General features: G+C 43.7%; 3 protein-coding genes across 8 annotated transcripts; 1 reads left to right on the plus strand and 2 right to left on the minus strand.

Annotated features, from left to right (window-relative positions):
• Positions 1–11765: 11765 nt before the first annotated feature.
• LOC121442952 (polycystic kidney disease 2-like 2 protein) lies at positions 11766–37701 on the plus strand. Its single transcript, XM_041644598.1, has 14 exons — positions 11766–11838; positions 12273–12374; positions 14943–15076; positions 17479–17735; positions 20509–20730; positions 25836–26064; positions 26753–26923; positions 27525–27706; positions 30644–30764; positions 31092–31193; positions 34096–34160; positions 35532–35586; positions 37021–37133; positions 37617–37701. The coding sequence occupies exons 1-14, from the start codon at positions 11808–11810 to the stop codon at positions 37699–37701; spliced, it is 1869 nt and encodes a 622-aa protein (XP_041500532.1). The 5' UTR covers positions 11766–11807.
• Positions 37702–39148: 1447 nt separating this feature from the next.
• On the minus strand, positions 39149–118712 carry LOC121442974 (protein FAM13B-like). 6 transcript variants are annotated; one of them, XM_041644618.1, is made up of 21 exons: positions 118630–118712; positions 89968–90134; positions 88360–88550; positions 87738–87950; positions 84096–84273; positions 83646–83787; positions 77796–77944; positions 77134–77266; positions 69364–69428; positions 67138–67186; positions 66220–66364; positions 61343–61553; positions 56367–56496; positions 55761–55842; positions 53222–53451; positions 48271–48354; positions 47942–48037; positions 45225–45308; positions 44970–45133; positions 43402–43503; positions 39149–41274 (listed from the first exon to the last, which is right to left on the minus strand). In XM_041644618.1, exons 3-21 carry the CDS (start codon positions 88514–88516, stop codon positions 41151–41153), a joined length of 2538 nt encoding a protein of 845 aa, XP_041500552.1. In that variant the 5' UTR covers positions 88517–88550; positions 89968–90134; positions 118630–118712; the 3' UTR covers positions 39149–41150. The 6 variants fall into 6 exon arrangements, with proteins under 6 accessions (XP_041500552.1, XP_041500551.1, XP_041500553.1 ...); XM_041644617.1 differs by lacking the exon at positions 118630–118712 and adding an exon at positions 97019–97330; XM_041644619.1 differs by lacking the exons at positions 47942–48037; positions 118630–118712 and adding an exon at positions 97019–97330.
• Positions 118713–132107: 13395 nt separating this feature from the next.
• LOC121442953 (CD9 antigen-like) lies at positions 132108–132853 on the minus strand. The gene has a single exon (XM_041644599.1). The coding sequence runs from the start codon at positions 132834–132836 to the stop codon at positions 132108–132110; it is 729 nt and encodes a 242-aa protein (XP_041500533.1). The 5' UTR covers positions 132837–132853.
• Between the last annotated feature and the right edge of the window lie 11326 nt (positions 132854–144179).

The raw sequence follows: 144179 nt of genomic DNA on the forward strand, positions 1-144179 counted from the left end.
TTGACAGCTGGACTACTGAGGGCTCGCCTCCTCTGGCAGTCTGCACAGCACCTTCTGGTATTAGGAAAGCTGGTCCTCAGGGAGGAGACTTTTGGGTCAGACCCCTCTGAGTCCTGTGTCCAAAGTGCATGGTTGTTTTCTGAATTGGGAACTTACTTCCAGCTTCTGGGAGGCAGCCCAGGGCAACAGCAATAGTCTGTATTGCTTGGGGAGTCTCTTCAACTCTCCTGACCAGCAACTCAGAAGGAGGTTTCTAATGCCTGGGACTGAAGTTTTTGTTAGATAGTCTATGACTCTTGTGAAGGTTTTAAGAATGAGGAGGATTTATTCTGAGCAGAAGTGGAATTTAAAAGTAAGACCATCGTCAGGCTGAGTTCTTGTTCTAGATCTGAAGAAGATCTCTTACATTACCCACGATCACTGGATTTGAAAACACTTTGACTTGCTTGCTTCGGAGAGAGGGGACCTTAAATGAGACAATGCCTCCATCAGATTGGCCTATGGGCAAATCTGTGGGATATTTTCTTGATTAATGGTTGATTAATCCAGGGCCCAGTATTGTAGAATATTTGATCACACTGTGTGAAAATCTGTTACTGTTTTACCTTGCCTGAAAGGCACCTTCTGATTGGTTTAATAAAGAGTTGAACAGCCAATAGCTAGGCAGGAAAGAATAGGCGGGACTTCCAGGCAGAGATAGGAACTCTGGGGAAAAAAAGAGGTGGATTTGCCAGCTAGATGCAGAGGGAGGCAGATATACATTGTGGCAGAATGTAGATTAATATGAATGGGTTAATTTAAGTCATAAAAGCAAGTTGTGGACAACCCTAAGCCAAGGCCAAGATTTATAATTAATAAAGTCTCCATGTCATTATTTGGGAGCTGGCAGTCCCAAAAAGAAAGTCCAGCAAAAGCCCAGCCACGGAGCAGTGCCATCCCTCTGCAGGTCCTGGGTGATATAGGAAAGTAGGCTAATCAAGCCATGGAGGACAAACCAGTAAGCCTCATTCCTCCATGGTCTGTGTTTCAGAATCTGCCTCCAGGTTCCTGCTTTGGTTTTCCTTCATGGTAGACTGTAAACTAGAAGAAGCCAGATACATTCTTATGAGCTTAGTGTGAAAGGTGCCAACAGGTGGCTCGCCAGGGCCAGCCTGGCATGCTTGGGGAGCTCCAGGCAAGTGGACCGATCCAGAGGACTGGCATCTAAGGTTGTCCTCCTGCCTCTACATGTGTATGGACATCTATGTGCAGACACCTGCACATACAAACATACACACCCTACACTACACTGGCATACCTCCATATCCCAACCCTTCCTTGCCCCAGTTTTACAATCGGGGCTGAAATGTAGTAAAGATCATGCTGTCCTTCTTCCTGTCCCTCCTGAGTCACATGTTTCATAAGGGGCAAATCCCCAAACCCACTCGAATGTGCAATAGTGAAAACGAGCCTGCTGACTGCATCCTGGGGCGTGGTGGTGGGTGCACAGGGCTCCAGGGGCCTGTGAACTGGAACGCTGGTCTTGACACCTGTTCCTTCTGCCTCTCTTGTGTCTGTTTTTCCTTTGTTTTCCTGTCTTTTTCCATTTCTGTCTGTGTTGGCTACCTCTGTTTACTCACCTTGCACATAGTCCATCGGCATTAGCCATGACCAAGAAAAATTTTAGATTACACATTTAAAAGTTTTTCTTTGACATTTACTTGTTTGTGTGTGCATCCATGTGCAAGGGTGCCCATGCAATGCCGTGCATTCGTGTGCACATCAGAGGGCGGCTTGTGGAAGTCAATTCTTTCCTTCTGTCTTCTGGGTTCTGTCTATTGAGCTCAGGTTGTCATTCCTCTGCCGTGCCTGGCCTCCAGAGTTCAATGCCTGTCACCTACACATTGATGGAGGAGAAAGAACCGCTTCCGAGGAATCCCTTGATTCGGATTCGGATGCAGTGGCTGCCGGTGTCACCAGCAAGGCAGTCTCTAAATTGCTGAGGATCCGCACAGGTCTTTCCTTTGCCCTAACAGGCGGACAATATCTCAACTGGGAAAAGATCCATTGTTTTAAGTTAGAAAAACAAAACATTTGTGGGGCAAGAATGTATGTGAAACACTGCATTGGGGAGGGCAGAGGAGAGCTTGTAGGATCCATTTTTCTCCTTCCACCACGTGGCTTCCAAGGATCAGACTTGGCTACAGTATTCTTATTTACTGTTGTGTAGTAATAAATCTGTCTCTACCTAGCCCCCAGGCTAGTCTGGGCTACACAATAAGACCCTGCTCCTCCTAGTCTTCCCGACTCAGAACTTCTTGTGTGCATATTCAAGGTGAAATTATAAAAGAAAATTATAAAAATAAATTGGCAATGATGAAGAGCCCAGCAATCACTTTTGTCAAATTCAACAGTTGAAAAGAATATTAACCCCTGTAGCTGGCGGTAATGGGTGACTGCAGAAGGGAACATGCTCACCTATGACATTTGAAGTTATGAATCCAATATAGAGCATGAGGAATGCCCCCTCTCTCAGTGCCTCTTGTAGTTCAAAATACATAAACCTTTGCCTCAGTCACCTGTTAGTCCTCAGAAATAAGCACACTGGCACCTAATAATGGGCATACAAGAATTGTTACTGCAACCTTTTTTGTGGGGACAAAACGTAAAACTGGGATCAATTTGCATGTCCATCAATAATTTGAGGCACATTTATCTACCCAATAGAGTATTAAGCAGCACAGACTATCAGTACTTTAATCACTGTTCTATTGCTGTGAAGAGACACCATGACCAAGACAACTCTTATAAAAGAAAGCATTCAATTGGGGTTGGCTTACAACTTCTGGGGCTTAGTCTATTATCATCATGCACAGCAGGGAGCACGGCAGGGAGCACGGCAGGGAGCACAGCAGGGAGCACAGAGGCAGGTGTGCTGTGGGACAAGTAGCTGAGAGCTACATCTGGATCCCTAGGCTGAGAGAGAAAGACTGGGCCTGGTACGGGCTTTTGAAACCTCAGTAATACTTCCTCCCACAAGGCCATACCTTAATCCCTAAATAGTGCCACTTCCTGATGACTAAACATTCAAATACGTGAGCCTACAAGGGCTGTTCTTATTCAAACCACCACAGTCATCTACCCAAAGAATAAGTGAACTCATTTGAGCTGGGTTTCCCCTGTAAGTTTTTATAAGGCAAATGCAAGACAGAGACATTATAACCTTTTATTTATATATTTCTAAAGGATGATATCTCCTTGTATATATGTCTGTCTATTGTATATAATTTTAAAGGATATCTCCATGTATATATGTCTGTTTATTGTATATCATTTAAAGGATGATATCTCCATGTATATATGTCTGTTAGTTAATAGAGGTGAAAGTGGAGCTGAAGAGATGTCTCAGTGGTTAAAAGCACTGGTTGCTCTTCTAAGGGACCACGTTCAATTCACAGCACCCACATGGCACCTCACAATCATCTGTAACTCCAGTTCCAGAGGACCCTACATCCTCTTTTTGGCCTCTGTAGGCACCAGGCACACATGTGGTGCACCGACATACACGTAGGCAAAACACACCGCCGCATGAGAACCAGCTTTCACAGCACTGGAATATGCCATGCAAGCTTCTATGGGAGAAAAGCAACCAGGAATTCTACCCACCTAAGGTGCCTATGAACTACAATGGCTAGCATGTCACAATGACCCTAAGGACGCGGTAATGACACTCATACTTTGGCATACCAACCACTCTACAATGGACTTAAGGCCTACTCCCCGAGAGGAAAATCATGCCTGGTACTGGAAACCTAGCCAACCACTTAGGGCTAGTGACTTAGTGGATCTTAGAGGAGAGTCTACAGTCGCCACTTTGCTAAGCCAGCATAATTTCTAGCTACATTCTAAATATTTATCCTTATATCTACAGATAAGTGTAGTTCTCACTACTCATCAAGGAAACGCCCCTTTACAACAGACAGAAACCATCACAGAAAACCACAACCTGTCAAAATACAGAGAGCAAGTGATTGCTTGGTGTCCAGCCACAATTTGTGGATCTACAGTGCACCTCCCACGTCTAAGGCTCAGAGAACACCACGGAAGAGGGGGTGCAAAGATGATAATAATCAAAGGAATAGTAAGTCAGCGATGAGAGTTTTAGCACCAGGCATGCATTTCCCCCTGGTAGAGAGCAGCTGGCTAACCCCGTAACCCTCTTGCCATGACTGCACCCATGGGTATATCTTACCAAGTCAATCTTTATTGTTCCTTGCAGGATTCACAGCTGGATCAAGACTGTTGCTAGCTGCTCCCCTAGCAGCCTGTATAGAACCTTCCAGCACTGTGAAAACCAACCGTCTGGGAGGAAGCCTCCCTGTCAGTGCTAGCTTGATTTTCTTTCAAGTCCTGTGACCATGAAAGTATGTTGTGTCTCCGCAGTAGGGTCTTCTCATCAAGTTCTTGGGCAACCAAGTGCAATGGCCACAGCCCATGCTGGTTTGGGAATCCTTGCTGGGGGAGACGTTGCACATCTGGTGCTGAGGTTTCTCTTTGGCAGCCTTTGGCTTGTGGGAAGAGCCTTGTCCCTGTGTAGGGGAACTCCACTTACACATGTATAACACATAATAAATAGATATGAAGTTTATAAAATAGTAGATTTCCACATGACTTTTCCAAACATACTTAATTCTGGCTATCTCTCCCAGTTAACATTTCTGGGAGTGAGGGGATGGGGCTAAAAGGGAAAAGGAAGAGCACAGGTCACAGGCAAGTCAGGAGACAGACGCAGGAGAGGGGAAGTAAGCAATAACCCAGAAAATCATTACAAGCGCAGCACCTATCGAGGGTGGGCTGAAGCTTTTCACACGAAACTTTGAATCTGAGAAAGCCTGAGTGTATTTTTGCACAGCTTCGGGTGTTGTTTTCTAATTATAGGGTCTGGCTGAGTGGGTATTTTCTCTAAAGAAGAGGTGCATGCCGTGTTCTCCAAGCTCAAGCACTGCAAATCGTCTTCCGCGGAAAATGTTGTGAACACATTCTAATGCAGGTACTGAAACAAAGCCAAGCCAACAGCTCTTTTCAGACCTGGCAGCCTGCCTGTTGGTCATCATTGGTTCCTCTTTCCCAAGAAAATATATATGAAGAAATTATATTCTAAGCTAAACAAACACTTTAAGATTCATAGAATGTGGGAAGCTACAGCCTCATGGCTTATGTAACCGTAATGCCACGGCTATGCTGGATTTGCGAGCAAATGTTTGAAATGATAGCCATCTATTTTTGCACGGTAATAATTGTGGCTTGGCTATGCATATGTTTTGCCTACATTATTTATTCTGAGTAAGTCTTACATTTATTTGTATTAATTTTTCATATACAAAGTTAGGAAAATTTACTTCTAGAAAGTCGTTCACCTCTGAACAATGAGGCTCTTTTAAGTAGTAAACTAGAGGGTGTTTGATTCTGCATCTGAAAGGGCTGCTTAGGCTGCTGGATGGGAGATAAAGTTTAATGCATTCACTTTCTTTGTGGATATTTGCACTTTAAAGTGAGAACAAAAGAGCTTTAGGGCATTGCCAACATTAACGAAGAAAGTCCCTGGACCCTAGTCAACAGGAATTCTACCATGCAAATAACTAGGACCAAGAGAAGTGGATCCTGTTCCTACCCACCTGGCTCTCTGCCGGCCAGCCAGCTCCCTCCCGATTTCCATAGACCTTCCCAGTTTGACTAGTTGCCCAAATCTTTTTCTTCATTCCCAACTTGATCTTTTATTACTGTCTCTGGCTTCGAGACTGTCCCTTCTAGTTCCATAGCTGTTCCCTAAATTCTGAATCTACTCTGCCATCTAGACCTGGTGTTTGTACCTGGCCTGCAGTTTGACATTCTGCCCTTCATGGGAGCTTTGATCTGGACTCTCTTATTGCTTAGCCATACTAACACAAGCTATAAAATTGTGATCTGCAGTTTGTTTGAAGAGTATTGAGTGTAAACGGTGCTATCTTGAGCGATTTGAAGTATAAAGGTCAGTGCATGGAAGTATTGCCAAGAGGATGGATGCTCAGGCTGACTGCTCAGAGTGTCTCCAGCCTGTGGGATGCAGGGCCGCACCACATCCTGCATCTTAGGACACTTTCAGGATGTCACCTCTGTATCTTATTGACTTCTTTTTCTTATTGACTCGTGGTTAGTCAGTTGAGCGCCTTCTGCTTGGATCTATGAAACAAATCTCTGCGGATATCCCATCTCATCTATGATATGCTGACTTTATTACTGTAAACGGAGTGTTTCTGAGCTCTCCAAGTCTTGAATGTCACCCTTGTCTAATGCAGTGCCAAAAAAATGGTCCAAGTTTTGGTTTCCATTTGAGGTTGTCCTCAGCTGTGTATTGATGCTCTGCTCCTGACAGTGATGTCCTAACTTTTTAAAAAAATTACACAACTAGCTTTTGGTTAATATAACAATACACCGATGCAAGCTCTATATAAACAAAAAAGAATCACTTGATTTGTAATCTTGAAGTGCAAGGGTACCACATAAGGCTGGCATCAGCTTAGCTCTGGTGAGGGCCATTTTTCATACATCAGATCATGATGGGTGGCAAAAGTCAGAGAGATGGGTCCAGCAGCAAAGCCCAGTGGGTGCTTGTACCCCAAACTGACAGCCTGGGTTCCATCACCAGAACCCACATAGTGGAGGGAGAAGACCAACTCCCATGGGCTGACCTCTGACCACATGTGTGCCATGGCGTGCATGCACACATAATAAATAATAAAGATGAAGACAGCCGGGCGGTGGTGGCGCAGGCCTTTAATCCCAGCACTTGGGAGGCAGAGGCAGGCGGATCTCTGTGAGTTCAAGACCAGCCTGGTCTACAAGAGCTAGTTCCAGGACAGGCTCCAAAACCACAGAGAAACCCTGTCTCGAAAAACCAAAAATAAATAAATAAATAAATAAAAGTAAAAATGAAGACATGTAAAAAGCAAGTTGGAGTGAGGGAGGGAGCAGGTGCCACATCACCAGACAGGAAGTGGCAGAATTGGGTGGGGCAGGCTCGGGGTTTGTGACAATTGGAAGAATGTGAAGGAGTGCTGAGAAATTCTTTAATCCCTTCTGAGAGTCTGTCCCCAGCTAGTCAAGAACCTCCCACTGGGCCCTACCTCCGAAAAGTCCCACACCATCTACCACCACCACCGGGAGGACCTAGTTTCTAATACGCAGACTCCAGAAAGGCAAACCACAGCAGTGACACACCCTCATTTGAGGGGGGAAGGGTTGAGACAGAGTTTCTCTGTGTATCCCTGACTGTCCTGGAACTCAGAGACCCTCCTGCCTCTGCCTCCAGAGTGCTGGGACCAAAGGTGTGCACCCCCACCCAGCCTCAAATTCTTCTGTAGCACTCTCCCTTGGCGCTCACTGCACAGTAAGATCAGGCTAGCCCCTCAGAGAAGAATGCCAAGGACTGACAGCAAAGGGAAACGTGTTCCTTGAAATAACTAAAAATTCAAGGATTGTATACAGTTTGGACCTCAGTTAAATCCCAGGGACTGAACAATATGACCACAAATTGGTTCCTTATGCTGGGGGAGATAGCTCACTCAGTAGAGCGCTTGCCTTGCAAACATGGGGGCCTCAGTTTAATCCCCAGAGCCCATTTAAGAACAGCAGACATGGGGTGTGTAAGCTTTTAATCCCTGAGCTAGGGGGACTGAGACAGGATGATCCCTGGGGTTGGCTGCCAAGCCAGTCTAGCTTAGTTGGTGACTCCAGACATGAGAGATTCTGTCTCAAAGAAAGTGGATGCCATTCTGGAGGGTGACACACCCAAACCGACAGTCCTCTGACCTCCTCGTGCATGTACACACACACACACACACACACACACACACACACACACACACAACACACACGCACTTTTCAGTAAGAGCATGCAAAAGAAATGAAGTAAGACTGGGTGATAGTGGCGCACGCCTTAAATCTCAGCACTAGAGAGGCAGAGGCAGATGGATCTCTGTGAGTTCGAGGCCAGCCTGATCTAGAGTGAGTTCCAGGACAGCCAGAGCTACACAGAGAAACCTTGTCTCAAGAAAACAAAACAAAGAAACGAAATTTGTTTCTTTTATTTCTTCTTTTACTTTGCTCTGTTTGGCTTCGTGCTTCTGCAGGCTGTTTTGACTGTTAGCAGAAAAGAAAAAACATTCCTTTCACTGTAAATCCAGAAAACAATCCAACATTAAGTCTTTTTCTGTAACATTCCGCAGAACTGTGTACCTTCTAATGCTTAATCTATTTGTACTAGTTTGGGGACTTTTTAAAAATATTTTGTTTTACAAACCAAACAAGTTATCTTAAGCCTTAGCTGAGAATAACCTCTATCTCCACATGAAGAGAAAACAGATTATGCTGGTTAAGACTACTGTCTTCATAAACAAGCAAAAAATATCGTGACTTGGACAAGACAGATGTCTTGCTCTGTGTGTAAGAGAAGTCAAGAAATAGGTACTCAGGGGCTGGTTTGGGGGCTCCAGGGTCATCAGGGATATATATTTTGTGTCTTTTGCCCTATGACCTATGGCTGGCCATAGGATGTGAATTAACGAGGAAGGGCCTGCCACCGTTTGTCACAGACTTTCCAGAGGTCCTAGCCTGACCTATGCATCTATCACCTTGACCAAAGAATGTTTGCTGTGGGAGAGGCCAGGAACTGGAGCTTTTGAAAGGGCTCTGAGGAAGGAGGAAGCCTCTCCAGAGGGTATTTTTAATGTGGTTGAGATTTGAATCAATGAAAGACGCGTCAGGGCTGTCCTTGAACACTTCTGTGCAGCTTCAGCCCCTAGATCTCAGAGTTCCGGGTTACCTCTTCTTTCTTTCTTCTCTTTCCCTCCTCTTCTCCCCCCTCCTCTTCAGCACAGTCTCAAAGTGTAGCTCAAGGTGGCCTCAAACTCAATACCTTCCTGCTTCAGCCTCCCAAGTGCCCAGATATTCAAGCATGTGTTACCTCACCTGCTTGTTCTCGGGAATTGTGGTTTTCTTTGCTTTATATTTAAAAAACCACCTATGAGTGAGTGCATGTGATAATTGTCTTTCTGTGTCTGGGTTACCCAGGTCTGCGCACCATTCTCAATCCCCTTTTTGAGTTGATTTATCTATGGTTTCTAAAACTAGACAATTTTAGGGAGGGATTAGGCAGACTACTCGGGCACAGATTTAGGGATGGCTGCTGACACAGGTCACAAACATCGGGGCTTAGGTAAGCAGCGTTCGTTTGTTGTTTTTGTGTTGTTTTGTGTGTCTGCATTCTTGTGTTCATGTGTGTGCACATGTGTGTATGAGAGAGCATGAAACGTGTGTGCCAGTGCATGTGGAAGCCAGAGAGCAACCTCACTCAGGTTCAGCTCCCCAGGAACCATCTTTCTTGTTGGTCAAGGCATGGTCTCCGGTTGGCCTGGGGCTCACAGTGGGCTAGGCAGACTGACCGGTGAGCCTCAGGACCTACTTTCTCAGAGTTGGGATTCTGAGTGTGTGCCACCTCACCAGAGTTTTTGCCTCGGGGTCTGAGGCACAAACTCAGGTCCTGATACTTGCGCAGTAAGCCCTGGATGTCCTAATTTGGTTTCTGTTGTTGTGATAAGACAGTGATCACAAACAAATTAAAAGGGAAGGGGTTGATTTCATCTTACAAGTCCCAGGTCACAATCCATCACCAAGGGACATCAAGGCAGGAACTTGGCGGTAGACACTGAAGCAGAGACCATGGAGGAATGCTGCTTCCTGGCTCTGTTCAGCTTACTTCCTTATTCCTGCCTAAGGTGGCACTGCCCACAGTGGGGTAGGCTGGGCTCCATCAATTAGCAATCAAGAAAATGCCCCACAGACATGCCCACAGGCCATTGGTGTAGTCAGTTCCTCGAACGAGGATCTTACATCCCAGACTATAAGTTAACAATTGAGATTCAACACCACACTTGAGCTAAACTATCTGCCCAATCGTCTTTCTGCCCTGGCGATGAGGTCTCATGTAGCTCTGACTGCCTTTGGATATGCTATGCAGCCAAGAACAAACTACTGATCTCCCTGCCTCTCCGTTCCAAGTGCTGGATTACAGGAGTGAATCACCTGGTTCATATGTTGTTGTTGTTTTTTAATAACATTATTTGAGATATCTTTAGGGAAACATACATGATCTCTGCAGACAATGTTGGCTTGTTTAACTGTGTTAAATTTCATTGATTCTCGGTCAGCAAGAAGGGGTGCACTAGATTCTGACCTGAAGGGCTCCTTCCCCTCTCATGCCCCTGTCTTAACTTCCACTGTCTTTTTTGAGGGGGAGGGCATGGGGCAGGGAGAAATGCCCTGTCTCACCTGCAATAAGGAAAAGCCTTTAAATTAAAACTACAAGGTAGTATTTGGGGCTGACCGGAGAAAAACAAGTCGTGAAATCGATGATTCCCAGGGCTGAAGAAAAAGTACAAAGAACACATAAAAGCGTCTCCTAACAACACTATCCATCATGCCAAAAGGCTGGAACCGGCTAACAAGCCTTTACAAAGACAGTTAAGTTCTGTGGTACAGTCATGCAACCATAGCATAAAACAAGCGGGACCCCATCTGCTCAATGGTAGATTGTGTGAGGCTTTAGGTGTGAGCTCTCCAGCGTGCCCTTACACAGCATGGGTCACATAGAGTTGCTAGAAAGGGTGCTTCTGACGTGTGATGCTATTCTTGGTTGTCCACTGTGACTACGCCGAGAATTAACTAAAAACTCAAGCTGCTAGGCACACCTGTGAGGGATTTTTAGTTAATTGGATCATTTGGGCTCCAAAGACCCGCCATAAGTCTGGCGCAGCTTCTCGTGGCCGCCTATCCAAAGGAGAAGTTGCCGTTTGCCTGCCTGCCCCTGCTCTCGCTTCACCGGCGGCGTTCGAGCCTACATCCCTGGGATTCTGGCCATACTGAAGAGCAAATGAGACACACAGACTTTTGGGCTGCACCACTGCTGATTCTTGGGCATAGACAGACATTGTTGGACGGGCTGGACCATAGCTTGCAAGTCACTCTACTAAATCCCTTTTTATAGATAGGTTTCATTCTGTCAGCTATGTTCCTCTGGAGACCCCTGTATTATGTCTACTTTAAATTTCTCCATTTTCATAATCAATAATGCAGATACACACAGTACAAACTTCTAAAGTTTCGCCTACTCATGCCTCACCTCCTGCCAGGTCATATCACACACAAACAAAACCACAGCTGCACATCTAGATACGGACCAGCGTTTGTCTCCGTACGTAGAGGTATTTAAGTGACTTGTGAGCACACCGAGGATTCGTGGCTGGAGCTCAGCGGGTTTGTGTTCTGAGGCCAGGTCTCCACATTTAGGCCAATGCTGGCCCCTAAGTCCAGACCCTCTCTATGGTCTTTGCCTCCTAAAGGCTTGTATGACCGAATTTGGGTCACCATGCCCATCAGCGTTTGTTTTTGTGATATGCTAATTTAATTGTTTCTATTAAATCAATAATAAGACCACTTTTTTAGCTACTTAGTTGATGCTGTGGGCAATGAAACTTACTTATTTATTTACTTGCATTCAGAAAACGAAGCTATAAATAAACCTGTGGCCGGGGTTAAGAGCCACAACCCAACCCTTGGAAGGTGAAGCGACAAGCGAGGCTGTGCCTCCTCGCACAAGCGCACTAGCTTCTGCCCTGCGCACGTAGGGCGGGTGCAGTTGTCAGGTTATCGCGCTGCGGTGCTACCGCGCAGGCGCGGGACGGGCACGGGGGTGGAACGGGCGGAGTGGAACGGACCGTGTGGTCCTGTCCGCGATGGCCGACGCCACTTGGTGGTACCGAGGAGGTGAGGGTTGGTGTACCCAGGAAGGAACTCTGACCCACATCCCCAGCGCTGTCACCGGGGGAAGAGTGCAGTCCCTTGCTGGGCTGTCACCTCCGTGGGTGTGGGTCGCTGAGGGAGTCGCGCCCTTGGCTGCTGCTGCTGCAGCCCTTTCTCCGCAGCTGGACCTGGTCTTCCCCAGAAGCTGCGATGAGGGCGGAGAAAGCATTAGGGACCCAAGGAGGTGTTTGATATGTGTCTTAACAGAACCGTGGGAGAACACTTTTGATGTACGTGAAAATCATAGGACGACAGCCTGCTCCATAGCAAAATTTAGTAGTGAGAAGTAAAAAAGGAATCAGAAGGCACTAAAAATCGTTGCTTTCCCCCATCTTGGTTACTTACGTACATTATTACTACCCGGTAATATAAAGAAATGTTTGTTTTACATCTCGCAGGGACTTCCAAACATGACTTGCATTACAGACGGGAAGCAGAAGTTAACACCACGCTTGAGGAGTTATTACTCTACTTTGTGTTTTTAATAAATCTGTGTATACGTAAGTACACAGCCCTAGCTAAAAATGCCACTTGAACTTCAAATGTAGACGTGAAAAGTAAAAACTCGGAGAGCTGAGAAACTTTAGAGATCATTATCCTCTGATGGACAGACTTTCCAGTTTCCAAGGGGCAAAGCTAGGCCACAGGTTAATGGAAAACTTCCATGGTCAACACTGACTGAATAGGATTTTTTTTTTTAATTTGGAGAATCTATTTAAACATAGTCCCCGGGGCTGGCAATTGAATTTAATTTCTTTCAGAGCAATAGAGATGTATTGGTTTGGTTCCATAAATAAAAAGTACAAAAGGGACCCCACGTAAAGTTTGGGGATGACCGTAAGTCTCATCCTTGACACAAACTGCTGCATAATTAATAATAAAATACACTGTGTTGACTCAAGGCAGGCAAGGAGAACATCTCAACCTGCCCCTGCTGCCGTGGGTCCATGGCATCAATTTAGTAGGTGAGAAACTTGGTCATGTTTTGTATTTAAACTGCCCAATGCACATAGCTAGAAGCTAACATACAGGATTTTTCTCATCTCCAAATGTGTAGCCTGTGTACCAATTACACAGTTAACTGGTATTGTAGGGCTGGGTGTTCAAGATTTTTTTTTAAATATTTATTTATGTATTTATTACGTATACAATATTCTGTATGTATGCCTGCAGGCCAGGAGAGGGCACCAGACCTCATTACAGATGGTTGTGAGCCACCATGTGGTTGCTGGGAATTGAACTCAGAACCTTTGGAAGAGCAGGCAATGCTCTTAACCTCTGAGCCATCTCTCCAGCCCTGGGTGTTCAAGATTAAAGACAATTGTGGCCAGCTAGATAAGGTACCTTAGACGGTCAATAAAAGGCTTAGTTATAGCGATAACACAAACACATGGTTATTACCAAGCATTTAGAAAGTAGAAAATATGAGCCAAAAGATTATTTATAATCCACCGATTCAGAGGGTTTTGAACAGTTAAAGAGAACAGCCTAAATCTGCAGTGAAGTGGTTCATTAGCCACTGCAGAATAAACACAACTGTTGAGGAACGGCAGGCGCTCACTTGCTGTGTGCATGTGTGCATGTGACAGCGTGTGTGGTGGCCAGGGGACAGCGTGTGTGTGACGTTGGTTCCCGCCTTCATCATGCCCGGCTCAGCTTGTCAGACTTGATGATGCAATATGTTCCCTTTCGACCATCTTGCTCGCCCCATGTATTGTTTTTGTTTTAACTGGGAAGTTCTGGCAATAAAATAAAATAAGATAGTTTATAGCAGGGGAGAAAGAAAGACTATTGCTTTAAAATGTTAAACGAATTTCGTATGCTCCAAAGCATGGGTGTAAGCACTCTACGTGTTGGGCTAGATAACTTGGTCTGTAAAGTGCTTGCCACACACACATGAGAACCTGAGTTTGGTCCCCAGAATCCATGCAGAAAAGCAGAGTGTGGTGATGATGTAGTCCCAGGGCTGGGGAGGTAGAAACAGGCCCCTGGGGCTTGCTGTTTAGCCAACCTGGCCCACTTTGAAAGGTCCAGGCTAATCAGAGGTCCAGTTTCAAAAATAAAGCCAAGGTGGGTGGCTCGTTAGGAATGCCTCCTGATGTTGAGCTCTGGTCCCCACATGCATGAGCACCCACTTGCACTTCTGTGTGTGCACACACTCCAAACATTCCATAATTATGATGTAACTCTGTAGTAAAAGATAGCATCCTTATGATGAGATTTATAACTCTCACGGGCTGAATTCAAGGTGGTATTGCCTGTTTTAATGTGGAGAAATAAAACCAACAGTAGAATCATGGATCTAATGTGACCTCATTTAAAAAATATTTTTGTGTCTGAATGAGGGGCACGTGTGTGTGTGGTCAGAGAACAACTCTACGTGGTTGTTTCTCTCCTTCCCTCTACTTGTTGGCTTTTCATGGAAAGTACTGTTTAGTGTGGAACCATCTCACCAGCCTGAATTTGACTTTTTTTTTGAGGAGGGGATGTTTTGAGACAGGATTTCTTTGTGTAGCTTTGGAGCCTGTGTTGGAACTCACTCCGTAGAACAGGCTGGCCTTGAACTCACAGAAATCCACCTGCCTCTGCCTCCCAAGCACTGGGATTAAAGGCATGTGCCTCCACTGCCTGGCTTGACTTCATTTTTCAAAGATAAAGTATTAAATATCTATGTATAAAACCTGAAGAACCCTTGTCTCCCTTTAGTACAGGGTTAAAGAAAGCTTCTGCCTGCTTTGCCTATTTCTGGCTTTAGTAAGTAGATATCGCAGAGCTGGTGAAACTGTTCAGGGATAAAGACACTTGGCAACCAAGCAGGGTGACCTGAGTTCAGTCCCTGGAACCCACATAATAAAAGGAGAAAATCGGCTCCCACAAATTGTCCTTTGGCCTCCGCATTTGTACCAGGGCACACGTGTGTGTGTGTGTATGTGTGTGTAATGTAAAATAATTGTAAAAAATATGCTTAGACAATGTTGAATTTTTTAAAGCAGGGGGAATTAATATTTTTGAATGCTGCTGAAGCAGGATGCTAAATTACAAACTGAAACAAGACATTCTCTCCTCAGTGACTTTTGGGATGGTCAATCCGCATATGTACTACTTAAACAAAGTAATGTCGTCTCTGTTTGTGGACACGTCCCTCCCCAACGACGAAAGAAGCAGCTTTAGGTCCATTCGCAGCATAACTGACTTTTGGAAGGTAAGATGCGTGACTTGATGAAGTAGCATTAGATAGCCTATAAGCCAAGGGTTAGAGGCTAGCTCAGTGGTACAGTGCTTGCCTACTAAGTGAAAGGCCCTGGTTTTGGGCCTCAGCTTTAGGGAAAAAAAGACAAATTCACAATCTATAAAGCCTTGCCTCACATAGGAAATGCTCAGGGAATATTTGTTAAAGGAATTGATAAAAATGAGTATTATTTTTTATTAGAAAATCAACCAGTGGAATTTATTGTGGATCTTTTTAAAATTTATTTTTATTTTATGTACTTTGGTGTATTGCCTGCATGTATGTCTGTGTGAGGGAACTGGAGTTCCAAACAGTTGTGAGCTGCCATGTGGGTGCTAGGAATTGAACCTGGGTCCTCTGGAAGAGCAAGCAGTACTCATAACCACTGAACCATCTCTCCAGCCCCTTTATTATGAATCTCTATGTTCACAATGTGATACTGCTCTTTTTAAGCTCAAATTTTTGATACTTTTCTCAAATATTCCCATTTCCCTTGGAAAAAGACTGGTTGTGTGAGCACTAACGTCAGCCTGGGACTGTGTATTTAAAATCTATATGAGTGACGGTCTATATGAGTGACGGTCTCTATGAGTGACAGTCTATATGAGTGACGGTCTATATGAGTGACGGTCTATATGAGTGACGGTCTATATGAGTGACGGTCTATATGAGTGACTTGTTGTGTGAGCACTAACGTCAGCCTGGGACTGTGTATTTAAAATCTATATGAGTGACGGTCTATATGAGTGACGGTCTCTATGAGTGACAGTCTATATGAGTAACGGTCTCTATGAGTGAAAGTCTATATGAGTGACGGTCTATATGAGTGACGGTCTATATGAGTGACGGTCTATATGAGTGACTTGTTGTGTGAGCACTAACGTCAGCCTGGGACTGTGTATTTAAAATCTATATGAGTGACGGTCTATATGAGTGACGGTCTCTATGAGTGAAAGTCTATGAGTGACGGTCTATATGAGTGACGGTCTATATGAGTGACGGTCTATATGAGTGACGGTCTATATGAGTGACTTGTTGTGTGAGCACTAACGTCAGCCTGGGACTGTGTATTTAAAATCTATATGAGTGACGGTCTTACAAATTCTTTTCTGGAAGGGGGGTTGAGGTGGGATTTCACTGTAGCTTTGGAGCCTGTCCTGGAACTAGCTCTGTAGACCGGGCTGGCCTTGAACTGACAGAGATTCCCCTGCCTCTGACCCCCTTCTCCCCAGTGCTGGATTAAAGGCGTGCACTGCCATCACCCGGCTCTTACAAATTCTTAATTGCCCAGAAAGGATAATAGTCATAATTTTATATATGCAACCTTCTGCTGTGTTATAGTAATATGCTGTATATAATTTTTAAAAAAGCAATGTGTGTATGACTTTCTGTGTTTAATCACACGAGAGTGGCTCCTTCCACACTCGCACTGGGATACACACGTTTTCTGTTACACGTAGCACAAGTCATGGGGAAGGAAGAGTAACCAAGGAGGAGAACTTCTGGTCTTGTATCACAAACATTTGGATGTAAAGGGTGAGGAAGGATGAGGGAGGCAGGGAGGGACGGCTCTCCCAAACTGACGGCAGTGTGGACGCATTTTAAAGGGTCGTAAGGAAAAGGTGTCCTAGGAATAGGGAGCATGTGCTGTGTGCGATGCTGTGGAGCTGAATTTGCAGTGCAAGACCCGAGAAGGTGAAGTAGAAACGCGGACAAAGGTCAGATCGTGAATGCCACACGGGGAAGCTGAAACTTACCCAGGAGACCGTCATTTTCTGAGCGTGGGTGGATACGGTGGTTAGCTTGGGTACCTAGAGAAGCAGGGTGATGGAGCAGACCTGAGGTGTGCCTGTGACGGCCTCTTTCTGAGAGGGTTAGCTACCCGGGGAAATTGGCAGCAAGCTCAGGCATTTCACTGCTTCCTGGCCACCGTGGTCTGAGCCTCGCTGTTCTGCCTCACACTTCCTGCTAAGGCAGACTGAAACAAATCTTTCCTCCCCTACACTGGCACTGAGGCCGGTATTCTGTCCTGGTGACAAGGCAGACCTAGTAAGAAAGGACAAAAGTGAGATAAGATCCAAGAGGTCATGAGTAGGAAAGGGGGAATAGAAATCGTCCTTACTCTTTTAATTGTCTGTGCGGCCGGTAGCAAAGACAAGAAATGGGGAAAGCCATCCTTGGGATCACTTAGGATGGAACAGGGACAGTGAGGAATAGCCATCGCTGTGGTGTTCACCCGCAACATTTGGCATTGCCGGAAGTGGTGTCTCGGTCAATACTTACACTCAGAATCCCACGTGTGACTACAGGTTCTGTTGCCATGAAGGCTTTTCTTGTTCTTCTTCTTCCCATGATATTCGCCCTTCTCTGTGAAGTTCATGGAAGGACCCCTTCTGGAGGGCTTGTACTGGGACTCGTGGTACAATAACCAGCAGCTGTACAATTTGAAGAACAGCAGCCGCATCTACTATGAGAACATTCTTCTCGGAGTCCCCAGGGTACGGCAGTTGAGAGTCCGCAACAACACTTGCAAGGTCTACTCAGCCTTTCAGTCGCTGGTGAGCGACTGTTATGGTAAATACACAGCTGAAAACGAAGACCTGTCTGATTTTGGCCTCAAAAGTGATACAGAGTAAGCAATATGAAACCGGTGACCTTTTCTAGCAGGTACCTTTGTATCTTTAAGAAATAAGTCTGTCCTGTGAGTGATGGGAGCTGGGGGCTGCTGGTTGCAGTGGTTTTCTCTGTAAACAGCAGGGGAAGAAGCCTGGGCTATAGCTGCGCTCAGAATAGCTGCGCTCAGAACACCAGAGCAACCCCATCTGATGGGGGTGGAAGGGTTGATGTATATATGAAATGTATAGTCACACTGGACGGCCCGTAAAATATCACTCTGTGTGCATGCATGTGGAGCCAAGATATCAACAAGAGGTGTCTCTGTAGGGCCAGAGAGATGGCTCAGTGGTTAAGAGTGCTGCAGAGGTCCTGAGTTCAATTCCCAGCAAACATGGTGGCTCACAACCCTCTGTAATGAGATCTGGTGCCCTCTTCTGGTGTGCATACATAATAAGTAAATAAATCTCTTTTAAAATGTTTTTTTAAAAAGAGGTGTCTTTCTAAATCACCCTATCTTTCGTTTTTGAGACAGGGTCTCTCACTAGAGGTGGATCTCATCAATTCTGTTAGGCTAATCAGCCAATGAGCTCTAGGGATCCAATGGTGTCCACCCCCTGAGCTCTGGGATTACAGATTCTGCCCCAACAGCTGGCTATAAAAGCTTGTGTTGAGTTATCCTCGGCCACTCTCCTCCCTCCTCACTGTGCCCAACTTAAGTGATGTCTGTGGCTCCAGCACTAAAAGGGGGCAGCGATGCTCTTCGTCATCGTGTCTGATGATGCCCGCCAAAGACGCTGCCTTAGCTATTTTTTCTATTGCTGTGCTAAGGTACCCAAACAGCTCACACAAGTTTGTTGGGGGCTTGCAGCTGGAGGAACTTAGAGTTCGTAGCAATTATAGGGGGAAGGGGTGTAGACCCACCACCTTATACTGAACTGCGAAAGCCTGAAGCCACTGGAACCACCTCCTCTAGACAAAGGTGTTCCCAGTGTCAGTGCTGTTTACACTCTCTGGGTCAGGTGTCCTGTGATAATCATGGCCGGGCACAGGACTGACCCTTCTGTATTGAGTATTTATTAGTTATTCAAATGTTCATAAAGATGGATTTTCCTGCTCATCACACTCTCTAGAGTCCTGTTTCTAAGGCACGTCCTCCAAGGGCTGTCATTTTACCGTCGTGTGCATTTCCACGTGGCAGGTGATCTGTCACCGCAGCTCTCTCCTGCCACCTCCAGTTCCTGCTGCCTCTCTTCCTCTTATCTTAGTTACACTGACTGTCTTTACTCATAGTCTATATTTTCCTTACAAACTCTGATTGCATTTCCTTTCTTACATCCTCCAGTCTCAGGATGTATGCATGGCTTCTTGGTGTTGACTTACTCTCTGTATGAGTTTGGGAATTTTTCTTACTCAGAGACAGGATATTGCCATATATATAGCCCAGACTAGGTGAGTTTGGGCATTCGTGAGGACTTATATAATTTTGTTAATGTAATAAAGTCATACATATAATCACACACCTTTCATATATGTTTGGGGAAAGCTGAATAGGGAGACTGAAAATGGGGAGTCAAGATATTCTTCTTTTGGTTTTCTTGTAATTATAAGTTAAAAGCCAGAAGGTTTAACTATAAACATTTTTTTGAAAAAAAAATAGCCAGACAGTGGTGATGCACATCTTTAATCCCAGCACTCAGGAGGCAGAACCAGGTAGATCTCTGTGAGTTCAAGACCAGCCTGGTCTACAGAGGGAGTAGCCAGGGCTACACAGAGAAACTCTGTCTCAAAAAACCAACCCCCCCCCAAAATTGTGTGTATGTGTGTGTGTATGTGTATGTGTGTGTGTGTGTATGTGTATGTGTGTGTATGTGTGTGTGTATGTGTGTGTATGTGTGTGTATGTGTGTGTATGTGTGTGTATGTGTGTGTATGTGTGTATGTGTATGTGTGTGTATGTGTGTATGTGTGTATGTGTGTGTATGTGTGTGTATGTGTGTGTATGTGTGTGTGTATGTGTGTATGTGTGTATGTGTGTGTGTATGTGTGTGTGTATGTGTGTGTGTATGTGTGTGTGTATGTGTGTATGTGTGTATGTGTGTGTGTATGTGTGTGTATGTGTGTGTGTATGTGTATGTGTGTGTATGTGTGTGTGTGTATGTGTATGTGTGTGTATGTGTGTGTATGTGTATGTGTGTGTATGTGTGTGTGTATGTGTATGTGTGTGTATGTGTGTGTGTATGTGTATGTGTGTGTATGTGTGTGTATGTGTGTGTATGTGTGTGTATGTGTGTGTATGTGTGTGTATGTGTGTGTGTGTGTGTGTATGTGTGTGTATGTGTGTGTGTATGTGTGTGTATGTGTGTATGTGTGTGTGTATGTGTGTGTATGTGTGTGTGTATGTGTGTGTGTGTATGTGTGTGTGTATGTGTGTGTGTATGTGTGTGTGTATGTGTGTGTGTATGTGTGTGTGTATGTGTGTGTGTGTGTATGTGTGTGTGTGTATGTGTGTGTGTGTATGTGTGTGTGTGTGTATGTGTGTGTGTGTGTGTGTGTGTATGTGTGTGTGCATAAATGCAGGCACACCACAAGTGTACAGTAAAACCATTGGATGTGTCTGTTGCCCACGATAAGCACTAAAACACACTGGGCCCTAACTCAATCGTCTCAGCTACTTTGAACTTTCTATTTCAGGTATTTTGAAGCTATTCTTTGAAATCAAATGTTAGCTTAAATTCTTGAATGCTTTCCACCTGGGCTTCTCATTGCTGTTGTTCTTTTGATGTCTAACAGATGGAAGTACTCGCCTTCTCCTGCCAACGCCCCTTGGCACTGGGGATATGTCGGTGTGTACCGAGACGGAGGGTATATATTCACATTATCAAAGTCCAAATCTGAAACCCAAGCCAAATTTGCTGACCTTCGACTCCATAGCTGGATCACCAGAGGGACCAGGGTTGTTTTTATTGACTTTTCCGTATACAATGCTAATGTCAATCTGTTTTGCATCGTCAGGTGAGTGACTCAGAAGTTATTGATCCTGGCAAATGGAATTCTAAAAGGATCCAAAGCCTCCAGTGCAGGTTGCAGTTTCTGCATACCCGTGCTGAGGTTAAAGTCCTAGCTTTAAGATAACGTGGTGTTCTGCCAAGGGTGCAGAGGAGAATAGAGCGACATCATCCGACTCTTCATTATTTCAGGACACACTTAGGAACACGAAGAGTCACATACAATGTGCTAGGTCTTATGATTCATGTGTGTGCACGCACGCTCATGCGCAAGTGTGCACCATGGTGCCAGGTGTGGAGATCAGCGCTGGGGAGTCTGTTCTCTCCTCCCACGGTGGACAGGAAGCAAACTCAGGTGGTCAGACTTGTGTGACTGTGGAGGCATCTTGCCACCAAAACTTTAGTTTTGTATGGTGTGAGGATATAGAGTCTTGCCACTTCTGTCCTGGAATTGTACACATCTGATCTCATAATTTTCTCATAAAATCAGATTGTTAAAATCTCTTGGGTTATGGGCAGGGCAGATAAGTCAGCTGGTAAATGCTTGTCATAAGTATAAGTCTTAGGGTTTCTGTTGCTGTGCTAAAATATTGTGGGCAGAAACAGCTTGGAGAGGAAGGGTTTGCTTGGCTTACACCTCATGATCATGGTCCATCACTGACGTGGGAGCTGAAGCAAAGGGCGTGGAGAGGTGGTGCTGGCTGGCTTGCTCCTCATGCCTTGCTCAGCCTGCTTTCTTCTAGCGCCCAGGACCCCCAGCCCAGGACCAGCACCCCCCACAATGAGCTGGGCATTATCTCGTGGTTCCCTCTCCTCAGTTAACTCTAGCCTGTGTCAAGTTGATGAACCAACAACAAAGAATCCCCCGCCCCCAGAAAACCAGGACACTGTGTAAGCACAAGGTCTCCAACACCCATGTAAAAGCTGAATTCAGTGATGAGCAAAACTGTGTGCTGGCAGGAGGAGGAACCGAGCGAATTCCTGGAGCTCACTGGTCAGCCAAATTAGCGAACTCCGGGTTCAGTGAGAAATCCTGTCTCAAAAAAACAGGGTGGGGATTGACAGAGGAAGATAGCCAGTTCTGATCTCTGACCTTCATTCACACACGAGTGAATGTGTCTAAATTAACTATTCACAATTAGAATTAACTATTTAAATTTCAAATGATGTGTAACAGTGACCACATCCTCGACTTTTTTAGAGTATATTATACACTACAAACGTAGCTTTGGTTCTTCTCAGACTTGTACTACTGTGATGGTCTATTCTGGCCCTTGCAGGTGGGCTCAACCATGTGACTTGCTTTGGCCAATGGGATGCTAGCAGATATGCGGCAACCGAGCAGGTTGTGCGGTTGTGTACCGTTCGCTCTCTGCATGTCTGCAGTTGCGGTGAAGGGAGGATGTGTACGTTGGCTTGTTGGAAGCAGGAGGAAGATGGGCAGGCAGAGCAGAGCCAGCTCCAAGATGCTGAGTCGAGCCGTCAGATGGTGGTTCTATTAGCAAGCCTGGCTGAGATCATTCTGACTGACCCAGCTGGGCTGTCTGTCCACTGACGTCTGTAGACACACAGGAAATACTCATTGTAAGCCAGGCTTTGAGGCCAGGCTTGTTAGATAAGAAATGGATACAAGGCCTAACTTGGAACTCAGCTCTTTGACCTCTGGATCAGTTTGGAGGCTTTTGTTGTAAAAGAAAATCCCAATTTAAATAGCCTCAAATAGCAACAACAAAAATCATTTCCTGCCATGTAGGAGCAATTTCAGAATCAAGGCAAATAATTTTCATGGTAAGTTCAAAAGTCTGCCTCCATGTTCCTCAGGTGATTTCTGTTTTGTGCTCCTTGGGGTCAGCTGTATCTTCAGCTCACCGAATGACTGGTCCAGAAGCAGCTGTGGGCAGATGTCACGGATGCTCTGAAGAGCAGCCAACAGTTCTTTCAGTTAGCATCGCCTCCGAACCCAGGCAGTGGAAGAGGTTCTAGGATCAAACACGGGGAAAGAAACAGCACACGCTGACTAACATGTTCAGCAGAAAAGTGAACCTCCATTCCCCGAGTGATAGGGTGGACGGATAGCTAAACACAGCAGTTTCCTGTTTGGAAGGAGGCACGGGAACTAGCTGCCAGAGAGACAGGCACCATCAAATTCTCTGATACACATATAGACAAATCTTGGCTGAACGTTTGGTGCTGTAGAGACTGTAGACAGAGCATCTTCATGCTTCAGACTTGATTGACATCTGCATTTTATAATTGTCAGTGCCGCGAAGACCACGTCACATAAGTAGTACCAAATGGTAGAAGTAGGTTCAGAGCCGTGACAGAAATTGCTGGAAATTCTGACCTAATCCCAAGCCAAAATTCATTATTATTTTTTTAAATAGCTCAAGTGAGTAACTCAAACAGCATTTTTCTTCTTTCTCCTTTTCTCTTCTCATCCTCTCTTCCCTCCCCTTCTCCCCCTCCTTCTTTTACCCTTCTCTAGTCCTCCCTCCTTTACCCTCCTCTATTCCTCCCTCTCCACCCTTCCTCCTCTCTCTCCCTCCTTTCTCTCTCCTTATCCCAGTTTAAAACAGGGCCTCACTCTGTAGATAAGGCTGGCCCTGAACTCACAGATACACCCCTGCCTCTGTCTTCCAGGTGCTCAGATTAAAAATGTATACCACCACACCTGGCTACAAAGAGCAACCTCTAAAATGAAATGTTCTAACACAATATAATTCAAAGCTGTCTTGCTTAGGTACTTACATACGCAGGAATGGCGGTGGGAGAATTCCAAGTCTGTTTCCTACAATCCCATCATCCCATTTCTCTAGGAGCAGAAGACTCCACATGCAGTAAAAACGCTAATTCACGCAGTGCTCAGGAATCTGACGCAGGTGTTTGAGGCCGTCTGCATTGGTGGCGTGTGGTGTGAAGCAGTGCTCGGTGTTCAGCACGGGCTGCAGTGAAGTCCTGCAGTGCTGGCTGGCCCAGCCAGAAACACATCTGATCCATTGCACATTTGATTTGAATTAAGTTCATTGTGCATTAGGAAATGTTTTACTGTTGCTTTTTTTTTTATGACTCTGGATTCAGTTTAAGAAGTGATGGTCAGGCTGAGCGTGGTGGCGCACACCTTCTACACCCCCACACCCACCCCCCTACCCCCTAACCCCCCCACCTCCCACCCACCCGTCCTCCAGAAGCAGTGGCAGCTCTATCTGAGTTTGAGTCGAGCCTGGTCTACGTAGTGAGTTCCAGGACAACCAGGGATATGAAGAGAGACCATGTCTCAAAAAAACAAACAGTAAACAAAAGAAACGTTTTTTAAAAAAGGAAGCAATGGTCAACACTATGGTTATTTCTATTTACTTCTCCTATATCCTGTCAGAGAAACTGAGTCAATTCTGCTGTCTCCCCGTTTTGTTTGCTGGTCTGCACATTTCTTGTGTTTCGTTCCCTTACCCAATGGCGTTTGTGTACTGTGTGCAGAAGGAAACAGTTCTGATGCCGGGCCGTAGCTGCTAGGCGGCATCTCACTCACATTTTCAGGCAGGAAAACAGTTGCACTTACAGTTGGGGTACCCTTAGGGTTACAGTTGGGGTACCCTTAGGGTTACAGTTGGGGTACCCTTAAGGTTACAGTTGGGGTACCCTTAGGTTGTGGCAGGCACAGTGGCTCCTTAGATTACTGCCAGTTCTTAATCACCAAAAATTGTGGGGAACCCGGAACAGCAGTGAACAGCTTTCTATGTTTTGTTTTGGGAAATAAGTTGTCATACTTCTGTTTGTACAGCTCTCTGTGTCCATCATCCAATGCCTAAGGTAACCAGAAAATACTGGTCTTAGCAGACTGTGTGATCTTGACGTTTCGAGGTCAGCGAGGTCTCTGATAAGCTAGCCAAGGAGAGCAACCTATTTCCTTCCTCTGATGTAAAGAGCTGTGTTTTGAGAGGAGCCCTGACTAGCTGCAGGAACCACAGGGCAGAGGCAAGTTCATCCTCCACAGCCTTGCCTTTGTGTTCTCTGAGCTGTGTGGCTTGTCAGGGCATAGGAAAGGTGACACCAATAAATAAGACTACAAGTATCTTTGGGTTTTGTTTTTGTTTGTTTTCCAAGACAGGGTTTCTCTATATAGCTTTGGAGCCTGTCCTGATACTTGCTCTGTAAACCAGGCTGGCCATGAACTTACAGAGATCCTCCTGCCTCTGTTTCCCAAGTGCTGGGATTAAAGGTGTGTGCCACCACCGCCCGGCCCTGTTCAGATTGTCAGGGTTGCTGGCAGGCCCGAGCCATCTTGCCAAACCATCTCCATGTTTTTTAAAACATGGTTCATGTATGTTCCAGCACATACACTGTCTTAGAGTTTCTATGGCCATGATAAAAAGCTGTGACCAAAAGCAACTCAGGGAGGAAAGGGTTTATTTCAGCTCACGTTGTCCAACCAGGGCTCATCATGAAGGGAGCAGGGTAAGAGCTGATGCAGAGGCCATGGAGGGGAGCTGCTTACTGACTTGCACTTCTTGGCTTGCTCAGCCTGCTTTCTTACAGCACCCAGAACCACCAGCCCATGGGTGGCACCACCCACAATGGGCTGGCCCTCCCCAGGGTATCAATCTCTAATTAAGAAATTCCCCACAAGGGGAGGGAAATGGGAGGCAGGGAGGAGGCAGAAATTTTTTCAAAAATAAATAAATAAATAAATAAATAAATAAATGAAAAAAGAAAAAGAAATTCCCTACAGGCTTACCTACATCCCCATCTTACAGAGGCATGTCTCAGTTGAGGTTCCCTCTTCTCCGATGACTCTAGCTTATGTTGATATTGATATAAAACCAGCCCGCACACAAACATTGAAGTTAACTAGACTAATATTGCTAATATCACCAATCTGTGAGTTCCTGGAATTGCAGCCAGTTGTAAGCCCACGTGTGGAAGCTGGGAACTGAACCCAGGTCCTCTGAAAGAGCAGGAAGTGTTCTTCACCACTGAGCCATCTCCCCCACCCCCACGGAAATGGTTTTTGTACAAAATCAGTGGTCAACGTTAAGGTATACGTCATTAGTGATTTAGAAATTTTACAACTTAAATACCAAAACCTAGGAAAGCTTTCACGGACTCCATTTCCAGGCTGGTGGCAGAGTTCCCTGCGACAGGCGGACTCCTCACCTCGTGGCAATTCTACTCCGTGAAGCTCCTCAGATACGTTACCCACTATGATTACTTCATCACGTCCTGTGAAATCATATTCTGTATTTTCCTTTTCGTCTTCATAACACAAGAACTGAGAAAGCTGAATGAGTTTAAGATCGCCTATTTCAAAAGTATTTGGAACTGGCTGGAGCTGCTGCTTTTGGCGGTGAGTATAGCCGCGGTGTGATCTCAGGGTTCTCGTCCGCTCCTGGCAGCTGGAGATGTATAAAGCACAGGATCCAAATATCAAACATAAAATGAGCTGTCATAGGCCAGTCTAATCCTACGCCCCTAAAAGAGAAGTCTGTTGGTTTTCTCTGATGTAGTCCTTGAGACGGCCAGCAAGAGCCTAGAGGACTCTATAAGAAATGAGTCTCTTCTTGTACGTTCTTGGACTCAGTTTGATCAAGTCCCCTGCTAAGCAATCATAGGCAGGGTTGATTGGCTGGGGTCTCCCTTGTGTCTTTACAAAAACAGATTTGAGAAGCCACTTTTCTTTTTTTTTCTTCTTCTTTCTTTCTTTTTTTTCTTTCTTTCTTTTTTTCCCCCCCAAGACAGGGTTCTCTGTAGCTTTAGAGCCTGTCCTAGAACTAGCTCTTGTAGACCAGGCTGGCCTCAAACTCGCAGAGATCCACCTGCCTCTGCTTCCCAAGTGCTGGGATTAAAGGTGTGCACCACCGCCTGGTGGTAAGCCACTTTTCACAAAGTTACTTTAAAAGCCTAGATCCTATCTTTTCCTCCCTTTTGTTAAGCATTTAATGAATGTTTTTTCAAAGGCTGCGAGAAATTTAGAGAGAGAGAGATGGTCTCCAACTACCTCTTGACTATCGTGGCCTTTGCCATCTCCCCTGTAGCTGTGTTTCCTGGCCGTCTCTTTCTATGCATACTGTAACCTGCAGAGTTTTATCCTACTCGGACGACTGCTTAAAAACACTGAAAACTACCCAGACTTCTATTTCCTTGCGTACTGGCAAATCTACTATAACAACATGATTGCTGTTACTATCTTCTTTGCATGGATAAAGGTATTTACATCTCTTTTATTACATAATCCAAGTAAATATGCATTAGGAAAACTGTTACCTCGTACAGAGGGGGAGCAGTTCCCCCACTAGTATGTACATTTTTGTTTTGTTTGGTTTCGTTGCTTGTTTTTCAAGACAGGGTTTCACTGTGTAGCCCTGGCTGCCCTGGAACTCACTCTGTAGACCAGGCTGGCCTCAGACTCACAGAGCTCCACCTGCCTCTGCCTCCTGAGTGCTGGGATTAAAGGCGTGCGCCACCACCGTCAGACAGTAAGTGAATTCTGAAAGTAATTTGGCACCAAGTGAAGGTGCTTCCCAAGCCTGGTGACCTGCGTTTGATCCTTGGGAAACGGCTAACTCCCACAAGCTGTCCTCTGGCTTCCACCTGTGCTCGGTGGTACACTCTCCCCACAAACCCCCCATACAAATCCAAAAAAGTAAGTAAGGTATTAATTCAATCTTTAAATGCTCACTGACATCTCTAAACACCCTTGATTCCCACTGTCTCCTTTTACTTGAAGGATTCTTCTGAAATTGACTTTCCTGCTTCTAAGCGGCTCTGAGTGTATTGAGTAGATTGACTCTGCTTTATCTCTTTCAGATATTCAAATTCATAAGCTTCAACGAGACCATGTCACAGCTGTCGTCAACCTTGTCCCGCTGCATGAAGGACATAGTGGGGTTCGCCGTCATGTTCTTTATTATATTCTCCGCATATGCCCAGCTGGGGTTCCTTGTTTTCGGGTCACAGGTGGATGACTTTTCCACTTTTCAAAATTCCATGTAAGCTCTTAGCACAAGTGTCTTTATGCTCTCTGCCTGGGAAGCCACAGCGAGCCCCCAGGACAAACAGTTCTTTTAAAGCTTGGTCCTGTAGTTCATTTAAGGCTAAACATCCATCACGCTCAAAATGAATTCTGTCCGTGGACAACCAAAATGGGCAGTGCTGTTTTTTAATCATTGGTAGGTCAAGTTAGAAGAATAATTTTTCACCGGAAGTGAGAATATGTAATGGAAGAGGGTCCCAGTGTTTCCATAGCGCTCACCCTTGAGCAGAGGAAATGGTGCTTCCCCACAGAAGTCGTCTCCAGAGTGGGTTTTCCCTGGTAACTGGATTGCTCCCGCTTACATGCCAGCCTTGTGCCCCACAGCCATGGTCTAAAGCCAGGTGTGGTGGTGCACGCCTACATCCAGCACTCAGCAGGCCGAAGCAGGAGGACCTGAGCTATACAGACAGACTCCCTTTTAAATACAAAAACGTATAACTTTTTAATACATAAAAATAGCTTTATAAAAGGAAGGTATGGGGCATACACCTATATTCACAGGACTCAAGAGGCTGAGGCAAGCCAGACATTGGTGACACATACCTTTAATCCCAGGCACTTGGACGGCAGAGGCAGATGGATCTCTGTGAGTTCTAGGCCAGCCTGGTCTACAAAGTGGGTTCCGGAAAAACCCTGTCTCAAAATATAAAAATAGGTAGGTAGGTAGATGATAGATAGATGATTGATAGATAGATAGACAGACAGACAGATAGATAGATAGATAGATAGATAAAAGGAAAAGAAAGAAGAGAGACTAAGGCAGGAGGATCGCAAGTTCGAGGCCAGCCTAGCTAGTAGACCCAGTACAAAAGAAAAAAAAAACAGATTTATGTTGAAGCTGACTTCAAGCTTACAGCAATGCCCCTGCCTCAGCCTTCTGAGTGTTAGAATTATAAGGATAAGCCACCACGTCCAGTCTGGTTTACAGTTTATCTCCTTCTGAGTAGATAGAACAACTTCCGTCTATATGAGAGAATTCCAGTTTCTATGGACTCCTTCCCTGGACAGCGACAGAAAGTGCTAGCACATCCCCGCTATGCCTTCACAGTAGACGATCCCTCCTCCACTTTTGGGTCGTCCTTTATTCATGTGTTCCCATCCATGAGGCAAAAGCGACACTGTCCTTCTCTCTGTGGCGGACTTTACTATGGTGTCCTCCTCCTCCATCCGCTTGCCTCCAAGTGACAGCATTTGCCTCTCCCTGTGGCCAAGTGATACTCTGTTGTATGTGTGGGCGCACAAAGAGGAACAGAACATTTACCATTTCTTCCACTGCATGATCAGCTACTGAAGTTCCTTGCTTTGCTCCTTGCATGTGTGAACATGTGTACTGTACGTATGATCTGTGTGGGTTCATGCATGTGTGTACATATGATCTGTGTGGGCTCGTGCACGTGTGAACATGTGTGCTGTACATATGATCTGTGTGGGTTCATGCATGTGTGTACATATGATCTGTGTGGGCTCGTGCACGTGTGAACATGTGTGCTGTACATATGATCTGTGTGGGTTCATGCATGTGTGTACATATGATCTGTGTGGGCTTGTGCACGTGTGAACATGTGTGCTGTACATATGATCTGTGTGGGCTCGTGCATGTGCGAACATGTGTGCTGTACATATGATCTGTGTGGACTCGTGCATGTGTGAACATGTGTGTTGTACATATGATCTGTGTGGGCTTGTGCATGTGTGTACATATGATCTGTGTGGGCTCATGCATGTGTGAACATGTGTGCTGTACATATGATCTGTGTGGGCTTGTGCATGTGTGTACATATGATCTGTGTGGGCTCGTGCATGTGTGAACTTGTGTGCTGTACATATGATCTATGTGGGCTCGTGCATGTGTGAACATGTGTGCTGTACATATGATCTGTGTGGGCTCGTGCATGTGTGAACATGTGTGCTGTACATATGATCTGTGTGGGCACGTGCACGTGTGTGCAGGTGGAGGCCAGCAGGCCACATCCGGTGCTTCCCTAATCTCTCTACACTCGGTTTTCCAATTATGTGTGCGTGGGGGGGGTCTACATGTGAAGGTCAGAGAACAGCATGTGGGAGCCTTATTTTCTCGAGTTTGGGGGCAAGCACCCTGACCTGCTAAGTCATCTCCACCCCTCAATTATATTTTTTATAAATATTTATTTATTAATTATGTATACAATGTTCTGTCTGTGTGTATTCCTGCAGGCCAGAAGACCCCATTACAGATGGTTGTGAGCCACCATGTGGTTGCTGGGAATTGAACTCAGGACCTTTGGAAGAGCAGGCAATGCTCTTAACCTCTGAGCCATCTCTCCAGCCCCCCCTCAATTATATTTTTTGAGACAAGGTCTGTCGCTAAACCTGGAGCTCAATTGGTGACAGCCAGAGAATCTACCTATGTCTGCCTCCCACCCCAGCCCTGCCCTGGCACCTGGATTGCAAACATGTACCTCCATGCTCAGCTTGCACATGGGTGCTCGGGGCCCACGCTCAGGTTCTTCCGCTCTCATGGCGGCCCCTTTCCCAGCGGAGCCACCTTTGGGAGAGGCTGCTATGAGTATGTAGTCTGCAAAGGCCTTAAATTTCCTATGTAATGTGACTGACACTGAACTCCTGATCTCCTGCCTCAACCTCCCCCGCTGTGTTCTACCATGCTCGGTCTGATTTTAGGATGCTGTGGCAGAATAGTTAAAGCCAGAGGGGAGGAACTGGGTTGTGGCTTAATGGTAAAGCACTTAACCTAGCTTGGGTGAGGTCTTGCAAGGGTTTAGTCCCCAGCACTGGGGAAAAAAATCAAGAGCATATGTCTTATGCAGCCAGAGACATTATTAGCAACCCCAAGTTGTCATGTATGTAAAGGAAGAGCTGGAACATTTTCTAATGTTGTTCTTTCTTCTCATCAAAGATTTGCACAATTTCGGATTGTCCTTGGAGACTTTAACTTTGCTGGTATCCAGCAGGCCAACTGGATCTTGGGGCCCATTTACTTCATCACGTTCATCTTCTTTGTGTTCTTTGTGCTGCTGGTAAGAACGACGCCCGCCTTTCTCCTTCATCTCAGACTAATCACAAGTTGTGGCCCTGCACACTTGTTCCCAGCTATTCGGATTTAGGGGGTGTGACTTTGATGGAATAAAGCTCATGACTCTTTCTCACCTCCCCAAGTAGCCAAACTATAGGCACTTGCTGCAGTACCCAGCTGCAAAAGTTGTGTGTGTGCACATGCGCGTGTGCATGTGATGGGATGCTGGGCACTAAACTCAGGATATTCTAGACAAGCACTCTAATGCTGAGCTACACGCCCACCCCTAAGTAAGTGTTTATTGAGAACATTATTTGACTGTTTTCCTCAGAACATGTTCTTGGCAATAATCAACGACACATATTCTGAAGTGAAGGCGGACTACTCAATCGGCAGAAGACCTGATTTTGAGCTTGGTAAAATAATTAAGAAGGTTAGTTAACTTACTTTCCTAATTATAATTCTAAAACACTTTGTATCACTTAAACCCTCCATGAGACACATGCCCTCTGGGTTGTTTTGTTGTTTGAGAAAGAGTTTCACGCCTCACAAGCTGGCCTCAAACTCACTATGCAGCCAAGAGTAATCTTATGATCCTCTTGCCTGTACCCCCTTGGGTCCAAGGATTCCAGGCATGTACCACCATGCCCAGTTTATGTGTTGCTTGATATGGAACCTGGGATTCATATATGCAACGTAAGTACTTTTATCAGCTGAGCTACATCTCCAGCCCCTCTGGCTCCAACAGTTTAGCCGAAATTTCCACACCCCGACTACTGAGTACAAAGCACTGTCGGGTGATAGATGGAAACTATTTCATTGCTCCCAAAAGTTTGTCATTAGATACTAGCAAATTTCCACAATCAAACACAGCCTTTGTTTTCGTCTGCCTCGCTCTTTTTTTGTTTGTTTGTTTTGTTTCTGTTTTTGTTTTTTTCAAGACAGGGTTTCTCTGTAGCTTTTTTGGTTCCTGTCCTGGAACTAGCTCTTGTAGACCAGACTGGCCTCAAACTCAAAGAGATTCACCTGCCTCTGCCTCCCGAGTGCTGGGATTAAAGGCGTGCGCCACCGCCGCCCGGCTCTCTCCTTATATTCATGGCAGTATTATTTAGTCTCTCCTGACTCAAACGTTGGACTCTCTGTCCTGGTGGCTGTCTGACCGTCTGTCCCCAAGGCTTGTAATTTTTCTCTGCCAGTGCCGGTCTTGCTCCCACTATCTCAAGGACCCCTTAAACTCTGTCACCAAGAGATCATTCCCATATGATAACATCCTCTTACCTGTTCTAGCCTGACCCCAGCTCATTCAGCTTTGAGTCAGTCTGGCAGGTTACTGGGCCTATCAAATCCAGCCACATTTCTTCACTCGGCTCTCCCAAGCCACCTGCACACAACACAGTCCCAACCTACCCTCAGCTGTCGTACGCTAATTTCTGCGTTTCCATCCTCAGTATATTATACTGCAAGCCCCAGTTTGGTTGGTTTTTGCTTGTTGTTTGCTTTGGGTCTTCCCGAGCCATGGTCTCATGGTGCACTTTTGCCTGGAACTTACTGTGTAGAGCAGGCTGGCCTTGAGTTCACTGCAGTTCTAGCAGAGTATTGCTAACCTAAGTACAGGCTGCGTAACACATATCCCACCCTGCCTTCTGCTCACACCACTTCTACCCTGAAATAAAGATCCTCACAGCTGTACTTGCTAAGGTTCTGTTCTGGACAGCAGAATCTGCCCTGTCCTGTCTTATCTCCTCGTGACTGTGATAAAACACCATGGCTAAAAGCTTGGAGAGGAGCGTGTTTATTTGTGCTTACTGCTTGGGAAGTCAGAGGAGCCGAGGCAGGGGCTGCGGAGGAGTGATGCTTTTACTGGCACACTCGGCCTGCCTTCTTAGGCCACCCAGGATCATTGGCCCAGGGTGGTACTGCCCCAATGGGCTGGGCCCTCCCCATTGGTCACTTGTCAGGAAAATGTCCCACAGACTCCGCTATGGTCGGGACATTTTCTCAATTGAGGTTCAAATGACTCTAGCTCATGCCAAATTGACACAGAACTCGCCAGCACTCCTCCTGACCAGCTTGTACACTCTGCAGTTCCAAGAGCACTTCCCAGACATCAGTAGCTGTGGTCTTGAAGGCACAGCGCTTTGTGTGAGAGAATGCTGTTAAGATGGCCTCCCCACAGGAGCTCAGATGTAGGTTTCTTCTGTGATACCCTGAGGATGGTGTTGTTTGTACGTAGTAGAGTGTTAACATACTTGATATCAACTAAACATGGCCTATCAAGTTGTAACAAGACTAGGTACATTCCCTCACATTAAGACTGGATGAGGCCACCCAGTAGGAAGAAGGGGGTCTCAAAAGCAGGCAAAAGATTCAGAGACAGCCCCCACTGAAGTCAAACAAGAAGGCCAAGCTACACAACTATAAAATATAGGCAGAGGACCTAGGTCAGACCCTTGCAGGCTCCCTGACTGTCAGTCTCTATGATCTCCTATAAGCCCTAGCTAGTTGTTTCTGTGGGTTTTTTTGGCCCCTCCGGCTCCTACCATCCTTCCTTCCCATTTTCTGCAGTATCCCCCAAGTTCCACCTAATGTTTGGTTGTGGTTTCGGCATCTGCTCCCATCAGTTGCTGGCTGAAGGCTCTCTGGTGACGATTGTCTAGGCTCCTGTCTATGAGTATGGCAGAGTACCATTAAGAATCATTTCATTGTTTTTTTCTTTTTTGCTGATCGTGTTTGGTTCTATCCTAGGCTTCTGGGCTAACCAGCCTCCAGTCCCTGGCCCTCCAGGCAGTGTCAGGGTGGGCTTCCTAGGGGCATGGCCTCAAGCTGGACCAGTCGTTGGTCGGCCCATCCGTACCCCAGCACATCTTGCAGGCAGGACAGATTGTAGGTCAAAGGGTTTGTGGCTGGGTTGGTGCCCCAGTCTCTCCACCGGAAGTCTTTCCCGGTTACAGAAGGTGGCCAATTCTGGTTCCATATCCCCCATTACTAGGAGTCTTAGCTCGAGTCACCCTTTAGATTCCTGGGAGTTTCTATTGCCCCAGAAATGCCCCTCAATTTCAGTTGTCTCCCTCCATCCTCCCCCGACCTGGTCCCTCCTGGTCTCGTCCCCAGCCACCCCCACCTTTGCACCACAGTCCAGGGATGCCCCTCAGAGCACCCCCTGCTTCCACAAGGGCAGGATGAAAGATGGTGACGGCATCATGACGCTGTGCTAGACATCTCTTTAGGCAGGAGTTCCTACCACAAACACGTCATAGCTCATGGATCTTGGCTGAATGTGAAGAATACAGGAAATAATTTCTGATGAATTTTTAAACTCTTTTTAATTAACCCAGAGTTACCTTAATGTTCTCGAGAAACTCAGACTGAAGAAAGCTCAAGATAATGAAGACAAGAAAATGTAAGACGTTAAGATTTTATCACTTTCAAGTTTCATGCAAAATGTCTTGGTCACTTTTCTACTGCTGTGAAGGGACACAACTAAGGCAACTTTCAGAGGAAAAGTCCTGAAGCTCTGTCCCAGAGGTGAAGCCATGACCGTCACAGCAGGGAGGTTGGCGGCACCTGGCGCAGTAGCTGAGAGCTGACCTCTGACCCATAAGCACTAGGCAGAGCACTAACTAGGAATGATGTGGGCTTTTAAAACCTCAATGCCTACCCCAAGCGACACACCTCTTCCAAGGCCACACCTCCCAATCCTTCCCAAACAGTTCTACCAACTGGGGACCAAACATTCACATGTGTGAGCCTATGGTGACATTCTCATTCAAGCTTCCACATAGATGTTCAACATAGGATGGGGTTACATACCTGTAAAACTATTATATTAACTTGAAAGTGCATTTAGCACCTTTAACCTACCAAATGGTCCTAGCCTAGCCTGCATATATTAAATATGCTCAAAACACTAACATCAGTGGGACAATGTCAGCCGAGAATCTGTTTGATAGTCATGTATTGTAACATGTAACTTACTGGCTTTGTAGCTCTGAAATCTACCAGCAACACCACGACCTGTAGTGTCGACTGTTCCCCTCGTGACCATGTCCATGGCTGGCAGAGGTCTGCTCCCTGCTACTGCATATCACAGTCAGAGTATCTATCCTACCACACACTGCCACCCTGGGAGAGACCAAAACTCACACTTTAAAGTCATGGTTTCTGCTTCTGCATCATTATAAAGTCAAGAAAGCCTAAGTTAAACTGATGCTAAAATGGGAGCATCTCTCTGCATGACAGAACAAACAGTGAGAGTTAAGGCTCCATGCGGTGTGGGGAGTCTAAATACACTGTCTTTCTGACATCCAGTAAGCCTTTGACTTCTGAGGCCGCTGGGACTCTCTCATTGCCGCCGATAGTCGCCCAGTGGTCGAGGACTTGCCCCACATGTGAGGGTCTGGGCTGGCATTGAAAACAGAGCACAGGACAAACTTTGCCACTCAGGGAAGACTCTGACAGGAAAATAGGAGAGTAAGGTCTCTCATACAAGTCAAAAGCAACAAATGCAGTGCACGGTGTATTCAACTATCAAAATAAAAACGTTTTACAGTGATGCTTACGAACAGGAGTTGTGCCTAACATGATGCTCACATTTGTCTCCTGATGCCAAGAAGTGAATTTGCTTCACAGCTACAGTCCTAGTTAATTCCCTTTCCTCGATGAGCAGCAGGGTGTCTTTTCTCATGACACAGTCCCGCTCCTTGCTGTAGATCTGACTGTAGACGGTTCGCTGCCTTTTCTTACTCTTATGCTTATTCTGCATCTACAGCAGGAAAACCACCGGAGATTTGGCCCAGCAAGCCAGAAAAGAAGGCTTTAATGAAAGCGTAAGATTTTAATTCATTTTTTCTAAACACAAGTGATAGCTTTATTAGTTCTGATTAACAGAAATAATTTATGGCAACAGTTGTAACCTCCAATACATCTCTCAAAATCAGAATTTTTCCCCATTTATGACAGAGCTCAACAAACTGCCTAAAGAATACAGACATCTATTTATAGAACTGAGTTAATCGGTCATTTCTATTAAAAAGACTCATCTCAATTCTGACAAAATCTGGGGGTGTTTCTTGTGCATGTATGTGTGGGTATGTTCATGTATGGATGGGTCTGTGCACAGACCAGAGATGTTATCCCAGGAAGGCCATCTCCCCCCTTTAAAACAGGGTCTCTCATTGGCCTGAAGCTCATCAGCTGCACTAGACTGGCTTGCCAATAAACTCCAAAGGTCCTTCTCTCCCCATCCCCAGCCCTGAGATTACAAGTGTGCACTCTCACAGCCAGAATTTTTTTTTTTTTTTAATTTTCGAGACAGGGTTTCTCCGTAGCTTTTGGTTCCTATCCTGGAACTAGCTTTTCTAGACCAGGCTGGCCTCGAACTCACTGAGATCCGCCTGCCTCTGCCTCCCGAGTGCTAGGATTACAGGCGTGCGCCATCATCGCCCGGCTCAGCTAGAATTTTTAAAAGCTTTACAGGTGTATTTGGACCCACAGTATAATCAGCCTGGGCATCTAGTAGTTCAGGTCCCCCCCCCCACAAGACGATGCCCACGAATAAGCAGGAAGCAGTCTTGAGAATCCATTGCCCCAATTCCTTTAACCTGTGGTGCCTAACCTCTGCCTTTTCATTATAAAAAAAGAGATGGGAATGTAATAATCTGTTCTGTCTCTTTAAGAGACAAGCCACTTCACTCACCCATCAGCTGAGGCAGGCAGCTCTTCTTTCCTGCCTGAATCTCTCCCTTTTTCTGTCTCTCGAAGAGGCAGCCCCCCCCCCCTCTCTCTCTCTCTCTCTCTCTCTCCAGAAAAGGAAGGGGCAATAATAACACACTTTCTGGTGAGAGACTTGTGTTGTGGTACGTGGCGCTGGTGCATACAGGCCATTAACCAAGGCAGGGATTATTCTGTGCAAGTGTGACAGAAAAGCTGCTGGGAGGGCAAAGAATGCCCACAGATGCATCTGAGGTACACGTGCTACAGTTAAGAGGGTAGGGGTGTAGCACAGCACGTATGAGACTCTGGGCTCAATACTCAGCACTGAAGGAGGAGGAGGGACAGAAGCATGTTAGCCCTGACAAGTTAAAGCCAGGAGGTTAGCAAATATGACCCGAACCCTTGCCCATCCGCACTGCGCATCTCACGGCCCAGTCTTCTGGGGTGACTTTGCTGGCGCAGAAACCAAGCACCAGGCTGTTGAAGCCTGTCACCTTGGAGTCTTTGACGCACAGACTGCAGCCTGTATTTGTCCTCTAAACTGACAGGAGATCCAAGGGGCAGAGCAGATGAAAACATGGAAGGAGAGGCTTGAGAAAAAGTATTATTCTACAGACCTTCAAGATGACTACCAGCCTGTCACTCAGCAAGAATTTCGAGAGTAAGCATTTGTCGCATGTAGCAACTGTGGCACATGGCACAGCAGGTCATGCAGTCCGAGGACACAGGTCCTATGTATTATTTTATTGAGCCAGAACCACACTGCTATACTTGCCTCGTTCATTTGCTGCAGTTTCCAAATTAGAGCGCACAACTCCATTTGCTTAGTGAGGCCACCATGTTGGAGTGCTGGCTCACATCTAATTCCAGTCCTGGAGAGCATCTGCACCATGCATGCGTATGGTGCAGACATACATGCAGGTAAAAACACACACATATACTTTACAGAGTGAGACAGATGGAAGGGCACAGCGGGCCTCTTCTCCCAGGCTTCCCGTCAGCACTACGCACGACAGCTGCCCTGGGAAATGTGACTCTGGAGCTCGTCATCCCACCTCCCTCTCAAAGCACATCACGGCAGGCGTTGAGCTGTCTACTGCACACAACTGTCACGCCTATCACTAACTTTTAAACTCTCTTCTAGACTCTTTTTATATGCTGTGGAGCTGGAAAAGGAATTACACTACATCAGTTTAAAACTAAACCAAGTGATGCGAAAGCTACAGTAACAATACTGGAGGTAAGACTGATAGGTGCGATGCTCTAGCAACACTTGTGAGGTACTTACTGCATCTTCTCCTACACACGTCGCCATGTCTGGTTACTTCATTGCTTCCACTGTGCTGGGGACCGAGTGCAGAGTCCTGCAAATGCTAGGCACTGTGCTACATCTCCAGCCAAGAAGCAGCTCTCAGTTCTAACAGGATGACTTCCATGAACTAAGTGCAGCTGAAGGGAGCCCACTGTACCACCCCACACTTACCAAGTGCTTCCTGTAATATGCACGTGGTACACTCACGGGAGTGTAAAAGGGAAGCACGGTCAATGCTTCTTGGTCATGGGGCAGATCTCTAAGGTCACAGGGTAGATCGCCAATAGTTGGAGGTAGAGACAGATGCACATCCCAGGGTCTCACTTCCTTTGGACAGGGGTAAAGTAATAAGATTTTGGGAAAATACTATGTATGAACAACATACATAAAATAATCTCCATTCTAGACTCCAAAATGCCTAGAAAAAATCATATACAACAACTCTGTGGCTAAATACAGAAATTTCACTACCACTTTCAAAAGCAGATTTCATCTGGTTTCTCAACAGCAGTATGTCAAATTTCCTAAAAATAAAAAAGATGGCATATTAAGGCCGTAAGTTGTTTGGAAATTACAGACAAGGGACCTTTGAGAGCCTTCTTGTTGGAAAGTTGTGTGTGACTAGTACTTTAGAAACTGGAGGAAAATGTTACGTTCCTAAACTATATAAGCCCTTCCAGAAGAGCCGTATGATCTGTCCTGTGGGTCAAAACAACACCATATTCAACCACAGCACTCAATCAGCACGTTAATGCTCAATGTACATGTTTAAAACATGAATAAATTGTGCAGTGGTAGCACACACCTTTAATCTTAGCACTTGGGGGGCAGAGGCAGGGCAGCATGGTCTACAAAATGAGTTTCAGGATAGCCAGGGCTACACAGACAAACCCTGTGTTGAACACCTACCCCCAACACATACCGGCCCAAAAAAGTCACCCAGGCTGGCCTTGAACTCCTGGGTTCAAGGGATCCTTCTGCTGTGGTCTCTGGAGCAGCTGGGACTATAGGTACACACCACACCATGCCCAGTAAATGTTACTACCCACCTCCCTCAAAGCAAGGAGGGCCGACTTTTCTTAATGTGGTAATTCACTGCAACGAGACATGACTAATTCTGGCACTAGAGCGCAGAAAGGAGGAGCAGGAGTTACATACCGATTTCAAGACCAGATACATGAAACCCTGGGGGGGGGGGGGAGTGAAGGTAGTTTGCCTATTCTCCTAAATAGCTCTGAGAAGCAGTATGGACTTTTCCCTGCTGAGCAACTTTAGTATGTCCCCTACATCATCACTGGGTAGGGCGATTTAAATAAGCCTAAGAACCTTCTAGAAAAACATCATACATTTACAATGACTTGGAACATTAAAGTCCTTTTATTACAAAAGTCTGTACAATGAAGTGCCAAACAAACACAGCAATGTTAATATACTGGTGAACATATATATATCTATATAATATTTCTATATAGATATAATTTTTATTTGTACCAAAGTAAAACTCTCACAGGTGCCTAGCTCTACCACCACTGCTAAGCCGTGAGTCACGACAGCACGGCTAGAGTGCCGTCTCCTCACCACTCAGCCCAACTCCCACTAATGACCAAACCATGATGCAGCGGAACTCAGTGAAACCAGTCAGGCTACAGACTTATAAAAATATTGTACTCAAATAGATTTAGCATTATAGAGAAGGAATATATTATTTAACATTTAAATAGTGCACATGGACATTTTTGCATGTGGTATACAAAATAAAACATTCATAAAAATATACAGTGCACATAAAATTACATGTAGCAATCCTATCTGGAGACCTAAAGAAACTAAAAAGTACACCACATGATGGGCTCAAATCAAATGACACATTTTTTGGCATTCTTAATTACTTTCCTAAAATTACATTATCAATGACCTAGCAATATCAAAAGGAACCACACAAACAAGGCTGGATTTAGTGCTTTTTAAAAATCTTCCAACTACACACTCACTACCGCTGGACGTTTCCCTCTCCTCCGAAAAAGGCATTGCGCACACGAGTGAGATGGGAAGAACTAGAGACACTATTTATAAGCGAGCTACCTCATGTTCTTACTGGGTAATAGTGCCAGAAGTTCGAGGTTCATGCTTTCCTCACCTTATTAAAGATGTTGTGAAATTCCATTTGTATGAAACAAACTATTAATATTAAGAAAATCATGCATGAGTCATTACATGCAAAGCATGGGCAAAGTGAAACATTTATCAATTCAAAAGAGCACCAGGGGCGGGGGATGGGAGGTATGAGCCACTCAGATAAAGCCTGACCCACGTCTGTTTTATTAACACAAGTTACTATTCCATAAAAATGATTAGCAGAGTACCTGAAGAAAAGCCATGCAAAGCCAAAGGAAAAGAGATGCTGAGAGTCTGTGACAAGGGGCATACCACCACACATCCTGTGAGCGGCCGGGTGGGAGGGGTCACTTTAGAATGGACATGTACAGCTGCAGTGGTATAGCCCTTGTAAAGAACACATTTACTTAGGTGGAATCACTCTTGTGCCAACTGAGGCCCACGTGATCAAATACACAAACCTGAGCACCATCCAAGTCCCTCCATACTGGCACGGCTATTTTCTCACATTATCTGGAGATGGGTGGGGGACAGCGCAGGATCTGATCCAGACAAGTCACATCATTGCTGGTAGATAGTAACTGAAGTCCTGTAGGCAGCATGTGATGTGGTTCAGCTCTGAGGGATGTGTGCAATGTTTCAAATGACTAGGCAAGGCTGCTCTGTGGTCCACCCACGTTCTCTTCGCTCGGGTGAGACCACGGATTTGCAAACTCTGGCTAAGTACCTATCTGAGCAGGTGTCACTCTGGAATTACACAGGAAGGTGTTCCACACTAGGATTTCAAAATTCAGTTTGGTTTTCTAGGAAAAACAGAATACAGTTGCATATGTCTCATTTATAGGCTTTTCTTTTAAATTTTCAGTCACTCTGTAAGAAAAAGGCAACCGAAGAATTCAGTGTGAAGATTTTCCTCCCAATTTTCTTCAGTAATGAAAAAGAAAAAACAAAATAGTAAGCAAGAAAAGCTTTGTATTTCCAAAGTTCTTGAAGTGAAAAGAATAAAATCTTGTCTTTTGCTAACAGCTGTATCTATAGTAAACAGTGAGGAATCTGCATATCTGCTAAGTGTGGAGAGTCTGCGGAAATGTGGAGAGCAGCCTTCCTTTCCCTACTGAACCACAGACAAGTACACAGGGGATGGGTTCTCTGAGTGCCTGACAGAGTGAACTCAAGTGCGAGCCAAGTACACATGATGAACCTTCAAAGAACACAACTGACTTTATGATGCCAATTTTCAGGGAACATATTTTATATGGATTTTGAAGAGTCTTGTTTGCTGATAAGAACTTCCAGAAGTCTAAGTTTGGCTTTAATTTTCTTGTACTCTTTATATTCCTCAAGCACTGGTACGCGATCCTCTTTCTGGGCATTCCTAGGGAAGATAAAATCTGACTTAAAAGTTGTCCTAGTATGGAGCGTAATATTACAAATTAAGGGTAAAATAAAAGCTGGTACTGGGACTATAGGCATGTGCCACCGCTACCCAGCTACCGTGAATCATTCTACATATTTAGTTAACCACTCCACTAATGGGTGCTTCAGCATCCATCACCTCAAGTATAATTTGTTTTCTTTCAATATAAAGGAACTGCATGGAAAATGCCTTTATAGCTCTTAGATTTTCTTACACATGTTTTTGTGTATACATATGTTGTACACATGTGTGTACATGAGCCAGAGCTGTCTTACCCACCTTGTTTTTTTCCTATTGCCTAAAGCTAACTTGCTGGTGGTTGTTTTTAATCTTTACTCTTGGGGGGGAGGGGAATCTGTCACCCAGCTTCCAAATAAATTGCACACAAGGTCTTATTACTTATAAATGCTTGGCCTTAGCTTGTCTTAAATTATCCCATCTATCTTTTGCCTCTAAGCTTTTACCTTTCTCTATTTCTGCCTATCTTTCTTCTGAGGCTTGTTGCCCTCCTCCTTTTCTCATTCCTTCTTCCTCTTCCAGATTTCTCCTCTTATTTATTCTCTCTGCCTGCCAACCCTGCCTACCCTTTCTCCTGCCTTGCTATTGGCCATTCAACTCTGTATTAGACCAATCAGGTGTTTTAGACAGGCAAAGTAGCACAGCTTCACAGAGTTAAACAAATGCCACATAAAAGAATGCAGCACACCTTCGCATTATTAAACAAAGGTCCACAGCACGAGCTGGCTATCAAGCCCCAGTGATACAGCACTCAGATACCCACCTCAGGTCCACAGAGCAGGCTTCATGGCAGTGAAGTTCACTCCACTGACAGCCATTTCCCCAGTCCTCACATTTATAAATCAGACTTGATAACCCACACAGATGTGAAACTCTACAGTTGTCTCCTGGCTCGATCACTCTTCACTGTGCTTCCACAGCACAAGGTTATCTCACAGAGCCTAAAGCTTTCTAGTTGTTCAGTGAGCCCAGGGATCTTCCTGTCTACATGCCTCCCCAGTCCCCAACTCTGGGGATATAGGTCAGCTATGCAAAGCAGTTAAAGGCATATGGCATACTCTTCAGACCCACATACCTATGTATCTCCAGTGAGTAGCCGGGATAACCCAACAAGCAGTATACTGACAACTTGAGCTTGTTTCAGGATAAAAATTAAGAATCCAGACAGACAATGGTGTTTAATCCCAGCACTCAGGAAGCAGAGGCAGGCAGAGATCTCTGAGTTCCAGGCCAGCCTGGTCTATGTATCAAGTTCCAGACTAGTAATTGCTACATAATGAGATCATCTCAGAGACACAGGTGACTAATATATATCATATCATATCATATCGCTGGGAGCTGGAAATATTGCTCAGTGGTAGAATGCTTGCCTTATGGGTTTGAGCTCCAGCACTGCAAACCAACAAGAATGGCTTTAGACAAACCTTAAAATATTTGATATGCTTACTCCAATTATGACTTTTCCTTGACTTTAATAACAGCAGATTGAGAGCATAAAGGATTGTTATAAAATTGGCTGGGATGATGCACACCTTTTAATCCCAGGAGGCAGAAGCAGTGGAACTCTGAGTTTGAGACCAGTCTGGTCTACATAGTTTTGTGTGTGTGTGTGTGTGTGTGTGTGTGTGTGTGCGCGCGCGCGCGCACATACATATATATTTAATTATACAATATAAAAATAATATATATAATTTTCTTTTTGTGTCTTTGCAGTGCTGGGATTAAACCCCAGAGCTTTGCACATGCTAGGCAAATGCTCTTGCACCAAGCTATAGTCTAAGGGCTAAAACTTATATTTCAGGGCTAACATCCTATAAGCAATGTGTAATTCTTTTTCTTAGTGTGTGGGAACATGAGAGTGCATGTGTCATGTGGAGATAAAAAAAAGACCCTTTAGGAGATGATTCTTTGCTTCCCCTATGTAGGTCCTGGGGATCAAACTGGTAGCCAGCACTGGCTGCAGCAAGCATCAGTACTTGTGTTTTTAATCCCATGTATTCTACTATCTTAACATACATTTTGTGAGGAAAAGGAGAAAGATGTCAGCTTCTACAATGTTTAACAAACCTTCCATTTTGTTGATAAAATGCTTCTTCAAATTCCCGTAATGTTTTACGTAGTTTCTTTTTCTCAGCTCTGGCTTTCCAAAGCTGTTCCAGTAATTCAGGCCTAAAGTTAAAATAGAAGCAAAGCATTACTAAAGGATACAGTTTCTTTATTCTATTAACACTGGTTCTAGTCCTCCCTGCAGGCTTTCCGAAACATACCAATGTCTATACTCCACTACAAATTAAATCACAAAACTGTTCTAGGGCTGTGGAAAAAAACCCAGAGACCCGAAGCCCTCTCCTGGCCTTCGGGGGGCATCAGACACACACATGGTACAGAAACATACACACAGGCAAAGCACCTATACACATAAGTAAGCACCCATACACATAAGCACCGGTAAGTAAAAGTGAATGTGTGTTGAAGAAATGGCTCAGTAATTACTGCTCTTGCAGAGGACCTGAGTTTGGTTTTCAGCACCCATGTGTAGGCAGCTCAAAATAGCTTGTAACTCCACATCAAGGGGATCACAATGTATCCTTCTGACCTCCAGAGGCACTCAACATATATGTACAAATCCACACAAATATACACATTATTAAATGAAATTTTTTTAAAAAGTACAAAAAAAACCTAACAAGAGTCTTATTTAAAAAGGGGGATGGCTCTTAAAGAACAATATCCAAGTTTGTCTTCTGACTTACAAGTGCACATGAATACACATACACACACACACCTTCCTAATTTTAAGGTGAATTAAGGGTTGAGAACCACTGTCATAAATCCACCTAAAGATAAGCAGGCCAATAAAAAATTCTCATTGGTTCCTATAACTGTTATAAGTTGAGTACATTTTTAAATTGAAATATTTCATAAAGAAATAGGAACAATAGGCTAGGGAGATGGACTCAACAAAGCAGGCTTGATGTATAAGCCTGATGCGTGAGCTTACATCTTTGAACCCCATGTAAAAAGCCAAACAAGGTGCCACATATCTCTAATTCCAGCACTCTTATGGCAATGCAATGTGGACACACAGCACAAAACAGCAAGAGAAATCACGACACAAAGCAGGGGTGAGAACCAACACTTAAGGCTGTCTTTTGACCTCCAGACCCACGTAGTGGGCAAAGGGTACTCTCTCACACAATTTAGAACAGAAGGTAAAATGAGGTCTGGGGATACAGTGTGTCTTCCATACACAAGGCCCTGGGTTCCATCCATGGCAGCACCAGCAGCAGCCCCCACACACATAAAATGGAAGGCAATAGGAACTACAATCTGTATTGTAAATCACACTTATAAAAGTTTCTCACAAGCCGGGCGATGGTGGCGCACGCCTTTAATCCCAGCACTCGGGAGGCAGAGGCAGGCGGATCTCTGTGAGTTCGAGACCAGCCTGATCTACAGAGCTAGTTCCAGGACAGGCTCCAAAGCCACAGAGAAATCCTGTCTCGAAAAACCAAAAAACAAACAAACAAACAAACAAAAAAAGCCAAAAAGTTTCTCACAAAGCAATTTCTAATGATCTCTTAATATTACTATCTTCTAAGCATTATTCTTGATATGGAAGTTTTATTACTTACATAGAAGCTGCCCGAGTACTCGATAGGCGGAGATCCCGAGCCAGTTTTTCTTGATTTTCTTCAGCATCAGACTCTGAATTTTCCAACGATGACTGTGTGTGTATGGTTGTTGTCAAGATGTCACTCAACTCAGAGGACAGACTGACACCATCTTCCTCTTCTTCCTAAAACAATGACCACGCAGAGCCACCTAGGTCATGACTTCCACTTTCCTGTTAGCAATGTAATTAAAAAATGACTTTTCTACACAATTACCTTGATTTCTTCAAAAAAATGTGCTGTTTCTCCTTCTATGATTGGCTGTAACATCTGACCACGGCGCTTTGTGGAGGGAGATCCCTGTAAAATCAGCAACACCAGTTCCACAGTTCAGACTGAAAGGTGAATGCTGCTTCACACATGGTACATTAACAGACTCACTCAGACCCAAGCAGCCCCCCAGAAAACAAGCAAACAAAACTCAAAACAGGAAAACAAAAACAAAAAAAAAAATTAGTAAGATTAAAATACTAAAGTAAAACAAAAGTACTCAAAAACATGAAGTGTGTTTTCTGCTGGCCAACTACTTTTTGTTTTTTTGTTGCTTTTTATTTTCTTTTTCTTTTTTTTGAAAAAGCAAGAACATGAAGTTGGGGGTTAGGAGGATGGAGAGGATCTGGGAGGTTAGGGGAATGAACAATCAAAATATAGTCTGAAAATTTTTTCAATAAAATTGAAAAATAAAAGCTGGGCAGTAGTGGTGCACGCCTTTAATTCCAGCACCAGGGAAGCAGAGGCAGGCAGATCTCTGTGAGTTCGAAGCCAGCCTGGTCTACAAGAGTAAGTTCCAGGACAGGTTCCAAAGCAACATAGAGAAACCCTGTCTCAAAAAAAAAAAGAAAAGAAAAAGAAAAAAAGAAAGAAAAAAATATATAAACTATTTTCAAAATCTTAGAGCAATCTTTAAAATGTTAAAAAATTCTTTACTAGACTCGCTTTTCTTACACTTTACTTTCATGATATAGTAAGGGTATTAACTGATAGTTCAGAAAAGCCCGGCAGAGCCGGGTGATGGTGGCGCACGCATTTAATCCCAGCACTCGGGAGGCAGAGGCAGGCGGATCTTTGTGAGTTCGAGACCAGCCTGGTCTACAGAGCGAGTTCCAGGACAGGCTCCAAAGCCACAGAGAAACCCTGTCTCGAAAAACCAAAAAAAAAAAAAAAAAAAAGAAAAGAAAAGAAAAGAAAAGCCCGGCAGATTCCCAAGCACACAGTGTAATGTACAACCCTTTGTCTGAGACAGAGTTTCACTAGGTAGCACAGACCGAATATGTGGATTATGAGATCTCCTGCCTCAGCCCTTTCATATGCTATCATTATAGGCATGTGCCACCACACCCAGCTCAAGCATCTTTATTTTGGAGTCTTGGGACCTCATCGGATTCTTCTTTAGAAGCAAAACTAAACTAAATCAAATCCTAAGATATTATTCATCCTAGCATGCAAGATAATCATTAGCCCACTAACAACATGCCAGCATTCCACTTTTAAGATTGCTCTTCAAACTGATGAGGGAGGGGGACTTGTTAAGGGGGAGGGGGAGGGAAATGGGAGGTGGTGGCGGGGAGGAGGCAGAAATCTTTAATAAATAAATAAATTTTTAAAAAAAAGAACATTTTAAGACTGGGTCATGCCAAGTTGCTCTAGCTAGCATCAAATTTGCAATTCTCCAAGAATAGTCCTGACTTGTATCTAAGTATTATAAATTTCATTTTTAGTGTTGGCAGGTTCAATGTCCCAACTACTTAGATGGCTGAGGCCAAAAGATCACATACATACGATCACAACTCAAAATAACCTTAGACAGTACAGCAAGACCCCATTTTAAATGAGCTATTTTCTGTTTGTTTGAGTGCATACCAATACAGATAAAGTATAAGTACAGATGTAAAATATCTTATTCCACTAATTTTGTGTGTGGTTATGTGGTTGTGTGTGAGAGGTGTGGATGTGCCGCAGCATGTGTGTGCAGAGCAGGTCAGATGGCAAGCACCTTTACCTGCTCAACTATCTCTCTGGCCCTGTGAAATTAGCATTGTTTAATTTGATTAATTTAGTTTTGTTTTTTGAGACAGGGTCTGTCTCTGTGTAGCCTTCGCTGTCCTGGAACTCCCTATGTAGACCAGGCTGGCCTTGAACTCAGAGACTACCTGCCTCTAGTGCTAGGATTAAAAGCGGGTGCCAGATACCTGGTAGTTGGCATTATCTTGATAGGTTCTTTCTTTAAAACCCATTTATAGGATCAGCAAGATGGTTCAGTCTCACTGCCAAGCTTAAAAACCTTGAATATGAACCCTGGAAACCTGAATAGCAGGAGAGAACTGATCCCCTAAATCTGTACTCTTAGCATGGTACACATTTACATAAATCAACGTGTAAAACCCGTTTCTATTGTAATGCAGCTAGAGGTACACCTTCATGGTGGTCAGTACAAAAGTATCCATAGACAAGAACTGAAGCAGAGGCTAGGTGAGGTGCACAACATACAAGCACTACTTCTGCCATTTATGTAGGTAAATTTGCATACAAGCACCACCTGGATCTCAGTGTCATCATACTCTAACCCGTGTGTTGTCTGTCAGGATTTAATACCACACGCCTGTAAGTGCTGACTAAGGTGCCGAGAAAATAGTCATAGGCATTTCCTATTCTTTTAAAATTCATTATCTCAACAACTTTTCAGCCTTGGCTATGTATGTCTCAAAAATATTAAGAAAATTTGTTTCATCTCCTTCTTTTCTTAAATATATTTTGTCAAAATGAAGAAATACTCGTGCTAGGCATGGCAATGCATACCTATGACATAATGCAACTTAAAGAGTCCCGCTTGACTGGACTAGTTTGACTGGACTAGTGAGTTCCAAGCCAGTTTTGGCTACAAAGTGAGATTCTGTCTTTAAAAACAAAACCAAACATGTGTTTAATTTACTTACAAGGACAGGAGTAATGCTAGCTCTTGTCAGCATCTGTTTTACAAGCCTGTATCTATCATAGAGAGGCTTAACAATGTGCCTTTCTTCCCTGGTAACCTGAAGCCAAAAAAAAAAAAAAAGTGAAGCAAAGTAACCTTACTATTAGAAATCTAGACACCAAAAACAAATAATATGATCCCCTCACCCCAAATTTAATTTTTAAGTTAGTAGGTGATCTCCCAACTCTAGGGAATAGTGCTGGATAAAAGCACTGAAGAGTGCAGACACCAACATGGTCTATACTGCTTAAAGAGAGAGAAAGCAAATGGTCTTAGCGGGGGAGGAATTACCGGCCTTCCGTGTTGACTTTCATAGTAAAGCAGGCTTTTCTGCAGAGACGTTTTCTCTTCTATCAAATGATCTTTTGTCATTTTCTAGAATGGGAAAGTACTGGTGTCATTATCTCCTCATTCCCACAGTGCGGACGGCGAAACAGACCTGGCTAAGGCCGTCTTTGATTATGGACGTGCAGCTCTACGTTTCAGTTTCCCATACAATTCAAACTTCGTACTAAGTCAATCAATACATTTTTGTGGCTTAATTTATATGTTGTATAAATTAATAATGCCAGTTTGGGTACCTTAGCCACCTTGTGTTTAATACCCCAATCTATAAATCAGTGATACTCCATTCTTCCTCCAAGGTCCAAATTCATTCATGTAAAAGCACTTGTAACGGTGCCTTTCTAGCACATAGGAAACTTTCATACTGCTTGACACTTTATAATGTTTCAAAGGTTTTTGTCAAAACAACCATAAATATGGACAGAGAGCTGGCTCAGCATGTTTAAAAGCACTTGACCCACAAGCCTGAGGACCTCAGGTCAATCCAAAGTCAACTGCAGAGCACATGGCAGAAGGAGACAACTCATGACGCTGTCCTTAAGACTTCCCTGTGAGCCGGGTGATGGTGGCGCACGCCTTTAATCCCAGCACTCGGGAGGCAGAGGCAGGCGGATCTCTGTGAGTTCGAGACCAGCCTGGTCTACAGAGCTAGTTCCAGGACAGGCTCCAAAGCCACAGAGAAACCCTGTCTCGAAAAACCAAAAAAAAAAAAAAAAAAAAAAAGACTTCCCTGTGAATGCTGTGGCATGCACACCTGCGCCTGCTCACACACTCACTCGCTCACACACACACTTTAAAAAAAAGACTAGTGACTACAGGCAAGGCATCGTGGTCAGAGGCCTATAATCCCAGCATTCTAGAGGCAGAAGCAGGAGAATCAGGAATTTAAGGTCAATGTGGCCTACACAATGAGAGAGAGCCTTTCCCAAAAAACAAGGACTGCTGATGGAACTCAGTGGCACATGTGCCCAGCTTGTGCAAGGGTCCCTGGATTCAATAGGCACAAAAAACAGATGGATGGATGGATGGATGGATGGATGAGACACCAAAGAAAAAGACTAGTGAAGGCAGACACCTCGGGTCTCTACTAAGGAAACCCCTTAGGAATATAGTGTAAAGATCCTATTTGTTGCGGGAGGCCCTTCCGCTCCTCCAGCCTATAGCCGCTGAGATACCAGCCCACTGGGGCGTGGTCTCGCTCCCTTTAAAAAAGCGGCCACTTCCCTCTCCTCTCTCTCTTCACTTCCTGCTCCACCGGCGACTAGACTCCTTTCCTGGTTGTGCAGAGGGCTGTTGTCTGGGACGGTGATCTGTAAGTTTTTTCCCCTTTAAATAAATACCACCCTATTAATCATAATTCCAAACTGGTGTGGCATTGTTTATGACTTACACCTTCACCTGGCGCCCAACGTTAGGACCTCTCCTTCCCCTGTTCGGCTGCTGGCCGGGAGTTCGGCTTGGCGCGAGCCCTCCCTTCCTCAGCCGCCGCCTGTGCCTTGCAGCGGCCTTGTGGCCTGTGTCTTGTGCGTGCAGCCAGCAGTTTAATATAAATCATCACGCACTGGCTTTTCTTGCTGCAGTTCTTTATATTTTTCTTTTAGACACATCAGATTGACTTCCAGTCCCCACGCACCCTATCGTCTGCCTCCCCACGTGGATTTAAACTCCACAGGCCCACGTAGTCTCTGCCCGCGTGGTTTGCTCTTTTCTGAGTCGTTTTTAAATCTCCCTTGCAAGCACAGCTCTTAAGTGGCGTGAACCAGAGCACGCGGTTGCCGGTTGCCGAAAGCTGCAACCACTCAGGGTGACTCTGTCACGTGGAGGCATACACGGCTTCTGGGTTACTCTTCTCTACCCCTGGATTCTGGGTTTATGGTTCAGTGTACGGAATTGATTTAATTACATTTACTTTGTTGAGCAACTTGCATTTCCCAGTTTTTAACAAATACTAGGTGGACTCTGAAACGACCCTGTTTTTGTCGCGACTTGGCAACAGCGCCACCTGCTGGATAATAGGTAATATGGCAGTTTTCATTTCCAACACAAATTTTACTGTTCTGGTTACCAATACAATGGGTTATATCATGCAAGGTTTATATGACTATGGGGATAACTTAATTTACTGGTTACTAGGTTTCGGTATTCTTTTGCATATTCTATCATTTAGGAAGATCATGGCACTCCTAAGAACCATACAATCTTTACTAGAAACTCATGCAGGTTAGGAGATTCAGGATTCAAAAGAGACAATAATAAAAAGACTTGAAATAACACCGGATCTAATAGTTCATTTAAACAAAACCTTAGATGGTGATAAAGATTTGAATAGTCCAAGAAAACTGACAGCTGAAGCAGAAAAGGAACTGACAATGATTGAGGAAAAATTACAGGAGGCACATGTGGATAGGGTGAATCCAAATCTTAGCTGCATCCTAGTCATATTGCCTTCCAGAATTTCTCCTACAGGGATTCTAATGCAGAGGGAAGATATTATTTTAGAGTGGATATGTATACCTAATAAACCAAGTAAAAAATTAAAAACTTATGTGGAAAAAGTCTCTGAATTAATTATAAAAGGTAAGCTGAGACTTCGTCAACTAGCAGGTATAGACCCAGCAGAAGTTATGGGAAGACAATGAACCGTGGCAAAGAGCTTGTGCTAATTTTTTGGGAGAAATTAATAGCAACTATCCCAAAAGTTGTAGACTTAACCTTCGAAAATGGGGGAGAGTCTTCTGTTTTGTGTTAATTTCATTGGTTAAATAAAGAGACTGCCCTGGCCCTTTAATAGGACAGAAAATTAGGTAGGCGGAGTAAACAGAACAGAATGCTGGGAGAAAGAAGCTGAATCAGAGAGTCGCCATGATTCTCCCACTCCAGACAGACGCAGGGTAAGATCTTCCCTGGTAAGCCACCTCGTGGGCTACACAGATTATTAGAAATGGGTTAGATCAATATGTAAGAGCTAGCCAATAAGAGGCTGGAACTAATGGGCCAATCAGTGTTTAAATGAATACAGTTTCCGTGTAATTATTTCGGGTAAAGCTAGCCGTGTGGGCGGCCGGGTGCCGGGGGTGCAGCCCCGCCGCCCTCCTTATTACAACACCTATTGAAAGCTCAAAAATGTCCAATTGAAACCTTTGACCTCTATCCTATGACTTCATGTTTCCCTCTATATTGGCTGACATGTTCTTTGCAGTGTAATCCCACCGTCTTTTTTTTTTTTTTAATTTATTTATTTATTATGTATACAATATTCTGTGTGCATGTCTGCAGGCCAGAAGAGGGCACCAGACCTCTTTACAGATGGTTGTGAGCCACCATGTGGATGCCGGGAATTGAACTCAGGACCTTTGAAAGAGCAGGCAATGCTCTTAACCACTGAGCCATCTCTCCAGCCCTCCCACCGTCTTTTAATATTCTGAAGGGCACAGCAGGCAGAACTCCCCACGTGTTTGTATACAAATTTTCCTTTTATTCCACAGACTCATCCATTATCTCAATGAACCAATGTTCCACAAGATACCCTTCAACTAGACCAAATAAATTCTACAGCAAACAGTTCTCAGCCTCTTACCAGAGGAAGTTACAAATCACAATCACTAGACAGTCACCCCACAACAAATCACACTGTGGACTCTCCTCATGCAGTAGGCACAGCTGAGTATAGACCCTATAAAAACTGTCACTCCATTTCTAAGTTTGAACTTTTAAATCTAGGATAGTAAATCTGAACCAAGCTAATGTGACCAAACCACTTGCAGCAGGAGGAGACTGCTGTTCTAACAAAAAAAAAAAAAAAAAAAGAAAGAAAGAAAGAAAGAAAAAGCTGAAGGAGGGGGTAAAAATGACTAATTTAGCCCTGGAACAGGGAAACAAAGACTCATATATTTCCATCATCGGAGAGGTGTATTCTGTTGTCGGTGTGTCTGGGTCCCCTGAGACTATCTCCCCAGCAATCTCACCTCACATATGACTTGGACTGTCTCACAGAGGACTCTGTGGTAATGGGGCCTGCTCACCGGTGCAATGAAATCTTGTCTTAGGGAGTGGGGCAGACAGAGTCCTAACCGGATGGCTGCCTTTGGCTTCCATGCACATGGAGAAGCATGGATCCACACATACCTATACCATACATAACAGTAATCATTCCTAAAAAATGTTAATTCATGTAATCCTGCTAACAATGAGATCATCTAGGTTTTTGTTGCCAGTTGTTTGTTTTGTTTTTTGTTTTTTAAACAGAGTGTCACGTGGTCCTGGCTGGGCTCAAGCTCACTATGTAGCTTGAACTCCTGATCCCCCTGCCTCCAATTCTCTAGTACTTGGATTACAGATATGTACCACCATGCCAGGCTTTTGAGTGGTATCTTTTCTTTTTATCTTTTTTGTTTTTGGTTTCTCTGTATAGACCTGTAGCTGTCCTGGAACTCACTCTGCAGACCAGGCTGGTCTTAAATTTAGAGATTCATCTGCCTCTGCCTTCCAAGGGCTAGAATTAAAGATGTGTCCCACCACCACCTGGCAAGATATCTTTTTAAATGGCTAATATCACATTTATATTTTTCATAGGAATGTTGAAGAAAAAAAAAACAACAAGTGGCAGAACCCACATAGTGTATGCCAGCGACCAACAGGCTAATAGCAAAAACTCAGTATATACAGCTACCACTCAGACTCAGCCATTTTATACTCTACACATCAGTATCTTGCCAACAATCTGCAACATGCATTAATACATAGTACTCCAGGTTTTAAAAGCATATTTTGAAGTGGCAGGTCTGAAGAACAGAAAAGTCAGGCTGCACATTCTCTACCCGGCTATGCTAGTTATTTTGTTTCAGGAACTCTTAAAGGTTACCCCCGCCCCGGCAGAGACCACACAGTTCAGCATTACCTTGATATCCTCAGGAAGGTGACGCTCAGCACGGTTTTCCTTCAATCGTTTTGTGATAAGTTCAAGAGTAGCTTCCTTAGACGGCTTCTTCTCTTTCTGAATGACTCTGGGCTCACCTTCATTCTCCTCATCTTCATGGTCTAGAGAAGAGCCAAAACTTTTTGGAAGAGTGTTACTCCGAGGACGTGTCTGAGGTACAAATTCTCCATCAGAGTTTTTGTGTTTTGCATCTAAATTTCAGAAATAAGATGATTAATAATCAGTAACATACATTTCAAAGCCACACATTTAGCATGCAGTATACACATGGCAAGAGAACTATCCTACTTGTCCCTTTAAATAATATTTACAAGCAGCCTACTGCAAAGCATAATACCTTTATAAGCACCAAAGAGAACTAAACAAAACACATTTTTATGGTGTACATACTATTTTTCAAGGAAGGAAAGACAATTCTATTAATAGTTTTAGTTATTTCAACTGCTAAGTGTTACGAAGAAGATAAAAGAGAGGACTGGAGAGATGGTTCAGTTGGGAACGTGTTTGCTGTGCAAGCCTGAAGACTTCAGTTCAGATCCCCAGCAGCAGAGGTGGGAGGCTCTCTGATGCTTGTGCCTAGCCAGGCTAACCATTCAGTGAACTCCAGCTTCAATGAGAGACCCTGTCTTAAATCTGAGCGTGGGCTGGGTTTAATTCCAGCACTAGGGAGGCAAAGGCAGGTGGATCTTTGTTCAAGGCCACCCTGGTCTACACAGTGAGTTCCAGGTCAGTCAGGGCTACACAGAGACACCCTGTCTCAAAGGAAAAAAAAAAGATGATTTTTTTTTTTTAAATTATTGAGAAAGGTGTTTGACATTGAACTCCAGACTGCACACAAGGAAAATAAAAGTGGGAGTCACAGTGCTAGAGAGACCGTCCTTTGTGGAGGAAGAACAACACGGGATTAACAAAGAAAAGAATGTCTCTAACTGGGCAGTGGTGGCACATGCCTTTAATCCCAGCATTCGGGAGGCTAGCCCGGTCTACAGAGCTCTGGACAGTAAGGGCTACACAGAGAAAATTTGTCTGGAAAAACAAAACAAACAAAAACAAAGAAGGCCTCTCTGAATGGTGTCATTCTGGTTGAACATTCCACATTCAACTATACCCAGCACAGAAGACTTAGGGAAAAAGCATTTGTGCCCAATTGAGGCAATAGCCTGGTCAAAAGCCCTAAATTCTTCTAAGATTGAGAACAGAAAATGAGACATTAACAAGATAAAAATCTACAAAGGGCAGTGTGTGCAAGTTCTTAAGAGCTATGGTATAGAGTTTGGACTTAGAAAGGGAAACCCGGTGGGAGAATATAACAAAAAAGTAATGATATTTTTTAAAAGATACTTCTGGTGGTGTGCAAAGGAGGAACTACAGGACAGTAAGAGTGGAAGAGAATTGGAACATTAGGCTGTTTAGTCAATTTAATGTAATAATTAATGGCTGGAAAGTGGTTTAAATAATAAGGAAATGTTTACTAGAACTATAGAGGAAGATAATCCTTTTTAAAAAGGGTTCAAAAAATGATCTTAACCACAAGACTAAAGTCTACAACGGTAGGAACAGTGTCTTAAATCTTAGATATTAAAAATTTCACTAAGTTCAAATGAATCAAACCAATGATCCACATTGTAAGCCCCTTTTCACACAAGTAACGTTTAAAGTAGTGGCAATTATTAAAGCATACTCAGTAAACACAGAATAAATAAAATTTAACTATATTAACACTATACTAAAATATCTGGCATAACTTATGACTTAGGAAAAATTTACAACTTAGCAGTTAATTTTTATAGTTTCAAAAATTGACTAAGCCTAGGAACTAGAGACAGACCGCAGGACCATACACAGTAGGCAAGGAGACCAGCACTGAGCAATGCTCCCAGCTCCTAGTTACCTTAGCTTAGATAAAACTTTACTTCCCACACACACACACAGTACACAAGGACTCCAGCACTGAGCAATGCTCCCAGCTCCTAGTTACATTAGCTTAGATAAAACTTTACTTCCCACCCACACACAAAGATCTTAATGAAGTACCTACCAAAACCCAAAGCAACTTGACATTTACAACATATTTCAGATAAACTGTATAGGATCAATGCACCTATGAATGGAATGTAGGGATCTTTCAAAAGAGTAATAATACTCGCACAAGACAAGAGATTAGGAAGAACACAGCACAAAGATTCCCATTTCTTACTACTGACCTTAAAAATAAAAGGAAATCTATTTTTTTCCCCAAAAAGCTCCAAAATAGATTATTTTTTATTTTGTTTTGTTTTTCAAGATAGGGTTTCTCTGTGTAGCTCAGGCTGTCATGGAGCTTGCTCTATAGACCAGGCTGGCCTTGAACTCAAAGATCTGCCTGCCTCTGCCTCCTAAGTGCTGGTATTAAAGGCGTACACCAGTTCCAAGATTTAAAATTATCAAAAATTATAACGACTTCTTGTATAGAATTATGCTTTTAAAAGATGCAGATTTTCCACAAGACGCACACTTATACCTTTAATCTGCTTCCGTAGCTTTGTAAGCTCTGTCATCCATTTCAGTACCTTCGGATTGGCTGCGATGTCACTGTAGGAGGGCTACAAAGTTATGGAGAAGGATCACTGACATTTGTAATACACAACAGTTACATTAATTCACTCCCCATAGTATTTTATGGTTTCTATATCATAAATTTCATTCAATTCTCACTTTAATCTGTTATTGAGCTTTTCATGGTCAGACAACTGGAAGAAGCCTGGTTTGAAGGTAGTATTTCATTTCTAGGCATTAGACTTCTGACATACAGGTTCTAACCATTAGAAGTACACAATTTCTTCATTTCCTCCCTCCCCTTTTGTTACTTGTGGTTTATCTCAGAGCAGAACTTTGATCTGTTAATGTAAAGAATTGAGTTTAAAAATTCTAAAACGTTGAAAACAAGAACACTGTCCCAGCAATCCAGACCTGAGGACCGGATGGCTCACAGGGGTCTAGGACCACTATTACTTCTCTAGGATCTCGGGTGTGTTCTGAGCACAGAGCTGGAGCACCTGCTCCAAGACCCTCCTCTCTTGGCTATAGTATAAATTTAAACTTGTTACAGGCCACATGACAAACTTACCTTGCTATTTCTTTCCCTTTCAAATTGCTCCTCAAATTGTCTGATTTTTTTCTGAAGTTTCTTGACCAACTGATATGGTGTTCTGTCTTCTCTCTTTTCATCTTTTGAACTAAAGGATGACCTTCGAATTCTGAATTAAAACAACAGGTCAACATGGTGTGTTAAATTTTCAAGTGTAATTTTGTTATAATTTTTATGTAATTTTCAATAATTAATAGCATTACTTATTGTCCTGATGTGTTGCTATTACTAGTAAGGACATCTTAAAAGTGAAGGAAGGACCAGCGCCAAGACTCAGCAGTTTTCCCTCCGATCTTCATATAAACACTGTGGCATGAGCATGTAATACAATAATAATGAAAATAGTAATTTTAAGTGAAATTAAACTTCTAATACTAAAGGAGGTCAATAAACAAATTAGCTACCACATTTGGTAACAAAACGCATCTCAAGAGATGAATTAGCAGGTAAGAGCACTGGCTACTCTTCCAAGAGATCCCAGGTTCAGTTCCTAGCACCTTCTCAGTAGCTTATCATCGTCTGTAATTCCAATCTTGGGGGACCTGACACTTCTGGCCTCTGTAGGCACTGCACTCACACACACAAACCCACACGCAGAAAAACATATATACACATAATTAAAATTGGGGTGGGGAATGTATTTAAATGACCAAGATTTCTTATTGATTCCCTGATGGTCAGTTTAGGCAACTTGACCCAGCCTGTCAGAAGGCTGCCTAAACTGACCATCAGGGAATTATAATAGTAATGACATCAACAATAATAATAAACAATACTGGGAACCCTGTCAAAAAATTTGTATTGTTTATTATTATTGCTGATGTTGTCATTACTATTATTTTATATGTATGGTCTTTGCCTGTATTTTGTTATGCCTATATATCACTGTGTGTTCAGTGTTCTTGGAAGCCAGAAGAGAGCATCAAATCTCCAGGAACTGGAGTTACAGATGGTTGTGAACCACCATGTGGGTGTAGAGAACTGAGCCTGGGTCCTCTGCAAGAGCAGCCAGTACTCAACCACTGAACCATGTCCCAACCCCAAAGAGTTGTAGTTAAGAATGCTGGTTGGAAGGAAGGAAGTGGTGTTGCATACACTTTCCTCACAGAGTTTAAAACCTGTGTTAACATTCAATGCTGAGAATAAAAACTCTCCAAAAAAGGACTCATGGGGATAGGAAGCCACACAATCCATGCAGCTCCTAGTAAAGCCTCCAAATCCTATCTTGCATTTTTTTTTCTATCTTGCATTTCTGAACTTCAGCAGTGCTAACAGTTCACTCTCTCATTCCAGACAGCTCTCTCTTCTCCCCCCCCCACTCTCTTTCAAGCACCCAGGAGGCAGAGGCAGGCAGATTTCTGAGTTCAAGGCCAGCCTAGTCTACAAAGCAAGTTCTAGGACAGCCAAGGCTGTTACACAGAGAAACCCTGTCTCAAAAAAATTATTTTTAATTATGTGTTTATGTCTGTCTGTATGTGAGCACACCGGTGCATGTCAGACAAAGGCGACAGATCCTCCTGAAGCTTGAGTAACAGGTAAGTTGCCTGGCATGGGTGCTGGAATCCAGCTTTGGTCCTTTAGCAGAGCAGTACATGCGCTCTAGCCCCTACACAAAGGCTCTTTAAAAGCAAACGAAAAAAAGGGCCCTGTTGTGCTTCAATGCGATCATTTCCTATTTAGCATCACTTATAATGATGTTTGCTTGTTGCATTTTTTTCTTACAGAAAATATTCGAAGCTGTATCCTACTATTAGAGCATCTGGAAGTATATGCTATGTTAGCTGCTTAAATTTTTATTTTAGTTTTGTGTATGGTGGGGAGGGGGTATGTACAAGAATTCAGGTGCCTTCAGCAGTCAGAGGGATGAGATCTTCCTGGACATGGGAGTTATGTGTGGTTGTGAGCCACCTGAGTATTAAAAATGAAACTTGGGTCCTCTGCAAGGGCAGTACGCTTCTAAGTTACTAAGTCATCTTTTCAGCCCAATATGGACAAGTGAGTGCAGTGCCCAGAGGCCACAAGAAGTCATCAGACCCTCTGAAGCTGGAGTTACCCATAGCTGTAAGCTGCATAGTGTGAGTGCTCTTAACACCTGATCCATCTCTCTAATCACCCCCACCTCAATGTTGGCTTTTAAAATGATGAAACAAAATACATGTAAATCAGAATATTAAGTCTTGGGATGTAGTTCAGTCAGTACAGTGCACATATATAGGAGTCTTGTGTTTGGTCCTTAACAATAGAAACCAGGCACAGTATGCATCTCGGTAGTCTGGAGCTACTTGGGCTAAACAAAACCCTGTTTATAAATAAACAAATAATAATCACAAACACAGTGATATGAAGGCATAACAAAAATAGGTTATAACTTCATAATTTATGAATTGTTTTTATTGACCAGAGTACTTGTCTGCAGTCATTCTAACTGAAAATATTTTCAAGCACTTATAAAACTTGAATTTTATTCTTAGAAAGTTAACCTAAAAGTATCTTGCCATACTGCTGGGCTATTGGGGCTGCTGCCTCAGCAGTTTTTCAATACGGCAGAAAAGGTTTACTTGCAGGCATCGCGTGTTTTTAGTGTCTGCCCCAGTTCTTTATATGACTAGACTGTAAAATGCTAATCAACCCAATTATAAAATGGGGCACTGAACTGAACAGAGAATTCTCAACAGAAGAAGTTCAAATGGCCAAAAGACACTTAAGGTCATGCTCAACTTCCTTAGCGATCAGGGAAATGCAAATCAAGACAACTTTAATTTACCATCTTACACCTGTCAGAATGGCTAAAATAAAAAACACCAATGATAGCCTTTGCTGGAGAGGTTGTGGAGAAAGGGGTACACTCATCCATTGCTGGTGGGAATGCAAACTTGTGCAACCACTTTGGAAAGCAGTGTGGCGGTTTCTCAGGAAATTCGGGATCAACCTACCCCTGGACCCAGCAATACCACTCTTGGGAATATACCCAAGAGATGCCCTATCATACAACAAAAGTATATGCTCAACTATGTTCATAGCAGCATTGTTTGTAATAGCCAGAACCTGGAAACAACCTAGATGCCCTTCAATGGAAGAATGGATGAAGAAAGTATGGGATATATACATATTAGAGTACTACTCAGCAGTAAAAAACAATGACTTCTTGAATTTTGCATGCAAATGTACGGAAATAGAAAACACTATCCTGAGTGAGGTAAGGCAGACCCAAAAAGAGGAACATGGGATGTACTCACTCATAATTGGTTTCTAGCCATAAATAAAGGACATTGAGCCTATAATTTGTGATCCTAGAGAAGCTAAATAAGAAGGTGAACCCAAAGAAAAACATATAGGCATCCTCCTGGATGTTAACCTTCATCAGGCGATGAAAGGAGACAGAGACAGAGACAGAGACCCACATTGGAGCACCGGACTGAAATCCCAAGGTCCAAATCAGGAGCAGAAAGAGAGAGAGCACGAGCAAGGAACTCAGGACCGCCATGAGGGGTGCACCCTCACACTGAGACAATAGGGATGTTCTATCGGGAACTCACTAAGGCCAGCTGGCCTGGGTCTGAAAAAGCCTGGGATAAAACCGGACTCGCTGAACATAGCAGACAATAAGGACTACTGAGAACTCAAGAACAATGGCACTGGGTTTTGATCCTACTGCACCTACTGGCTTTGTGGGAGCCTAGGCAGTTTGGACGCTCACCTAACTAGACCTGGAAGGAGGTGGGTGGTCCTTGGACTTCCCACAGGGCAGAGAACCCTGATTGCTCTTTGGGCTGATGAGGGAGGGGGACTTTATTGGAGGAGGGGAAGGGAAATGGGAGGCGGTGGCGGGGAGGAGGCAGAAATCTTTAATAAATAAATAAATTTAAAAAAAAAGTTGCCTAGAACGGCAAGATGATCAAAAGATAAAGGAGCTTGCTGTGCAGGACTAATGACCTGTGTTCGGTACCTGGAACCCACGTAAGGAGGAGGAGAGCAGACTGCCTACAAAGCTGTCCCCTTACTTCACATGCACGCTATGGCACGAGAGAGCCCCATCCCCAGCACATCACACACAGCCATGGGAACAATAATATATTTTAAACTTATCTGAATAAAAGTAATCAAAGTTTCAATTTTCAATAGCAAACTTAATTTGTCAAACATGAACGACAAGCAGCAACTCAAGGACACCTGCTAAGAAAGCCTGTTGTTCTTTCCTCTATTATTTCATGAAGTGCTGTGTTTGTGTTCTTAGCAAAATCTGGCTCTTGACCCTGTTCCAACTCCATAAACTGAAAAAGCATTATAGCTTCAATCTGGAAGACAGACATTGCTGTCTTGGAACTGATGAACCAATATTCCCTCTTATGTGAATTTTCCTTATGCTTCTGCCACAGCTTGAACATTTCTCAGATTATGCTGTTGTTTTGTTTTTGAACGAACTCTCTCTCTCCTCTCTCTCTCTCTCTCTCTCTCTCTCAAACACACACACACACACACACACACACACACACACACACACACACAGAAAGAGTACAGAGGAGGTCAGAGACTGACTAGGCAGCAGGTACCCTGGCCCACTCAGTGGCATTTCAGCTCCCTCTGGGAATAAGGTGCATTCTATGATGCTACAAGAGGATGCCAACACCACTATCTCCCTCCTACTTCCAGGACAGTTGAGGAACCCAATTAAAATTAAGTTTCAATTAGAATAATGGGAACTAGTCAGCTTCTCCCCTTCAGAGTCTTGCATTCCAATTATGAATAAATAAATGAATGAGGACTGAACCATGAAGAAGTGCCTACAGTCTAACAGTAAACCCCAAGTACCACATAAACCTCAATAAATTCAAAATGCAACAACTAGGGAATTACAAAACATGCTCCGGGAATAGGAACAGCAGCTTTAAACTACAGGCCTAGCAGTACCTGTGTACAGAATAAGAACTGCCTCGCAAATACGTGACATCACGTACCTAGTGAAGGAAAGGGCCTTGGACGAGAAATCCAGTGTTTCTGGATCATGGAGGAAACGCTGGCTTTGTCCAAAATCTAAACTACGATGTGATAACACTGGAGGGCAGTCCTCTCCCAGGGGATGGTGAGTCATCCTTGCAGCCTGTGGAGACAGCTGAGCTTCTCCAGACTCTGAGTCCTCCTGCCAAGACTTAAATGCAGGAAACGGCTCTGTGAAACAAAATACAAGGGCAGAATTAGGAGTGTCTTGAGTCTACAACATTATCTAGTGGGTTCATTTTATATATGTTTTGTTTATTAATATACACACATATATATCTATATACTGGAAAACATCAACGCAAGTGACACTACAGCATATTCATAATGCTTGCTGGGGTTTAGAAATATCCAAGCTTCATTCTTGATAGCCTCTCATTAAGAGATTCACCTTAAATGCCTGAACCCAGTAACAAACCAAGAAAACACACTATTAAGTTTCTTAAATTTAATTCTAAAGATGTTATTCAATATAATCCTAACTCAATAGTCTAAAGCTGTTACACAGAAAAACACTTTTTCAATACAAGTCTTAGAAACAGTGAACACTCAACATTCACTGGGTGTCTGAACTCTCTCATTATCAGATGGTATGTCTGGCTATGTTAAAATATGAAAGTTTTCCCCACACTACACAGAATTAAGAAATGGAAGTTAACACTGTAAAAATTCTAATATTTGGAGTGAGGAACCAACTTACCCTATTCACAATATGTAAAATAATATGAAAAAATGTTAGCAGTAGACATCAAAACAGTGATAATTACTTTCTGTTATGAGGTTCCTATAAACAGGATACACACACACACTTTAATCCCACAACAGTATTTAAGTGAGAATCAAACAGCAGTGGTCCTCCTTAAGCACATTTATTTCATCATCGCCATCCTGTATACTCTCCACTCAAGCCATGGTAATACAGCTTATGCCTCTGCTCACATACACCATCTACAAATAGATGCCCAATACAACACTAACTTTAAACATCCTGGAGTGTGGGAGAGGAAGGGCTTCTTAGCTATATATTAGACTTAGAACTAAAATTTTAAATCTTGATGATACTGCTATTGTAAAATGCAAAACCTAATGGAACAATGAATTAGCATATCAAAATTTTAAGTTGTCCTTTTGACAATAATTAAGACAACCACTTCAGCAATGTCGTTTAATGCTATGTAGCAGCCATTTAAAGCATTATCTTTTAACAGTTTTTAGAAAATGACTTAGCTTGCTTTTGAAACCTAGATCAGTTTGGTGACTAACCCTCAACAAACTCGCAATACAGTGATTTCAACCCTTGTACCTGTGTTCCAGCAAATGCACTAATAATGAACATTGAGAAATTACCACTAACAAAACTAACAAAAACATTTTTTTTTCTGAGCTTTTAACACAAGTTTTCCTAAGATTTGGGGACAGCAGGAGAAGGGCTAATGAAAAGACAGACAAAGTGACCCACAAAAAGGAAAAAAAACTAAACTATGGTGAACCATACTTACCCTCCCCATCTCTAAACTAAACTATGGTGAACCATACTTACCCTCCCCATCTCTAAACCAAACTATGGTGAACCATACTTACCCTCCCCATCTCTAAACTAAACTATGGTGAACCATACTTACCCTCCCCATCTCTCTGCAGATGCATTGTTTTGAAATCAATGAGGGGGAAAGTGATAAGGCATGATGCTAATAAAATGGAAAAAATGGCAAAAAACACTACAGTGAACACACAGCACAGGCAGAACAAACCATACACATAACACAAAGCCAAGGATACCAAAAACATTTCCCTAAGACCAGTTAGGCATTCTGCTCAAAAACATTGTGCAAAGAAATTACTAACCAAACTTTAGCAAATATACATTTATATTTCATCAAGTAAGGCAAACCCAAAAATGGCTGTTATTAAATCTCAGAATCAGGATGAAGAACCGAGCCATCTTAGTCAGGTACACTTTGAAACCTTTCACTAAGACTGACAGAAAGAAAACAACTCTCTTAAAAGGCTTAGGATGCCGGGCAGTGGCACTCGGGAGGCTGGAGGCAGGTGAATCTGTGGGAGTGTGAGGCCAGCCTGGTCTACAGAGCAAGTGCCAGAAAAGGCACCAAAGGTACAGGGAAATCCTGTCTTGAAGCCCACCCCAACACCCCCAAAAAATAAGTAAATAAAAGGCTGTGGGTATCATTAAGTGATGGAGTGCTTCTTCGTTCTGTCCCCAGGACCAAAAGGGGCAAGTAACAAAAATCTCCCTTTGTTATGCATTATGCTCCTTAAGAGACTTACTACTGAGGGAGAGACGATGTCCACCATTAAGACATTTTGAGCAGCTACCACAAATTCACATTGGTTGTGATAGACATGTGCAACCTGCTTGCTGACTATGCTCTGTTAACTATCCTGTGAGAAAAACAAAACCCCACTTACTAGGGAATAGAGAGAAGGGCCAGTTTGTGGAGTCATCCCCATTTTTCTACCAGACTCACAGCAAACAAACAAAATTGTTTATAGATTTCAAAGTACACAAAGCTAAAAAAAATTTAAGTTTTTTTTTAATATTCCAACACCTAATGGCAGAAAATCAATATTCACAGTTGTGGCAAAGTTAGAACAACATGACTAATAACAACCATTCTCTCCCAAGGTAGGAAGTCATTCATCTATCCACTGGCACTGAGTTTCTGGAAATGAGAAAGGGAACTGCATGGATTTATCATGACGATGAGTCGGATGGATAATGAAGCAGCCCATGCAAACAACAGCAGGGCTTTTTCCTTTCTTCTAACAAGTTATATCTGAATTCTGACAGAGGGAAATACCCAGTATCAGGTTCTCTTTGAGAACCTCCAGAGAGCTAGAGCTAGAGAACCAGTCTCTCCAATGGAAAATGCTCATTCTTCCATGTTTAAGGTAGGCCAGAGCCTCCAGGCGGAGATCATGAGTGGTTATTTATTTGCATCTCCTACTAGAAGAGACAAAAGGGTTTCACCAATACCCTACCCTCATGTTCAGAGACTCCTTTCCTACCATGGTTCCTAAAGGTGCTCTTTTAGCCACCAATCCTTTGAAGTAATGGACATGTGATCTTCACCACCACCAGTATGCTAACTTTTCCTAACTCAGGGAGCTTCTTTAAAGGTTCTGAATAAGTCAAACGGAAACCAACTAACTTCCTGATATAGTTTAAGTTAAGGTTCACAATCAGAGACCTAGAACTGGTGGGTAGGGGAGGAGAACACTAAAAATTGGCACAAAGTTTTTTAAAATGACTGGACTTGGGATTAAAAACTAAGAACAGCCGGGCGGTGGTGGCGCACGCCTTTAATCCCAGCACTCGGGAGGCAGAGGCAGGCGGATCTCTGTGAGTTCGAGGCCAGCCTGGTCTACAAGAGCTAGTTCCAGGACAGGAACCAAAAGCTACGGAGAAACCCTGTCTTGAAAAAATCAAAAAAAAAAAAAAACCTAAGAACAAAAACCTACATTGAAACTATGGTCAGGCGGCAAGAGGAACCCAGGACATTGGCACCGCAGTTCCTTTGGTTATTGCTACTGTATGTCATCGAGTAACTTGCCAAAAGACAGTCTCAGGAGTCTATCCACATGATCAAAGACTGTGCTTAGGAATCCTGAGTTGTCTCACTTTCTCTTTACTAGGATGATTTATGACTCATAAAGATTCATGGATCTAAACTGGTTGCTTATTTTCCCCCTTCTCCAGTATTTTAAAGTGGATGAAATACAGCCAGGGTAAAGGCACGCCCAACAGATCTGCCTGACACCTGCCACACTCCTGTGCATTATCCATGCCTGTCATTAGCCAGCTTCTTTTTACCAACTTCAAAGTAAACTGTAGAGTCTGGTATTTTTCCCAAGAAAAAACTTTAGTGTGTAAATAATTCACTTAAATTAAGCCCAATATTTGCTTACAACTTATGATTTTTCTTAATGTAAAAACCTTTAGCAAAAATTCAGTGGACATTTTCTAAATTTAAAATATGATTATGTCCGCCGGGCAGTTGTGGCGCACGCCTTTAATCCCAGCACTTGGGAGACAGAGGCAGGTGGATCTCTGTGAGTTCAAGGCCAGCCTGGTCTACGAGAGCTAGTTCCAGGACAGGCTCCAAAGAAAAGCTACAGAGAAACCCTGTCTCAAAAAACAAAAACAAAAAGCAAACAAACATATGCCCAAAAACAATATGCCCATGTTGCTTGTTAAATTTAAACTTCATTCCTTTGTGCAAACTATTTATGGTCTCCCCCAAATACTTTTGTAATCTACAATCTTTGCTTAGAAGTACCCTTGAAGAATTAAAAAAACAAAAACATATTACTGATGATTATAAGGTAGCAAAACACCCTGTTTAAACTGGTAGAATCATCAAAACTCTAATACACTGAACCTTCACAGACCAAGAAATGGTATCTGATTTAATAATTAACCAAATCTATTCTAGGTTGATTTTTATTTTTAGTCAATTTTGATTTTTCTTTAAAGGAGGTACCTCAGGAAGTGGCTCAGAGATGGTCTCATGATACAGCCCAGGCTGATCCCCCAGATGCTGGGATTATAGGCATGCACCATTCCAGCAGTAGCACTCATTCTCAAAGCAAATCATATAGTTACATTCTACTCATGAAAGAACTGTCCTTCTATTATGCTTGAGGAAACAAAACAAAACCCCAAGAAGCAAAAACAACAAACTTCATTTGTTTTCAAGAGAAAACAGAGCAGGATGACAAACACTGTCCAGAACTGGGCAGGTATCTCATCACTGCTTCGGGTTACTTCAATTACAAATAAAGGTATGAGGAAATTAAAATGTTTAGGTAGAATTACCTTCCCACTTATCACCATCAGAAACATTCTTCAGATCTAAATGAGCGACCTGCACACATGCTGCTTCTCCTTGAACACCACCACTCTGACCGGCTGTTACTGACTCCGTGTTGGCATTCAAATCATGGATCTTGCAACTAGAATCCTGCATTTTAAAATAAAGAATGCATTTCATAACCATGACGCTTTTCATAACTGGCTCAGACACAATCAGCACAAAAATATCCCTATGTATTTTTCATTTCTTTATTGTGCCAACAAAGCTGTCTGTTTCTGTGCGCGTGTGTGCGTGCGTGCGTGCGTGCGTGTGTGTGTGTGTGTGTGTATGTAGATGCTTGCTTGCACTTATGTTATGCACACCATGTGTGTGCCTAGTGCCAAAGGAGGCCAGAAGATGGCATCAGATCCCTCAAGACTGGACTAACAGATGAGTCACCAAGTGTGGGAGCTGAGAATCAAAGCCAGGTCCTCTGGAAGAGGAGTCAGTGTTTTGTTTCTTTTTTTAAGGTTTGTATAAATTTTATGTCTATGAGTGCTTTGTTGGCTTATATGCCTGCACACCAGAAGACAGCATCAGATTCCATTATAGATGGCTGCAAGCAACCATGTGGTTTCCGGGAATTGAATTCAGGACCTCTAGAAGAGCACAGCAGCCAGAGCAGCCATCTCTCCAGGTACAAGCAAACTACATTCAAACATAAATTTGCATTTTATAATGTCTTACTAGGAAACCAAGTTTCAATTTCAAATTTAGTAAAGTACTTTCATAACCCACAATCTTGTAAGCATATTAATTGCTGCTTAACTAAAACACACATAACTCTTAAGTTATCCAATGCAAGAATTAGGGGCTAGACACAACTGATAGATGAATCTAAGCAACATTTTTAAGAACTATAATATAAAGATAGTTCTTACCAGAATCAAGTGTGGCAATTTATCACTGTCACATAACAAATATTCCTTCCTAAAAACACAAGTATAGTTATTAGCATCTGAAGACTAAAAAAGGTAACTGCTATTATTACCTCTTACCTAAACTCTTCTCTTCCCCAATATAGTTAGCATTTAAAATTGAGGAGGAAAGTGACAACGGGGCATATGCCCATTCTTTGGAGCCCTATATCTGAAAATCACACAATACTGAAAAGATCCACAGACTCACTTCAGGTTTGGAAAAATTAAATGATAATCTTCACCACTCCCTCCCCACAAAAGACCACCCCCAAAAGAAAAATCTCTATGAAAGGAAAATTAAAAACCGCAATACAGAAGCCAGTGAGAAGTGATACATATTGGAAAAAGAATCCATAAAATATTTAAAAAATATTAAAAATTCTGACCAACAGGTTTATTCTCTCCATGGATCTGTCCTTGAAGGCTATCACAGGAAGTTATTGCTTCTTAAACCCTCACCACAAAACCTAACACATATTAAAAAAAAAAAGAAAAGAAAAGAAAGAAAAACTTCATTCACCTTTTACTTCTCCAGAAAAATGAAACCCTGTGTAAGAGCCATATTGTAAGCTGTCACAAATGATTCCTATCCTCTTAGGTCAGTCAACAAAGCATCTGTTATTAATAGGGTAAGCTATCAATACGTCCACAGTGGGAAATGTTCCTCAAAGAGATCTGTGCCAATTTGTTATAAATATACCTAAGTGCTACTTTTAAGTGGTCATAATAGGTGGTGAGCACTTGAAAGACAAGCCTTGATTTAAACACAAGAAGCTAATTCCTTATGTAAGTATCTTATCTTTGGTGGCCTGAGAAATAAACTTAATTCTCTGACAAGCTTTTTTTTGGGGGGGGGGGGGGGATCAAGACAGGGTTTCACTGTGTAGCCCTGGCTGACCTGGAACTCACTCTGTTGACCAGGCTGGCTCAAACTCAAAGATCCGCCTGCCTGTTTTCAAGTGCTGGGATTAAAGGTGTGCACCATCATCGCTTCAAGGCTTTCTTTTATTTAGGGTTGGAGCAAATTGTAGGATAAGATAGATTCACTCTCAAAGACTCACTCTGAAAGACCTAATTATCTACATCTGAAAAGCATAAGTATTAACCATGTAAAATGTAATCCACCTAACCAAAGTACTCTAGATCTACAAGTTCGCTAACCTAGACATGAGTTGAAGAGCTTTCCAAAAAGACTGGGTCCTCACTAAATGAGGACTTATTGTTCTACCATATCCCGATGTCATCACTCTGGGGATGCCTGTTAATCTTATATCTTCAGCCCATAGCTCCAAAATTCCCTGGGCTGGAAGAGGATCAGTCCTGCCTCCTGAAAGGAAGCACAAGGAGCTCCGTAAGCAGGAAATCTGTGGACCTTCAGAGTATGAGGACACTCCAGAGACATGGCTCCAAAGAATTTACTTACCCACCAACAGCAGGTTCCTACTCACAATTAAGATACAACATCATTAACAAAACTTTACCTGACCAATAGGCTATCAGTAAATCAGTAATGTTCTATCAGAACACTCATTCCTGTCGTTTTCAGAACATCAAATCAGCTCTGCTAAGAATGGAAGGATCTACTTCTTGGCAGCTTGGGACAGAAGGCTGCAAAGGGCAGCAAGAGCCAAGTGACTGGAAAAGCTTCTGTCCACTGACTGAGACTCTGTTCTTCCTCAAGGGGACTCTGCATCTGATGCTTCTCATTATCTCAGACATCTTATAGGGATGGGGGTGAACAAGCACCAAATAGGCAAGGTTATTCTTGGACACAGTAACAGGGACAAAGAAACTATCCCACACTTATTCACTGAAGCAAGTACTCTATAGATTTTTGGTTGGCTGGCCACAGTTCCCAAACTATCAGTTAACTCACGGACATGTCCATTTACAATATCGATAAATTCTAATTTTTTTATAAATCACAGTTTTTGTCGTCTCTAAGAAGGTTGTGTTCTCTCTGAATAATGCATGTTCATAATTGATGGTGGTCTGCAGCTGGGAAAGTCTACTTGTGCCTCTTAATATACTCTAATCTACCACTAAAGTAAAAAGCCTGATTTTCTTTCTAAGATTACCCAAACTGTGTGCTATCATGGATATATTCACCCAAAGTTCTCAACCAAAAACCTGTGAAAAGGTTTTTCCAATTCTCAAAATGATTTATCAGCAACAATAAAGGCTTACCTCTCGTGACGGCCATCTTCACTGTCTCCGTGGTCACTACAAGGCTCTAACAGTACACCTGCAGACTAACAGAAGAACACGGCTGTCTACCAGCTCCCACAGTCACAGTAGAGAGACGTCAGATGACAAATTAGCAACCATCCCTTCTCCACTACCCTAACGGTCTTAGGAACTGGCAGTTTCTGTACACAAAACTTAACCTCCCTCAAACCTGAACTTTTTTCTCCCCTTTTTCTTTGTTTGTTTATTTTTTATTTTTCAAGACAGGGTTTCTCTATAGCTTTGGTGCCTGTCCTGGAACTCACTCTGTATACCAGGCTGGCCTCAAACTCAGAGATCCCCCTGCCTCCCGAGCACTGGGATTAAAGGTGTGCCCCACCATCTCTCGACCCAAAATCTGAAATATATTAAGTACTTGCAGGGACCTTGTTTTTCTGTCTCCTTGTAAGCAATAATCACTAGGATCTTCTTTCCTTAGAATTCTCTCCTCCAAAAATTATGGTGCTGGTTCAGTGGTAGAGCATTTGCCTAGCAGAGCAAGGGCTCTGGCTTGGGTACATTTGAAATAGCAACTTCTTTCCATACTGGAGGCAGGGGGTAGGGGGCACTTGAGCCTCAGAAGCACAGAAGAATCTACTTTTCAATGAATTTACAAATTAAAAATGATCCAAGAGAACTAGGTGTGGGGGCACATGCCTATAATCTCAACACTCAAGAATTAGAGGCAGAAAGACTCAAAATCTGAGCTCCTCCTGCTCTACAGACCAGCCTAAGCTACATGAAGGACCAAGTCTCCAAAGTATAATACAACTCCTTTCAACATTACAACGTGCATAAACATTTTCATATTCTTGATAATCTGCAAAATCAACAAAAACTTCAATTCTTAGACTCTTCTTAAATTCTTAATTTTTAAATTCGTATTAGTATGTGTTTGTATGACACACACACGACAGCACATATGTAAAGATCAGAGGACAAATTTTAGGAACTGTGTTTCTCCCTCCACTGTGGGTTATGTGGACTGAAATCGACAGGCTTGTGTGGCAAGTACTTTTATCCACTGACCATCTTGGCAACCTTCTTAGATTCTTAAGAATCCATTTTGTTTGGCATGAAAAGTGCCTGACTGTGTGAAAAAACTAAATCTCCATGAGGCTGAACTGTTTCCTACTCTCTAATCCAATTCACTCTACAGCAGCATACTGAATACAAAAGCAAATATGAAAATCCTCTAAGCAGGCATTAATTATATTTATAAACATAAAACAATGCAACCTCCCAAATTAAAACATTTAATGAGAAGTTATTTTTTAAAAAAGTGGGGTCTGGGGGAACAGGTTAGCTAACAGAGTGCTTCTCTGCAAGCGTAAAAAGGCCAGGCCCAGCAGTGCACATCTACAAGCCCAGCAATGGGAAGGCTGAGACAAGAGGATCCGCTGGGCTAATCAGCCAGCAAATCTACCAAAGCGGCAAGCCTCAGGCTCAGCAAAAGACTGTCTCAAAAAATAAGGCAGAGAATAATGAGGAAAGATGATGCCAACCTTTGGCCTCCGCGTACATTTGCACACATGTGCACCCACACACTTGGATGGATGCATGGATGCAAACATAATGGAACCCATAGTCCTAACTATCCAGGGGACTATACCAAGCCCAAGCTGAACATAAATTCAAGGTAAACTGGGCAACATACTGAGATCTTACTTCAAAGAAGAAGTGAGGGAGGGGAAAACAACCCTATTAATATTATGGGGGGGTTGGGAGCTGGAGAGGTGCCTCAGTGGTTAGCTCTTGCTGCTACTGCAAAAAAAAGAAAGAAGGAAAGAAGGAAAGAAGGAAAGAAAGAAAGAAAATAGAAAAGAAAAAATGGGGTTCAATTTCCAGCACCCATACGGTAGTTCACAACTCTAACTTGAGTTCCAGGGTATTTGTCGCCCTCTTCTGGCCTCCAAGAGCACTACATACACATCATGCATATACATACATACATGCAGGCAGACAGCATACACATAAACACCCATACACATAAAACAAAAATAAAATGAAAATATTATGAATAAATTTATTCTTAATAAATTATTTTAAAACTAGTCAATTTTTACTAGTATAATAAATATTGATATACTCATATTTAAAAAATTATCTCAACAAAAAAATGTTTCAACAAGTTTTAAGAGATAAATAAACTCAGTGTGAAAACCAATGATCTAAAAATCAAGTGTTATCATGAAAGTAGATATACATTCTCAAAAGTTTCTAGGTCATAGGCTTATGTATTAGTTCAAAGCCTGAAGAATCAGGACAAGGGCTGGAGAGATGGCTCAGCGGTTAAGAGCACTGACTGCTTTTCCAGAGGACCCAGGTTCGATTCCCAGCACCCACATGGCAGCTCACAACTGTCTGAAAATGCAGTTCCATGAGATCTGACACCTTCACACCAACAAACATAATAAAGTTAAATAAAAAAAAAGTTTAAAAAAAAAAAAGAATCAGGACAAGTCAAGACCTAGAGCTGACAGGCCCCTGCTAAGAAGTGTAAACTCACAGGCAGGTCTCAGCAGGGTGGGAAAATAAATCCAAATCTAAGACAGAAGAGAAACAGCTGCAAGCCTCAGAAGCCCCATTCCATAGCATACATCAGGGATGAGAGAAGAAGATGAACTGTCCCCCTTTCCCTGAAGTTCCTGACTCCATCCCCACCCCTAACCAGGCATGCATCCTGTAGCAGCCCAGTCCTTCCTTTTGCTACCACTGCACATCCCACTGGAGTGCCCACACAAAACAAGATCCTGTTCCTTCCACCTTAGTCTGGCCTCACACCTATCTCTCAATCCAGCTAGCTCTCTGCTTCCCCACCACTAGGCACATGAAAAGAAATCAGTATTTTATGTGCCTTAGTTTTTAAGACAGAATTTAAAAACTAAACTTTGCTGGGCATAGTGGCATATGTCTTTATCCCAGCACTCGGGAAGCAGAGGCAGGCAGACCTCTGTGAGTTTGAGACCAGCCTGGTCTGCAGAGTGAGTTCCAGGATAGTCAGAGCACACAGTTAAGCAAACTATCCCACCACCAAATCTTAATCTATACTTTCACTTACCTTGAAATAACAGAGACAATACAAAGATTAACAGAAGTAATATCCATATGTCCTATAGCCATATTTTTTTTAAAAAAATTCCTTTCTTTCTTTGAGACAAGGCCTAACCTACACTAGAGCCTTCAAATGAAAAGGCTCCTGTTTCAAGAGTGCTAGATTGCAGGAATGAGTTAAGAAAGAATGGGAGGCAGAAGCAGGAGGATTTCTGGGTTCAAGGCCAGTTTGGTCTACAGAGTGAGTTCCAGGTCAGCAAGGGCTACACAGAGAAACTCTGTCCCAAAAATATTTTTAAGAAGGGAAAGAGTGAGGAATAAAACAACTCCTGGCAATTTTATACAGAGATGTAGCTAAACTATAAAGCTTCTTCCTTGAACATGGGGAATGGAGAAGGAGTCTAAAATGTTTTATCCTGGTGCTGGAGAGATGGCTCAGTGGTTAAAAGCACCGGATACTCTTTCAATGGGCTAGGGCTCAATTCCCAGCACACACAGGGCAGCTTACATTGTGGGATATTATTTTAAGGTGTGTTGCTTTTGTTTACGCTGCATTTGTTTAACTCTGTGAAGCTGTGATTCTTTGCTTGCCTAAAACACGTGATTGGTCTAATAAAAAACTGAGTGGCCCAAAAGAAAGGCAAGATGAAGGATAGGCGGGGCAGACAGAGTATAAATAGGAGAAATCCAGAAGAGGAGGGAGCACTGAGAGGAGATGAGAACACCAGCAAGCCATGGGGAGGGAAATAAAGTAAGATATACAGAAATAGAGAAAAACAAAAGCTCAGAGGCAAAATGTAGACAGGATAATTTAAGGTAGGACAAGCTGGCTAGAAGCAGGCCAAGCTAAGATCAGGCACTCATAACTAAAAATAACTCTCAGTGTGTGATTTATTTGGAAGCTGAGTAGCAGGCCCCCCCAGAAAAGCAAAGAGTAAACATCACACAACACTTTGGCATTCCAACATGGGCCTGAATTTCCATGTAGGACCTCAGAAAGCTGAAAATAAAAAATAAAGACGCTACTCCTTTAAGAGGAGCTGCTGCTGTTTAGCAGGCAGTGCTAAATAGAAACTAGAAACTGCAAGCTAAGCAAAAACTGCTTGTGTTTTCCACAACTCCTACCAGGGCACAAGCTTTGGGCTTGGCTTTCACAACCCAATCTGAGAAGTGGGCAGAGCCAGCTGCAAGAGCATGCTGAGGTTCCAGGTGTAGCTTAACAGTCTGAAGTTTGTTCCTGTGATCAAAAAAGGCTAAAAGAGATGCAGTAGGGCTGGAGAGATGGCTCAGTGGTTAAGAGCTTTGCCTGCTCTTCCAAAGGTCCTGAGTTCAATTCCCAGCAACCACATGTGCTCACAACCATCTGTAATGAGATTTGGTGCCCTCTTCTGGCCTGCAGGGATGCATGCAGGCTGAACACTGAATACATAATAAATAAATAAATCTTTAAAAAAAAAAGAGAGAGAGAGATGCAGTAAAAGAGGTCAGACAGAAAAAAAAACCTCTTAACAGGTTCCAATGTGTTTTATACTGGGCGTAGGCTTAAGAAAGAAAATGGGTATAGGTCATCATAGATTAAAAATAATAAAGTCTTTAAAGAAAGAGTAAAAGTAATGTAAAAGAAAAAAGCCATGTAAAGATGGGAAACACAGGGAGTCTGGACCCTGTATAGTATTGTGTTCATTTTGAATTTTTTGATTGCTGTGAAAATAAACCAGCCTAGATATTTTAAGAACGCCTTAAATTTTAAAAAAGTCAAAAGTGTATTTGTCAAATGGAAATCAAAAATGCTTTGGAGAAGAGATTTTGCTTTTGTTTCCACAGGAAACAATAGGTTGTGCGTTTGTTCCATGAAACACGATTAATAAAAACTCAGGAAGAAATTGAGGTTCAACCTGAAGATCTAAAAAGTAAAACAGTCAGACTGGCTCTTATCTCAACCTCAGTCCAAAATGGTGATCCTGGGGCTGGAGAGATGGCTCAGTGGTTAAGAGCATTGCCTGTTCTTCCAAAGGTCCTGAGTTCAATTCCCAGCAACCACATGGTGGCTCACAACCATCTGTAAAGAGGTCTGGTGCCCTCTTCTGGCCTGCAGACATGCACACAGACAGAATACTGTATGCATAATAAATAAATAAATAAATGAAAAACAAAAAACAAAATGGTGATCCTGCCTCCAGGAATCTCAGAATGAGACTGTGTCTGAGAGCTGTCTCCTCCCGTCTCATAATTCCCTCTAGTTCTAGGATTAAAGGTGTGCACCACTGGGATTAAAGGCGCACACCACCTGATTTCTATGGCAACTAGTGTGGCTATTGGGATTAAAGGTGTGTGTCAGCCCTTCCTGGTCTGTAAGGCTGGCCAGTGTGGCTATTATACTTCTCCGATCCCAGGCAAGCTTTATTTATTAAAATACAATTGAAATGCCACTACAGTTCCAGTTGATTTGGATCTGGTTTGATCAGGGGCGCTATCTTCTGAAACTTGACAGGTGATATCTATTAACAAAGGTTATAACTGATCTTCCCAGGACTTGGCTGTTATCTCAGATTTTCTCTCTGGGACCCTAAAAATACTTCACCCACATTCAAGAGGAAGCAGTCTAGAGAACACAAGTCCACATTCCCAAGACAAAAGGGGGTGTGGGTGGTCTTTGGTTACCTTGTAGGTCAAGGATATTTCTTATATTTAGGGGAATATAAGATAAAAACTTCAGAAGGATAAGAGAACCACCAGAGAACCAGGAACAGAATAAGAAAAACAGATCTGTCTAATACAGAAGTTCATGAACGTAAGAAATTTCACAACACCTTTATTTACTTCTCCATATCTTAATCTTGTACTAGATATTACCTTATCATTTCCTATAGGGAAGTAAAAAGCAGCTCAGAAGCTCTGTAACTTAACCAAAGTCATAAAGCTAGTAAAAAGTAAAAATAGGGCCGGGCGGTGGTGGCGCACGCCTTTAATCCCAGCACTCGGGAGGCAGAGGCAGGCAGATCTCTGTGAGTTCGAGGCCAGCCTGGTCTACAAGAGCTAGTTCCAGGACAGGAACCAAAAGCTACAGAGAAACCCTGTCTCGAAAAATCAAAAAAAAAAAAAAAAAAAGTAAAAATAGGGGCTGGAAAAATTGCTCAGTGGTTAAGAACTCCCTACTGCTCTTCCTTCCACAAGGCCTGAGTTCAATCCCCAACACCCACATCAGGCAGCTCACAAATGTCTGTAACTTTAGCTCCAAGAAGATCTAATACCTGGCTTCTATGGGCAATAAACATCTCAACTCACAAACATACACATAATTAAAACTTAAATCTTCAGGGAAAAATTGTGGTAGTTCATGCTTGTAATCAGAGCACTAATCAAACGGATTGTTTTGTGACTGCGGCCCATTTCTACATACAAAAGAAAAAATATCAAAGCATGACAGCACATACTTAAGAGGCAAAAGGATTTAAGTTTAGGGACGACATTAAAAGGAAAGACGGAAAAGATGGATAAGTGCGACAACCCTAAGCTGCTTCTACACCTACTTTTCTTTCTTTTCTTTTTTTTTTTAAATATTTATTTATTATTTATTATGTATACAATAGTCTATCTGTGTGTATGCCGAAGTCCAGAAGAGGGCACCAGACCTTATTACAGATGGTTGTGAACCACCATGTGGTTGCTGGGAATTGAACTCAGGACCTTTGGAAGAGCAGGCAATGCTCTTAACCACTGCGCCATCTCTCCAGCCCCCCTACACCTACTTTTCTATATGATTTACAATGGTAACATACTGAAGAAAACAACCTTATTTACTCATTTATTTAAAAGTGTTAAAAATGCCAGGCATGGAGGTATACACCTTTAATCCCAGCACTCAAGAAGCAGAGGCAGATTTCTCTGAGTGCCAACCTGGTTTAGATAGTGAGTTACAGGCCAGCCAGAGCTATACAGTGAGACCATATTTCAAAAAGACTAAATAAATGTGTTAAGATATGTCTTTGAAAAAGTATAGTTCAGATACTGCTTTTATATTTTTCTTTTTTTTTAATATTTATTTATTTATTAAGTATACAATGTTCTCTCTGTGTGTATGCCTGCAGGCCAGAAAAGGGCACCAGACCTCATTACAGATGGTTGTGAGCCACCATGTGGTTGCTGGGAATTGAACTCAGGACCTTTGGAATAGCAGGCAATGCTCCCAACCTCTGAGCCATCTCTCCAGCCCAAAGTCTTTTTTTTTTTATACTTTTCTTTTTCAGACCTAGGTACCAAATGCAGAAACTCTCACAATGCAGGCAGATTCTATACTGCTGACATACAGACCCAGCTCCTACGTTTGTACTAAATTATTTTTTTAAAGAAAATTATGCAGTTGCTTATGCAGCAGCACCGAATTCAAGTGTTCACAGTTTTCTGCAATTGCAGATCTTTAGCACTCTGAACGTGCACACAACACAGGCCTCTCAGACATTACTCTGAGCTGACTGCTTTAGAAAGTTACACAAAAGATTAAAATAATAAAAATAAGATGCTTTACACTTTTCTCTAACATGACTCCTAAATTCTACAGAGAATTTATGTTCTTAGGCATTTACAACACAGACAAGTATGTCAACAGAATTAATAACTAACTTTTGTTATGATAGAAACACATGGGATAGTCAGAATGATGCTTCTAGCATTTCTTACCTCATTATTTTTCTGATCCTCAAATATAAAATCTTGCTGCATGACTTCATTATCTGCAGCAGTAACAGCCACAGGCTTTGAACACTTTATGTTACCATCACTGGAATTAGCAGTATGAGCAGCAGCATCAACCCTAATAAGATTTTTAAAAAGTCAATCAGATAACAATCATGACCTATGTTGGCTGTGGTGGCACAAGTCCGTAATCCTGCAGTAAAGTAACTAAATTGGTCAATTCAATCACAGTACTGCCATCTCTAGAAACTCTATTTTTCAAAGTTCTAAAACTTTAACCAAACCCAACTAACTAGCTAGCATAAAAACAAACTCTAAGGAAAATATACACGAGGCTTTACTTCTGAGAAACGTGGAACACTGGTAAATGAAAATCCCTTAATGGCTTTTAGTTTTCTTTTGCTCTTTTTTTTTTTTCCTGAGAAAGGGTCTTACTATATACAACCTGCACGGTCTGGCCTCCTGGTCCTGCCTCTTAAATGCTGGGATTGCAGGGGAACACGCTTGCTAGCTAATTCTCCAACACTAATTGTATCCCCCGCTATGCCAAGCTCAGCCTCACAAAGCAGTGCTTTGGTGTTTGGTGCCTGAGTCTACGGTGAGAATGAAACACTCAGAAGCTAAAGATGCTCAGCTGAGGTCTTTACCTTGCCGACGCCGTAACACTGTCTGGTTCCGGGGTGTTCTCAGGCATCCTCAGCTGCAACCCCTCTGCCTTTTCTACACCTTCCTCTGGAAGTTCTTCTATATGTTCCAGCTTTTCATCTTCCTCTTCTTCCTCAGAAAGCCCATTAACCTACATAAAAAGGAACTTCAGGATTAAATTTAATAAAGCCTTTAAAAGTCTTACTCTAAAAAATACTGTAAATGCAAGGAACTCATTTTAAATTTCATTTCCTAATACGAATTTCTTCTCTAAAGTGTCAACTTTTTTATATCGAAATAAAATTGTAGAACGGGAAAACATATACCTAACATGCACAAGATCCCAGTTTCACTCCCTAGCACTACAAAACTAAGTAACAATAAAAAGTAAACAAGTGTATAAAAAAGAACAATGCAACTATTTAATTTTGCTTATGTCAAACAGCATTTCGATGCATGATAAATATGAATAATGTTATAACCTATGAAAAAGCCTGCACTTAACAGTAAGAATGTTTTCACTGGGCCCAGCAGTACACGCCTGCAATTCCAGTACCAGGGAGATGTCGGGAGGATCTCTACAAGCTCCACTGGCCAGAACTACACAGAAGATCTGTCTCAAAATGAATTTTTTAAAGCTTCATTTTCTAACCACTTTTATATATCTAGTAATTTTCTAATTAATCTTACAAATCTAACACGAAAGACTTCCAGTTCCTTTCTACACTTTCTAAGGATATTAAATAATTCATTTTAATATTAGGTATAAAAAAGAAGGCACAAATATCCTGCGTTTCGTGAAATACATATGTAAATTCAGTAAATGAGAGACAGAGGCACAATTATTAAAGGTCAAGATCATCCTGGCAAACTGAGAGGCCAGCTCAGGATAAATGGGAGTGGGGGATATTCTAAAATGTTGCTTGTGGCTGGGCTGGCACACTTGTCTTTAGTATTCAGAAGACAGAGGCAGGCAGATCTCCTTAGTTCCAGGATAGCCTGGTCTACACAGTAAGTTACAAGTTAGCCTGGTCTACAGAGTGAGCTCTAGGCAAGCAGAGACACACAGTCAGACCCTATCAAGGGGGAAATAGGGGCAAGATGCTTTCTTTATGTGTTAGCTATGTTTCATAATTGCTGGCTAACTTCTGATCACATTTTTCATGACAAAACGGGACCCTAGCCAGTGATGTACCTCTGTGATAGAACACTAGCCTAGCATTTGCAAGGGCAAATCCTGAAACAAAGGACTTACATTTTAATTATTAAGCACAAAATTGTAATTTTATTTTTTAGTAGGATTTATAAATGTCTCCATCATGAAACCAACTTTATATTAAGTAATCACTAACAAAAACGAACAACTAAGATACAAAGGGAAAGTCGATAAAACATTTTTTTTTTCCCAAAACAGGGTTTCTCTGTGTAGCCTTGGCTGCCCTGGAACTTGCTCTGTAGACCAGGCTGGCCTCAAACTCACAGAAATCTACCTGTCTTTGCCCCCGAGAGCTGGGATTAAAGGTGTGCACCACCACTGCCCAGCCAAAAACATGGTTGTTAAGTGAAACCTATTTTAAGGTTGTCCAAAAGTAGCAGTTGGATGTGGTGGCACAAACCTGTAAGTTCAAGTCTATCTGGGCTCCACAGTGACTTCCAGACCAACCTGAGCTACTCAGCAAGACCCTGTCTCAAAAATAAATTACATCAAAAAAGAAATTATCGCCGGGCGGTGGTGGCGCAGGCCTTTAATCCTAGCACTCGGGAGGCAGAGGCAGGCGGATCTCTGTGAGGTCGAGACCAGCCTGGTCTACAAGAGCTAGTTCCAGGACAGGCTCCAAAGCCACAGAGAAATCCCGTCTCGAAAAACCAAAAAAAAAAAAAAAAAGAAAAGAAAAGAAAAGAAAGAAAGAAAGAAAAAAGAAATTATCTACCAATAACCTAAAAACTTTTATAAGTTAATACTAATCATTAAAATACTGAGCAGCAGATCTTGGGCCAGAGTCTCATCAAACTAGCCAGAGACCATTACAGAAAACGGATCAAAGCACAGAGAACAAGGGATTATGTGGTACTATCCCTAGCCGCACTTACACCACAGTTGCACCTACAGCTAGAGATCATTGGGGAAGTGGATATGGGGACTGTGAAAGCCAGAGGGACAGGAAGTGCTGCGAGGCTGTGTCTCCGGGAAATGACTACACCCATAAAGTCTTACCAACATGGTTACCTAAACTAGACTACACAAGCCCAAGTGGGAGCTCTTCAACACTAACCACTATATCTGTCAGATGAAAACAGTGGCTGGAAACTGCAGCTCAGGGACAGGCTGCTTCTCTAGCACACCTAAGGCTACAGGTTCAACCTAGGGAATCTCAAAAAATTTTCTTTAAAAAGTCAGTGACTTCAATTTGTAAATATGTATGACAGATTCCATTTAATTTGTACTTACAAATGTAATGCCTCATCTACCAATAAAACAGCTACAAAAAAAAAAAAAGATTCAGAGGGGGCAGTGAGCTGGACAGACAGTGTCAGCCGATAAAGCGCTTGCCATCAAGCTTGAGTGGACGTCCTCAAGTGTGTTCCCTAGAACCTATGTAGCTGAAAGAAAAAACCAACTTCCCCAAGCTGTCCTCTGACCTCCACAGGTGCCATGATATCACATCACATACATACACAGTATATAAATTTAAAACTATTTTTATTTAAACAATAAACATTCAGTCTACCTATTTTGTTCCTATTTGAACATGTATCACTCCCATAAATCACTCTGGAGATGGCTCAGAGGATAGAATGCTTACGACACAAGCATGAGGATTAGAGTTCAGATTCCCACAGCCCAAGTGCAAAGCCAGGTAAGAATGCTGGTCTGCCTGCAATCCCAGTGCTCGAGAAGCAGAGACCGGATTCCCAAAGCTATTAGCTCGCTAGACTAGAGACTAGCCCAAGTCAGTAAGTTCTGGGGATAAGTGAGCGACCCTACCACAATATTCAAAGAGGAAGGTATTCAAGGACAGCACCAATGTCAACCTCTAGCCTCCACATACAAAAGATACACATGTGTGCACCTCTGCACAAGTGTGTCCACATACATTCAAACACATATGCACAACAAACATACTAAAAACATGCTAAAATGAAATAATTTTAGGAGGTGGCTCAAATGGCATGCCACATAAGCATTAGGACCTCAATCTGGACTCACAGATCCCATAGAAGCCGGACATGGTGATGCACATCTGTAAGTCTAGCACTGGGGAGAGGGCGTCAGGAAGATCCCCAGCACATACTGCCAGCTAGCAGAACCAGTCACTGAGCACCTGATTCAGTGAGACCCCCCTGCCTCAGTAGGTAACTAACGTAAAGAGCAACAGGGAAGACACCCAACGTTGTCCTCTAGCCTGCACACACATATAGACATCACACACACAAATTTAAAAAAAAAAGAATTTTTTTAAAAAAAATCACTTCTATAGACAATAGCTCTTGGGAACTATGAAAGCCTTATGCTACTTTATACTAAATGTATCATATTCAAGTCAATAAACCTTCCATAACCAGCAATCTCCAATATTTTCATCAACACTAGTATAATCACAACTGAAAATATAGCCTTAGGATTTTCTTCTCCTTAATTCCAATTCCTAGCACAATCATTAGGAACTTCTCCAGTAATAACTAACTCAATTATTTATATCAGAGAGATCATAAAGAGCAGAGTAAAAAGTCCTTTCACTCCACATTAATCTTCAAAAATTCTTCATCTTTCCTTTGTCCACTTGATCTTCTGCTCAACAATTCTTGTTTATTCATAGTTATTTTGAACTTGTAGCTTTGAACTATATACCTGCCTTAACTTCACTTACAGAAACCTTCACCCATACTTACATCTCTTCTTTCGTTGACTGCTGCAATTCCCTTCTCTAGGGCCTTGTGAAATGCCCACTCTCCAGCCTCCAGACTGGAGAACACTGCTAGCTGCCTTCTCAAATGGACAAACACAATTGTCACTTCAAACCTCCCTACTGGACTTTTTATTCATCTGAAGAGCCCAATCAAAGTCCACTTGACTTCTGTCAAGTTATTTCTCAAGCATTCCCTACTCACTGTTTCAACACATACCCCGCATAAGACATCGACTATCTTCAGAAGAGTTTAACAACTAAATACTAGTTAATGGGGTGACACTCCAAAACAGTGCTGAATAAACTTGGCTTCCTTCAATTATCAAAATTAAAATAAAAAGCAAAGAACTGCCCGGCAGTCATACTTGCTAGTATCCTTAAGCATATAAATCAGACTTAAGTATTAAAGTAACTTAAACACAGCTCTGCTGAGTTTGAGACTATTTTACTTGCACTCAAATACCTCATCAATTCTACTAACAAATCAAACTGAATTTACCAAATTGCTTAAAGAAAAACAAGCTTCACAAGTCTGTACTTCTGTTACTTCACTCTAATCAAGAAGTTTATTTTTTTTTTTTTTTGATGGGTAAGAAAGTTGATCCCAGGGGCTGGAGAAAAGGCTCAGTGGTTAAGAGCACTGGCTGCTCTTGCAGGACCCAGCAGCCACCTGGTGGTTCACAAGCATATGTAACTCCAGTTTCAGGCAATCTAATGCCCTCTTCTGACCTCTGAAATCACTAAGCATGCACACGGTGTAATGACATATACCCATACATACAACATAAAATTAAATATTTTTTTTAAAAGAAAAGAGATCTGGAGTTGGAGAGATGGCTCAGGGGTTAAGAGCACTGGCTGCTCTTCCAGAGGTCGAGTTCAATTATCAGCGACCACATGGTGGCTCACAACCATGTAATGAGATCCTGTACCCTCTTCTGGCCGGCAGATGTACATGCAGACAGAACATTGCATACATAATAAATAAATCTTAGGAAGGAAAGAAGGAAGGGGGGGAGGGAGGGAGGAAGGAAAAGAAATCCCAGTAATTAGCAACGTGAAAAACACCTCACTACCCTACTTCTTGGAGATATTTTGATCAATATACTAATACCTTTTCTATCTATGGGCAAACCCAACAGAATTCAACATATCTCTTCAGTCTTGCTTAATTTAAGTATCATCCTATGTAATGTAAAATGCGATATATTTTAAAGCCAATTTTTCTAATGTTTGAAAAAATATAAAAGTAGTGACATGTAAGACAATACTGACATGTAGACATAAAGTTCAGTACATATAAGGAAATTATAGGACAGAAAACCACAAAAGTATACGACAATATAAAGTATAATCAAGGCATACACTGCAAATTTGAGAAGTCTATAAATCTAGGTCAAGCTGTCAACAATTTCTTTTTTGTTTCTTTGTTTTTTCGAGACAGGGTTTCTCTGTACCTTTGGAGCCTGTCCTGGAACTAGCTCTTGTAGACCAGGCTGGTCTCGAACTCACAGAGATCCGCCTGCCTCTGCCTCCCGAGTGCTGGGATTAAAGGCGTGCGCCACCACCGCACAATTTCTAAGTGAATAATGAGGCTGGAGAGTAAAGTCAAAGGAATTTCTACTATGCACTCTGCCATTTTCCTAGTTGAACATTTATCTCAGTAATAGAATGCTTACCTAGAATGCACAAAGACTGAGGTCCAATGCTCAGAACTACAAATAAATAATACATGTTTTTGGCTTAGTACCTTAAACTAGGGTCAGGAAGTAGGGATAAGGGTATAGAATCCAATCACAGCTACAGGGATGTGCTGCTCATTCATCACAGAGATAACACAAGAACCACTTCCAGTTTAGCAGGTAAATTATGTTTCTGTCAAGTCACTATAAGAGCGCACTCTTACAAATATTTTCTAAGAAATCGAATGTTAAGTATGCTCACCTGCTCAGTAATTGAACTCAGATCATTTGATGAAAAATCTTCCTCTTCATTCTCAAAAAACTCATAATAATTTTCCAGAAGTCCCGCCATTATCCTGCTCACAATTTCTTGTTCTTTCATATCTTCCACATCCGTGTAAATGCTGAGAATAAAAGCTTAAATTGAGCTGAGTTCTTAAATTAATTACAGGTAAAATGAGAAAAGAACCAGTGAGTCACTTTATGAAACTGAGCAATTTATGTCATCATTCCGTACCTCAGTTTTCCCATCTGTAAGACCCACCTAATGTACCCTGAACACAGTAATGTTGTGAGAATTAATCAGATAGACTATAAAAATAATAATAATAATGGTTCACCAAGCATCCTATGATTCTTGGGAAACGATATAGTGATCCCATTTCACAAATTCAAATTTTTTTAAATTAAACAAAGTTGTGAAATAACTTACTGAAAGACATCTGGACCAAAAACAGCAGCCAAAGAATTTGCAGACCAAATTTCTTCATGATGTGATGCTACATTGGCTAAAAACCTACACAGAAACTTTAACAAACTGTAATTAACAGGTGGAAGCTGTTGCAAGAGGAACCTCAACTTTCTTCCAAATTCATCTTCATTATTATAATCTATAAAACATAATGACAGGTTTTCTTAATGAAGTAAAAAGTCAAGCTCAGATATTTTGCCAGGTTCACATTACTCCACCCACGTCATTTTTTTTTTTTACTATAATTCAAAACCTCTTCACTTCCTCCGGAGAGGCCGCCTTAGGGCTTTGCATTTCACTTATTAAGTGAAAGAAGAGTTTGAAAGGGGGAGGCGGAGAAGGATTCAGCCCCAATTACTGTAGGATGTTTTCCTCACCTAGTACTCACAGGCCTCTAACTTTTCTCATCATACTGTCTCCTGCATGATTACTACTGTTTCCATTTAATGCCAACTCTAAGAAGTCACAATACACTGACCTGCCATCAACAAGCAAGTAAGGATCAATGACAATCTCCTATGCGAACAGGGAAGAAAATAAGAAATGAACAGGGTGACAGGATTCGGAAAAGAACCAATCAACCTACACAGTACGATCCAACTAAATTGAAAGGAAGGTTTCTGTTTCTCACTTGGGTTTCTCCTCAAAATTTTTTTTGTTTTTGAGACAGCCTCACTTGGTAGCCTAGACTGATTGACCCAGGCTGACCTCAAATCTGGCAATCCTCCTGCCTTGGTGCTGGGGTTACAGGCACAAACCACCCACACCTGGCTCTGGTTTCATTTTTTACCAAGTGAATGTGATTACAGAAGCTAGGCCTGTGTTTGTTATGTCAGTGAGTTTTTACTAACAGAAATGGGGCCTTGAGAAACCCCATTAATGGATGATGGTCTAATTTTGGAGAACTTCTCAGATATATTTAAAAATGAAGTAATTTATTACTTTCATTTTTTTTAATTTTTCTGGTTTTTAAAATTAACTTACAGAAAAAAATGGTAAAAGGTTATCTACTGTCATGATAATACTGGCCGTTTCTGGAAGATAACAGAGGTCTAAAATGTTTATCAGGGTCAGGAGAGACCACTTAAATCACTAGAACTTACTGCACAAGACTAAGTACCTGAGTTCAGGTCTCCAATATCCCCTTAAGAAGCCAAATGCAGCCGGGCAGTGGTGGCGCACGCCTTTAATCCCAGCACTCGGGAGGCAGAAGCAAGCGGATCTCTGGGAGTTCGAGGCCAGCCTGGTCTACAAGAGCTAGTTCCGGGACAGGCACCAAAGCTACAGCTACAGAGAAACCCTGTCTTGAAAATCCAAAAAAAAAAAAAAAAAAAAAAAGAAGCCAAATGCAGTAATACACCCCTGTAATCCCGGGACCAGGAAGATAAGAGACCAGAGGAGCCTGGGGCTTGCTGGCCAGAGCTCCAAACATAATGAGAGACCCTGTATGAAAAAATGAGGTAGAGAATGATTGAAGACAACAATTGACATCAATCTCTTGCCTCCATACACATGTATTCACACATACACAAAGTCTATCAGGAGGGGGAAAGTCACATGATTTACTTAAGATTTTTAAATGCAACAACTTTCCTACTTTGTGATATTAGTAACTGTCCATTCAAATACACCAGTACTCTGAAGTCATAACTGAATGGAACATGCCTGGGATTAGAGGCATAAACCACCACATGATTTTATTATTCTTATGTTATATTTAATAGTTTTATAATTTTAGTGTTTTTTAAAACATCATTCCTATAACTGGTGGAAACAATTATAAGAATCTATTAAGAGCCGGCTATGGTGGTGCTCACTTTAATCCCAGCACTCCAGAGGCAGAAGCAGGAAGAGCTTTGTGAATTGGAGGACAGCCTGGTCTACTATATAGTGAGCTTCAGGACAGCCAAACTAGAGACCCTGCCACACCAAGAATAAAAACATTTTAAAAGCACATAGCCAAGACAAATCAGTAAGTATTTGGTAACTTCTGTGAAGAGCTGAGAGAGAGAGAGAGAGAGAGAGAGAGAGAGAGAGAGAGAAATGGCTTAACGGTATGGCACGTGTGTTGCTCTTGTAGGGAGTCTTAGTTCCCTAGCTCCTGAGGATCCGACACTCTCTTGGGATTCTGCAGGATTCTGCACTCACATATATCCACAGACACGCTTATCTACATAATTTTCAAAACTATAAATCTTGGAGCTGGAGAGATGGCTCAGTGGGTAAGAGTCCTGGCTGCTCTTCCAGAGGACCCAGGTTCAATCCCCAAGACCCACGTGGTGGTTTAAAACCGTAGCTCTGGTTCCAGAGGATCTGACACCCTCACAGACATACATGCAGGCAAAACACCAATGCATATAAAAATAAATAATTAAAAAATAAAATAATAAATCTTGCAAGGCAGTGGTGGCACATGGGCAAAAGTAGGCAGACCTCTGCAAGTTCAGGACAGCGTGGTCTACAGAGTGAATTTCTGAACAGTCAGGGCTACACAGAGAAACCCTGTCTCTCAAAAATAAATAAGTAAATAAATAGTTTTTTGGGGGGAATTGCTTATAACAATTGCAAGCAAAAGCCAATTAACACTAATTATACCTAACATCTCCAATTTATCATCACATCACACCCACATATTTATTTTGTTTTTATCATCTATTCCTCTAAATATCACCTTTAAAACTTTAGCTCAGACCAGAGGGCTAGCTCAGCATGTAAAGACTCTTGCCACAAAGTCTGTCAACCTGAGTTCAACTCCCAAGATCTACATGGTGGAAGGAGAGAACGCCCATGTTCTGGCACTAGCGTTCATGGAAGCTCATGAGCACACACACTCTTTCTCTCACTTTAGTCCAAGAGGGAAAAGATTCTTAACTACCTTTGATCAGTGCTGGTGTTCCCAAAATATACAGCAGTGCCCTAGCATATAGCAAGCATTCAATAAACAATTGCATTACCTGAATGATACGTAGTAGCATATTTATCTACAATAAATAGAATTTGTGTCCAATGATCTAGACACCTTCCCAAGAGAATACCTTTTTGTGTCTTTGGCTCAATAACATCAAATCTAAAATAAATCAGGGAAGGGAGAGCAGCAAGACAGCCTGAGCTTAAAACCCAGAGCCTACATGATAGAGAATCAAGTCTGGCAAGTTGTCCTTTAACTTACACAGGCATACTGTAGCGTGCACATCCATACACACAACAAAATAAATGATAATTTTTTAAAGAGATGGTTCTGTGATAAAACACTTGCCACACACCTGATGCCTTGAGTGTTTGGGTCTCCAGAATCCATGTAAAAGTGGGAAGGTGAGGAACAGGACTCAAGGCTGTCCTCTGATGTCCACACACGGTAGTAGTACATGCAAATTCTCATACACAAATACATACACATCATATACACAAAAATACTTATTTAAAAATTGTAAACAACTACAAAGATCAAAGAATCTGTCACTGCCTTTACTATACCACATAAGACTCAAAGAGCAATGGAGAAAATAAAAAATCTCTGAAATTCTATACTAACTGACCATATATCAAATTTCTAAAAGGACTCTAAACTAATAATAAATAACTGAAATAAGAACCAACTGTTACCTTGAGAAAGCTGCACCAAGTGACTATGCAAGCTGCCAGGAATGACAGGTTCAGGGAGCTCCTGCAGGAAAAACCTAAGGAGACTAATGGCTGAGGGGACGTCCGCTTCCTTAACCAAATCCACCTCTTCTCCACTGTCGTATCTCTGTCGAAGCCACTCCACTGTCTCAGCGTTCCCATTGACTTGAAACAGCCCTTGTTGCTCCAGACCTCCTATGTTGGTTCAAGGTAAGAATTAAGCTGCACCTTAACTGCCTGGCCACATATATTCATTCTCAACTTAAAATTCTTAAGCTTTTGGAAAGGCTTTCCTGGCTCCCCAGACTTGGCTAAAAAAGCAAACTGGTCATCTAGCAACACGCTATCTCCAAGGGATAGTCTACTTCATCCCACCCTTATATCCATTTAAAAAGTTTCTATTACCCCAACTAAAAATGTTCTCAGCTGGGCAGCTGCCATTTCTAGGTAAATCAATTTAAGGAAAATATACTACAGCCTTACAGTTTATACTGTTCTTCATGCTCTGCATTATCCATACTAAGAAAAAACTAAATCAAAACCAAAAAGGGATAGCTGTGTTTATTACAACAAAAGCTAGCCCTCAAAGTAAGGAAATGTATACCATGTTCCTCAATATAGTCCACAACGTGGCGGACTATGAACGGAACCTCATTGTCTGGATGTCCTCCCTGCTGCAGCTCATCCAGTGGAATTCCAAATATTTTGTTAGCAAGATCGGAGTTGCAGTTACTCAAGGAAGGGGAGGAGCTCTTCCTCATATCTTTTTGCAGCCAGAGATCAAAGCTGTCTTTTCTGCCAAATGAAAGACAAAAAAGAAAATAGAAAAAGGGAAAAAAGGACTATAATAATTAACAGGCGGCACTATTTGAGTAAATACATTAAAGAAAAATGCTTTAACACCTGAATGTGCACTATTTAAACATGTTCTGTTTATCAGGCCCATGATACAGTCTACAAACAAACTTCAGTGTAATTGCAAAAGCTTTCCTCTACTATAGAATCTGGTCTGAATGCTCTGTGTTATCTGAACACTTTAACAGTGTCAAAGGTCATCCAAAAGTTTCTGGAAAGTGACATTAATATCCCAAGATAATTAAGGGCCAAATTTGCCCCAAGACGACTTTCACTCTGAAAGTGTAGTAATATTGCAGTTGTAGGAAGACGTCAAACCTAATCCATCTCTGAACCCTCAATTCACAAAGTGGGTAATCAGGAAAAGAATCACTTTTTGTAAACTAATGGGCCTTTTTGAGACATGGTCTCAGTGTATAGCTCTGGTTGCCCTTAAACTCAAAATCCTTCTACCTCAGCCTCCTAACTGCTAGGACACAACCATATACAGCATGTCTAGCTATCAATCACTTTATAAACTGAGGCCTGATAAGAACAAGAATAATCATTTCTTTCTATAAGAGCAGCTGTAACTCATTTTTTTTTCCAGAAAGGAAAAATGTTTAGTTTTAAGCTTCCACTTTTAGTGAGGAAAAAAATTCCAGACCCCCAAGCTAGTTCAGAAGAAATGGTTGTCTCCTTGTAGGAGGGAGACCAGTAAAGCCAGGAGACAATGCCTCAAGTGAGTCTCTAGTATCTGAAGCATTAGGTAACAAGTAGTCCAAATAACTAACTGATCTCAATAAAAATCCATTCACTAAACAAAAGGAGAAAAGATTTATCTTAAAAGAAAGAAAAACTAGGGGGCTGGAGAGATGGCTCAGCAGTTAAGAACACTGGCTGCTCTTCCAGAGGTCCTGAGTTCAATTCCCAGCACCCACATGGTGGCTCACAACCATCTGTAGTAAGATCTGGCGCATTCTTCTGGCCTGCAGATGCACATGCAGACAGAACACTGTATACACAATAAATAAATCTTTTAAAAAGAAACATTTTTTCAAGTACTGATATGCCAGATAAAAGGTGAATCCCAAGATTTATAAGTTTCAAACAGTAACACCGAATCAGCTGTATTAGCTAGATCCAGGGCACCAGAGCATAACAAGAAACAATCCAACCAGTTTTCAGGATTGTAGAAATGAACTTAGGAACAAGAAGATAACGATAAATTTACATAGTCTTACACAAGCAACATCTACTCTTTGATGCACTTGGTGCCAGCTAATTAAATAAAAATCTCAAAGTTAATCAAACAGCAGCTAACCACAAGAATTATTGATTTGCATACTTACAGAAAATTATCACTGAGAAAGCTTACCTTTGAGTACTTAAACACCTAAGTTTAAAAAACGGCTTCTGCACCAGCTACCCTCACTGAGCAAGCATCCTTCTGTCATTTATGGTTGTTTGAGATTATGGCAGAAGATCAGCCTGTAGTTCCTCATTGAAGAAACGCAGAACTCGATCAGTACTTCAGCAGTTAATCTACAAGAAAAGAAAACAACTGTTTCAATTCTCATCCTTATGTGTGTTTGTCTAGAGTCTTCAATCACTCCCCATTTTATTTTTTGATACAATTTCTTCACTGAACCTGAAGCTTTCAGTTCAGGTAGGCTGACCAGTCAATAAGCTCCCTGGATCCACCTGTCTCCACCACAGAATGCTGGGGTTACAGGATCTAGCAACTATTCCTAGTTAGGTACTAACAACAACCACCCCTACAAAAAACCCAGGGTCTCACTCTGTAGACCTGGCTAACCCCAAGCTCAGAAATTATTCTGCCTCAGCCTCCCAGTAAAATCTAATCATTCAAACGCACAAAATTTCTTAACTGTTTCCACTGCCCACAGTTCTGTTATTTCAGGGAGGGGAGTTATAAGCACATGTCACCCGGCATTTCTAAAGCAGAGTAATGAACAATACACTAAATGCTAACATACACAGACGTAACACATTAAGGAACTTAAGGAGCTAGAACAGTGATTCTCAATCTTCCTAACTGGTTGGAACCATGAAATTATTTCATTGTGACATCATAACTAATTTTGCTACCTTATGAATCATAATATAAATATCTCAAGTGCAGGATATCCACCTCCAAAGAGTCATGACACTCAGGGTGAGAACTTGCTGCCAAGCCTAATGACCTCAACTCAAGCCTTAGGAGAGACCCAACTCCTCAAAGTTTTCCCCTAACGCCCTCCTCATATACATGTGGGTGGACAAGTCAGACACACAGAGGGAGAGACACAGAGAGAATGAAATGAAAATTGTAATAAAGCTGAGTGTGCAGTCACATGCTTTTCATCCTAGCACTCAGGAGGCAGGGGCAGGCAGATCTCTGTGAATTTAAATGCAGCATGCTCTACAGAAGGAAGTCAACTCAATACTATAGACATGTACTTTAAGGAGTTATTTTGCCTGTCCAAATGTCAGACCTTACTTTTGAGATAAGTGACCTACAATACTGACATCTAATTTCAGGGTAGACCACAACCAAGGCCTAAGAGGAACAGGACTTTAAGAAGATAACCTTATCTTAATATTTTTAAAAGATTTATTATTTATTATTATTTATTATGAATACAGTGCTGTCTGCACATAACCCTGCACACCAGAAGAGGGCACCAGATCTCATTACAGACATTGGTTTTTTTGTTTGTTTGTTTGTTTTTTTGTTTTGTTTTTGTTTTTCGAGACAGGGTTTCTCTGTAGCTTTGAAGCCTGTCCTGGAACTCACTCTGTAGACCAGGCTGGCTTCAAACTCAGAGAGATCTGCCTGCCTCTGCCTCCCGAGTGCTGGAATTAAAGGCGTGCGCCACCACAGCCCGGCCTTCATTACAGACATTGTGAGCCACCATGTGGTTGCTGGAAATTGAATTCAGGACCCCTGGAAAAGCAGCCAGGGCTCTTAACTTCTCCAGCCCCTTATTGTTTTTAAGATTATCTATGCATGCGCACACACAGAAGCCCAAAGAAGGTGTTGGATCAATCCCCTGGAGTCAATTTAGACACAGTTGTGAGCCCAATATGAATGCTGAGAACCAAATCTATGTGCTGCTCTGCAGAGCAGCAAGTGCTCTTTATCACTGAATCATCTTCTCCAAACTATTTTTTTTCTTTCTAGAGACAGGGTCATGCTATATAATCAAGACCTCAAATTCAAGATCCTTCTGCTTCAGGCTCCCACATGCTGGGATTACAGGCATGTGAAACCATGACTGAATAGAATAGTTTATCATTTTTATTGTTCTTTAATATAAAACTACAATTTACTTGTTTTTAATCAGAAAAGGGTATTAGAGGAATTCTCTAACTTACTGTAGACAAATGGGTTCCCAGAGAGGAAAACTTTCCTCATCTCATTTTACACAATTTGCAAAAAGTTCCTCTGAAAATAAAAAGAGGGTGGGATCTGGAGAGTTAAGTGCTCTCCCCACAAGAATGAAGACCCAAGTTCCATCCCCAGCACCCATAGGAAAAGCCAGGCATGTCACCACAGTGCTGGGGAGGCAGAGCCAGGCAGATCCCGGGGGCTCAATGGCAGACCAGCTAGCTAGTCTAGTATAATCTGCAAGCCCCAGCTCCTGGCGAAAGACTGTCTCAAAAAACAAAGTGGATGGCCCCTGAGGAACAACGCCCCAAGTTGTCTCTGGCCTTCAATCGAAAACTCACACCGGTACACTAGCATCCACACCCACAGGTACACATAAGTAGGTGCACATATACACACACAAAATTGGCACATACGCAAAAGGAGCACCAACCTGGCATGCATAAGACCACAGGTCCAAACCTAAACTCCACAAAGAATGGTCAGGACTATCCTTATTTGTTTTGTGAGCTTTGAGCAAATCAACAACAAAGACTACCTCATTTTTGTTTCCACACTTTTAAACTGACCAACTAGAATCCAATTGTTTGAACTGATGCTGTCATTTCCAGTACTTTCCAGTTCACTACCCATTGGAATCCTCCAACTATCCTGTGAGATAAGGAGGAAAAGAAGAAAATGCTCAGCTAAAGACTGGTCAAGTCCTGAGCTTGTGACTACAAGCTGCAGCTAGCTCTTAAGTGGATATCCTTTCTAGCTAACAAATATAGATATCACTAAAACTGCTGCTTCCATTTCCCCTGAGATCATAGATTGTTGTATTAACGTGGCATACATTACACTCTGTTCCACACCCTTCACTGTTCCCATTTCTAGTTAAAAATCAGCTACTCATAAATGAACTTACTGTTCTCTCTTGGAGAAGTCCCAATTCACTCACGTGGGTTCATCTAAACATTCCATCCTTCCTTCTTCTACATTAGTAACTCCTCCCACGTTCTTAGCATGCTACAAAAATACTTTATTAATAAAGAAATGGTCTCTGAAAAACACTTGTTCATTGATTAGAATAGGGTCTTCATTTAATGGGGAGATTTTATCTATTGTTTTATTTTTGAGTGACTCACTATGTAGTACGGGATGGCCTGGAACTTAATAATACATAGACAAGACTGGCCTAGAAACTCCCAGAGAGATATGCTTGCCTCTGCCTCCAAAGTACTAGAAATAAAAGTGTGTAATCAGATATGCCTTTTTAATACTGATGCGACAGAAACACATTCTTGGTACTGATGTGCCTAGTTGAGAACTAAATTTAGGCTGAGAACCTTTTTTGGATATAAAATCAGCTTCTTTGCTGCTTATCTGTAAAACAGAGTATTATATAAAATTACAGTAATTCATTCATGTTCAGAAATATTAGATTTTCAAATAAGATTTAACTCATGCAGAAAATAAAGACTAACTTCACCTATAACTCAACATGAAAAAAAAAGTATGGATTCTAGAACAGGGTCCAAAGCTACACAGAGAAACCCTGTCTCAAAAAACCAAAAATATAAAACAAAAAATAGGTATGGGTTTGCAATAAACACTTCTCCCAAAATATGCAAATGGAAGTGTGCTAGCTGTTTAGCTCTGTCACCTCGACACAGGCTAGGGTCATCTGGAAGATGAAACTTCAACTGAGAAAATGCCTCTATCAGACTGGCTCGTGGGCAGGTCTGTGGAGCGTCTTCTTGATTAAGGACTGATGTTGTGCTAGGTGCTGTTCCAACAGATGGTCCTGGGTCGTGTAAGACAGCAGGCTGAGTAAGCCATGCGCTGGCAGGAAGCAGCACTCCCTATGGCCTCTGCTTCAGTGCCACCTCAAGTTCCTGCCCTGGCTTCCCTCAGTGAAAGACTGACTGACCAGTAAGGTGAAATAAACCCTTCCCTGCCTAAACTGTGTGTGACGGTGTTTTCAGCCCCAGCAAGAGAGCTCTATCTAGGACTCTCTTTTCTAAACTTAGAAAAGCTATCCTTGGGCCAGCGAGATGGCTCAGAGACAGCCCAGCAGGGGAAGGTGCTCCCTGCCCCACAAGCCTCGCAACCTGAGTTCAAATCCCAGAACCTACAAACAGATGGAATGAGCGCTTGAGAGAGCTCAGCAGTTAGGAGCACTCGCTGCTCCTCCAGAGGACCCACGCAGGCAGTCTACAATCACCTGGAACTCTAGTTCCAGGGACCTGGTCTCCACTACACACACCATGCACGTAAGCCTACTCTTACACTTAAGTTTAAAAAAAAAATTGTTCAGTTGCCTACTACCAGCCTTTAGGGAAACGATAATCAAAAGCACAGGAGAGGCTGAAGATGTGACTCTGTAGATAGAGTGCTTGCCTCACATGCACAAAGCCCTCCTCAGCCTCCAACACCACAGCAACAGGTGACACAACCTGGTAATCTCAACAGAGGTGAAGGTAGGAGGATCAGAAGTTCAAGGTCAGGGAGAACACCTAGATTCAACTGTCAGAAGCCCTGTAAATAGCGTAAATAGCGTGCACACACTTTTTTTTTGTAGTTGGGGGGAGGGGATATATGCACATGCTATAGGTAGAACCTGGTGGTTCTATGAAGAAGGAAAAAAACACTTGTTACAGCTGGACGTAGTGGTGCCCACCTGAAATGTAATCCCAACATTCAGGAAGCCTCAGTAAGATTTTTTGAGTGACACCATCTAGGCATACACAAAGGTCATATCAAAAATAAAATTGTATGTCAACTGTGCAATGATGAGTTTTAGGTATATATTTACTATAATGCTTTCAAAAATAATCTGAAGATTGACGAGAAGACTTAAGGGGAAAGGCACTCGCCACCAATCAGATGACCTGGTTTCATTCCAGAACCCACCCACAGGATAAAGAGACAGAACTGAAAGTTGTCCTCTGACCTGCAGTATGTGCCAGGATACAAGAACACTGCATAACAAACTTGTTTTTGTTTAAGAATCTGAAGCCTAAGCCGGGCGGTGGTGGCGCACGCCTTTAATCCCAGCACTCGGGAGGCAGAGGCAGGCGGATCTCTGTGAGTTCGAGACCAGCCTGGTCTACAGAGCTAGTTCCAGGACAGGCTCCAAAACCACAGAGAAACCCTGTCTCGAAAAACCAAAAAAAAAAAAAAAAAAAAGAAAAAAAAAAAGAATCTGAAGCCTAGCATGGTGGTGTGTGCTTCTGATCCCAGCCCTTGGGAAGGGGAAGGAGGGGCAGGGTTATTCTTCCTCAGCTAGATAGAGAAGGAGGTGAGGTCAATCGGGGCTACCTGACACCTGTCTTAAAAGAGAACTGTCAGTTTACGGATGATGAAATACTGGTAAATCACTATTTAATCCAGCCATTTTCTTTTCTTTTCTTTTTTTTTTTTTTTTTTTTGTTTTTGGAGACAGGGTCTCTCCATAGCTTCGGAGCCTGTCCTGGCACTAGCTCTTGTAAACCAGGATGGCCTCGAACTTACAGAGATCCACCTGCCTCTGCCTCCCAAGTGCTGGGCTTAAAGGCGTGCGCCACCACCACTCGGCTTAATTCAGCCATTTTCTATCCTAAAACATTTTAATTAAAAAAAAAATACTACAATGAAGCTACTTTACCCAACGAAGAATAATGCCACTGGGATGGGCCCTTCTACACACGGCTAGGCCTTCAGCTGTGCTGTGACACCTAACTGTAAAACTGGAGAAAATACCCTAATTTAAAAGGAAAAGAGGGGGCTGGAGAGATGGCTCAGAGGTAAAGAGCACTGGCTGCTCTTCCAGAGGTCCTGAGTTCAATTCCCAGCAACCACATGGTGGCTCACAACCATCTGTAATAAGATCTGGTGTCCTCTTCTGTACTGCAGGATACATGCAGGAAGAACCCTGTATGTATATATAATACCGTGTGTGAGTGTGTGTGTGTATATATATATATATATATACATACATACATACATATAATAAATAAAAATCTTTAAAAAAAAAAAGGGGGAAAAGAAAAGGTACCTAAAAGGCAAACAAGTAATGACCAGAACAAGTATTTACTAAGCGCACAGTTCTTGTGAAAACCCAGGTCAAACAGTACTTTGAGGTTACAAAGGGGGTGGGGGTAGGGGTGGTGTGACGGGGCGGGGGCTGGAGGCACACCTTCACACTAACCCGAACATAGAAAGTTAATATTCAAAACTATCCTTTTAATATCTCCTACACACTTCCAAGCCACCGCTACCTACTGTTAAATAGGCAAATATTCTGTAGCTGTGGCGGCCCTTTTCAGTTTGGCTTCCTCCTAGCCGAAGAGGAAACCGGATGAAATTAAGCAACAGTTCTTCTAAGTCAGTTTGGGTTTAATTGATTACAAACAAAGAGAGTTTAACAATTCCCACTAGGCGAGTGTGCCAACGGATTCCACTTCCTAGAAGCTTATCTAGCCAGGCGCCCCGTCTGAAACTCGACGCCCTGCGCAGGGACCCCTCGAGTCTGGCTCTGGCGCAGGGCGTTCTAAATGAGGTCCCAGGGCACCAACAGCCCAATTTTGGCTATGGTCTCTGCGCGACTTAAGGAAGTCAGCAACCACTCATCTCAGGTGACCTTAAGAAGGGGCGCAGTCGAGCCCGGAATAAACCACTTTCCCCACCCCACCCCCGCAGCAACTCCTCTGCCCAGCTTGGAGGAAGTGGGCGCAGAGGTGGCGCAGAAGCGGGGGGCAGGCGAGGCCGGGAGCTGAGGCGCACGCCCGCTTGCACGCACTGCAGCGGCTGCAAAGCCAAGGCTGCCACACCCCCCGACAGCCAGGGCCACCGCCTCTTCCTCCCCTTCCCAGCGGAAAAGGAGCCCCCTCGACTGAATGTCCACCGGGGCTGTGCCTCGACCTCCTAGACCCCGACCCGCAGCGCCCAGCGGCCACCGCGGGTGGGACCCGGGGCTGCCGGGTGGCCTCGGAGGGGGGGAATGGGGGGGGGAAGGGCCGCCGCGGCAGACAGCGGCGCATGCGCAATGCCGGGCACCCGCCCGTTTACCCACCGTTGGAACCGCGAAGCCCCGTTCCCCGGCCTCGGCCGCTTCTCCAGAACCCTTGGCGACGTCGACAAGGCGAGAACGGAGGCCCGAAGTGACACGGCGGCCGGCGGGTCTCCTCCCGAGGCGGCCTCCGGCGCGAGGCTGAAGCGACGGCTGTGGCGCAGGGCCAGCCCGGTAGCGACCCCCGGAGACCCCGGGCAGCGGCGGCGGCAGACGCGGAGAAGGGGGCGGGAGCAGCGGAGGCGGTGGTGGCTGAGGCGCGGAGCCTCCCTAACGGCGAGCGGGAGGGGAGCAGGGTGGAGGGCGAGCGGCCGGGCCGGAAGTGACGCGGGAGGCGGGGCGAGCTCGCGGCGCCCGGGTCAACCCTGATTCGGCTCTGGACTGCGGCGGCTCTGGCCCGCCCACTTGTGGGTTCCTTGGTCCGGTGCCTGGCGCGAGCCAGGGCCGGGGGTCGTCGACTCGGGAACGTTGGGAAGGAGAGGATTAAGGAGGCATAGAAGGAAAAGGGCGCCTGGTCTCTGCAGAGCTGTGTCCCGAGTCCCGTAGAAGGTTCTGGAAACCCTTACGGTGTACGGTGAGGATGCAGAAACCGTCACAGGAAGCTGCCTGTCAGACCCAAGTGTTGCCTTTTACTTGCGATTTGGGTCGGATGAGGGATTTCTGGGGCTCTGCCTCGCCCCATCACACCCCTTCCCCGCTCTACCTAAGTACCTGACCTAGACTCCGGAGAGATTTCTGAGCGCGGTGCCCGGAGGGATCGGAATATGGAAATTAATAGGCTACTTACTCACAGAGAACTTCAGATGCTAAATCAGAGCTACAAGGCAGGAAGACAGAAGCTATGATCCCAGGATTATGACCTTCCTTGTGTGGCCACATAGACCAACCTTGCAGCGCCCTCACACCCTTAATGTGACTAGGTCGTCTCTTCTGTTAAGGCCTTTGAGGACTTACGTTGAGAAAAACGCAGTTTTTGGCAAGGTGAGCTATAGTTGTCTCTAAAATATAAACCACTGCGGGGGTGTGGTGGCATCCCTCTCTAATCTCAGCACTCTGGAAGCTGAGGCAGGAGGATCACCTCGAGTTGGAAGCCAACTTGGGCTATATAACAAGTACAAAACCATCCTGAGCTACTTAAAAAGACAACAAAAATAATAAAAGCAAACCACCGCAATTCCTACCTACCTGCCTTTGTCAGAAGTCAGTAACCTGGAAAACGTAAAAAATAAAAAATCATGGACCTTGGCACAAGATTTATAAAAAGTGATCAGCCAGATGTGGTACCCCTTGCCTGCCGTCCCAGCATTTGCGGGGTGAAGGCTGGAGGGTTGGGAGTCCAAGGCCACCCTGGGCTACATAATGAGTTTAAGGTAACCTGGACTACCTTGTCTCAAAAACCCACAAAGATTTATAAAAATAAGTCACCCTCAGCAACGATCTCTCTGCAAATGTTACAGAGACCAAAGTGACTCCCAGACTTCATCAGAGAGACTGAAATTACCTGTAACCTAAGGTCACATGCCCAGGTGATGCTGTCATAACTGAAGGGTGGGGTCCACAAGAAGTCTAGAACCACAGAACCTGAGTAAGAATACCCTGCGGGAGCTGAATGAACAGATGGTGCTAGAGCAGTGCTTCTCAACCAAGTTCCTCATGTGTGGTCATCCCCAGCTCTAAAATTATGTTTGTTGCTTCTTCATAACTAATTTTGCTACTGTTAGGAATCACCATGTAAATTTCCGCTATGCAGGCTATCTGATATGCAGCCCCTGTGAAAGGGTCAGTTAACCTCAGAAGGGTGGCGACCCACCTGCTGAGAACCACTGCTCTAAAGCCTTTCCCACCCTCCTAGAAGAACTGAGTTTGGTTCACCGTGCCCACGTTAGGCAGCTTACAACTGCCTATAACTCTAGCTCCAAGGGATCTGGACCCCTCTTCTGGCCTCTGTGAGCACCTTCACACACAGGTACATACCCACACACAGAAGCACACAGATAGTTAAAAACAAAGCCTTTGAAGTATTCACGTGTGTACATACATTCAGTGGGACTCCCACTCTGTCCAGAAAAGAGGTAACTGTTTCCGATGACAGAGAAACCCTATCTCAAAAAAAGGGGTGGGGGGTGGGGAGAGGACTCAAGGTTAGCTGGCTACGGATAGTGAGGATCTAGATGAAGTGTAGGCAAGGGATAAATAAGACCAAAATACACTATAAAATTCTTAAGGAACTAATAATTTTAAGAGCTATTGAAAAGACTATGTTTTCAGCTTTTACATTTTCTTCAAATAATGGCTTCTGGGGATATAGCCATGTTAATTTGTCAGACATTTCCTAATACTTAGAGGATTTTAAAACCCTGAACATTTTCACAAGACTATGAAACTGTTAACATTGAAAATCCCAGCCAGCTGGGCTAGTGAGATGGCCCAACAGGTAAAGGCTCTTGCTTCCAAGCCTGAGTCTGAGACCCAGACCCGCGTGGTAGAAAGAAAACTCCTACAGGCTATCCTCTGACCTCTGGCCACACTGTGGCACAGACCCACACATGTTAAGTAGATAAGTGAGTAAATAAATGTAAGAATGTTTTTAAGAAAAGAATTTCACCAGGTTAAACATTTTAAATAAAGCCTTTACCTGCAAGTCAATGGTTGGAAAATAAAGGCAGTAGATTGCTCCAAAAGCTTAATCATAAGCAAGCAAGTCATGAGTAATACCTAAAAATGCAGAGTTCTCCTGGCCCCACTTACACAGCCCTTGTTGGCATAACTGACTGTAGTCATGCTTCGTATGAAGCCTAAGATGTGAGCTTCTCTCTGGCCTCTAAGTGCTCTGTATTAAAGTACAGATTTTCAGTGCCGGTGATTTGATTCGCTGAGCATCTTCCCTCTGGGTTATTCAAGAACATATCTTAGAGAACAAATTCTAAGATCTTAATAACAGAGTATTCAGTTTGTGGAGCATTGGGCTATAATCTTTAAAATAAAAACAAAGTTTGGTGAGAAGTAGTAGCACAGACCTGAAATCCCAATGGGAGGCAGAGATCTGAGGATCACTATGAATTCATGGACAACCTGGAAGTACTCAGGGAACCTTGTCTCATAAAACCAGACCAAACAAAAAGACTAGCGCGGAGATGCTTGTGCAGGGAGAAGCTTGAGCACCTGGGCTCAGTCCCCAGAGCCCCCAGAAAGCTGGGGACATCTGTGATCCCAACACTCCTCTATCAAGATGAGAGATGGGACAGGACAATTGCCTAGAAGCTCGTGGGCCAGCTAACCTGGTGTGACAGAGCAGCAGAAACGAGAGCCCCCACCTCAACAAGGGACAAGGAAGAGCTGACCCCCCAGAGCCGCCTTGGACTGATACACACATACCACATGCACACAAAATTACATTCTTTTTCATTAAAAAAAAACTTTCAGGCTGGGCGGTGGTGGTGCATGCCTTTAATCCTTCCCAGCAGTCAGGAGGCAGAGGCAGGTGGATCTCTGTGAGTTTGAGGCCAGACTTGTCTACAGAGTGAGTTTCAAGACAGGCTCCTAAACTCCACAAAGAAACCCTGTCACAAAAACAAAAACCTTTCTTTTGCCATCCCTTTGAACTTGTACAGTGGGAATAGATCATTTGCCTTGGAAACCTGCCAGTCTGCCTCTTCCTGCACCTTGCTAGCTAGAGCAACTGGGAAGGGAGAGAAGGCACAGAAAGGGGCTTTCTTCCATGTGATCAGTTAATACTCCCTGGCCTTGGACCTTTAAAGCTGACTTTTCCTGTCTTGCCCATCATTTCTCACCCTTAATTCCCTTGATCTGAGCAAAAAACCATATTAGCAAGAGTTTTACTTTGTCCTTCAGCCACTTGTTAAAAACTGTTCATCTTTGTGGGGCCCACCCGATCAGATAAGATGTAAGGCCCTGGGCCACCCTTTATCATTGTACAAGATCAGTCTCCCGTAGCCTCCTACGTGTAGGTGTGTGTGTGTGTGTGTGTGTCTGTCTGTCTGTCTGTTTGCATGTGTACTACTTCTGATGGCTTTCCTGAAGGTGGCAGTAAAGGGTTCTGTACGAGTTACTATGACTAACAATATGGCAGCCCTGCAGTGTCTGGGAGAACTTGCTGTTGTTGCCACCGCATTGACCGTGCTGTGGCTCTGTGCAGCCTTCATGGGGACCACAGGAAGATCACATGAACATATCCAGACTCAGGAGGGCAGTCTCATCTTAGCTTGGATTCAGCATTCCTCTGCTCTGCTGCCAGAATAGCGTCAGCCCTGGGCGTCAGATACAGCCCACTATGCTCTCTAACTGCAAGAAAAGCATGGCAAGTACTGCGTGGTCCGCTGAGGGCCCAGTCACCTGCTGGAGGTCAGAGGCAGATAGATGCCTGCTTCTGTGGCCGCATACAGCCGCAGCCCCTAAGAAATCCTATCGTTCTTCCTTCACCTTTAAGCTCACTGTGGTTAGTGTCGCGGTCCTGCTGTTGTCTGGAATTCCTAAAAAGGCTACACCTCAGAGGGCGCTTTAATGAGGTCACTTGGTGGGACAGGTAATCTGGGAGAGTTGTCATGTTTAGTACTTCCATTAAAACAGTAGTATACCAGAGTCAATGGTTCCGTCCAAGCCCAGTGACCCGAGTTCAATTCCCAGAACCCATCTGCAGGTGGAGGGCGAGAACTGACTGTCTGAAGCTGTCCTCTGACCTCCACACTCACACCACAGCACACTGCCCACCCCTTCCCAAACGCATACATAGTGTTTTCAATCAAAAACAACAGTTCTCAGCCAGGATGTTCGGAGGCAGTGTGTAGATATGTCGTTGGTAGATAAACATGGAGCAGACCCAGGGGTAACTACCAAGGGCGCTGCTGAACCCCACATACAGCACAGAATGCTCCATAGTGAACACAGTAGCTTCTTTTACGCTGATTGACTAGGGGTGGGGGGCACACTTGTTTGGAGGTCAGTGACAACGTGCAGGAGTCAGTTCTTGCCTTTTAAAATATGGGTCCTCACACTGGAGCACTGGACTGAGCTCCCAAGGTCCCAATGAGGAGCAGAAGGAGGGAGAACATGAGCAAAGAAGTCGGGACCACAAGGGGTGCACCCACCCACTGAGACAGTGGAGCTGATCTATTGGGAGCTCACCAAGGCCAGCTGGACTGTGACTGAAAAAGCATGGGATAAAACTGGACTCTCTGAGCATGGCGAACAATGAGGCCTGATGAGAAGCCAAGGACAATGGCACAGGGTTTTGAACCTACGTAATGTGCTGGCTTTGTGGGAGCCTAGCCAGTTTGGATGTTCACCTTCCTAGGAATGGACAGAGAGGGGAGGACCTAGGACTTACCACAGGGCAGGGAACCCTGACTGCTCTTTGGACTGGAGAGGGAGGGGGAGAGGAGTGGGGGGAGGGGGAGAAAGGTGGGAGGAGGGGGAGAAGGGTGGAAGGAGGGGGAGGGAAACGGGAGGCTGGGAGGAGGTGGAAACTTGTTGTTTTTTTTTTCTCCTTTTCTCAATAAAAAAAATGGAAAAATAAAATAAAATAAAATAAAATATGGGTCCTGGGATTCATCACACTTGGCCCCAAGTAGCTTTGTGAGCCAAGCCCTATCTTCCTTGGCTGAGAATATAGCTTCTGATGTAATAAAGATCTATAAGTTCAGCAGTCATGTACCAGAATTACATATATTTTTCTTTTTTTCTTACGAATGTTTTAACTATATATAGGCATAGAAGTCATGTTTTGATTTTATTTGGATTGTTTTGTTTTCCTTTTTTGACTTTTGTTTTTGAGACAGTGTCTTGTAGACCAAGCTGGCCTTGAACTCCTGATCTCCTGCTTTCCCCGCCTCCTGAGGATTACAGGTGTATGCTCTCATGCTGGACTAGAACTCACATTTTGATATATTTCTAGTGTCAAAACTGTAGCTATTTGGCCAGGATGAGAAGCACCCAGGCCTTTGTGTTTCTAAAGACCCCTCAAGTTAATCCAGATGAGGAAAGTTATTTAGAAATTGGCTATCTTTCACCTTTTCTTTTTGAGATTACTTTTCACACAGTAAAACAAGTGTTTCACCTAACTTCTCTGAACTCGGTAATCTGTATCTCAGAGGTAAGGCTGTGCATCAGATCACTGGAGAGGGAACAAGTGATTGCTGCAGCTGAGCGCATGTTCTGGATGCCAGGCATATCTGCCGCCTAGGGGCAGAAGTATGCCTAGGGTGAGACTTCACTGTCTTTTGTCACCTTACAATCCATGCAAAGAATGAAAATAGGCCTCTTGGCTCCTTTCATTCCTTTGGTAGAATTTAGTTTTTCATAGTATAACGGGCGTCTATGCCCGTCTCTTCTGGGTGCTAGGAGGAAACTCAGAATTGATTGTCCCTCTTGTCCTTACTTTTTTTTTGAGACAGGGTTTCTCTGTGGCTTTGGAGCCTGTCCTGGAACTAGCTCTGTAGACCAGGCTGGTCTCAAACTCACAGAGATCCGCCTGCCTCTGCCTCCCGAGTGCTGGGATTAAAGGCGTGAGCCACCACCGCCCGGCTCTCTCTTGTCCTTACTGATCTTATCCAGCCCCAAAGTTTCAGAGTGGATTCAGTTTTGCTCAGTCAAGATTGCCATTATATCTTTAATGCCATGTTAATTTAAAAAAAAAAAATGAGCCACAGGAGTTAACATGCACAAAAAGACATTTCTATCCCCAATTCTATAACTTCAAAAGTTAAAAACACAACCATTTAGTACATAGGCATACCGAACTTAAAATTAGAAACTTGCATTGAGTTCTAGACCCTGTTACTAGCCTTGCGGCTCTGGTCAAGTACCGAGGGTCCCTGTCAGCAAGCAGGAAAGCTAACGTGAATTGGTATGTTAAAGGGTGTTTAGTGAACAGTGTGCTGCAGCGTTTCCCACTCCTCTCCTGCTGTGAGCCAGAAAGCATCTCTGGAAATACTTTGCTTTAGATCTTTATGGCTAGGGATGGGTCCCTGTGTGAGAACTCTTCCCAGAAGTCACCAAACGCTTATCCATCTGTCCAGCTATGGCCTTTTGCTTTGCTTTGCTTTTGTGGCAGGGTTTCTCTGTGTAGTCCTGGCTGTCCTGGAGCTCACAGAGATCTTCTGCTCCTGCCTCTACCTCTTTGCCCCTCTCTGCCTCTCTCTGCTTCTCCCTGCCCCTCTCTGCCTCCCTGCCTCTGCCATGTGGGGATTAAAAAGGCTTTCACCACCACAGCTGGCCCTGTTTGTTTCTGGGGATCAACCCAGAACTGTGTGCTATATACCCTATCCCTGGTCAATTTCTTTTCAAATGAAAATCAAGAACCCTAAAAGTCTTGGGCTGGAGAGATGGCTCAGAGGTTAAGAGCGTTGCCTGCTCTTCCAAAGGTCCTGAGTTCAATTCCCGGCAACCACATGGTGGCTCACAACCATCTGTAATGGAGTCTTCTGGCTTGCAGGCATACACACAAAGAGAATATTGTATACATAATAAATAATAAAATATTTGGAAAAAAAAAGTTTTTTTTTTAAAAAAAAAAAAAGAACCCTAAAAGTCTTGAACCATACCTGGCTTCTTGGTGCTATTTTTAAGACCTACTAAACTTCAAAGACATTTCTTCTTGCCAGACGTGATGGTAGACATTTGCAATCCCAGTGCTCAGGAGACTGAGACAGAATAATCACTGCAAGCCTGGGATACAAAGCAAGTTCAAACCTAGCCTTACTACCTAGAAAGACCCTGTCTGGGGGTGGGGGAGGGGAGGCAAGAGAAAGAAAGGAAAAGGGAAAAAGAAAAAAATGATCTTCCCTAAATAGAAGACATGTAAACCAAGGCATGGCTTTAGATGTGGCTGAGAAAAGACAAGCAGTATGGGGGAGGGATGAAGGCAGTACCAAACAGGGAAAGGAGCTCGCCAACTCTGCTTCCTGAAGAGCCCCGGAATGCTATCAAGTCAGTCAAACTTACCGCATTAATTTCTCCTTGCCTGGCGCTCCTGTCTCTCTTGTGAAGAGAGCAAAGACTAAGAACCCATCAAAACTCTGATCTTCCAAAAGGAGAAGCAACTCACCATTAGAGAGTGGCATTGCTGCCTCTTCTGAGGAATGCACAAGAAGTCTGGCTGTGCTCCTTTGCCCAGGACCATTGTGCCAGTGCAAGAATGTGTGTTCTTCATAAACAAAACCATTACTAGCTGCAAAGAGAAGAGACTGTTCCAGAGTGTGCAAATCCCACGCCAGAACCCAAAATAATGGCCGACACTATTCTGCTCTTAGCAACCCAAAGTAACCTTGGTGTCATTTGTGTCCTTAGTGCGTATTTCCTGAGCAGCTGTTACGAGGTGCTGGGATAGTATTAATGATCTCTGCCCCGAAAAGGCTTCATCGTACATCTCTCGGAAATATAATGGCTTTGGAATAGGACCAAAGTCAACACAATGTGTATTTTGGCTGCTATATTCACTCGCAGAGCCCCTGGTGCCAGCCACATCAAGTTTGAGGAGCTGGAACAATGGACAGTGATGCTCATCTTTGCCAAGTCCACATTTTTGGCCTAACAATTTGGAATTCTTTGTATGACAATAATGTGAGCATTTGCTGTAGACAAATTTGTTTTGGCTTCTTGATGAAGTGCCTGTGATCATCTGTTTTCCACAATCTAACAATATTGTCAGAAATAAATAAGTTAAATAAATATCAGTGAATAGCTGTTCCTTTCTTCTTTCTCCCTCTTCTTGTATCCATCGAAGGGAAACAAAGTTTACAGAGGCTCGGATTGTGACCTTCACAAAACAATAAACTGTTGTCTGTCTTTTTAGCCTGAAATGGTCTTAGCATTCTGTAGAGCCCATTTCTTCCTCAGAGGCTCTGGCGTCTGGTGTCTGACCATCCTGTCGCCTCCTCTATCTCTCACTGGAGCCCTGCCTGTAGCAAACCGATAAACTGATAGCCAAATGCTTACAGACTACAGCCAGGGTTTCTTTATAACTTTGGGGCCTGTCCTGGAACTGGCTTTGTAGACCAGGCTGACCTTGAACTCACAGAGATTCGCCAGCCTCTGCCTCGGCCTCCCAAGTGCTGGTATTAAAGGCATGTGCCACCACCACCCAGCTCAGACTACAGTCTTACTACAAGGGTATAACTGAAGACAATCGCCGTGAAAACACTCATTGAAATAATAAGGGCATTAGCCGGGTATGGTGGTACATGATTTTAATCTCAGCACTCAGGAGGCAGAGGCAAGTGGATCTCTCTGAATTCAAGTCCAGCCTGATCTACCTAGCAAGCTCTAGACCAGCCTAGTCTACATGGTGAAACCCTGTCTCAGAGAAAGAGAGTCTGGTCGCCCAGGCTGTAAAACCAGCAGTAGGAACAGAGCGAGGAAGATGAGGAGTTCAAGGATACCCTGCTTCAAGCAAAACAAAACAAAAACCCACACTGAAAGGAAGAGTACATCCATACTTCATAGTTTAACCAAATGTGTTGAATTATAGTAATGGGGTATCGATACTTTTATATCTGTGTGTGTGTGTGTGTATGTGTGTGTGTGTGTGTGTGTGTGTGTGTGTGTGTGTGTGTGTGTGTTTCAGACAGGGTCTCAGTATGCAGCCCTGGCTGGCCCAGAATTGACAAAACCACCTGCCTCTACTGCGAGAATCCTGGGATTAAAAGGGTGTGCTACTAGCTGGGCCTCTGTAGTAAGGTTTTGCTATTTGTTTGTTCGTTCTTGCTTCTCCTGGAGTGTCCATGCAGGAAATTTTTGCTGAACACCTACCGTCTCCCAGGCCTGGCACTAAGTGTTGGAAATGCAGCCGTAGACTCTGTATTTGCTCTCTAGCCGTCGGGACATGGTTCTTGGCTGTTGTGGATGCACTGGGATATGCCTAAGCCTTTGACCTCCTCTGCAGGAACCTACAATTCACTTGGTATCTGCAGAGCTGGCTTTGTGTCCCTCCATGGGCGCCTCTCTAACCATGCTGTGCTCATCTGTACTGGAGATCAGAATGCATGTACTATATTATTCTATAATTATTAGAATATCCCAGAAGCTTACAAGAGAGCCAAGGGGATGAGCAAAGTCATTCGTCCAGACCTGAGAGATGCTTCACCCAACATCCAACTCCATTTAATGCACTGAAGAGCTGCTCACAAATAGGAAAATAAAGCTTCTCTTACAGTCCCGCTGCCCATAGTCCTGTTTCCTAGACGGAGGCTGTGGTGTTCAAGGACACCCTGCAGTAAAAGATGACCTCACCAAGTGACAGGATGTTCTGGTATCATAGAGTTCTGTGGACTTGTAGCAGGCCCCCAGAACTTAGCACAACTGACACACCATGTTAGAGGCGCCATTCTGACCTTAAAACATAGCACAGCAGGTATACCAACACCTGCTAAAATGCAAACAAAGACCTAATCAATTGAAGATCTAGTCTACAATTACAGGATCCAGGAAAGCCCCTAAATGTACTAACTTTGCCTTTTGGCTTCTGTAGTTCTGCTTCTTGCTGACTGTTCTTGCTTACTGAAATGTGTCACCAGGATGTGATTTTTGTACATAAAGACCTTTACAAGGATCAGGTCTCATGATTTGGGCAAGTTCCCCATGCAGCTGCTAGTCAGCAATAAAGACTTTAACAGTGAGTGTTATGGGGCTGGAGAGATGTCCCAGTGGTTAAGAGCACTGGCTGCTTTTCCTGAGGTCTTGCATTCAATTCCCAGCAACCACATGGTGGCTCACAAGCATCTGTAATGAAGTCTGGTGCAGAACACTAGTAAAAAGTAAATTAATCCCAGCACTCGGGATGCAGAGGCAAGTAAATCTCTGTGAATCTGAGGCCAGCCTGAACTACAGAGAGAGTTCCAGGAGTTCCAGGACAGGTTCCAAAGCTACACAGTGAAACCTTGTCTCGAAAAAAAACAAAAAAAGGAAAGAAGGAGAGAGAGAGAGAGAGAGAGAGACAGAGACAGAGACAGAGAGAGACAGAGAGAGAGAGGAAGGAAGGAAGGAAGGAAGGAAAGAAGAAAGAAAGAAAGAAAGAAAGAAAGGAAGGAGTTGGGAGGCGGAGGCAGGTGGGTCTTGGATTCATGGCCTGCCTAGTCTACAAAGTGAGTTTCAGGTCAGCAAGGACTAAACAGAGAAACCAAGTCTTGAAAAATAAAAAACAAAAACAAACAGCAAAGAGTGTATGTGTTAAAAGGTGCTGGTGTTGGACACCTTTAATCCTAGCACTCTGGAGGCAGAGGCAGGTGGATCTCTGTGAGTTCGAAGTCAGCCTGGTCTGCTGAACTAGTTCCAGGACAGTGAGGACTACGTAAAATACTCTGTAAAAAAACAGTGTGTGTTCACCTCACAACTTTCTGAAGACTGAGAAACTGGGGGTCTTAGACCACCTCTTCAGCAACAGCAGGGAGAAAGGACAGTGCCTAGAAGTGTGCACCCTAAGACATTCCAGGGCCCCGAGAACTTCTGCCTCTACTCCTGGTGCCCCAGAGGCTCCTGAGCCTCCACCCTAAATGGACAATTACGGAAACTCACCTGGAGCTGCCTCCTTCAGAGATGAGTGTATTTATGACACCTTATGAAAAGTACACTTAGGAAAGGCTGGACACAGCCCAAATCCTAGCGTGTGGGTATGAGGGAGATGTCATTGGAACTCTGGTTTAAGCCTGTATGGTGACTACCCCTGGTTGTCTTTATTGTTGCCTGTCTGTGTGACTCTTGTGTGTGTTTGTCAATTCTGTTGGCTGGGAGGAAGTTGCTATGGGAGGGAATGGTGGTTTGAATAGTAATGCCCCCCATAGACTCGTGTTTGAATGCTTGGTCACTAAGGAGTGGTACTATTAGGCAGTGTGGCCTTGGAGGAAGTGGGTCACTGGAGGCCAGGCCTTGAGATCTTAGATCCTCAAGCTTGGTCAGTGTATCTCTTCCTGCTGTCTGTGGATCAAGATATAGATCTCTCAGCTACCTCTCCAGCACCATGTCTGCCTGCATATCATCATGTCCAGCCATGATGAAAATGGACCAAACCTCTGAAAGTGTTAGCCAGCTCCAATGAAATGTTTTCCTTTATAAAAAGAGGTGCTGTGTTCACAGTGTCTCTACACAGCAATAAAACCTTACCTAAGACTAGGAGGGGAAGTGAGCAGTCCCAAGACACCAATGAAGTGTATGTTAAAACACTTGAAGGAAGTTGGTATGGTGTCTGTACCTTGCCTGGGAAACTCCAAACCTTCTGTGAAATAGATTAGTTTTGTTTTTTTGGTTTTGTTTTGTTTTTTGTTTTGTTTTTTTTTTGTTTTTGTTTTTTTTTTTTTTTTTTTTTTTGCACTTGGGTGGCCCAATGATATATCTCTGAACCCCAGATAGTTCAGGCTGTCTGGAACATAGTGACTGGAGACTCTGGCCATTCTGACCAATGTCCCTACATTGGCTAATGGCTTTCTCTGTTGTGGAATATTACTTTAAAATGTGCTACATCTGTTTACGCTGTGGAACATTTGTTTTAATGATGTAAAGATATATTGCATTCTTTTATGTTGCATTTGTTTGACTCTGTGAAGCTGTGACATCTTGCCAGTCTAAAACACCTGATTGGTTTAATAAAGAGCTGAATGGCCAATAGTGAGACAGCAGAAAGGATAGGCAGGGTTGGCAGGCAGAGAGAAGAAATAGAAGAAATCTGGGAAGAGATCAAGGAGTAAAAATAGGAGGAGGACATCAGGGGCCAGCCACCCAGCTACACAGCAGGAAATAAAAACAGGTTTACAGAAGTAGAGAAAGGTAAAAGCCCAGAGACAAAAGATAGATGGGATAATTTAAGTTGAGAAAAACTGGCTAGAAACAAGTCAAGCTAAGGCTGGGCAGTCATAAGGAAGAATAAGCCACTTTGTATATATTTATTTGGGAGCTGGGTTGTGGGCTCCCAAAAGAGCAAAGAACCAAAGAATAATAAACAACCAACATTTCTCTGGTACAAGATCCATCCCCTTGACTTAAGACCTGTGTCCTCTCCCTGGGGACCTGAATCCTCTTGTTTGGGCTGGTTACCAGAGGAAACCCAAACCTCTGCCTGTTCTCTGTGTCCACCAGAGGAAGCTGACCCCATCCCTGAGGAAATGGTCCCCTGGCTACAGTGAAAGGCAGATAGTATCTTCTCCCTCAGGCCCCTTCCCTTCACACACAAGGAGTGGCTCTGGCTGAGGGCTCTGGGACACATTCCCTGGGGCAGGGTTAGGTCCCCCATCCTGCCTCTAAGGGAGAGCACACACACACAAAACTCATGCGCACGTGCACACACACAAACACACACACAGAAACACACACACACTCACGCATACACACACACACACACACACACACACACTCACTCACAGCTGTGGACCCAAGCGCCCTGGAGTTGCAATTCTTCTCCTTTCATAGTTTACATCTCCTTTTCAATCAATGATTTGAATAATTAGAAAACTCAGGACCAACCATCCTCTAAAATCCTCGGGATCTCATCAGCCTCCTTGAAACAGTCTTTTACACCCATCAGCCAACCAGGATGACAGCTAACTGCTCCTGGCCATCCTCTTCCTGGCTGAGGAGCAGACAGAATCTGGCTGGAGAGTCTCAGCCAGTTGGAATCACTGCCTGACAGAGTGGTATTGTGGAATGATTTTTTTGCACACTCTGAAGTCATGTTGCTCTCACTGGTTTATTAAAGGGCTAAATCGCCAATAGGTAGGCAGGAAGGGAGCTCTCAGGGATGGAGTGAAGTCCGGAGATGTGGGAAGAGCATATACTTTCGTGCCTAAAAAAGGAACCAAACCCGCATGGTAGGACATAGAGTAACAAAAATATGGGTTAGTTTAAATTATAAGAGCTAGTTAGAAACAAACCTCAGTTATTGATCAAGTATTTATAACTAATAAGTCTCTGTGTGGTTATTTGGGAGCTGGCTGGTGGTATAAAACTTTTGCCAACGGAGAGATTTTCCCCTCTGCTCAACCTGACTGGGACCCCAACACTCACCTAGGAAAGGATGCTGTGAACAATTTTGCCAAGACATCTTAAGAGGAATGATGGTCGCTGCTAGAGAAGCTACCAATCTGCCTAAGGTGAGTGACTTAATACAAGAGACGCAGGAATTGTCTGTGGGTTCCTGGAGGGCCTCTTCGAGGTCTACCAGATGTTCACACCCATAGACCCAGATTGATGTACCAGAAGACCAGTGAGCAACTGCCTACTGCTTTTGTATGTAGTCTCCCAGGATAGTAGAAAGAAACTTCAGAACTTAGAATGGGTTGGGGGTATGAATGGGTCCCAATCATTGGAGACTGCTCAGAAGCTTCATAATAACCATGGCTCTGTAGAAGAAAAGTAGAATAAAAGACTGACCTGAGCAGTAGTGGCAGAGCTCAGGGAATCTGATAAGAGAGACCCCATTGGGAGAGCCAAAATCTCCTGCAAGAGGGGCTAGAGGAGGGCAATATGCTTATTGCAAGCAAAAAGGACATTGGGAAAATGAATGCCCAGATTGGAAGAGGGAAGGATGCCTCATGCTTCATTCGGGCAAGAGCTGATAGGTCCAGGGCTCCATTCCTCTAAATCCTCTGGAGCCCGGGGTAGCATTAAAGGTGTGTGTGTGGGGGGGGGGGGGAACAGACAGCTTTAATCCCAGCACTCAGGAAGCAGAGGCAGGCGGATCTCTGTGAGTTTGAGGCCAGCCTGGTCCACACGAGTTAATTCCAGGACAGGCTCTAGAGCTTCAGGGAAACCCTATTTGAAAGAACCGAAGAAGAAGAAGAAAAAGAAGAAGAAGAGGAGGAGGAGGGGGGGAAGAGGAGGGGGAGGAGGAGGAGGAGTAGCAGGAGGGGGAGGAGGAGGAGAAAGAGGAAGAAGAAGAAAAAGAAGAAGAAGAAGAAGAAGAAGAAGAAGAAGAAGAAGAAGAAAAGAAGAAGAAGCAGCAGCCAGGTGGTGGTGGCGTACACCATAATAATAGCACTCGGGATGCAAAGGCAGGCAGATCTCTGTGGGTTTGAGGTCAACTTGGTCTCCAGAACTAGTTCTAGGACAGTGAGGACTACGTAAAATACTCTGTCAAAAAAAAAAAAGTGTTTTTTCACCTTACAACTTTCTGAAGACTGAGAAACTGGGGGTCTTAGACCACCTCTTCGGCAACAGCAGGGAGAAAGGACAGTGCCTAGAAGTGTGCACCCTAAGACATTCCAGGGCCCTGAGAACTTCACTTCTACTCCTGGTGCCCCAGAGGCTCCTGAGCCTCCACCCTAAATGGACAATTACGGAAACTCACCTGGAGCTGCCTCCTTCAGAGATGAGTGTATTTATGACACCTTATGAAAAGTACACTTAGGAAAGGCTGGACACAGCCCAAATCCTAGCGTGTGGGTATGAGGGAGATGTCATTGGAACTCTGGTTTAAGCCTGTATGGTGACTACCCCTGGTTGTCTTTATTGTTGCCTGTCTGTGTGACTCTTGTGTGTGTTTGTCAATTCTGTTGGCTGGGAGGAAGTTGCTATGGGAGGGAATGGTGGTTTGAATAGTAATGCCCCCCATAGACTCGTGTTTGAATGCTTGGTCACTAAGGAGTGGTACTATTAGGCAGTGTGGCCTTGGAGGAAGTGGGTCACTGGAGGCCAGGCCTTGAGATCTTAGATCCTCAAGCTTGGTCAGTGTATCTCTTCCTGCTGTCTGTGGATCAAGATATAGATCTCTCAGCTACCTCTCCAGCACCATGTCTGCCTGCATATCATCATGTCCAGCCATGATGAAAATGGACCAAACCTCTGAAAGTGTTAGCCAGCTCCAATGAAATGTTTTCCTTTATAAGAGGTGCTGTGTTCACAGTGTCTCTACACAGCAATAAAACCTTACCTAAGACTAGGAGGGGAAGTGAGCAGTCCCAAGACACCAATGAAGTGTATGTTAAAACACTGAAGGAAGCTGGTATGTTTTCTGTACCTTACCTGGGAAACTTCGGACCTTCTGTGAAATAAATTAGTTTTGTTTTTTGTTGTTTTGTTGTTGTTGTTTGTTTGTTTTGTTTTGTTTTTGCACTTGGGTGGCCCAATGATATATCTCTGAACCCCAGATAGTTTAGGCTGTCTGGAACATAGTGACTGGAGACTCTGGCCATTCTAACCAATGTCCCTACATTGGCTAATGGCTTTCTCTGTTGTGGAATATTACTTTAAAATGTGCTACATCTGTTTACGCTGTGGAACATTTGTTTTAATGATGCAAAGATATATTACATCCTTTTATGTTGCATTTGTTTGACTCTGTGAAGCTGTGACACCTTGCCAGTCTAAAACACCTGATTGGTTTAATAAAGAGCTGAATGGCCAATAGTGAGACAGCAGAAAGGATAGGCAGGGTTGGCAGGCAGAGAGAAGAAATAGAAGAAATCTGGGAAGAGATCAAGGAGTAAAAATAGGAGGAGGACATCAGGGGCCAGCCACCCAGCTACACAGCAGGAAGTAAAAACAGGTTTACAGAAGTAGAGAAAGGTAAAAGCCCAGAGGCAAAAGATAGATGGGATAATTTAAGTTGAGAAAAACTGGCTAGAAACAAGTCAAGCTAAGGCTGGGCAGTCATAAGGAAGAATAAGCCACTTTGTATATATTTATTTGGGAGCTGGGTTGTGGGCTCCCAAAAGAGCAAAGAACCAAAGAATAATAAACAACCAACATTTCTCTGGTACAAGATCCATCCCCTTGACTTAAGACCTGTGTCCTCTCTCTGGGGACCTGAATCCTCTTGTTTGGGCTGGTTACCAGAGGAAACCCAAACCTCTGCCTGTTCTCTGTGTCCACCAGAGGAAGCTGACCCCATCCCTGAGGAAATGGTCCCCTGGCTACAGTGAAAGGCAGATAGTATCTTCTACCTCAGGCCCCTTCCCTTCACACACAAGGAGTGGCTCTGGCTGAGGGCTCTGGGACACATTCCCTGGGGCAGGGTTAGGTCCCCCATCCTGCCTCTAAGGGAGAGCACACACACACAAAACTCGCGCTCACACACACACTCACGTACACACACAAACATGCACACACACACACACACATAGCTGTGGACCCAAGCCCTGGAGTTCTCATTCTTCTCCTTTCATAGTTTACATTTCCTTTTCAATCAGTGATTTGTATAATTGAAAAACTCAGAACCCACCATCCTCTAAAAATCCTCGGGCTCTCATCAGCCTTTTCAAGACAGTCTTTTACACCCATCAGCCAACCAGGATGACAGCTAACAGCTCCTGGTTGAGGAGCAGACAGAATCTGGCTGGAAAGTGTCAGGCCAGTTGCAATCACTGCCCAATAGAGGGGTATTTTGGAATGAGCTTTTTGCACACTCTGAAGTCATGTTGCTCTCACTGGTTTAATAAAGGCCTAAATGGCCAATAACTAGGCAGGCAGAGTTTAGTCAGGACTTGCAGGCAGTAGGGAGCTCTCAGGGATGGAGAGGGGTTGGGAGATGCGGGGAGAAGATGAACTTTCTGCGCCGAAAAAAGGAACCAACCCACATGATAATACATAGAGTAACAAAAATATGGGTTAGTTTAAATTATAAGAGCTAGTTAGAAACAAACCTCAGTTATTGATCAAGTATTTATAACTAATAAGTCTCTGTGTGGTTATTTGGGAGCTGGCTGGTGGTACAAAAAAACATTTGCCTACAGAGGGATTTTCCCCTCTGCTCAACCTGACTGGGACCCCAACACTCACCTAGGGAATGATGCTCTGAACAATTTTGCCAAGACATCTTAAGAGGAATGATGGTCGCTGCTAGAGAAGCTACCAATTTGCATAAGGTGAGTGAGGTAATACAAGAGCTCCAGGAATTGTCTGTGGGTTCCTGGAGGGCCTCTTCGAGGTCTACCAGATGTTCACACCCATAGACCCAGATTGATGTACCAGAAGACCAGTGAGCAACTGCCTACTGCTTTTGTATGTAGTCTCCCAGGATAGTAGAAAGAAACTTCAAAACTTAGAAGGTGTTGAGGGTATGAATAGGTCCCAATTATTGGAGACTGCTCAGAAGCTTCATAATAACCATGGCTCTGTAGAAGAAAAGCAGAATAAAAGACTGTCCTGAGCAGTAGTGGCAGAGCTCAGGGACACTGATGAGAGAGACCTCATGGGGGGTGGGGGAGGCTCAGAATCTCCTGCAAGAGGGGCTAGAGTAGGGCAATGTGTTTTTTGCAAAGAAAAAAGACACTGGAAAATTGATTTTTTTTGGGGGGGGGTTTTCGAGACAGGGTTTCTCTGTGGTTTTGGAACCTATCCAGGAACTAGCTCTTGTAGACCAGGCTGGTCTCGAACTCACAGAGATCTGCCTGCCTCTGCCTCCCAAGTGCTGGGATTAAAGCGTGAGCCACCACTGCCCGGCGACACTGGGAAAATGAATGCCCAGATTGGAAGAGGGAAGGATGTCTCATGCTTCATTCGGGCAAGAGCTGCCAGGTCCAGGGCTCCATTTCCCTGAGTCCTCAGGAGCCCAGGGTAGCATTAATGGTGGGAGGACCGACAGCTTTAATCCCAGCACTCAGGAAGCAGAGGCAGGTGCATCTCTCTGAGTTTGAGGGCAGCCTGGTCACAACGAGCTAATTCCAGGACAGGCTCCAGAGCTATAGAGAAACCCTATTTCAAAGAACCAAAAAACAAAAACAAAAACAAACAAGAAAGGAAGAAAGAAAGAAAGAAAGAAAGGAAAAAAAGGTGGGGGAACAAATCTGCCATCTTTAGAACACCTCACCTGAATGTCGTAAGCCTGTACGGCAACCCCCAACAACCATAACATGATAACGATAACATGGATGTTCTCCTTTACTTTTTAAAAATATTTATTTATTATGCGCATGTAATAAATACAATGTGCTGTCTGCATGTGTGCCTGCAGGTCGGAAGAAGGCACCAACTCTCATTACAGATGGTTGTGAGCCACCATGTGGTTGCTGGGAATTGAACTCAGGACCTCTGGAAGAGCAGCCAGATCCATCTTTCCAGCCCCCTCCTTTACTCTTTATTGGCAAGTTTTCGTTTAGCTCAAGCTGGTCTTGAGCAATTTGAACTCTGATCCTTCTGCCTCTACCTTTCAAGAGCCGGAAGAACTAAGCCACTGCGCCCTCTTCCACTCTTCTCCTCCCTTCTTCTAGTTTTTTTTATCTGGTTCTTTGTGGCTAAAGCTTTCCTTCTCATGCATCTGGGATGAAGATTCACCATGCTCCACCCAACTGTGACGCTAGACCTAGGCAAGAAACAGGCCAGTTCTCATCATCTCTATTTCTCCCTCTTCTCCTTTTCCTCTTCCTCTTCTTTTCTTTTTCTTTTCAAGACAGGGTTTCTCTGTGTATAGCCCTGGCAGTCCTAGAACTCACTCTGTAGAATAAATAGGCTGGTCTCGAACTCACAGAGATCCACCTGCACCTGCCCCCAGTGCTGGGATTAAAGATGTGCACCTTCACATCCAACCTCATCATTGTTTTATCAAGTACAAAAGAAATACATGGGTCCAGAAAGATGGTCAGCAGGCGAAAGTGCCTGCCACCAAGCCTGACAACCCATCCCAGTACCCACACGGTAGGATCAAAGTGATTCTCTGTTCTCTGTACACACACGGTGGCACACATTCCCACACACACACTAAAAAACAAATGGAATGGAACGAAGTTTTAAGGAATACACATTCCTGAGATTAGGCTCAAAACAATGACCATGTTATAGTAATTGGGAACTCAGAGCCATTAAAAATGGGCACCGAGCGGTAGCGTGGAGCTCAGTGACTTGCTTAAAACATGCAAGGCCCTTCATTCTCAATGCCCAGCTTGCCCATAGGCACACACACACACACACACACACACACACACACAATAACACCTTACAAAAATCAAAGTTCTCATGACCCAGAGATTAGGCCATACCTGTTCTCTCGATACTCAGGTAGAGAGAAGTGGGAGACTCACTGCGAATTTGAAGGCTGTCTGGTCTATATGCTAAGTTCTGGTCTAGCCTGTGCTACATAAGGATGTCCTGTATTACAGTTCATGTCTGGAATACCAGCATTTGGAAGGCTGAGGCAGGAGAATTGTCATGAGTTTGAAGTCCGCCTGAGTTACTGAATAAGACCCTGTCTCATAAAACCAAAGGAAGACGGCTAAAGAGAAGGCTCGGCAGTCAAGAGTGCGTACCGACTGCCGTTACAGAGGACCCAGGTTCGGTTCCCAGCATCGACAAGGCAGCTCAGAGCCATCTGTAACTCCACTTTCAGGGGATCCGATGCCTCATCTGACTTCCACAGGCTCCTACACACATGCATTGCACAATATACACTTAGGCATAATACAAAATTAAGAAGTTTTTACAAACCAAAAGAAAACGCTTTTTACTCTAACTTTTACTCCCTTTCTGACAAAAGTAAATCTTGTGAAGGGTATCCTTTTAGATAATCCTAAAAGTGCACACAAATTTTTAAATAAATAAAAGCACCCCCCTAATATCCCATCTCCTCTTTGGGGGTGGATGGTTTTGTTCTGTGAGACAGAGTAATACATGTAAGCACGCACGTAGCCCTGGCTAATCTGAACTAGACTGGACTCAAACCCGCAGAGATCTGTCTCTGCCTCCAAAATCCTGGGAGTAGAGGCGTGCACCTCCAGAGCGTCCATTTACTATTTACATATAATATTCCACAGACACGTGTCGAATTAGTACATTGTTTCCAGCTTTTTTTCCATGAAGCTAGTGCTATGATGTGCTTGTATATTCATGCATGTCTTTGTATGGAGCAAACTCTTAACAACCAAGGAAAACACTTGGCCTGGGTGTGGCGGCACACACCTGTAATTCCAATACTCAGGAGGCAGGAAGATCAGGAATTCAAGGTCATCCTAAACTACTAGCAAGTTTAAGTCCAACCTGAACTCTAGAAGACTTTGTCTCAAAATAAATCTTAAAAAGAAAAAAAAAATCAAGACAACAAAAAAAAATGAACCCTTAAAATTTGCCTGAACTCTGACAACAGATACTGTACATGATTTATTTCTTTTTTGAGGCAGAATCTCACCCTGTCAGGTTGCCTGGAGCTCATGATGTAGCCCACGACGGCATCAAAGTGACGGCAATTCTCCTACCGTAGGTTCCCAAGCCAGCACACCTGGCAGGTAGTCATCTCATGGGACTGAGGAGCAGAAGCCATGGCTTCTTTTTGATTGCAGAGTTTCTGTGTCCCCAGTGAGGGTGACAGTGTCACTTCAGGGTTGCCCATCCATCCCTGCTACCTTGTTTTTTTGGTTTTGGTTTTTTTTTTTCTTTCCGTTTCCACATTTTGATCACGAACATGGAGCACTTGGCAGTGCGCCAGTCACCACCTTAGATGGGGCTTTTCTATATTTTATTATTTTTTTTCTTGGCTTTTCTTTTTTAAAACAGGTCTTGCAATGTAGCACAAGCTTAGCTGGAACTTGACAATCCTCCTGCCTCCTCCTCCCAAGTGCTAATGTATGGTAAGCATTACCACCTCTGGCCTAACCAAACCCTAGTCAGTTTTACTCTGAAAGTTCCACTTTCTCTGCCATTTCCCAAAACTTCCTTTTACCGCAGGGAGACCTCAGCGGGAAGGAACTCACCCAGTCCAGCAGGTCCGCATTCCAGTCCACAGCAAAGGAGGGCTTTGCAGCAGCCGCCCTTTCCCCAGAACCAAGGCTGGCACTGCCCAAAAGGCTGTTCAGGCAGACTTAGACTTAGCCGGCTATTTTATCTCTGTCCTTAGAAGATAAAGAACCAGCCCACAGGACAAGGGTCAAAGATAAATAAAATGGGAACACCAAGAAACACGAAGACCTTGGCCCCATTCAGTCAGCGGCGGAGTGGGTGCAGGGATCCCAGAACCTGGCAAATGCGCTTTAGGTGGCTCCTCTCCTCCCACAGATGTGTCGTCTTTAAAGCCGCGTCCTGCACTGCTTTGATTTTTTTTCCCCAAGGACTTGAACCCTGGGCAACTACTTTTCCGAAGTTTCATCTTAGCCATTCCCCTTCCCCTTAGATTGATTTTGGAGACAGGATCGCACTATTTTGCCCAAGCTGGCCTTGAACTTTCAGTTCTCCTACTTCAACCTCTCGAGTAGCTGAGATTATAACACTGTGCCATACGGTCTTTGGAAACATAGTCTTAGGATTTATTTTATTTTAAATTATGTGGTAGTGGGGTGTGTGCTGGAGCGTAGGGACTGAAGGAAAGTGTATGAGAACCCTTGGTGCTGGAGTTGCAGGTGCTTGTGAGATGCCTGGTGTGGGTTCTGGGAACTGAACTCGGCTCCTCTGCAAAAAACATTAGTGCTCTTAACCACAGTGGTCTTCGCTCCAGCCCCTTGGTGAACTTTTAGTCACAGGTATAAAAAACAAATATACAGTCTCAGCATCTCCTTTTGTAGGTAATCAAAGAGATTACTTTATGATCATCTCATTAAATAGCTCAGGACAGGCTGTTCCCGTCTCCTCTGAGCGTGGTATTTCACACCTGTAATCCTAACAAGCAGGGTGCTGAGGTCGAAGAATTCCTGAGTTCAAGGTCAACCTGGGCTGAACAGTTCCAGCCTAGTCAGTGACGGTGGCTAAACTGTCTCTCAAAGCAAAAACAAAACAAACAAAAAAAATCAACAGTAAACAAAAACAAAGCACATTTTTTTGTTTTTGTTTGGGGTTTTTGTTTCTTTACCGTGCTTTACTGTGGTTTCTTGAACTCTTAGTAACCCATAAAATACAAAATATGGGGGCTGGAGAGATGGCTCAGTGGTTAAGAGCTCTGACTGCTCTTCCAGAGGACCAGGGTTCAATTCCCAGCACCCACATGGCAGCTCACAACTGTCTGTGACTCCAGTTCCACAGAATCCAATACCCTCACACAGACATATATGAAGGCAAAAACACCAATGCATATGGAATAAATAAATTAAAAAGAAACGAAAAAAATATGACTCTGACCTGCTTGTATTACTCATTGTCTTTCAAGAAAAGGCTCAGGGCCGGGCGATGGTGGCGCACGCCTTTAATCCCAGCACTCGGGAGGCAGAGGCAGGTGGATATCTGTGAGTTCAAGACCAGCCTGGTCTACAGAGCTAGTTCCAGGACAGGCTCCAAAACAAAAAAAAAAAAAAAAAAAAAAAAAAAAAGAAGAAGAAGAGAGAAGGCTCAGTCGAATCACATCAGAGAAACTGCTAAGACATTAGAGAGATACCCATGTGATAAATTGAAAATTGTTTGAAAATGATTGATGGATGCATGAAAGCACATTAAACTATTCTTTCCACCTCTATCTGATTAAAACTTTCCTGTCTCAAAAAACCCCCAAAAAAACAAAAACTTTCCAATAATTATAAAATAAAAGCATGCCAGGCCCTGGGCTCTGGAGATCTGGGGATCACACGGCCACCACTCACCATGTTCCTTCCAGCTTCCAAAGACTCGGCCTGTCTGAGACTCCTCCAGAAAAGGCTGGGAGACTGTGGTTTCAGCCTGGAGCTCTGGGAAAACTCCTGCAGCCTTCATGACTTTTTATCATCCCTTTTCTTCCTGGTCTTTTGTTTTCCTGCAATAATCTAATCTGGAAAGGGTGAGACCTGTCAGTTGGTGGGTGGGGTGAGCTGGAAAGAGACCAGGAGGGCATAGGAGGCTCTGTGTGTGTGTGTGTGTGTGTGTGTGTGTGTAGGCGTAGTGTATGTGTGTGTGGTGTATATATGTATGTGGTGTATGTGTATGTTTTGTATGTATGTGTGTATGTGTAGTGTATATATGTGTATGTGGTATAGTATATATATGCATATGTATATTGAGGTGTGTGTATGTGGTGTAGTGTATATGTGTGTGTGGTCTATGTATGCATGTGCTGTGTGTATTTATGCATGTGTGTGTGTTTTGTATGTGTGTATGTAAGTGATATAGTGGGGGGGTCTGTGATGTATGTATGTGGTGTGTATATGGTGTAGTGTATGTATATATGTGGTGTGTGTATATGTGGTGATTCTCGTACCTAAAATCAGTCAGCAAAGTCTCAGAAAAAAAAAACACATTTTCCCAGTTGGGCAGTGGTGTCGCACGCCTAAGCCCCAGCACTCAGGAGGCAGAGGCAGGCATGTCTCTGAGTTTGAGGCCAGTCTGGTCTACAAAGCGAGTTCTAGAACAGGCCTCAAAGCTATAAGTCCCCTTTTCCTATCTAAAACTTGTAATTTGATGTTTTTCTTATTTCCTTGACCAGCAGTGCTGGTAATTTACATTATTTTTTAAATTTTATGTGTTCATTTATTATAGTGTTCTGCCTGCATGTGCGCCTGCAGGCCAGAAGAGGGCACCAGATCTCATTACGGATGGATGTAAGCCACCGCGTTGGTTACTACTAGGAATTGAATTTAGGACCTCACTCCTTTGTCTAAGTGTAAGGAAGGTGGCCCAAGTTTACTGACAAAAGCTAGCTCAGGCCGAGCATGTAATGACCAGACTTGCATTTAGCAGGCATGAGACTCTGGGTTCAGGCCCTAGCACAAAACAACAGCGGCAAAAAACAACCATCAAGACGCCTATTCTTGCATCTAGGACTCCTTACAATTTCACCGGAGGGGAAGTGGTCAAAGAGAAACCCACAGAGGAAAGGTGGCTGGAGAAAAGTCCCTGGAGTATGGGGTAGGGGTGTGGGGTGGGGTGTGAGGGTAGGGGTGGTTCTGGAGGCAGTCTCATCCAGCCCTGAGAAGGCTAAGTGAAACGCTGCGGACCCTCGGGTTGCCGGTGTTCGTGCTCTCACTGCTGAGAACCCCGGTACTTGAAGAAAGAGATGCGCTGCCAAGCTCTTCTGAGAGATCAGCAACTCCACACACCAGCTCCGCCAGAGGCGGCGGCATCAGGGAGCCGGCGAGAAATTACAAGGGAACTTGGCAAGCTCCAAAAAAAACGCATCCCTTCCGAGCCTCCCAGAGAAAAGCCAGCAGTGAGAAGGGCTGCCAACGAAGCCTAGGCTGAAAGCATTACCTCATCAAGATAAACCCCCATTGGCTGAATGGTCTGGGCAAAGCTTTCCTTTAACCCTCTCAGGGAACAAATACTATGCGACCCCACCTTCCCTCGCTGCCTCTTGATTTCAACTAAGGAAAATGGATGGGAGGCTGCGGCGACAACCGACCGTTCTCTCGCACTTTTCGATAAGCATACCTACTTATACTAAAAGCCAATCGTGAGGTCTGTATACCTCCCACCCCCAATTACTGGGAATCATCTGCAACAGATTGCTAAATACGGGGCAGATAGAAAGAGATGATGCAAGCAAATTCTTAATCTTTATCTAAATTTGCAATGGAATTACCATAAGGAACAAGACTTTTTTTGTACTTTGAATCAACAAAAATCAGAACAGTGAGAATGAATGCAGGGCGTAGTGGCACACCTTTGTTTCCGGTGCTTGGGAGACAGAGGCAGGCAGAGCTTTGGGCTGTTGTTTTTTGTTTTTATTATTTTATTCGTATGTGTATGACTGTTTGACCCGCATGAATGTCTTACACCAAGTGCAGTGCCTGCAAAGGCTAGAGAGGGCGCGGGACCCTCCGGGGCTGGAGTTACAGCTGGGGGTCACTGTATGGGTCCTGGGAACAGAACCTGGGACCTCTGCTAAAGCAACAGGCGCTCATAACCGCTGAGCCATCTCTCCAGTCCCATCTTTTGTTTGTTTTTGAGTTTGTTTCTTTGTTTCTGACACAAACACTGTGTAGACCAGGCTGACCTCAGACTCACAAATCCTCCTGCCTCCACTAGACTGACACAGCCAGGCCATTTTTTCATTTCTTTGAGGCAGAGTCAACACTGTAGACAAGGCTGGCCTGGAACTCACAGAGATCCACCCACCTCTGCCTCCTGGGTATTAGGATTGAAGGTGTGCGCCACTCCACCCTTTGAGATTCTGTCTAAATTTTAAAATCTGAGAAATATTCGGAAGAAACAGCCTCTGGCTTTTTAGTTTTTCTGGTTTGGGTTGGGTTGGGTTTTGTGTGTGTGTGTGTGTGTGTGTGTGTGTGTGTGTGTGAGAGAGAGAGAGAGAGAGAGAGAGAGAGAGAGAGAGAGAGACTTAACCAGTCTGTTGCGACATGTTTTTGGTTTTGGTTTTTGGTTTTGTTTGTTTTCTGAGACAGGGTTTCTCTGTGTAACTCTGACTGTCCTGGAGCTTCTACAGACCAGGCTGGCTTCTAACTAGCAGTGATCCACCTGCCTCTACCTCCCAAGTGCTGGGATTAAAGGTGTGCACCACCACACCGCCAGGCTAGTCTCTGGTTTTTGTGTTTGTTAACAACTAATTTTCTAAAAGTTATCCTCATAAACCACATCCTCCATTTTTTTTCCACGAACTCTTCCAAAAGACATCCTAAATTTTAAAAAAAGCAAGGAAGCGTGATCAAACAAAAGTCCAAGTTTATGGCTTGCACTCTGGAGAATAAAGAACTCAATAAACCTATCTTCCTGTTACGCAAACTCTTACTTGACAGAACAGAGCACAAAGGATCGTATGCTCCAAAAGCTTTGCTTGGTGATTAAAGCTATGGGGAGGGGGGCACAGCTTGGGGACTGACATTTTCCCACTGGGTAAAAGCTGTAAACTCTGGGTCTGGAAAGATGATTCAGCTGGTAAAGGTACCACCAAGCCTGACAAACCTGAGTTTGATCCCCAAGACCTGCGTGGTGGAAGAGAACCCGGTCCCACAGGCTGTGCTCGTGACCTCTGCATGTGCACACTGAGGGCACATACCACATTCACACACATGCACAAACAAATAAAATGGAATGCTTTCTAAAAGCCATTAGCTCTTACCTACAAGAGCTTGTTTGTAGCTATTAGTCTACAAACAAGAAACAAAAGCCATGCTCATTGAACATACTGAGGAGGGTGGTTGACTCCAGTACATAGGGAATGTAATTATATCTTTTTTTTGTCTAAATTATTATAAATTTATTTACTGTATCCCGGACTGATCTTAAACTCGCCGCGTAGCCTAGAATGAACTGTTGATCCCTCCTTCCTCTACTTCCCCAGTGCTGAGATTACAGGCAAGTAGCCCATGCCTTGTTTATGCGGTGCTGGGGATCATACCTGCCCAGCCTGTGCTCTACCCACCCAGCCTCATCCCCACTGAGCTCCTGTGCCTTTTCCAAGTGACAAAATATTAGATTATCATTTGTTGTTGGTTCTATAGTTACTCAAAAGCAGCAGTGCTCGGTGAATTAGGCTAACACAATGGCTGATTTACTTTTTCTATAATGCGACTCATGCTTGAGACACCTTCTGTAATGTACCAGGCCTGTTTTTAACTCAGTCCAGACTACCGCCAACAGTATCCAAACCTGTTGGGGTCTAGGGAACATTTTGTTTGTTTGTTTCTTTGTTTTTCGAGACAAGGTTCTCTGTGTAGCCCTGGTTGTCCTGGAACTTGGTCTGTAGACCAGGCTGGCCTCGAACTCACAGAGATCCGCCTGCCTCTGCCTCCTGAGTGTTGGGATTAAAGGCCTGCACCACCATTGCCCATTACCATGGAACATTTTTAAGCAACAATTCTGCAACAGAAAGCTATGATATAGAACAGAGCCAAACACTAAAATCATCGGGAAAGAACAAATTCTGGTTTGATGGCCTGTGCCAACTATAGGATGTGAGAACGAGACCAAGGCTACTCACTCCGGTGGCCTCGCTCGGGTGTTTGAAGAAGACCCTTTGTCTCAGCCCCCTCGCTCAGTCACCTGACATTTCCCGTGTGTCTGTTGCTGTCATTACATTCTGACTTTGCAAGCCTGGTGATGGTGGCGCACGCCTTTAATCCCAGCACTCGGAGGCAGAGGCAGGCGGATCTCTGTGAGTTCGAGACCAGCCTGGTCTGCAGAGCTAGTTCCAGGACAGGCTCCAAAACCACAGAGAAACCCTGTCTCAAAAAAAAAAAAAAAATTCTGACTTTGCTTCCACTATGGCCACAAATACAATGGGAGAAACGTGTCCCCTTGTAGAAAGCGCCTTAGTAGATTGTAGTGTTTGTTGACCACCTGGGATCTGGGTGCCAGGGACTTTTCATATACTGGAAGTTCCCAAACTTTCTCTACTCAAAGAACTCAGAGTGTGTTGGAAATTTCCCACTGTGTTCTGAGGTCAAAAGAAATACCTTCACAGGACCAGGAAGATGTCTCAGAGGGTAGAGGCACCTTTTGGTTGGCTTTGCTAATTTGGGTTTGGTTTGGGATTTTTATTATTTTTTATGTGTATGCATGTTTGCCTCGGTCTGTGCATGGCATACCTGGTGCCTGAGGAGGCCAGAAGGCGGCATTAGGTTGCCCTGAAACTGGAATTACAGACAGTTGCGAGGCAGGAAAACACGTTCCTCTCAGCCACCTAGACAGCTCTCCAGCCCCGTGATTTTAGGGGTTTTTTTGGTTTGTTTTATTTTGTTGAGACAGGGTCACACTGGATAGCCCTAACTGGTCTCATGCTTCAGGACTTCCTGAAGTGATCCTCCTGCCTCTGTCCCTCAAGTTCTAGATATGTGCCACCATGCCCTATTCCAGTGCTTGCTTAAGATAGGGAAGGCCTCGCTTTGTGGTCCACACTGGCATCAATCTCATGGCAATCCTGCTGAGTTTGGAGATTGCAGGTGTATACCACCACAACTAGCTGTTTGTAGATCAGACAGGAGCCTTCAGGGTGGTATAGCTGCAGATGGCCTCCCTGCCTTTAAATAATTTATTTTAAAATATAACAGAGGGGCTGGAGAGACGGCTTCTTGTGGTTAAGAGCACTTGCTGCTCTTCCAGAGGACCCAAGTTAGACTCTTAGACCAGCTCACAAGCACCTATAAGTCCAGCTCCTGGGAACACAACGCTCTCCTGGACTCCATGAGCACCCTTACAGTGTGATGTGTGCAAACCTGTGAACGGACATGTGCACACAGAAATAGAAAAGTGGCATAGGTGTGTATGCATGAAGAGAGGGAGGAAAGGCCAGGGAGGAGCAGAGGAGACATTACATGGAAATAAAAAGCACATACCTACATATTAAAACAGAATCAGGTCACAAAATAAATGGCAGTGAGGGTCAAATTCTAACTAAGCTGAGATCACCCCTCTTTTGCACTCTCTAGGATCCCAAGATCCCCCAAGTTCTAGCAATGAGCCGAACTACACCCTGGGTATGAGTGATGACAGCCACAAACCACATAGTTCTGCCAGCTGCTAACCACATGCCTCAGCCACGCCTGATGTATTTTTAACTGCTTTACTCGTCAGTTCTGTACCTCCCCTCTCCATAATCAATCAGGTTAAATGTCAGCGACCCCAAGACCCTCCGACCAGGCTGTGACCCACTTGGTTTTCCCTATATAAACCCTGTAAACGCTCAGGGCCACCCTCCTCCAAGTGGACCAAGCTCGGTTTTTTTTTTTTTTTATTTATTTTTTTTTTTTTTTATTTTTCGAGACAGGGTTTCTCCGTAGCTTTTGGTTCCTGTCCTGGAACTAGCTCTTGTAGACCAGGCTGGCCTCGAACTCACAGAGATCCGCCCGCCTCTGCCTCCCGAGTGCTGGGATTAAAGGCGTGCGCCACCAACGCCCGGCTCCAAGCTCGGTTTTTAATCAGTTAAACCTGTTTGTGTTTGCACCAGATAGCGGCTCTGCGGTCTTGGAGTCTCACGACTCTGACAGAACCCCAGCGCCTCTCAAGACCCTCCTTTGGACACAGTCCCTGCCTCTTTTTAATTGAATTTTTAAGACTGAGATCTGTGTATGTGCGTACACTTGAATGTAGGTGCAAGTTGTGGCTGAGAAGGCCAAACCCCGTGGAGCTGGAATCCCAGGAAGCTGTGAACCATTCAGTGTGGGTGCTGGAACCCAAGCGTAAGTCCTCTGGGAGAGCAGTACCCGTTCTTAACCACTGAGTTATCTTCCCAACCCTCCATACCTCCTACTAGAAACCCAGTAGTCTTGACTTTTACAACTACGGTCCTTAACTTTACTGACTATTCACACGTCCACAAATGCTGTGTGGTTTAAGCACTAAACACTTGCCTCCAGGCATGGCCTGCAGCCTCTCATTCCAGCGCAGAATGCTGTCCTCACACACCTGCAGATTTATCAGACTCCCTGTCAAACTGCTTCTTAAGAAACCACTCAAAGGCCGGGCGGTGGTGGCGCACGCCTTTAATCCCAGCACTCGGGAGGCAGAGGCAGGTGGATCTCTGTGAGTTCGAGACCAGCCTGGTCTACAAGAGCTAGTTCCAGGACAGGCTCCAAAACCACAGAGAAACCCTGTCTCGAAAAACAAAAAAAAAACAAAACAAAAAAAAACAAAAAAAAAGAAACCACTCAAAGGCAGGCGTGGTGGAGCACACCCAAATTCCTGGTTCTGGGGAGTAAGGTGGAGGCCAGAGTCTCAAGACTTCAAAGCCGGGCCGCGTGTAGTGATCTCTGTCTTTTATCCCAGCACTCAGGAGGCAGTGACAGGTGGATCTCTGAGCTCTGGGCAGGGCCTCGCCTACATAGCCTCTGGTATGTAGTGAGTTGGAGATCAGCCTAGACTTTATGAGATACTTTTTCAGAATTAGAGAGAAGTAAACACTCTATCTAAAATATCTCTATTATTCCCACGCTTCTGATTCATAATTTGAGTCAGGATAGAATTCTAGGTTAAGAATCACTTTCCGTAGATGGTGGTAGCGCACACCTTTAATCCCAGCATTTGGGAGACAGAGGCAGTCAGAAGTCACGTCCGAGGACAGCTTGGTTTACAGAGTGAGTTTCAGGATAGCTCGGTCTGTTTCACTTGATAAACCGTGTCTCAAAAACCCAAGAAAAAAATTTAAATAAAAACCACCTTTCATGTGTGTATCAGTCAGGGTTCTCTCAAGGAACAGAACTGATTGAAAAATATATATTGATTAATAAATATAATTGTTATATACATATAATAATACATTATATTGTTTTATATTAATATATATATTAATGGGGGTATTAAAATGGCTTACAGGGGCTGGAGAAATGGCTCAGAGGTTAAGAGCACTGGCTACTCTTCCAGAGGTCCTGAGTTCAATTCCCGGCAACCACATGGTGGCTCACAACCATCTGTACCGAGATCTAGCGCCCTCCTCTGGCGTGTGGGCATACATCAAGGCAGAATGTTGTATACATAAAAAATAAACAAATCTTTTAAAAAAATAAATAAATAAAATAAAATGGCTCGTCAAACAATGGATGTTGTTCTGACAGAAAAGACAGAAATCCAGTAGTCGTCCAGTGCATGGGGCTGGATGTCTCAACTGGATGTCTTCAGGACACAGCAAATACAGAAGGAGGAGGCCACAGTGCAAGCAAAGAGGAAAACCTTCTTGTCCTTTACAGAGGCTTCCAGTTTAGGCTGACCCAGTTTAGGGTGGGTCTGTGGATCTCCATCATCCAGATTTAAGGTAGATCTTCCAACCTCAAGCAACCTGCATTTAAGGTGAATCTCCCCGCCTCAGACAATCCAATTAACAAAAAAAAAAAATTCCCTCACAGGTGTGCCCAGGGGCTTGGGTTTTTTTTTAGTTAATTCCAAAGGTAGTCAAGGTGACAGCCTTTTCAAAAGTACGCGTGTTTGTGTGCGTGTGCAGAGGTGGGGTGTGTCTGTGTACACAAGCAGCAGACTCCTCGGAGCTGGAGTTACAGGTACTCATGGGACACCTAGCTTAATATACAGGCGCTAAGATGTGGACTGTGGTCCTCCTGTTCCCAGGAGATGCTCTTAACCATGGAGCCATCCCTCCAGCCTGTTTTGTACGATTTGTTGTTGTTGTTTTATTTGTGATTATTTTTTGTTGTTTGAGTTTTGGCTTTAAGATGGGATCTCACCATGATGCCCATGCTGGCCCTGAATTCAAGATTCTTCCAGCCTCAGCTAACCTCAGGGCTGGGGATTTCTAGGAAGCGCCACTATATCTGACTGCATGTTAGCATCTAATGTTCTGAACGTTCTGAGGGCATTTCCTGTTTCTCTGGGCAAGCCACGTGTTTCACCTCTTTGAGCTTTAGGATCTGTTCTGGATCACAGAATTCATGGACACTAAGCTTATTCGCTGGGAATGCAGATCTTACCCTGAGCTCCTGGGAGTGTTGACATGACCATCCATGGGCAACCCTACTTAGAGAACACTTGACTGAAGGCATTCCAGAACCAACCAGCGTCCAGCGGCTGATAGTATGGGAGGTGAAGGCCCAGCAGGCCCAGCTCCCTTACCTCAGCTGGTATCTACTCTGCGGGGTCCTGCCAGCTCTAGAATGACCATGGTAGGGCAGCTGAAGGTCTTCAGAGGTTCCCCATCACAGCCCAGCTTCTCTGCGGGTCAGCCTTGTTTCTCCTATGATGTTCTACCCTCATCCCGCGGACAATCAGTCCAGCCTGTGTTTTGTTTGTTTGTTTTTTAAATATTTATTTATTTATTTATTATGTATATAAATTTCTGTGTATATGCCTGCAGGCCAGAAGAGGGCACCAGATCTCATTACAGATGATTGTAAGCCACCATGTGGTTGCTGGGAATTGAACTCAGGACCTCTGGAAGAAGAAGCAGTGCTCTTTTCTTTGCTGAGACAAGAGTCTCAAAACGGGCTTGGAACTCACAAAGTAGCTGAGGATGATTTTGAATTTCTGATCCTGTCTCTAACTTCCAAGTACTAGATTGCAGGCATGTGCCACAATGCCCAGCTTTTAGCAATTTGTTTTCTATACACTGATTTTCTTTTAATGCTGAGAAATGAATCAGGAAAATAATACTGTTTATAATAGCTTAAAAAAAAAAAAACGTGCCGGGCGGTGGTGGCACACGCCTTTAATCCCAGCACTTGGGAGGCAGAGGCAGGCAAATCTCTGTGAGTTCGAGACCAGCCTGGTCTACAAGAACTAGTACCAGGACAGGCTCCAAAACCACAGAGAAACCCTGTCTCGAAAAAACAAAACAAAAAAAAAAAAAAAAAAAACCACCAAATGTTATGGTTGAAAGGATCAGCATGTGAATCTTGAAAATGAAACAGGAGCCAGCACAATGGCTCAGAGAGGAAAGCACTTGCTTAGCAGGCAGGGCACCCAGAGTTCCAGCCCAGGACCCACATAAAGGAAGAGCAAGAGCACCAGTTCCAACAAGGAGTTGTCCTCGGACCTCCATGCAGCACAGCAGTGCCCACGTGCACATCATTCATGCCAACACACATGAAACAGCAGCATCCACGTGCGCATGTCACGCCTACACACATGACACACTGGCACTCACACGCACATGTCATGTCTATGCACACAACATAGTAGCCCTCACATGCCCATATGCCATGCCTACCCATACAACACAGCAGCACCCACATGCACATGTCTTGCCTACACACACTATAATAAATACGTTTTTTTTTGTTTTGTTTTTTAAATATTTATTTATTTATTATGTATACAATATTCTTTCTGCGTGTATGCCTGCAGGCCAGAAGAGGGCACCAGATCTCATTACAGATGGTTGTGAGCCACCATATGGTGGCTGGGAATTGAACTCAGGACCTTTGGAAGAACAGGCAATGCTCCTAACCACTGAGCCATCTCACCAAAAGCGAGGTGATGCCGGGCGGTGGTGGCACACACGTTTAATCCCAGCACTCGGGAGGCAGAGGCAGGTGAATCTCTGTGAGTTCAAGGTCAGCCTGATCTAGAAGAGCTAGTTCCAGGACAGGAACCAAAAGCTACAGAGAAATCCTGTCTCGAAAAATCCAAAAAAAAAAAAAAAAAAAAAGCGAGGTGATGATGGCAGAGCAAATAAAGGTGTTTCCTTCTAAAGGCTGAGTCACAAGGTGGAAAGACAGTTGTGTCCACAAGTGTCCTCTGAGCTCCCCTTGCGCACACCACCCTTCATAAATAAATGTATCTTTTTAATCTTTGTTTGTTTGTTTTTCTCTGTAGCTTTGGAGCCTGTCCCAGAACTAGCTCTTGTACCAGGTTAGCCTTGAACTCACAGAGATCCGCCTGCCTCTGCCTCCCCTCCAAGTGCTGGGATTAAAGGTGTGCGCCACTACTTCCTGGCTAATTTTTTTCCCTAGACATTGTAATAATATTTTATTATACATCAAATTGTCTTCATTATAACTTAAAAGCTGATTAAATCTGAGACCCTTTTTGGGGGGGGGAATCTGAGACTCTTTTATCTTTTTTTTTTTTTTTTTTGTTTTTCGAGATAGGGTTTCTCTGTGGCTTTGGAGCCTGTCCTGGAACTAGCTCTGTAAACCAGGCTGGTCTCGAACTCACAGAGATCCGCCTACCTCTGCCTCCCGAGTGCTGGGATTAAAGGCGTGCACCACCATCGCCCGGCTTCTTTTATCTTTTTAAAATAAAAAAAAAATCTCTTTATGTACAATATCTACTGTCTAGAGTCTGGCAAATATAGCACCTTTCATTGAAGGATTTTTGCTTAACATAACAAGCAAAATTAACCAAAAAAGAAGAAAAAAGTCAAAGCAAATTGAACCCCCAGATTCCTCAATGGTGAATAAAGCATTAAAGAGTAACTTTTGTCTAGAAACGCATAATGAATATGAAAGACCCCCATATGGAAAGACTCTCACTCAAGTCTCGGGATAACACGACCCTCCCCCCCCCCCCCCCCCCCCAGTAACTCACGAGACCGTCCTTGCTGCAATCACACAAGGTTTATTGACAGGTTACCAGTGCACTGGGGTCGAGACTCTAATCCACGCAGGGGAGGAGTTCGACCCCGAGTTACTGGAAGAAGGGGTTTTTAAGGGAAGAAACCACAGCCCAGTAATCCAAAGGGGGTAGGGAGGGAATCAGAGAAAATTTCGAAAATACCACTGATGATCACAAGGGGGCAACTCCCTGTTTGATTATTCTCAAGATTACAATCTAACTTTATCTTCAGCTAGTTCCCGAAACAGAGTTACTGAACTGACTAGTCCCAGATTTCTGATTCTTCTCTCCCTGCTTAGATTTTTGGCTCTATTTTTTCCTGCTGGGGGGGGGGGGTTGTCTGGATTTATCCAGGTCTTTTAAATACTTATATTAGTATTTAAAAAATTCAAACAGCCCCATTAGTCCTCGGGGCCGATGCTCCCGCTCTGGGTCGGGCTGACTCTGGATCACTTCTCGGCTCCTGGATGACGCAGCACAGGACCACGCTGAAAATTGCACCGAAGATCATCAGTACGGCCATGCCAATGTCCACTGCTTCAATGATGTAGAACTTGCTGTTGAAGACATCACTGATGGCTTCTGGGCAGGACTTAACCTGGAAGGTATCAAGAACTTGCTTTTGGGGGCAGATGTCCGAGATAAACTGTTCCTTGCCTTCTGCTAGGCCACAGCAGTTCAACGCCGCGTGGAAGGCTTTCAGTGTCTCCCGCTGGGGCCCATCCATGCTCTTCAGCTTTTGGTAAGTGTTGTTGTAAAATTCCTGGACTTCCTTAATCACCTCATCCTTATGGGTATAGCCCCAGAAGGCTGCAGCTATCTCGATGGCGAATATCACCAGGAGAAATCCGAAGAACAATCTCAGCATGCACCGGGATTTTCGCTCAGCTCTGCAGCAGCCCAGGAAACCCCCCAGCATAAAGAGGGCCCCAACTCCAATCAGGAAGTACACTCCCGTGTAGAAACTGGGATTAGAGTCTTCCTGTCGGTTTGAGAGTTGAGAGTCTAATCGGAGCCATAGTCCAAAGGCAAATATCGCAAATCCGCCCAGCCAGAACATGAAGTTAAATCCAAAGAGCACGTATTTGAGGCTCTTGCTATCCGCGTTGTCCGGCATGGTGGAAGCTGGACTTCCGTGGGACAAGGAGCAGACACGGCTGGGACAGAAGGGATGGCAGCGGACTGAGACACGCTGAGGCTGGGGCTCCCCGGCTAATTTTTTAATCTTTAAATAAGAAAATGAAGCCATAAATAAACAAATGTACACAAATAATAAAAATCCAGAGACAGAAATTGGGGTTCAACCCGAAAACCAGAAAAGCAAGGCAGCCAAACCACTAGAGAAGACTTACCTCTACCAAGGCTGGGCGAAGGCAAACTAAGCCGCCACGACTTTGTCTCCCTGCGGTTTATATTTCCTCTAGTGCTGGTTGGTATTAAAGGAGTGACTCCCTAGGACTGGGATTAAAGGACTAGACCACCACCACCTGGATTTGTTTCTGCTTTGACCTTGTGTAGCCTAGGGTGTCCTTAAATCCCAAATCCTGGGGTTAAAGGTGTGCCTCACCATTCCCTGGCCTCTAGTGGCTTTAGCTTTGCCTCTGGTCTTTAGGCAAGATTCATTCATTAAATAAATACAAATATACCACTATAAACTGTAAATCCCAGCTTCTGGCCTCCATTTTTGGAGACTCCTCCCCTATGCCCTTCGAACCTTGACCCCTCCCCAGGAAAGGTCAAGACCACTCCCTTGGGCTATTAATCGGCTCCCCGAATGAGCTCACCTTAGGAAAATATTCCTGCCTTTAATCCCAGCACTCGGGAGGCAGAGGCAGGCAGATGACTGGGAGTTCGAGGCCAGCCTGGTCTACAAGAGCTAGTTCCCAGACAAGCACCAAAGCTACAGAGAAACCCTGTCTCGAAAAACCAAAAAAAAAAAAAAAAAAAAGGAAAATATTCCTAACATAAACAAATGTAATTTTTATCTTAAATAAAATGAAGCCAGGTATGATGTCGTACACCTTTGATCCCAGCACTCTGGAAGCAGAGGCAGGCAGATCTCTGTGAGTTCCAGGACAGCCAGGGCTGTTACACAAGTAAGCCCTATCTTTAAAAAAACAAAAAAGAAAGAAAGAGGGCTGGTGAGATGGCTCAGAGGATATGTGCACTGGCTGTTCTTTCAAAGGTCCTGAGTTCAATTCCCAGCAACCACATGGGTTTTCACAACTATCTGTAATGAGATCTGGCGCCCTCTTCTGGCCCGCAGGGATACATGCAGGCAGAATATTGTATATATAATAAATAAATTTTAAAAAGAGAGAGAGAGAGAGAGAAAATAAAACGAGTGTGTTGCTGACCATTTCTAAGGCAATTGCAGCATTCTCTTGGTGTTTCATACGCATTGGTGTTTCCTGCCTACATGTCTGTGTGAGGAATCAGATCCCCTGGAACTGAAAGTACAGACAGTTGTGAGCTGCCGTGTGGGTGCTGGGGATTGGTCCTCCGGAAGAGCGGTATATACTATTAACCGCTGAGTGATCTCTCCCGCTTCACCTCTTGGTGTTTTGTGGGGTTCCCTTCAGTGTAAACTGGCTGGACACACTGATGCATCTGTAACAAACAAAATACAACTGTCATATGATGTCATTTTCAGATGGGGTTAGAAAAAGTCTATGGCTTCTTGGGTATTTCCTCTCTTTCTCTTAGATCATTTACCGCAGGAAAGCTGGCAGCTTTGTGATGGGACAACCCCAACCCCGTGGAGAGTCCACCGGGTGAGAACTAACCCTGCCAACCACCATGTGAACGAATTTGTAAACAGTCTCCCTCTTCAGCCTTGCGGAATCTGCAGCTGAGAACTTCATGCCCACCACAGCCTGCATCCTCTCAAGATCCCGAGCCGGAAGCACCCACCAAAGCCATCAGGATTTCAGATTTGTGGCAATGTTGACAAGTGGAGTCAGATGCCAAGTAACAATTGGTGGCAGAGTCTGCAGACAGGGCTCGCACGCGTCTGTAATCCCAACACTTGGGAAGCTGAGACGAGAAGATAAGTTTGTTTTTGCTTTTGGTTTTGGTTTTTTAGAGAGGCTTTCTCAGTAGCTATGGAGCCAGTCCTGGAATTGTAGGCCAGGCTGGCCTTGAACTCACAGAGATCAGCCTGGCAGGATAACAAGTTTGAGGTCATCTTCTGCTACACTGGGAGTTCGGGACGACCTAAATTAAATAATTGCCTGTCTTAAGCTGGGCATGGTGGTGTACACTTTTAATCCCAGCACTTGAGAGGGTGAGGCAGGCGGATCTCTGTGAATTTGAAGCCAGTGTGGTCTACATAGTTCCAGGACAGCCAGAGCTATATAGTAAGACCCTGTCTCAGAGAGAAAGAGAGAGAAAAGGTAGGGGAATCTGGCTTCTAAGGACTGGCAGATAAAAAGTAGCGTACAAACCTAGTTTGTGGGAAATCTTGGGTTTGATCCCAAAAACTTATAAGTAAATAAATAAATATGGAGACAGCGCAGTGGTTAAAATTTAAAAGCATGGGTTGCTCTTCCAGAAGACCTGGACCTGCGTTCCACTCCCAGCGCCCACGTGGTGGCTCCCAGCTTCTGTAATGTTAGTTCCACGACCTGATGCTCTCTTCTGGTCTCCATGGGCACGAGGCACAAACATGATACACAGACACACATGCAGGCAAAACTTTCGTATATATTTAAGTTTTTTAAAAGATTGGCTAGGCAGTGGTGGTGTACACCTATAATCCCAGCATTTGGGAGGCAGAGGCAGGTGGATCTCTGTGAGTTCTCTGTCAGGAATCGGCTCTCTCCTATCATGGGGTCTGGGGAGCACCTTTGTCTTTAAGCCCCGTTTTCCTGTTTGACCTTTGTTTAGAGGCCAGATCTTGTTTGTTTGTTTTGTTTTTGTTTTTCAAAACAGGATTTCTCTGTGTAGCATTGGAGCCTGTAGATTGAGAGTTGGCTGTAGGCATGGTGACTCAGGCTTGTAACCCCAGCACTTAGCTGGGTGTGACGAAGAGCATTGCCTGGGTTCAAGGACAGCTACGCAGTGAGCGTCAGCCTGTACTGCTTGTGAACTGTCTAAAAAGGACGGATATGCACCAGGAAGACCGACGTATGGTGTCATAAACGATAGATCCATTATGTGAACATTCAAAAGCACAGCTAGGTGTTACCAGCCTTTGGGAAATGAAGACAGGAGGTCAGGAATTCAAGGTCATCTTCAGTTACACAGCAAGTTCCAGGCTAGCCTGGACTACGTGAGACACCCTGACTCAAACAAACAAAAATAAGACAAAACATAAGGAAAAATAATAATATAATTCATATATATGTGTGTGTGTGTGTGTGTGTGTGTGTAACTTTGGGTTTCAGTGAGAGACCCTGCTCAATTTATAAGGTAGAGAGGTACTGAGGAAAATACCCAGTGTTAGCCTCTGGCCTCCCAATGTCGTGAACATACGTGTGTGCACATCTGCCCACATACATGTGGACAGAGCATACCACACATACACAGTTATATATATATTGCATGCGTATGAATATGTGCAGAAACATAATCTGTGCTAAATTGTTCATAAGGGCTAAAACACAACCATCTTTTCTCATTTTACATGCCAAATCTTCTTCCCATTCCCTCCCCCATTCCAAAATCTTGACTCTGTTGCTGCCTTGGCCTGTCAATAAAAGTCTGTAATACCACAAAAGCCGCTAGATGGCAGGCCTCACCAGAAGTCCCTTTCTGCTGCGGTTTCTCATAAAGCATATTGTGAGTGTTGTGTCACAATGAGTTGTGTGAGCTTCTCTCTGAGCAGAGCAAGAGTTCATCCTGCATTGAATTATCTCCTGGTTCATCCTAGATTAGGGACCAGCCTCGACAAAAATACCTCTTGCCATGGTAGGGGTGCTGGGATTTAGAAATACAGTAAAGAATACGAAGACACAAAAATAATAAGACATAAAACCATAGGATAGTGTTGGGAGGGAGTTCCAGTGAGTACTGAAATTGCCCGTGTTTAATTTCCAATTGCTTAAAATACCCTTGACCCCAAAAGATAGGAGTAAGAAAAAAAAATTCATTAACGTGATATAATGAAATGAACAGACCAGTTGAAGGTCCTGGGCTAAATCCATAGTTACCATAATTAAACATTCTGTTGCTAGGGCAAAACAAGTCATTTTCACACCCTAGACCAAAACATTCTATAGGCAAACCAGTCCTGGGTGGAATCCAGTGCTATCTCCTTAAAGGAATGGGTGGGGGGAAGGCGTAGTTGGATCCTTAGACTTTTGTTTGAGGTAGAAACAAGTCTACTTCTCTATTTCTGAAATACTAGGTCTGGATATTAGCCACACCTGTTGACAATAACCTTGCGAGAACAGAACTCTCTGATCTGTTATGCCCAGATCACAGAGTTTCCCCCCAAAAACCAACTAGGAGACAGAGTTCTGTATGTAAAAGCAAAGAGCCTTTATTCTTACACAAGTTTACAAACTCAGTCTCTCTGTGTGTCCAGTGTATTGGAGTGATCTGAGAACTCCAAGCTCAGTTAGAGTTGGTTTTGTTTGTTTGTTTGTTTGTTTTTTGTTTTGATTTTCGAGACAGGGTTTCTCCGTGGTTTTTGGTTCCTGTCCTGGAACTAGCTCTTCTAGACCAGGCTGGCCTCGAACTCCCAGAGATCCGCCTGCCTCTGCCTCCCGAGTGCTGGGATTAAAGGCGTGTGCCACCACTGCCCGGCAAAAGAGACCTCAAAGGCCAAACTGTGTTTCTTGCACTGGTCCTTTTAGCCTTTTGACTCTCATCTTAGGACCAGGGCGTATTTCTCTCAGTGACTCTGATTCTAGGGACAAAGTGTGCTTCTTTGACACTAGTTTCAGAATCAGGGCATGTTCCTTTGGTCCTGGGTTTGGGGATAAATATGTCTCTTTCCCTGGCTCAGGTCTCAGATCCAGGGTGTGTTTCTTTCACTGGCTCTGGGTTCAGAGTCAGGGTGCTCAGTGATTGGTTGGTTCCCTGCTCCAGTTGTCCCTTTTACCTACAAATATGCTAGACAGTTTGAAAATGGAAGGATTAAATGAGAGGATATGGCTGGGCAGTGGTAGAAGATGCCTTTAATCCCAGCCCTCGGGAGGCAGAGGCAGGCGGATCCCTGTGAGTTCGAGACCAGCCTGGTCTACAAGAGCTAGTTCCAGGACAGGCTCCAAAACCACAGAGAAACCCTGTCTTGAAAAACCAAAAAAAAAAAAAAAAAAAAAGAGAGAGGATATCTAATTTAGATGGGATTTATGTAATGTCGATTGTAAACATTATCAGCTTTACATTTTTGTCTTATCACTAAAAAGTTGGTTAATCTGACTGCTAAGACACAGGCCTTAGAAAAACCTAATAAAACAGGTCACAGAGAAATTCAAATCCAGAAAGAGGAATTTAATGGAGAACCAATTTCAGCATTGCCTTATAAGAATAGAGAGGAACTGCTGGGCGGTGGTGGCGCACGCCTTTAATCCCAGTACTCGGGAGGCAGAGGCAGCCTAAGGTTTTCAAACAACCAACTTTTTTTTTTTTTTTGGTTTTTTGAGACAGGGTTTCTCTGTAGCTTTGGTGCCTGTCCCGGAACTAGCTCTTGTAGACCAGACTGGCCTTGAACTCCTAGAGATCTGCCTGCCTCTGCCTCCCCGGTGCTGGGATTAAAGGCGTGCGCCACCACCGCCGGGCAACAGGGCAACAACCAACCTTATTATATTCAGTAACCTTATAGGAATTGTCAAATTGCAGAGGCTCTATTACAGCTATTTGGACTCCCGTGCCAATGATAGATTTAAGGAGATTCAAGGAAGCGATAGTCTCATATAGCATGCATTCACCTTTTGTGAAGCAAATGTCAAACTCATGGTCAGTTTGTAATAAAATTATCCCTAAAGACTGGATAGAATTGGCGAAAGGTGTTTTAGAGTCAGGTCCACAACTAAAATGGAGTACCAGGTTCAGAGAAGAGGCTAAGATTATTGAACAGTGGAGTCAAGATAGAGGCGGGAAAATCTCCTAAAATCAAAATCTTGGAGAAAGAGATTATGCTACAATAGAAAGGAAATCTCTCTATGATGGTCACGTCCTGGCTTTATGCCATTAGCAGCTTTGAATGCTTGGGACAGAACTGGAGAAATAGGAAAGAAAGTTGAGTCATTTACTAAAGTTATACAGGGCCCAAAGCCTTTATGGATTTCTTACAAAGACTGACTTCAGCAGTGAATATAAAGATAAAAAATTTAGAAGAAAGACAAGTAATAATTGAATCTCTGGCTTTTTAAAAAAATATTCATTTATTATGTATACAATATTCTGTCCATATGTGTGCCTGCAGGCCAGAAGAGGGTACCAGGCTTCATTACAAATGGTTGTGAGCCACCATGTGGTTGCTGGGAATTGAACTCAGGACCTTTGGGGCCGGGCGGTGGTGGCGCACGCCTTTAATCCCAGCACTTGGGAGGCAGAGGCAGGTGGATCTCTGTGAGTTCGAGACCAGCCTGGTCTACAAGAGCTAGTTCCAGGACAGGCTCCAATACCACAGAGAAACCCTGTCTCGAAAAACCAAAAAAAAAAAAAAAAAAGGACCTTTGGAAAAGCAGGCAATGCTCTTAACCACTGAGCTATCCCTCCAGCCCCAGATCTCTGGCTTTTAAAAATGGCAGTTATCTATTTAAAAGGCCTTTAAAGGCAAGATCAGCCCCTTTGGAAGAATGGTTCTAAGATACAATTAATATTGAATCTCATGAACATGATGATGCATGGATAGGAGAGGTGATTTCCAAATCACTTAAGAAAAAATGTCAAATGTTATCATTGTGGCAAACAAGGTCACCTTAACAGGGATTGTAGACAGGGCATTCCTAGAAGCAATGTTTTTTCTAAGAATGCCCTCCCATTTCTGGAATATATAGAATGTGTGCCAAAGGCAGACACTGGACTAAAGAATGTAGGTCAACAGGGAATATTCAAGGTAATACCCTGCCATTGGGAAACTCCGTGAGGGGCCTTTAGTAGGCCACTATGACAAGTCCAGTTCAGTCATTTCCCGCCATCATAGAGGAAACTCCTTCCCAGAGCAATTAAAGAACATAATGCCTATTATAAAACCATACTGCTCTGGATAATAGAACAGCTATAGAAGATAGAAGAGAAAACAAAAAAACTCAGGAGAAACCATAAAGTGAGTATTTTGGCAAACTTCTATAAATGAACAAAGACCAAACTTAAAAATACAAATAAATAACATTGTCATTGAATGCCTGGTAGATACAGGTAAGGATGTGACAATAACTTCATCAGAATCTTGGCATCCAAATTGGCCTCTTCAGGATGTAAATGTCCAGTTTTTAGGGTTTGGAGAGCACAAAATGAGTTGAATGTCTAAGGCCAGAAGGACAGAGAGGAAAATTAAAACAATATGTGACTAACATAGCAATGAATTTGTGGGGATGTGATTGTTACAGCAATGGAATGCTCAGATTAACATTCCCCAATCCCTCAATCTTAGAAACAAACCATAAATTAACATATGTTTCTGGAAAAATATTATAAAATATTATAAAGAACAGTCATCTACCTTTCAGGATGTTCAAGAACAGGATGCAACAACAGCTGATATTTCAAAGGCACCAACAGCCCTACCTTTAAAATGGTTAACAGACAAACCTGAATGGGTTAAGCAATGGCATTTAACAATAGAGAAACTACAGGCTTTAGAACAGCTGACACAGGAGTAACTAGATGCTCAGCATATTGAAGAATCAACCAGCCCTTGGTATTCTCTTGCATTTGTTAAAAAGAAATCTAGGAAATGGAGAATGGTGACAGATCTAAGAGCTGTTAATAAGGTGATTCAGCCAATGGGACCTCTACAGTCTGGAATTCCTTTGTTTTCTTCATTGCATAAAGGATGGCCTCTTATAGTTATTTGATTTCAAAGATTGTTTCTTCACTATACCTTTACAAGAAAAAGATGAAGAAATAAATTACCTGCATAGTGCCTACTTAAAATAATTCTCACCCTGCTAAGAGATATCAATGGAAGATTCTGCCACAGGGAATGTTGAATTATTCCACCCTGTGCCAATATTTTGTAAGTCAACCACTGGAAATGATAAATAAGTAATTTCTTCAGTCTATAGTTTACTATTACATGGATGACATTTTACTATCTGATTCAACTATAGATATTTTAGAAAAAAATGTTGGAAGAAGAAAAATTTGTTTTGTTGGGGATTACAAATTGCTTCTGAAAAAATACAAGGAAGAGATTCTATTAATTATTTAGGTTATAAAATAGGTTTACAAAAAAAATAGACCCCGCCGGGCGATGGTGGCGCACGCCTTTAATCCCAGCACTCGGGAGGCAGAGGTAGGCGGATCTCTGTGAGTTCGAGACCAGCCTGGTCTATAGAGCTAGTTCCAGGACAGGCTCCAAAGCCACAGAGAAACCCTATCTCGAAAAACCAAAAAAAAAAAAAAAAAAATAGACCCCAAAAGGTACAAATTAGGAGAGATTGATTGCAGACTCTAATGACTTTCAAAGATTGCTAGGAGACATTTCCCAGCTATGGCATACTATTGGGATAGGTCCTGATGACCTGATTAATTTAAACAAAACCTTCAATGGTGATAAGGACTTAAATATTTCCAGGTAATTATCTGCTGAAGCCGAGAGAAAATTGGCTTTATTGAAATTACAGAAGGCACGTGTGGATCCGTGTGTGTAGGGTAAAAGGGACAAGTGGAGCAGGAAACCAGCCAATCACTGAGCACCCTGACTCTGAACCCAGAGCCAGTGAGAGAAACACACCCTGGATCTGAGACCTGAGCGAGGGAAAGAAACATCTTTATCTCTGAACCCAGGACCAAAGAAACATGCCTTGACACTGAAACCGTGCATAAACAATTGCCAGGATCGGAATCAAAGATAAATAGAAGGCACAGTTTTGCTTGGTTTTGTTATCAGATTGGGGTTTGTTTTCTTTCCTTTTTTTTTTTTTTTTTTTTTAATTTATTTTTCAAGACAGGGTTTCTCCGTAGCTTTTAGTTCCTGTCCTGCTGTCCTGGAACTAGCTCTTCTAGACCAGGCTGGCCTCGAACTCACAGAGATCCACCAGCCTCTGCCTCCCAAGTGCTGGGATTAAAGGCATGCGCCACCACTGCCCGGCTGGGGTTTGTTTCTTGTGGGGATTTTGTCCTTTTTTTTTTTCCTTTTACAAATACAATAAAACTTGAAAAACTCTACCTCAAAGTAACCTAACAGTTCAACAAAAATCCTTAGCTGTGGTCTAGACATTGACAGGCTACATCACAACTTAAAATCCAATGATAAAAACAGAGGTTTAGAACTGTTTGGTAATCACATGTCAAAAGAACAAGGTTCTGGAAACACCTTTTACTCGGTTAGCCACACCAGCAGGGACCCAGTGGCAGTTGCCAAAAGGTAATTTTTCCACACCAGACAGGAGACATGACTCTTGGCAAATAATATGGATTTTTCCTGCTTCCAAAATGTTTATCAAATCCTGTGTGTCTCCCAACAAATGAAACATCCATTGTCAGTGAAAGCAAGATGCACTCCTTTGGGGAATGGCTGTTCAACTCCAGTCTGTATCTTCTGCGTGAGCAGGAAAAGAGTCTCCCTCCTCTTCTTTAAAAACCTACTCCTCCTAAAGTATAGTTCCGGAAAACTGGAAGTGAAGGACTAAAAGGTCAGGGGAGGAAAGGAGAGTGGGGGGCACACACCCATGAACACAAGGGAAATGAAAATTGTACAAACTCGAGCAGTTTATAATAGACTACTCCAAGACACCAAAGGCTGGTTGAAGTAATCACCGCTCTGCAGGAACCAAGGCTGTGTGCTGTGTAAAGATCCGGGCCAAGCAATTCACTGCCTTGGAGTTGTGATCCCCCTGCCCACACCAAAGCCTGCTTTCTGCACCATGCCTCCACAGGGAGGGCCTCTCATCCCACCACTTGACCCACCACAGGGGCCTCCTGGTCCCCGAAGATGGTTATCTCTGCGATCGCCTTCCCTGGCAGCTCAAGTCTTCTTCTCCACGTTCAGAAGGCATGATGGACATATTGTTAAAGACCTTCTTTCTGAACAGGCTCAGAATCGTCTAACACAACAAAACCGAAGTTGGGTAACTTCTCGCCATTGTTAATGCGCAGCTCCACCACATTCCCATAATTTTGGAAAAAGATCCTTCAGTTCCGACTTGTCAGCCCCATGTGGCAGGTTCCCGATGAAGAGCTGGTGACTGTCAGGGTGCCTCACCGTCCTTCGAGGTTCCACATCTGCTTCACCAGCCTCGCGGATTGGCCGGGGTCCCCTCTGAGGAGGGATATTGATCCGTTGCTCTCGAACTCTCTGATCTCTCTGAGGCCTTTGTGGTAGATTCTGTGATTCAGACTTAGATTCTAGATGGGGCTGTGAAGGTGGCACTTTAACCACATGAGATGGTGTCACTGGAACAGCCCCTCTGGGAGGAAGGTTCTTACTAGTCACAGATGCCCGCCCTACTTATTCTTTATACAGCCAAACACCACTACCTGCAGCAAGTAACCCAAAGGGTATTCAAAGGAATGAAATCTGGCAGATGGATGTGTTCCATTTTGTAGAATTTGAAAAACTAAAATATGTACACCACACCATTGATACCTATTCAGGTTTTCAAGGGGAAACTGCTTAGAGTTTGGAAAAGGCTGATTCAGTAATCACATTTTTAAAAAATATTTATTTTTTTATTATTTATACAATATTCTGTGTGTATGCCTTCAGGCCAGAAGAGGGCACCAGACCCTATTACAGATGGTTGTGAGCCACCATGTGATTACTGGGAATTGAACTCAGGACCTTAGGAAGAGCAAGCAATGCTCTTAACTTCTGAGCCATCTCTCCAGCCCCCTAGTAATCACATATTTGCTAGAAGTTATGGCCATCATGGGTATACCTGCACAAATAAAGACAATGTGAGCTGGGCGATAGTAGCGCATACCTTTAATCCCAGCACTCAGGAGGCAGAGGCAGGCAGATCTCTGTGAGTTTGAGTCCAGACTGGTCTACAAGAGCTAGTTCCAGGATAGGCTCCAAAGTTACAGAGAAACCCTGTTTTCAAAAACCAAAAACAAAAAGATAGATAAACAATGCTCCAGCATATGCCTCTAAGAAAATAAAACAGTTTTTGCTTATTATAATATAAAGCATATTACAAGTATATCAAACAATCCTAAAGGGCAGGCACAGGAAGTTATAGAAAGATCAAATTGAACTCTAAAGGATAAGTTAAATAAACAGAACAGAATGATAAATTGTTTGCCTATAAAATGATAAATAGATTGCATAATGCTTTATTAAGTTTGAATTTTCTAAATGCTAATGAGAAAGAAGTAACAACTGCAGAGCGACACTGAC

The sequence above is a fragment of the Microtus oregoni genome, unplaced genomic scaffold (assembly GCF_018167655.1).
Source record: "Microtus oregoni isolate MIOR12 unplaced genomic scaffold, Mior012 000098F_ref0000018, whole genome shotgun sequence".
NCBI lineage: Eukaryota > Metazoa > Chordata > Mammalia > Rodentia > Cricetidae > Microtus > Microtus oregoni.

Excerpts from the sequence above, each read along its gene's own strand:
- LOC121442952 (XM_041644598.1), top strand. The coding sequence starts at position 11,808 with ATGGCCGACGCCACTTGGTGGTACCGAGGAG. Across the intron at positions 12,375-14,942 it reads TTTAATAAATCTGTGTATAC|TGACTTTTGGGATGGTCAAT; the intron begins GTAAGTACACAG and ends TTCTCTCCTCAG. Across the intron at positions 34,161-35,531 it reads GATAATGAAGACAAGAAAAT|GAAAACCACCGGAGATTTGG; the intron begins GTAAGACGTTAA and ends CATCTACAGCAG.
- LOC121442974 (XM_041644618.1), bottom strand. The coding sequence starts at position 88,516 with ATGAGGAAGAGCTCCTCCCCTTCCTTGAGTAACTGCAACTCCGATCTT. Across the intron at positions 53,452-55,760 it reads GCTACGGAAGCAGATTAAAG|ATGCAAAACACAAAAACTCT; the intron begins GTATAAGTGTGC and ends TCTGAAATTTAG. Across the intron at positions 45,134-45,224 it reads ATTTTTTTGAAGAAATCAAG|GAAGAAGAGGAAGATGGTGT; the intron begins GTAATTGTGTAG and ends TCATTGTTTTAG.
- LOC121442953 (XM_041644599.1), bottom strand. The coding sequence starts at position 132,836 with ATGCCGGACAACGCGGATAGCAAGAGCCTCAAATACGTGCTCTTTGGA.